Raw genomic sequence first — 121,896 nt, 5'->3', positions numbered from 1 at the left:
TTCCTTAAGTAAGAATGGAAAGAGAAACACAGATAAGCAAATATCTCCTCACTCAAAACAAATGGTCTGTTTGTATTGTAAAGCAGTATAAACATTACAGACTGCTCACACAGGTTTCAATGAGAAAAATGGAAAATTGGGCCATACTTACTGTGATTTTTATTTCCTGGAGAAATTCACTTGTATCAAAGACTCCAGGAGTGCATGACTATGCCAGGGCACACGCATGCCCATTGTGAGCAGGTGCCAGAGCTCCCGCAACATGTGCATAGGCGTCACCTGTTCCCAAGTCATGCACATATTGAGTGAGCAGGGACAATGGCTTACTATGCCATTGGTAGCCCACAGTGGGGGAAATAAAATTTTAGCAAAAGTTGCCCTTTAATAACAGAGCAACTGAGGGGCAGAACCCAAGTCAGATTTACAGCTGACATGGAGTTTACCAGGAAAAGATAATCACAGTAACTGTGACAAGGAAGTGGTTTTCTTTGAAAATCATCACATCTTGATCACCAATATACCAGTGAAAGCCAAACAAAAAGTGAAAAGCCAAACAAAAAAAAGCCAGCATTTTCAATGTACTGCACATGCATCAGCTTCCGGCTCACAATGAAAGAATATGGAAGGAGGAGGATCGCTCATTTGCAGCTACCCCGTGCTCGTGTAGTTTTCTAACAAGAGCACTGGCCTGGGGTATCAGGTAAGTTATTGCAATCACCGGGGGGTGCCTAACATTTGGCACCCTCCAGTGATCTTACCTTTTCTTCTCCTTTAAAAAGCAGTACTTAACTTGGAAGCTGCCAAATCTTGCCTGAAAAGTCTTTTTTCCATTCCCACCTATATGGTTCCCAAAGTGGCCCCAGACAGAACATTCCTGATGGAGATCATAATGAAGCTGCCTGGCAGCTGGTCTCTGCTCCAATACACAACACTGCCGGGTAGAAACACAAACACACCCATGGGATAAAATGTTCATGAACGAGCATAATGACAACTTCAGGTACACTGTATATGTTTATTCTGCACAAACATTTAACATACTGAGCTTGTTATACACAATAAATAGGGAAGGATATTAAGAGGTTTCAGTTAAGGCTGTAAGATAAACTAAAACTGAATTAATTAGTCATACTTAATAAATAGGGCTAAAATGTATTTCTACAGACACACTATAAAGCTAACAGCTACCCTAATAAATAGAGCTAAAATTTTCACAGGAGTACTATGAATTAGCAGGCCACAAATCTTAATTCTTTGTGTACTCCCACCGAAGTTGGTTAAGGTAAGTGATGTTCAGCCTGCTGACCCCCATATGTTGCCAAACTACAACTCATAAAACCCAGATGTTGCTGATCTACAATTCATAAACTTTACTGCTTTAGGTACAATTGCCAACTCCACCTATGCACATCTGCAAGACAATATGGTTAAAGTGCAGCTCCATTAGCATTTTGCAAAATGTTATTATGAATACCATCTCCCAGGAGATTTGCCTACTCCTATGCAGCAGTAAATACAGTTTACTTAAGTTCCATAAATTAAGAAAAAAAACCAAATGTCTTTCAAGCTTCCGTAGCTGCTAAATATGACCTTTCTGGACATGCTTGGGTTTTTGAATACTTAATCACACAATAAATGCATTTGGTGGGAGTTATAGGTCTGTATATTACTTTTGGACTAGCATTGCCTCACAGCGATTTTACTTATGGCAATTTACTTCATTTTACTTATGGCAGCACTATAAATAAACATTCATATTATATACATATTTATGGCAGATAAATTATTCTGTGATGTAGAAGTCTAAATATGGCCAGTGGGATTAAATCCATTTACTATAAAAAGGTTTCCAAGCACACAGACAATGGGTCATCCTCATGCTTTTCTCCTCCTGTTACAAACTATGGACCAATGGCTTCCGAAATTGTTCATTAGTTTGGCTTCTGCTCTGTCTTTATCGTGCCCCAAACCCATAGTAATACGCTTCATCAGGACGATAGCCATAAGCTGTTGAAGGACGGCCAGGCATTGCTGTATGCTGTCCAAAGGCATCTTCACCCATCCTGAAAGAGAACAAAGAAAGGATTTTAGTTATGAAATATGTACCTGCATGGTTTAATCAATATTAATTAAATTAAATCCTTACTGGGTAGCATTTTGTCTCTAATGTATAAAGAGATTACAGGGTCTTTATTACATGGCTATAAGAAGCTGATCCTGGAATTGATCCTAGTATTTCCTACAATGATAGAGTACTATCCACTAAACCAATTCCTCTATATCTTGATCAAAACACAGGGTTGTACTGTTTTTGCCTCTGATGACAATAAATTAATAAATACATTTGGGTTTAGCAATCAAACTGTATGCACACATCTGCATTAGAGGAAAAATATAACCCCCGTTGACATGGACTCATTCAGTAGATCTTATGTAAAAAAAGTGAATAAATACTATCTAAACTGCCACAATAAATGTATTTTATTTTTAGACAGATATGTCTAATTCCACAGATGTCTCTCTGCTTACCATAGTAGGCAGTGCACAGTCTGAGAATCCATCACTTCACAAAGGAACAAGGTAAGGAAGATGTTGCAAGACACTGTGGGGCTTATTAATAAATGTGGGCAGTAACCCACAGCAACTAGTCGCTAAATAGCTTTTTTTTTTTTTTTCAACCATCTGCATGTAAAACCATGAAAGTAAACATTTGATTGGTTGCCATGGGTTACTGCCCATGTGCATACTTGCCCAAGGTTTATAAATTACCTCATGTAAGCCTAAGGGGATGAGAGACTGGTCCCAGGGAACACAAAGACTATCATGATTTCCTTTACTCTGTGAAATCAGTTATGACTGTAAGTTCAGACAGTGTTTATGCACCTTTTCTACACAAACCCAATAAATGAGCTCATGTCAATATGGGGTTATATTTACCCTTTAAGAGGATATGTATACATTTTATTTGTGTGACTGATACAGAGCTCTAAGTAATCAAAACAGCCTTTAGCTGTACCCTGTCACCCAATACTGGTATCACCTAACGCTAAAGTCCAGTTTGCTGCTTTTTATTAAGCATGTGATGAAGGCCCGCTGGCTCCAAAACATGCTGTGCAGTGTACAATAGAAGAATGACTGGATGACTGACATGGTTCCCGGAGTAAAATTCTGTTGTCAGTTTGCTGCTCACCATTTCTTTTGCAAATCTTTATATTGAACCTGTATTTAATAGAACAAACTGACTGAATTAGTAGCTTGTCAATTAGCCCACAACAAAGTAACTATCTACTAAATATGTAAGCCAGGTAGCAAATACTTGATTAGAACTGGACATGCAGACTCTCAGTTATCCACCGGATGGCGCTCTTAACTTACAAACAGAGCACTGACTGTTTCCATGCACCCTCTATTCTATCATCATCATTAAGTAGCGCTGTTACACTTACACTCCCTGTTAACATTTCATGTAGCGTGCCACTCTGTCTTTGTTTAAATAAGCTTGAGAAATGTCAACCCTATATTAATTACCTAACAAAAATGACCATGTGTTTTACATTTATCAATCAGCCACATTACTACAACTGGCTGAGAAATTGCACCTTTTTTGTAGTCAATCATTTAAAATACAGCAAATATGAATTCATTTACTTTCTGCTGGAAACCAAACATACAACTGAGCACCTAATAAGTACATGTTGTTATTGGGGGAATTTGTACTTTGTTATAGTTAAGGGATCTGTTATGCAGAATGCTCAGGACCTGGGGTCTTCCAGATAAGAGGTACACCATTGGCTTGGATCTCCATACGTTAAGTCTGGAAAAGGGAAAGTAAAATCATTGGGGGGGTGCCAAATGTTAGCAGAAAACTACACCGGCCCAGGGTTCATGCAAGCGAGCAATCCTCTTCCTTCTTTGCTACAAGGAAGTTCAAATAAACTTATTTATTAAAAAAATTTGAATATAAAAAATGTGATCTAATTAAACTATGAAAATAAACACATCAAGTTTGTATTTTACTCTTAATTTTCAGTGGGTCAAACTGTCCATTGGCAGACTGTCTAATAAATTCAAAAAAACTCGGAAAAACCACATATATTTTGCTTAGGTTGTGTTTGGGTGGAGTTGCCCTTTAAAGAAGCAGGGGCAAATCATTGCAATGTAAGTCTAAATTCCTGCATTGCGGGTTCATTTAGAGAATCTGAGCTGTGTATTTTACCCCTCTTTTCTAAATGATTTGTTTTTTCTAAATTGAAATCACTTCCAGCCATCAGAAACCCTCGCAGTCCTCGCGTGTGCACTTCCACAAGCACAAATATTTCATTTTCCTATTGGCCTGCCAGCCCTGTCACAGCAAATCTCATCTGAGGATCAATTCTGTGGCACTTAAAAGCTCTTGAATTTCTCTGGTTCCTCCTGTGATCTGTGACCTTCGCTGAGTGGCAGCTCCGCAGTGCCTTGCTTTGGGTTTTTGGGGGGGAATTACAGAGCACATGTCAAAAGGGAAACATTCTAAACATTTGGAGATAACAAAGTATTTGATACAAGATTATGGCTGCTCATGGAAAAACACATTTTTGACTGTCACTGTTTAGTATATAAACTCACAGTTAGACATAATAAGCCTCTGGACTGAACAAGCTCTATGATTTGTATGTAATCTATTCACTGGTTTCTGGGAACAGGTGGGGCACATTCTATTTTATTTCACATTCATTTCATTACTTGTTAAACCCAGTAAGTCTTGAGCTTCAGCATTATGATGCCCAAAAAACACATTTTTGCTTTCTCCATTATGAGCTATGGAGGTAACTGGCAGATTATCCATGGTAACAACCCAATCTGGCTCTTACTTTTACCTATCAGGCTAAGCTTTTTCTAATTTTCTTTACTCTGCACATGCTACTTGAATTCATATACAGGTATGGCGTCCGTTATTCGCAAACCCGATATCCAAAAAGCTCAGAATTACAGAAAGCCTGTCCCATAGACTCCATTTTAATCAAATAATTCAGATTTTTAAAATTGATTTCCTTTTGTAAAAATAAATAAAACAGTGCTTTGTATTTGATCACAAGTAAGATATAATTAATCTTTATTGGATGCAAAATAATCCTATTGGGTTTAATTAATGTTTTATTGATTTTTTAGTAGACTTAAGTTATGAAGATCCAAATTATGGAAAAACCCCTTATCCGGAATACCCTTGGTCCCAAGCATTCTGGATAACAGGTCTTATACCTGTACTGGGGTTTTGAATATTAACCCCTCACAAACTTAAATACTCAAAACTTTTTGTTGCAAGCAACTTGGAATCCCACATTAAATATGCTGGAAATTTAAATTGTAGAGCATTGGTACTTTGTAACTTGAATTTCTGAGGCTTAGGGTTACAACTGGAATTTTCTACTTTTTTTTCTCAGTTTTAGTGCAAACCCTAATACACAACACAAGGCCATGGGCACAGAAGGTTTGCGTGAACAGTCAAAAATGGTGATGCCCTAAAGGAACCAGGTGAGTGATTATAGAGAATTGGGCACCAGGTGGATCTTTAATAGAGATGGACCTGAAAACCAGAGATTTTAATAATTCAATTAATATTGAACAATTGTGATATACATGTGAATGGTCAAATTACACTGATCTTATCACTTGGCCCAAGAGCCAAATTAACAAGCAGCAAGGGGAGCAAGAGAGCAGTACTGAGCTATCAGTTCTGGGATTTTTGGTCTGGGATCCTTTGGTTGCTATATACAGTATGTGGGTCAATGATCATACTGCTATGGAAACTAAAGGTCCTCATACACGGGCCGATTCTAGCTGCCGATATCGGTCCCTTAGACCGATTCGGCAGCTAATCGTCCCGTGTATAGGCACTACCAACGGGCCTGCCCGACCGATATCTGGCCTGAAATCGGGCAGATATCGATCGGGCAGGTTAAAAAATGTAGTCGGATCGGGGACCACATCGGCTCGTTGATGCGGTCCACGGACCGACTTTGCCTATACTCGTCGTTATAATTTGATTGTTTGGCCCCAGGGCCAAACGATCGAATTAGCCTGGATTCGCCCGATATCGCCCACCCGTAGGTGTATGGGGACCTTAAAGGAGAAGGAAAGGATCTGAAGCCAAACAGGAAGAAAAAACGCTGAGCTGTGTAAAGAAAGTTCCCATAATGCCTCACTCCTGCACAGACACCCAGACCAAGTGAACATGCTCAGTTAGTTAGACTATGAGTCAGGTTCCTGCCGATTGGCTCAGATCCACATTCCTAAGAGGGGGGGAGTGAGTTCTTAGCATTCTTGAGGGAGGGGGGAGCAGGAAACAGCAGAGAACAGAAAACTGCGTGTCTCTGGCACAGGAATTACAGACACAACTAATCTTTTTTCAGAGAAGTCAGTGCAGCGTTTCTGTGAGTGCTTTTGGCTGTATTTACATAGACCTTTCTGATAAAGCTTACTTAGTTTTTACCTTTCTTTCTCCTTTAAGATTATGTATATTGTAAAATAATATTGCTGTAGGATAGAAGAGTCTTAGGTGGTACGAAGGGAATTAATGGTAGTAGTGTAAAGGGTTTAGGTTCCAGCATATAAGCTGTTCCCTGTACTGGGCATGGCAGGCTAGGTTATGAAAGGTCCTTCATAAGAAGTTTGTTCTAGAAAGATGCACTACGATATCCCAACAGGTTGCAAAGGAATAACATTATAGCTTTATGTTGTTTTACTATGAAAGAGACATGGATACAATTATTTACCTGAAAAGACAAGCAGCTTTTGAAACATATTGGCCAAAGACTTGCATTTGTCTTTCTATGCATCCAGATGGATGTGCTTTACTTAAATATAATTTATGTATTAACAACACAGCTTCCATAAAGTTGCATACAAATATAGTAGCATTTGTACATGCTGTGCAGGTAATACTTAACACAAAATAAAAAAAATGCTTTTCAAATATATAGTTACAGTCAGGTAATGCATCAGAAGATGCAACGTGTGGACAACACATGGTTAACAAGGATGTTTTAGGGAATGTAACCTAATGTAATGTAATGTAAAAGGAAAACATAAAATTCCAGATTGATCTGGAGGTTCCATCATTTTTCTATCTGCTTGGACTAAATTCTAGCCAACAGCCAACTTTATCACCTTGAGTGGAATGTTGAAGAGGTGATAGCTTTTCTTCTGATATTATATATGAATTTAGGACAGTCTGAGTATTTTCGCCATAAGGAGATAGACGTTTTCGTGCAATTGCGCTTAAGCTGCCACGCTATGTTACAGGATCTGGATCGGCATAAAACACCATGGAATGTGTAGTCTCTTCCTTTATCACAGTAACGTTTGATTGACCATATGGACTTCCCATGAGAAAACTGTTTTGTGACATCTGAAAGCCCCTCTTTAGGAATGCTTTAGTCATAAGTTCCAGTTTTTAGTAATGTTCTCTTTTGTAAATTAAGGGCGAAGACAGGTGGGGTGATTAGTTCCCACGATTTTAAAAATCCAGTCGTGGTGACTAATTGGCCACTGGAAAAGTTGCAGTGACTAGTGTTAGTGTTACATTTCACGCGTGGCGACTTGTATACTTGTGCACGGAGATTAGTCCCGGCGATTAGTGACTGGGGTTTTAAAAAATCCCGCTGACTGATCGCCCTGTCAGTTTTTGCCCTAAAGTGTATGATTTCAAGCAACTGTGGCAGAAGGCAGTTAACCAAATTACCAGCCCACGACTAACAGAGAAATGCATTTTCTCGTGTTTAAGTCTCGTGTTTAGGCCACCTGTCTGGTTTTGACCATGACAGCACAGTTTTTGCAAAAACTGTCTGGGTCAAAACTGCCTGTCTGGTTTTCCAAATTAAGAGATCTGGAAAGGACTCCTCTGGATTGACGTGGTGATTTACCAATCGCTAACTGTCGCATCATAGTCCCACCCCTGATGTCACCTACCCTGTCCCTGCTCAGAATTAGGAACAGAGAAGGTGCCAACCCTAGCCAGATCGCCATTAGTAATGTCTTTTACCTGCAGTGATCTGAATCTTGGGCAAGAGGAAGACTTTTTCAGGAGATTTGTCATCCAAGGTAGCGCAGATTTAATGCAGGTGTCTCCTTGTGTCACAGTGCCCTAATATAGTTATCTGTAAGCCAACAGTCACAAATAAGGGTGAAGGGGGGGTAGTTTAATCAGAATGCAGTATCTCTACTTAAACTATCTCTTAGCTCCATTACTGCTTTATATTAAAAAAGATATGACATATAAATTTTTTTAAAATAACAGGTTATGTTGAAAAAAAGGTGTATATATGTGTATACTGTCCCCTTTAAAGCATAAAACTGGAAATGGGGGGGGGGGGTTATTTATATCATTATTAAATCTCATGTCTCAAATCTCAAATGTCTATTTAAATATATATTTATAATAAGACAATTTGGTACATCCATTCAGTTGCTGACATAATTACACATACCATAGGGGTAAATGTAAGTGCTAGAGCACTAAAGGAGTGCAAGAGCCTCGGGGAATACTGTGTTCCATTCTCAGGATTAAAGAGCAAAGTGCAGAGCCAGGTGGCACAGACCTGTCCTTACTCCCTAAACTACACGTCAAGCGCTCTGGCACACAGGGAGATTAGTCACCCGCGACAAAACTCCCTGTTCGCGGGCGACTAATCTCCCCGGATTGCCATCCCACCAGCGAAAATGTAAATCGCCGGTGGGATGGCATACGCGGCGGCGCGATTTCAGTGAAATCGTGCAAGTTGCCTCGAGAGGAAACTTGCGCTATTTTACTGAAATCGCGCCACCTACAGGTAAAGCAGAAGGTTGGGCGGCGGGATTTGGGCTGGCCCGCACATCATTCGTCAATGCACATAGATAGAATGGTCGGAAAGGCAAGTAAGCTTTATTATTATTATTATTACCAGTGCTTTCAGTGTTACTGCAGACCCAGAGTAAATGTTTGCGAGGAAAACTAAAGCTCTATGTATATTAACATGCAGATTCCATGTGTGCACACAGTGGATTGGCTCTTCTCTGGTGGCGTATCTGCGCCAGTAAGAAAATGACCCTGTACCATTAAGCAGGCCTTGTTAATATAATTAATAACTAAAGCACAAATGTCTCAGGTGTGTTTTTACCCAAGTGCTCAGAATCTCACCCACCCAGACCTGACTGCTAGTAATCCTGTAATGCACAGTATTGCAAAAACTGTACATTTTCTAGAAGAGTCTGAATTCGTTTTCCAATTCCCAGCGACGGCATAAAAAAAAAATCATTGTAAGCCGTTCCTTTTATGGCAGCTTTAAATCTTTCCGCAAATGCTAGCCTTTAACCACTTGCCTTTAATGAAGTGGGCCATTTGAAAAAAAATGTTAGTGGGGGGGGGTGTCAAAGAAAAAAAAAGTTCAATAAAATAAATTACAAAGACAACAAGATTAAAACTGGTCACTGTGTTTCTGAGCTTTGCATCTCAAGCCTTTAAGGACTCGACTGGCTTAACGTCTCACAGCATGCGACTGGTGAAAAAGGAGGAAATTTTATTCTCATTAACTGCAACAGATTTACTGCGGCGAGAAAGCGCTATGTAATTCGAGAAGTGACAGAGCCGCCAGATCAAAGTCTCCTCAGTCTGGAAAGCCAAATAAACCCCTCTGGCTACTTCCTGCAAGGAAAATTCACTCTGGCAAAATAAAACAGAGACGGGTTTGAGGAGGAAAGGGGGAAAAAATGAAAGGAAAAAAAAATCTATTCTCAATTTTATGAGCTGTCATAGTAGCTCAAGTGGTTTGGAACTGTCTCATTCAGAACATTACATTTTCCTGCTTTTATGTCTTGGGCATTTTATTGTGTTGTACTAATGAAGAAAATGACAAAGGGATTAGATTATTACAACTATAATTGTATTCTAGGATTTATAAAGCAGCAACAAGCTAGGCTAATGGCACATGGGGAGTCCTGCCCGTAACTGCCTTTCAAGGGAAATCAGAGGCGAACAAAATGCCTCTCTTGGCCTGTCACCATCCTGTGTGCGTCAGGCAGCGTTATTGCCATTATATAGTCAGCGTTATTGCCATTATATAGTCAGCGTTATTGCCATTATATAGCCAGCGTTATTGCCATTATATATCATTGCAAGCAGTAACAGACAAACAGAGTAATTTTGAGTGTCATTGTTCATTGCAGAATGGCAGCGCCAGTCAAAAATACAAGTACCGTTATCCAGAAACTCGTTATCCACAAAGTTCCGAATTATGAAAAAAACCAAAATGGAGATCCATAGGTACAAAAATCCCTGTTCTAAATACAAAGGGAAACAAGAAATGGGTTTGGATGCAGAATGGAAAATGAGCTATGCTGAATAAGTTTACTGACTAAAGGAAGAAACCACACAAAGCTTAGAACACAGAGGGGCCGATTTATCAGAATTCAATTTTGTGGTTTTTTTTCCATAATTTAAGAAAAATGCAGTGAAAAATGTGAATTTACTCCAGAATATTTTTCACAATCTCAAGTAGTTGTATTAATATATTAAAGAAAAAAACTTGTGAAAAGTCCCCAGAAAAAACTCGCCAAGTAAAAAGTAAATTGTATTGAAGCCAATGAGAATATTCTCAAGCAACTTTTAGTTATTTTACCAGTTTATTTAAAAAAAAAATTGAGATTTTTAACCTAATTGAAAATCAATGTGGGAACATTCTGTTGCTTGCTTGCACTGAGTAAATAGGCCTCTGGGGGTAAGGTTTGCTAAAATGTGCGTTTTAAGAAGTCAGCTGCAGCCTAAAAATTGTAGAAGAAATTTTGGCAGATTATAAAATATTGCAGAAAGTTTGTGGGGATCTAGAAAGCTGGAGATGAATGGAGAGAAGCGGTGAGGACAAGATTATCATTCAGAGGCAGTAAATACATATGAAGTGAGTGCACCAATGTAACGTTGTCAGAGTTAACAGTTCCAACGTATGGAAGTTATTTGGTTTGGCCCAGTCTATGGCTGTTTCTCTTCATCTGTTATGGCCCAGTAATGCTCTGTGTGTATTGAAAGTATTATTAATGACAAATTATACAGATGCATTCTGCATAAGGACTTGCTGGAATCTTAAATCAAAAACACTAAACTTGTGGGCCAATCAGATCTGAAACAATTCTTTCTTTCTTACCCAAATAGCAATAAAATATAGTGATCTGCAGCTAACCTTAGAGGAGATACTAAAAGCAGTAAGATTGTATATACCAGGTCTGCTGAAGAACATTTTAGATATTGTCTTGCTTGACCAGAAAGCATTCATTTTTAATTCTTTTCCACAGAAGATTTTCACAGCTTAGAAGATCTATAAAATTGCCTTCTTAGCTTGAGAGCCCATCGCACAGAACAACGAATAGACAGATTTTAAAGGTATTTTAGAAGTTTTTAAGGGAAAGATAATCCAAAGAGAGTGCAGTGCTGCCATCCTTTGTGATGTCCGGGAGAAGAGAAAAACATTAAAATATGCATTATAAAAGCAGTTACAGCAACTCGTTGTGACCCTTGAAAGCCTCATAAAGGTTCTCCCGAATCCACTAATGGTCCCTATTTACCAATAAAATGAGAGTAACTGTAAGAAGAACCTGTAATTGCGGTCAGATTCATGTCAGCGTGACAGATGGTATTCATGCAGTTTAACCCCTTCCATGGCTGTAAGCCCTGGCGAAACATTTTTCTCCTTCATTTCTATTCCTATGGCAAATGCAAATTCAAACAGGCCCTTTCAGTACCTGAACATTAAAGTGAATAAAATATTGATGTAATGCACTAATATGGATTCCCAGCAGATTTCCTTTAGTACATCTACATGTGATGTTTAGTTCTATTATGGCTAATGCATCATTTTGGTCAGTTTTTCCAGACTTCAGCTGGCAGCTGCTGTTCTCCTTCTATAAGTTCTATGCTTAGTACAAGGTCTTAATATTCGTATCACTACTAGTAATGAAAAATGAAAAGTGTGCTCACTTGATGAACACTGAGCACCATGGAAAGGTATCTTTGGATGCTTTATAGCCTGCCAAAGGATGCTATTTTGCAAGCGTGACAAAGTGTTCTGTGTGCCCTTAACCTAAACTTTCTACTGCTGAGTTTGTACCTTCAAGATTATTACACTGTATAGACTCTAAAAAAGACTCTAAGAAAATGTAAGTGAATGCTCCTTCTCCATCTATACCAGTAAACAGTGGCGTAACCATAGAGGAAGCAGATCCCACGATCGTAGGATCCCTGGCTGGGATTAAACTCAGGACCCCAGCGCTGCCAGACAGTCACCATGAGAGGATATCTTTGAGATTATAGGAGATTTAGCTGGTTTTTAACCATGGAGAGTTATGTATTTAATATTATTTTTTTCTACCCATAAAGCTAGTATTAGAGAATTGTCATTGCAAACTTGCAAACTTGCACTACTGTCTAGGCTACCCAAAAACCATATGTTCCTGCATTTTATATTTTCCCTGAATTTATACCATTATTAAGGTCATAAAAACCCCAAACCCTAAATTTACAGTTTTCATGACATTTACACGTATCCACGAAAAAGCACTAAATCTAGATTATACTGTAGTAGCAAACAACACCAGTGGTTGGAAGAAAAACTTAATGAGCAGACAATGAAGTGAGAACCAAGGTTAGATATCTAAATGCATATAAAGGAGCAAGAGGGTGTGAGGCACGCCTAAAGATAGAGCTATAACTATACTGACACAATAAGCACAGCACTATGTGCATTGTCTCCTGTTGAAAAGATGTAATGTACCAAAGATTGTTCAATGGGCTATGGACATTTTTAATTGCACAGTAAAACCTATTAGGTGTTTTAGACGGTCAAGAACTATTTTATATTTTTAAAGTTACATTTTCTATTCAACAATGAAGCCCTGTTTATTCTCAACCTCAGTAAAACCTTCTGATTGCACCCAGTAGGAGTTCTATGATGACTTGGTGGTCATGTGGCGATGCAGCACTTTCAGAAGTGCCAGTTCACCTTTGCACACAAGGATTCCAGTCTTACTTCCCCATACAGGTATAAGATCAGTTATCCAGAAAGCTCTGAATTATAAAAGGCCATCTCCCGTAGACTTCATTAAAAACAAATAATTCTAATTTGTTTTTAATTATTTCCTTTTTCATTGTAATACTAAAACAGTACCTTGTACTTGATTTTAACTAAGATATAATTAATCCTTATTGGAGGCAAAATAATCCTATTTGATTTAATTTATGTTCACATGATTTTTTTATCTAGACTTATGGTATGAAGATCCAAATTACGGAAAGACCCCTTATGCGGAAAACCCCAGGCCCCGAGCATTCTCGATTTTGGGACCCATAGCTGTACCAAAAAACAGGCCTGGGAGTTATTCCATACCAGTAGAACACAAAGTTGCAAGGAATGATTACCCAGTGTTGAACGAATGCTGCCCCATAAGATCTCCATTCTGTTGGTGAAATTCATTGAAGAAGTCGGGGCTCACTACTCCATCCGATGGAATCAACCCTTCTGCAAAAAATTAGATTTGAAGTGTTATTAAAGAGACAAAGAGAAAGAAAGTTTGCCAGCGCTTAGTTTGCCTTTAAAAATAATTTTTACAAAAAATGAGGTGTTAGTACCACACTTTGGCCAAAATATGTAAGCTCACGTGCCACGTCAAGGCCCCTCATTGTACGTGAGTCCTACACTGTCTAATGACTTTGAGTCTGTGATGCAATTAAAATAAAGTCCCCCAGCAAACAATGTGACTGAGTAGTAAGACCTATTGCACCTACCTTTGCCTCAAAAAGGCCCTAGTGGGAAAGACACTATAAGTGTATTAAGGAACTGTAAGGGACCAGGGCACTGTTGGAATGCAGCACTGACAGGAGAGGGGCCAAACAAGTGTGAGTTTTGCAGCATAGATATTAGTTTATTATGGAAATACCAGAATCCACTCAAATTGAATTCAGTAGGGAAAACACTGCATTTATTATCAGTGAAGCAGCGAGTAGACTAAGCATTAACCGAAGCACTGCACCAACCACCACTTCACCTTTAAGAAATGGATTTTGTAATCTATATATCCTTGCTCTGCTGAGCATTTTCTGGAAGATCCAGGCAGATCTTGCTCCCTGACAGGTGAAACTGCTGGGCCATTGTTGTTAAAGAAAGACAATAATAAAAAGAAAGATTGACACAAAAATTGACAGGACTTTTTTACATATTTCCATTTATGCAGAAAAACTACATGTTTTTATGATTAACGTAAGCATAAAGTAGAATCCCTTTTTACAATTCTCTTTTACTCGTAAATTATTTTAAAGGAGAACTCTAAAAATAAATATGGATAAAAATGCCATATTTTATATACTGTGTAGAAAAATCCAGAAGCACCAATAGTTTGAACTGCATCAAAAGTGTGGTTTATTTAGCCCATGTACATCTGCAAAAACAAAGGGCAACGTTTTGGGCCCCCCCCCCCCGTGCCCTTTATCAAGCCAGCCAAAAGGTTCAGCATCTCAATAGCAGAAATGATCCAGGATCATTGTTGCTATTGAGATACTGAACCTTTAGGCTTGCACAGTAAGTTCAATATATAAAAAAATGCCATTTTATCCAAATTTTAGAGTTTAGTTTTCCTTTAAGAATATTACATTTTTGGACATGTCTGATCTCAATAAAGCCTTGCAATGTCCTGTTTGAGCTAAATGATGCTGTGCACTTAACTCTTTGCTGTAAATGCTGCCACTTACTACACAGTTGCCTCCTTAAGAAGCAAATGGGTTAAGGAGCAGAACACACTCCAGATGGGAGCAGCCTGACAAGAGGACATATGTACCAAATAACAAAGTGGCGCATGTAGAAGGCATCAGCTCATTCCTGCTCTGCAATTTTTCAGACAAATTTATGAGTTTCAGATGAGCTGTTAACAAGTTGCCAGGATGTTAACAACTCATAGCAGTGGAAGTACAACAAACAAAATTATTAGCAATAAGTTCTCTGCTCCAACTGAATCAATTAGCAAATGAAACTATCAAGAAATAATTGGCAAGCTGCTAAAGAATAAGCTGTTTACAAAGCAGGTGAATGACTTTAGACATATTATACTGTGCCAGGAAAAAACTGAAAAATGCCTTTTGGTCTGGTACCTTTATGTGTTTTTTATGCGTTTCATCTGTAACAGCCCCACTAGCCCCATGCCTGCTTTGCTTGAAGTTTCCAAAAATAAGGTGCCTAGTAACAGTGAAGAGTATATTCCTAGAACTGGACATGCAGGACAATGTTCAGTTCAGACAGCAATAAGCAAATTGAAAACAACCCAAAGTCAGGGCAGACGGCAATCAATACAAAATTAAGAACTGGAGAAAACCTAGCACAAAATCACTAAGGAACTATTTCAACTAGACCTGCAGTTAAACACTAAAGGCAATGGGCAGATGTTTAAGGTTGATTTTTGCTCCAAATAATGCTATCATTACGTTATACACTGAAAAAATACACTGAAACTATTATCAGTGCTTGTTCTCACCAGCCACATAGGCTAAACTAAAATGAATAAGGCTAGCACTGCTCTATTTCATATACTGAACCATTTGCACCAGCCTAAAGTTCAAGCAGCTCTCTAGCAGTAATGATCCAGGCCTTTAAAGTTGTAAAAGGAACACTCCATCTTGGATTTTATTGGGCGTGTCAGTGGCACTGCACATGCTCAGTGTGCTCTGGGCAGCTGTTGAGAAGCTGAGCTTAGGGGTCATCGCAAATGATCAAGCAGAAAATGAGGCTGGCCTGTCATATAAGCTGCTGCTTCATTGTTTCCAGAGCTGCCATGTAATGAGAATTGGAATTAATGACTATTTAGCCTGGTATTGTGGCTTCTACATACAATATTTAATGCAGTATATTGTGAGTGAGCATCTTTGGAGGCACAGCTCTTCATTTGAACCTGACACTTCTGGTTAAGAAAATAACGTGACTGATATATAGCTTAATATAATACCTGGTTTGTAAACATTTATTACCATAATATGGTTGTCCTTAAAGTAAAAGTTAAACTAAAATCTAACTAGAATCCGGCACAATAAAATAATGGAAGCAGTTCTGCAAAAAGTTGGATTTTGGGTAATCTGACATTTAAAATATTTGGCTGCTAGAATCAGTGACCCAGCATCCAAAAGCAGATCAGATGTGAGGATCAATTTTTTTTTCTTACTGTCAACAGTATATAGTACAGTATTTTAATGAGCGACTTATGAGCTTTTTCGGATGGTGAGATGGATTATTGCATTATCTTACATCCCTACAACATTTGGAGCATAAGAATACTCATTACACACAGTCACCTGCGCTGTAGTAGAGGTCAGGTCTTTCCAGAATATCTCTTTCATGGATAAAGGGCTCAATTGGCTCATCTCCATACAAGTATTGTTCATTCTCATCCAGCTGCCGGCTTTCAACCATCTCCAGCCACTGAGAGTTGTGCCAGCGGAATTTCTCGCTCTGTATCTTTTTCGCCCATTCCTCGTCATATTCCTGCAGCGGGGAAGCAAAGCAGTTGCTATGTGGTTGTGAAAGAAACCAGATGCATGTTTAGCGAAAGGCAATGTAATGTTGGCTCTGAGATTCATTTCCTATCTGAGGGATTCATTTTCGCTCTCCAGCAAGTGCTGCAATAACATGCTACAGGCAGGAGGAATGTCGAACACATGGGGAAACTTAAATCTATCAAAAGTGATAGGCAGGGCAGGATTATTTTCCTATGTGAATAAAAAATCCCCACTATGCTCCAATATGTAATAGCAAAAGCCAACCTAATACAGAAAATATTCATTGACATGTAAGAGGTGAATAGAGGCACAGATACATTTTAGGTGATGGCTAATAAGCTGGGTGCGCAGCTATACTTACTGCAATAATATCCAGGGTGTTATCACATACTTTGCGGATCTCTGCATTCTTATCATGCATTAAGTCAATGAGATAAGCAGGAGCCTCTGCATTACAGGAGTTAAGGTTGTACATACAAAAACCTGCTGGTTCTGAGATTACAGAGTGATACAATCATCATTGCTACAGTGGAAATCACATACAAGTAATGATTTAATATTACTAATGTCTCGTTTGCAGGCAATACAGTGTTCCTAGAAGAGAAGGAAAAAAATGATATTTGGGTTGCCAGAATATACAAACACACACAAAAGCTTTTCCCATAGATTTTCCTAATCATTCCTTAGTTACAGAGATGTTGCTGGGCTTGCGTGATATAAATAGTGTCTCTTATGGCCCCCAAAAAAGTGCAGAATGTCCATTTGTTATGATCAAGTAGGAAAGCAAGATGCTATCACAGGGCTTTGGTATATATATATATACACCAAACTAATTGTGGCCAATTATAAATTGCATTCGCTTATGTAGATGTCAACAGTTAACTGTTAATTAATTTACCAACTGATTAACCAAACCTATATGGGATGCACAGAATTCATAGTTTTTAGGATTGGTCAAATGCCAAATCACCTACAAAAGAGTCATCCAACTAGTGAACCAAATCTAAAGCCTACTTTGACTTTTAGGGCTCTGGCACACGGGGAGATTAGTCGCCCGCGACAAAACTCCCTGTTCGCGGGATGGCACACGCGGCGGCGCGATTTCCCGAAAAAGCCTCGCGAGCCCTTAAGGGCTCTGGCACACGGGGAGATTAGTTGCCCGCGACAAAACTCCCTGTTCGCGGGCGACTAATCTCCCCGAGTTGCCTTCACCTGCCATCCCACCGGCGACAATGTAAGTCGCCGGTGGGATGGCACACGCGGCGGCACGATTTCGGGAAATCGCCGAAAAAGACTCGCAAGTCCCAAGGTGGGATGGCGGGTCATGGCAACTCGGGGAGATTAGTCGCCCGCAAACAGGGAGTTTTGTCGCGGGTGACTAATCTCCCCGTGTGCCAGAGCCCTAAGGGTTCAGACGGAACCTTTTGGATTAGGAATGTTTAGGATTTGGCCAAATCCTAATCCTGCAAAAAGTGCTGCAAATGGGGCCCTGAAAATCACAGTACAACTGCATTATCTAAAGGCAGTGACCGTGAACCTGTGATTTTGTCCCTAACAGCAGCAATAACGGTGAGTGTTACAGAAATGACTAGAGCACCAAAGGCTCACAAATAATGATTCCCATTAGTATAAGGCTAGATTCAGTTGGAGAAAACAATATAGTATCTATAAAAAAAAAAACCAGAGCTCATCTTCACACAAATTTCCACTGTCATTATCAAAAATAATGAATTATTATTAAAAAATAATTAACACCTGCTGTGCCCTAAAAAATCAGTGTTTGGCCCTGCTATGTCCATACAGATAAGGAACCCTGAGTCTTTTTATTTATTATTTATATTGTGCCAACACATTTACGCAGCATATTACAGAGATTATACTTGATTCACTTCAGACCCTTCCCTAGAGCTTACAATCTAAGGGCCATACCACATTCACACAAACAAGAAGCCAATTAACCTGCCTGTATGTTTTTGCAGTGTGGAAAGAATCTGGAGTACCCGGAGGAAAGCCATGCAGGCATAAAGAGAACATACCAACTAATAATAGCATGCATATCATACGGATATAAACATTCTGCAAAATGGACAAACTGCCTGTTGTTCTCTCCTGCTTGCACCCAGTGTTACAAAGCTCTCAGCACATGTTTATATATCCGTGCTGCCCTAAGTGTGTGCCTGGCCCTCTGGGAGACCTGCATCTGCCAAACAGCAGGACATCACATTCTGGAAGCGCGCTCACTTTTGACACAAGGCAGCAGCCCAGGCATCCCTTAACCCTGCTGTGCAGAGAGATTTACAAAGCTGTGATTTAAAAACATCCACACTGCAGACATGACAAGCAATTTCCCCAAAACGTCATGTAATTCCTAATGCAGGAAGCCTTGGTGTGTATGTGTGAGATGCTTTTAATAGGCGCTGACCAATTTAGTGTTTCCTGGCTGACGCTGGACAAGAATCAGGAGACTGAGAGAGTGAAAAGAAAGAAAGCAGAGAAGAATCCAGCATGTTATCACCCTAAGTCAAAGTAAATAATGTTATGCAGTGGGGAAGGGAGCCTTACTGCACCAGGGAAGCCTGCAAAGCATTCCAACAGAGAAAAGCCACTGCAGTAAAATGCTATTTTCCCTAGTATCTTTGTATGTATTATGCGCACCATCTTTTAATTACATACCATGAAAACACAGTGTCTCTAATGTCGTGACATAAATCCGCTTCCCACACATGAAGTTTAGTCAGACACACAGAAAAACATTCTTATGAAGCAGGAAAGAAAATAATATTGTTAAAAGGTAAAATTATTTCATAATAATTTATCATCACCTTACAACATAAACTCCTTAACTTTATATCTGTGGAAAACCTGGCTGCAAACTATACACTTGTCCCTAATTCCCATAGACCAGTGCTGTCCAACTGGTGGCCTGTGGGGGCATCTAGCCTGCAAAAGTATGGTCAGCACAAGCCCTATTCATTGCACTCATGTTTAACAAGGGGGTATATTGCCCCTTAAAATAACCTTAGGTAACATACAAAACTAGACATAGGAATTAAAAGTTAGCCAGAGAAGTTCTTTCTGCAGTAAATTTTTTTCTCCTGGTACAAAAATCGCTGATAAAGTTTAGGAGACTATCGACTAACTACATGTTTATCCTTATACCCAGTGAGTTGTCCAGGCAAAATGGATCATTGCTCCATAGAACTTATAATCATTAGTTTGGCACCTGAGGTATAAAAGCAAAGAAAACCTAAAAATCTATTTTGCATGCCATCTTAAAAAGCCATCTCAGACATTGAAAGATGAACTTACATGGCCTTGTTTATTTCCCTAGTGATCATTTTCCAGCCAAAGAAAAGCTCAGCTTTTTATTAACATGCATTGACATCAGCCCAGCTCCAGAAGGACCTGCCCCACGCCCCTTGTCTTCAGTGTGGATCAAGCACAAAGCACAGTGCTTTTCAATGCTAAACCCAAAATGCTGTTCAATGTTAAACCCAAAGACCACCTCTTGCAACTATGACATAAGATCTGATTTTGACAATATCACACAGGGATTTGACCTTGGTGATTAGAGGAAAAAAACAAGGGAGAGTCATTAATTGCCCTCTGAAAGTGTGTGAGTCAATTGGGTTAATAAGCATGCCATCAGTAGTAACAGTAAGGCTTATGTCCCATGACGAGATTAGTTGGCTGCAATAAATCTCTGGTACCGCGAGTGACTAATCTCCCCGAAATGCCTTCCCACTGGCAACAAAGTGAATTGCCGGTGGGAAGGCATATGCTTCTCAAAGTCACACAGTTTCCTCCTGAGATTCACTTTATTGCAGTTGGAAAGGCATTTAAGGGAGATCAGTTGCCTGTGGTAGTTATGGACGACTAATCTCCCCGAGGAACATAAGTCTAAAGGGATGATTAGATGAGAAATTCAGGGTATCAATAGGACCAGCAGACTCTTATGGGGATCAGAACTATCTATTTATGCCACTGAAAAAGAACATTCTACCACAACTGGCTTTTCCCAGCATTAAGACCCAGGTACAAAAAATCCTCACGGTTACAGTAACCAGGACACAATTCAAAACTCAAATACCAAGGCTGCAGTGATACTCATGCCATACAGTCTGCTGGTTTTTACTTAGTATTATTATGTGTGTATTCTTTTTATCTCTTTGTTTAAGAAAATAAAGAGATTCATTGGGGAAAAAAAACATGTCCCTTAAGGCAGTGGTTGTATTGGGGTCTCCTGCTTTAAAGGGGTTAACCGGCATCTGGAATAACAAGTATTTTTAATGTGATTTCCACATGGCTGACCTTAGTATTAGCACATTTCGCAAAAGACTTGAATTCTGACAAATCTATGCTGCCGAGCCAGATCTGAATATGCAAACCTTCTTGTGCATTAAAAATGTATAGAGCTCTGCATGACAGGCAATTATCTCTGAATAATTAGAGTTGGGGTTAGGTTTGTTTTTCTCTTTTTTAATCTTCTGAGGCTTAGAAATAAACACTTCAGTGTTTTATATATATATATATATATATTATATACACATACATATACATATACACACAGATTCAATAAAAATAAAGTAGACAATGCAATACCATTTTCCACCAGCAGATGGCAGGCCTTAGCCATTCCAGTTACTGTGCACAGTAGATCAGGGCTTTTAGATTGTTCGGAGCCAAAATAATTTAATATGTGCAAAGAATAAGCTGCTACTGGACCCAAACTTGCTGCCTTCCAACCAGGGGTGCGCCTAGGCTTTCTGCCACCTGATACAGTAGACCTGCTACCTCCCCCTCCCCTCGCTCACCTAGTTTTCCTGTGAATAAAATAGCCGAGCATCTACTCATAGAAGTGGGAGAATGCAAGACTGGCAGCCTCCTGCTCTGCTTTTGTGAACTCTGGGGCTGATTTAACCCGAATAAAAGGATACGTGTATCTTTTATGATGACATCCCTGGTTGCTTGGTGGAAAACCATTTGGTAGAAAACATATACAATTTGGCACACAAACTCATCGTCTTCTTGTTGGGCTAGAACGAAATAAAAATACACTGACATGAATGAATAGATCTGAAAACATTTTTACTTTTCTTAAAATTTTCATATAAAGGGGTTTTAATTTGCAGGATTGCTTTAAATATACAGTAGCCAGCGGGAAGTGGAGTATATGGTTGGTGCTAGAAGGGTTTTGGGGACAATTAACACCGGTTATTGTTAAACAGAGCAGTAACATAGTTTTATCAGGAGTTAATATACAAAATACAAATACCATTAAGAAGTTCAATAAGTGCAGGAATGATCCCAGATTTTGCAAGTAAAGCTGCACAGGAGTCATCCATAGACACTGTCCCAATCATTATAACCACTTCCAGTACAAGATCATCCTCAGCTGAACCTGAAAAACAAGAGAGAGATTGGAAGTGCCCATTATGTATTGGTATGTAGCTACATAACAAATATTCCAGTATATTAAGTTTCATTTTGATAACATATGTTTCACAGTCCTAACTTCAGTAATCACATTACCACATTTCAGAGTTATCTGTTATGTTATTTGTTTACAAAATACTCTTCGAATTAGTACAGCAGTAAGGAACAGTAGGAAAATAAAGCAGCAGTGTTCTGTTTATGCATGAACTAAAGTGTGCAAGCTTTAGATAATTAGCAAAGAAGGAGATATAATTCAGTTAAGACTAATTTTACATACAATTAGGCCAACAATCAGTTCACTGGGATACAGTTCTTGGCCAGTAGGAATTTTCCACCCTGTCTCATGGCTATATCAAACTAAAAGGGTACATATATGTAATATAATATATTTATATTTTATAATATATTTCCCTAAATTGGTGTCACAGTCATCCTTTAATTACAGAGAATATATTTAAGGTACCCCACATATTTGTGCTGTATTTAAGATATAAATGTTGTATCATCAGGAGCAGGTTTATACTTATAATGAAAGGCTCTCCCAAGTGCCCACCCACTGTGTTCTAAAGTTTCCCATCAGTAGCACAGGGCTACTGATGATCTAGTAGGATTCCCAGCAGCTCCATCTTTCTTACAACTTATCACAAATGTCCAGTAAGGAACTCTTTTTTGATGTTGTTATTAGCAGCACTGAAAAAGGAAATAGTGCATGGTCCAAAGAAAGGAAAAAAAGAAGAAAAGATCAAAAAATCGCAATATTGACTACCGTATATACTCGAGTATAAGCCGATCCGAATATAAGCCGAGGTACCTAATTTTACCTAAGAAAACTGGAAAAACTTATTGACTCGAGTATAAGCCTAGGGTGGGAAATGCAGCCACTTCTGCTAAGTTTCAATAATCAAATAATTAATAAAGGAAGCAAATTGTCCAATCAAAGCTTATCCTATCATCTACATCTAGAGGATATCCTGGGCAGTTGGCACCCATCAACAGGATCCCAACTTACTAGTTAACATACATAACAAAAATACTGTCTCTGTGTTTTATACCATTGCACTAATGTGGTCCTTAGCTGACGCGTCTCCATAAGCCCAGTAGATGATCCAATTGTAATGAAGTCAGCCCAATTTGGCCCTAAATGTGGATGAACAAAGTGGTACCAGATCTGCGCATTCAGTAACTATATGTGGCCAACCCCTTAAAATGCAAATATAAGAGCTGGCTCTGATATGTGATCTATGCACTCATATGAAAACTCCAGTGGCACTTATAAGGCTAATAATGAACTTCCCTGTAGGAGTGGAAGATCTAATAATATGCTACCGGAGTGCTGTTATCACAGTGTATGGACTGGGTCTACATATCCCTGTAGTAAGCATCTTAATTTTCTGAACTGAGCTTAGAGTTCTAGACAAGGATCATTTTATTTCCTTGGTTCCCTCTCCATCCCATTTACATTTTTCCTTGGCCTACAGCTGAGCAAACTAAATGGAGAACTGCTACTGGTTACTCGCCTTTAACAGCAAAGCGGTTGCTACTTTCAATGCATATAATCATAATTGTCCGTGCAGATCTCTTTTCCGGTAGGAGAGTGGTGGGTGAATACAGGCTGCGCCGCTGGCATTCATAATTGTCCGTGCAGAGAGAGCTGGAGAGTTTTCAGATGAGTGCAAAGATCACAGAAAGCAGCAGAGTGCCGAAACCCCGCCCCCCACGAGTACTTGGGCGGACGCGTATGCGTATCCGCTCTCCTACCGGAAAAGAGATCTGCACAGGCAATTCTGATTATGAATGCCAGCGGCGCAGCCTGTATTCACCCACCGCTCTCCTACCGGAAAAGAGATCTGCACGGACAATTATGATTATGAATGCCAGCGGCGCAGCCTGTATTCACCCACCGCTCTCCTACCGGAAAGAAGTTCCTAATGTCATCTGCACGGACAATTATGGTTATGTGCATTGACAGTAGCAATCGCTTTGATGTTAAAGGCGAGTAACCAGTGGGTGGGGGGGCGGCGTGCTCGCCGAATGCCATTACAGCCTGTATTCACCCACCGCTCTCCTACCAGAAAGCTGCCAGGGAGCGAGGAGCGCTTAGTCCCTTTATCCCCCTCCATCAGTGTATTTCCCAACAGTGTATAACTACTAAATCATGCCGAATGCCATATTCACTCGAGTATAAGCCGAGCATTCGTTTTTAAGCACTTTTTTCGTGCTGAAAAACTCGGCTTATACTCGAGTATATACGGTATATTATATATATATATTATTAATATTGATGCTATAATGGGTCTGTGCCCTACTGTCCTTTTCCAAATATAGGCCAAACGGATAAAACATGTGATATGTAAATTAGATAGGATAAATTGCAGATTTAACCAAGCCATCTAGCTTCCTCCACCCCTAACATGGGTCAGGAACATTTTTTAACAAACTGACACATTTATTATAGCTAACACCTGAGTCAGTTTGTCAGGATGTATTTGACTGATTTAAGGGATCTAACATGCTCTGTTCAATAAAGAGTTGTTTTAATCAGTGCTGCTTAGCAGCGGCATTAAAGCACTCACCCCTATCACCCACCCCAATTCTTATCCCCCAGTGCCAATGGCATTTGGGGAGAAAAGATTCAGAGAATCCTACATGACTATTGAAGTTTTACTATCATTACTGCAAGCTAGGTAGAACGTAGCTATCATTAATAACTCATCTCTTGTTTGTAATAAAATATCTTATATTTCATTAAAGAAAACTATATATGTACCTGGTTTAAGTTTGTCCTTGAGGTAAGGTACAAGTTTGTACTCTTTAAGAACAAGTTCCCAGTCCAAGTCAGTAATAGTTAGATTGGCCAATGTCCCAAGACATTCAATAACAAACTCCTCTTCTTCATCATTTGTAATCTGAGCAGCTAAATCACCAACATAGTCCTGCATTTAAAGTAACAACAGATTATGACATTAGCCCGCATTCATTTGTGTAGTAAAAACAAGCAGCACCATGTAATTTTATAGTAAAAGGGGTATGAATTATTAAAAAGAAAGAAGGAAACATTTTATCTTAGAGAGAATAAACTACAGACAAGAACCCCCCTCCCCCCGCCAAGGGGATTGAACACTGAAAATTAACGTAGACATTACTTTCCCTTTAAGTCCCCTGAAGAAATTAATCATATATGGCTAAATGTATGTCACCTCATCTTCTGAACTTGGCTTTTGAATAAACACGGGCCCTATTAGCTACTGACAATAACTTACTATAAACAAAGTTTTAGTTGGTCCATCATGTTGGGAAATATTGCGAATCATCTTCATCAACAAAGGGTCCTTAAATTTCAGGGCTTTTTTCATCAGCATCTTCAGTCCATTTCCTAAAGGAAAGATATGTTTATATAAATATATATCAGCATCACACTTAGGTGTTTGCCCAGACTACTGTTTTCCATCTGTTTGTGTTGAATTGACTCATCCTGATTTTGTTTTGGTATTGTACATAGTTGCTTGTATTTGTTTTTGGAGAAAGCAGTTATCTGACTAATATACTGATTGGTATTTAGATTTAATTTTGATTATTCTGATAACTTTTAGTCACAACACGGAGTATGCAGAAAGAGTAGACAGTAAGGAGACATAGCTATGTGGGAGATGAGACTTTTACACAAGGGTCCAAACAAATTCAGCCTGGACATCTGTACTTGTTTGTGAAGCTGAGCTCCATAGGGTCCCAACTTGTAATATCTGTTGTATATTGTTATTTAGTGGGATCACATGGAATTCACTTGTTATTTAGTTAGCTTGATCATGATCTAAAGGGCTTATTTTCTACTAAAGCAGAGACAAATGCACAAGTGCTATAAAGGTGATTGTATTGTAGGGTGCAGGATGCTTGCCGCACTTTCTAAATTAGTCATTTAAATGAGACTTTTGGTCTCGATTTCAAAGAGCCCCTCTCAGTGCAAGCCTTGACTTGGACTGCACTCCATCGATCTTTATACCCCCTGATATGGACCCTTGAGCTACAATTGTCACTTACCTATCTAGTCACTTACCTTCACATATGAGCTGAGCATTTCTTTTATTGGCAGCAAGATTAATGCAGAATGAAATCAGCTCAAGATCAACTCGCTCTTCTGAACTTTCAAACAGCATCTTCATCAGCTACAAGGATAAAAAGTAAACCTTTATACAGAGCAACTACTGGTCACTGCAAGGTTTAAAAGCATAGTTTGGGTGAAAATGGCTAAAAAAAAAACAGAAGAGCCTTTCACATGCAGTGTAAAGCATTTGTTTTAAAAAAAGGTATTCACATGAGAAGGATGATGGGTGGTGAAGTTCAGCTGCTTAACTATACTTCCCATCACACCTTTCTCGAAGACAGAACATGGAAGCCATGGCACTGCACAATGATGTTACCCAAATCACTTGAAAATTCAGGAATACATTTAAGAAATATATCTAGCAGGGCTGCACTGGTTGGAACTGAATTTAAATGCAATAAGAGCAGCCCAGCAACATGCATTTATTAGACACGACCCTGTGGGTTCAAGAGGTATGGTAACCTTAACATAGATCAAAAGGACAAATTGCATCCTGCAGAATCAATGAAATTACTAGATGTAAGCAAAGCTCTTAATAAAGGATATTACATGTAGAATTTCTAACAAGTGGCTATATTGTTCTTGCACAGCTGAAACTGAGCTGAGTTTGAGCACTGTATGATTTCAAGGGACACATTACAATAAGCTCATGATATTATTTAGATGCTTACAGGGAGTATAAAGGATTTAAATACCCATGACCAATTTCCATTTCTTTGGTGTTAGCTTCCCTTTAAGTTCAATTGGTGCTTGTTCATAAAATTGTATTTTCTTAGGCTTAAATAAACTCTGGTCCAGACAGTGTCTTATCTTAATCTAGCTATATGTAAAGAAGCTAAAAATCAACATCCCTTCCATGCAGCGGAGATCCACATAGTAATGCACAGCAAAATAATCGTTTCCTAAACAATTCAGCTCAGAAGATGAAATGTACACAGTCAGCGAGCTCCACTTTGCTCCTACTGACTCCAGAGAGGATACCTCAGAATTGAAGCTAGAAGAAGGCACTTGTAAAGTAACATAACTTGACATATTATAGGCGGCTTCTCACTCACTGAACACATTAGTATAACATATAAAGGGCTGTGACTGTGCTTATCCTGCTTGATGGATGCTCCTCGTCAGCAATGTTATTACTAGAAATGACTGATCGACCTTTGGTTCAGGAGTGATGGATGGTTCTGAGCTAGAGCTCCGACCCAGGGAAGCATATGTGGAGATAAATGCCTGACTTGTTTATGAAGGCTTTCGATAATCTACTTTCATTCCTCACCCCCTGCATCTTCTGTCCTAATTTGGGTTTCAATTTTTATGGACAACTTTTTGAATGTTGCTATTTTATTTTTCTATAATCTGTGGTGCAACCAGAATACTGAGTAAAGACAATGCATGCTAAAAATGTCAGTCTTCTAAGGCTGAGAACCACAGATATACGAGACCAAAGCCAAGTGCTGGCATCTGTAACCCGCATTTATTTACCCACTGCTGCTGAACTTAACCTCCCATGGTAAAATAATACTATCAATAAAAATTAAAAAAGAGTTGTCTTTTTTAGGATATACCTGCTTCTTGGTATGTAGAATGTAAGGGCACTAAGGGCTACATTAATGAAATCACAAGTTCGAATCCCGAATGGGAAAAATTCAGATTGGATACGATAATTTCTGAAAATCGCAAATATCACGAAAATGCTTACAAAAAAATCGTATTAGTCACAATAATATCGCATTGGCGATGTGAAATTTTTGTACCGAACGATTGTAAACAGCGGGAAAACCTTTCTGAATTTGATCCTTCTGTGCACGATTTTGGAAGCCTCCCATAGGAATCAATGGCACTCTGCAGCTCCAACCTGTCCCAAGGATAGTCTCCCATAGGGCTCAATGGCACTCTGCAGCTCCAACCCGGCCCAAGGAAAGTCTCCCATAGGGCTCAATGGCACTCTGCAGCTCCAACCCGGCCCAAGGAAAGTCTCCCATAGGGCTCAATGGCACTCTGCAGCTCCAACCCGGCCCAAGGAAAGTCTCCCATAGGGCTCAATGGCACTCTGCAGCTCCAACCTGGCCCAAGGAAAGTCTCCCATAGGGCTCAATGGTACTCTGCAGCTCCAACCTGGCCCAAGGAAAGTCTCCCATAGGGCTCAATGGCACTCTGCAGCTCCAACCCGGCCCAAGGAAAGTCTCCCATAGGGCTCAATGGTACTCTGCAGCTCCAACCCGGCCCAAGGAAAGTCTCCCATAGGGCTCAATGGTACTCTGCAGCTCCAACCCGGCCCAAGGAAAGTCTCCCATAGGGCTCAATGGTACTCTGCAGCTCCAACCCGGCCCAAGGAAAGTCTCCCATAGGGCTCAATGGCACTCTGCAGCTCCAACCTGGCCCAAGGAAAGTCTCCCATAGGGCTCAATGGTACTCTGCAGCTCCAACCTGGCCCAAGGAAAGTCTCCCATAGGGCTCATTGGCACTCTGCAGCTCCAACCTGGCCCAAGGAAAGTCTCCCATAGGGCTCAATGGCACTCTGCAGCTCCAACCTGGCCCAAGGAAAGTCACGATAATGACGCTTGAATGAATCCGAAACTTTCATACTCGGCGCGACAATACGATTTTGTCGAAAAGTACAAAAAAGTCACAGAAAATACACACGGAGTGTTTGTACATTAGTAAATCTCCCCCTAAGTAAAAGAACCAATTATGGTTGGATAGGAAAGTTTTTATTGAATGTGATTATTGAAAATATGGATAACCAGGATACAACTTTCTAAAGATCAAAAGCCACAGCTTCTTAATAAAAAAAAAAATCTGTGATACCCAAGATAGTGTTAACATTAACTTATCTATAAAATAAATTCTGAATTATGTATTTAATTTGCCACAGAGACACACACACACACAAAAAAAAGTACCACGCTTAATAGGAAATAAAAACCCAAACCGTCCAAAGCTGCACAATGTGGAACTGGTTTATTCAGTGAGGAATGACTTAATTATGGAAAAACATGATTGACAGCTTTGTCTACAATGTCCGTGTATGTAGGAATAAAAAGGAAATCTACTTCAGGTTCAATTAGCTTATGCAACCTGTCCCTTGCCAGCCTGTTTGCTTTAAAGCACGGTGCTAGGGGTCTGCGTTGCTTATTATGCAGTTTTATTTAATATGATTGCGACCCGTGGCACTTCAAAAGCAGGCATAATTGCCGCCCAATGGGAAATATTAACATTGAATTTGTCCTGCTTTAACCGTGCCCATTGTCATCTTTTACTGATTTAGCAGGAAGGCATTAAATAGGGCTGCAGGCGCTCTGAAGAGGTAAGTAGGAGCTTAATCAGACAAGTCCCATATTGAGTATCGGATACCACAGGGTCCGCACTAAAATCACTGTGTCTAGACTCTCTGGCACCTGACTTCACTTATTTACCAGTGACCAGAGGCCAACCCCTACAGCTCTTTTTGTTCACGTACACCTCTGCCTCCCTCCTATCCTGAACATCTTTAAGTGATTATGCTGCAGCACTGCGTGCCTAAGGAATCCCTTTTTAGATCAGCTAGTCCCTTGATCGACTGTTTGAAGTGATGCTCTGCACTCTGAACTTGGCCAAATAATGGTGACTAGAGAGCTAGGGGTCTAGGAAGGAGGGGAGACCCTGAAAAGAACCCAAATTTGGGATCAAAGCCCCTTCTGCAGCACGACAGTTGAGCATAGGGAGAACATGTGGGCAGCAAAGAATCTTTTCACAGTGCTCTGTGATTAAATGTCCCTATGACATCACTGTATTGCCATGCCCTTTGATTGGCCAGGCTATTACCAGTAAAATATGTTGTAAGCATCTGGTTGGCATTTGCACCCATTAAAAATATAATTTTCCAGAGGCCCAAATAACAATGAACTGTTAATGCCTTCTCCTGACTGTTACTAGAATAACACTATTAGCTCTTGACCTCTGGTAGGAGCAGAACCCCGTAGAATCACTAAAAACATCGAGTCAAATTAGGGTTTAAAAAAAAAAATGCTCTTTTCCTTCAAAGCTCCCACAGATGTAATGAAATACATGTTTGTGTATCTTGTCACTTCATGTCCGTCATGCACTAATATTATTTCTAAGGAGACTGTAATAACATCAAATTGCAAATACGTCATGATATGGTTATAGCGGAGATATTACGGGCCAGGGTAAGAGGGGAGTCTGTGCAAGGCTGGCCTGGGTGCATACAATCCTCTGGATTCATCAGGGTAAAGGATGCACTGATACAAAAACACACTGAACTAATGAAACTAGGCTTCTCTCTTTAACATTCTCAAGCAAAGCCAAAGTAATCTCAGTACATAGCCATGTGAATGATTAACTCACCTATAAAAGCGCTATAGATTATGGCGGGGCAATATAAATAAAGAGTAATAATAACCATCAAGTCTCCATTAATGATTCAGTCTGCAGAGAACCAGCTTTATAAAATATATTCACAGTCTAGGGTAATAGGTGGAAAAATAAAAGCCTAATGTAATTACAGTTATAAAAATAAAATAGTAATTATTAAAGAAATATTTTTTTTTTTATTTTACAATCACAAATTTTGGCTAAATGTTTAATCTGAGCAATTACATAAAAAAGAATTATGAACTAATAATAGAGTTTAAGAAATCATGTGGATAATAGGTTTCAAACAAGTAGCCACATTGTGCTAGCCTTTGTCACACCTATGGTACAAAGCAGCAATCCTCGGTGGGTCTGTGTGGGGTTTCCATGAGTGCCCAGTTCCTACCCACACTCATACCTGTAGGTTATCAGACACACTGCTGAACCTGACCCTACTGTGCTAGAGATCTGAGACAGTAAGCTCCACTGGGACTGGGGCAGATCTGTACAATGAACAAACTTTGTAAAGTGCTGCAGAATATGTCGGCGATACATAAATAAAGATAACAACAACATGGCATAGTTTGAAAGTTGTTGATTTATATACAGGTATCGGACCCCTTATCCGGAAACCCGTTATCCAGAAAGCTCTGAATTACGGAAAGCCCGTCTCCCATAGACTCCATTATAATCAAATAATTCAGAATTGCAAAACTGATTTCCTTTTTCTCTGTAGAAATAAAACGGTACCTTGGAATTGATCCCCACTAAGATATAAATAATCCTTATTGGATGCAAAACAATCCTATTGGGTTTAATTAATTTTTTATTGATTTTTTAGTAGACTTAAGGTGTTGAGATCCAAATTACGGAAAGACCCCTTATCCGGAATACCCTTGGTCCCGAGCATTCTGGATAATGGGTCCTATACCTGTACTCAAAATATCTAACAATTAATAAATAATATAATGTCCTTTTGCTGGTGTGGTGCTTGGAGACACAATCACACTGGTTTCTGGATATATAGATTAATTAAAGGGGTGGTTCACCATTAGATACATAGATACTTCACAATTGGTCTTCATTATTCATTTTTTATAGTTTATGAATTGCCTTTCTCTTTTCAACTTTCAAATGGGGGTCGCTGACCCCGGCATACAAAAATGACTGCTTTGTAAAGTTAGAATTTTAATATTATTGCATCTCTTCCAATGTACTTCCTCACCTATCTATATTGCAATCTCTTATTTACACAAGGCCTGGTTGTTAAGGGCTCTGGCACGAGGAGATTTGTCGCCTGCGTTTTTTCCCCCTTGCGCTTTGGCGACAAGTCGCCACGACAATACCCACGAAGAGATTTCATGCGAGTTGAGCTCCAGGTGATCTGCTACCCATGGTACACTCAACAGTTAACCCCCCCTCATGTTTACTCAAGTCGCTCAGAAAAGGGTCTGTGTGCGATTTGAAACAGCAGGCGATTTGAAGTAGCCTTGTATGTTTTGACGCTGGCAATTTCCATTGATTTAGCATTGGCGTCTTGTCGCCAAATCGCTCTTTTAAAAATCGCCAGCGACAAATCTCCGCGTGTGCCAGAGCCCTAAAGTGAATAAGACCCAAGCAACCAGATAGCTGCTGAAATGCCAAACTAGAGAGCTGCTGAACAAAAAGCTGAAAAACAACTTCAAATTGTTTATTAGATATTTTGCAAGCAACTTCATGCCTGTGCCAGAAGCAGAAGAATGCAGCATGCAACAATGCACATGGAGCAGCCGTGTGCGTTTTACTGCAAAAGCAGTGCATTTGTAACATATTTAATAAACCCTGCCCTTAAATTGGGCTAAGCAACCAGAAAATACAGAGGGCAGCTGGAGCACTTTCAAAAGCCTCTATGGATGCAGTGTAAGGTTGAAAGGTAGGAGTAGACATATTCCCATAAAACAGACACCGACAGGGAACTTCTCGGCCATATTTCAGCAATGTGAGGCATTTATGATGTATGACTCTGAGACGCACCACTGCCAGCTTGTTGGAATCTTGGATAGTATTACTTCTGGGCACTACTTCAAAAGCTTTAGAAGAAGGAATTAGCAGCTTGTTTTTTAATAAAAAAACATCACAAATTAAGACAAATGTCCTTAAAAAGTAAAAACTGCCTCTCACTGAGCTCTAAAGATGCCTAAACATCATTGGCACTGGCTACCCCCTGGGTAGTGATGTACTTAGCCAAATCCACAGAGGAATACATTTACAAGAACCCTCTACCTACAGCCTTCTGTTTGTATCAAGTGCTCACATCATATGCTTATTATTCCAGCTACAAAGCAAGGCTAATAATGTATTCTTTTATATAATTAAAGGGGGGCATTTTTAACCTGATATGGACATTGAAATTCAAGACACCTTTCAACTGAACTACATGTTTTGTGGTTTTGCAAATCAAGTGCATTGGCATTCAATATGAAATGCTGACAGCAGCAGGGTAGTGTACATGCCCTAACTGAGGTAATACCAAATCTCTGCAATGTCCAGTACTTTGTGAGGAATGCAAGAACCTGTTTCATGGCTGTATGGTAGGCATCCTACAACTGCTGTATTCCCCCCATACTGGGGTTTAGGTAGGCATTCTGTATCAGACAGCAGGGGCCATACATGAGCAAAAAATTAGGAAGACTATTAAGATGGACTATGCTGACAAGGACCAGTGCATGGCTTAGGTCTAAAAAAAAACAAAGTACAGAAATTTAAACATGAAATCTGTAAAATAAAAAGCAAGAGCATCGATCTCCACAGGAGGTGAAAGAGAGATTGGTTGTCTGGCAGATTCAAAGTGCATGCAGGCAGAGAAGATGGAAATTCAGAGAAAATATGCAGTAAGACTTATTACTATATATTTGTGCAGAGCTGAATTTGAAGCCTGTGCTGCACCAAAACCATTATGAAAGCTCTTTGTAAAGATGCCACACAAAAAAGCAATGGCAAGATGGTAACACAGCCTGCTTGGAAAAATTAAAAAATAAAATTCTTGAAGCTATCTAATGTATCTGCCATTAATACAAAAGAAAATGCATCAGGATAACATCATCTGCACATATAAAGGCCTCTCTCATTATAAGCAATAAATGTTTTATATTGTATTAGGATTAGACCATGACTTGTTCCTGTTCCATTATAACTGCAGTTGGCTTTATATTACCGGCATGCAATCTGCTATCCAGCATGCTTGGAAACTAGGGTTTTCTGGATAAGGGGTTTTTCTGTCATTTGGACCACCACTCCTAATTCTACTTAAAAAACATTTAGTCCAATATGGATACATATAGCTTAATTTTATTTTTTGACACCAATACATTGCACTTAATTTAACCATTTGCTTAAAATTGGGTCTCTGGGAGATGCCTTCCCATAACTGGAAGATTTCTAGAAAAAATGGGTTTCCAAATAAGGGATTCTATACTTGTATAAGGAAAAATATAATGCAACATTGACGTCATGGCCATACCAGTATTTACCTGGGGTATGCAGTCTGTGTAGGCAAACATGGATTTAAAGCGATCATCCATACTTATATGGTACAGAATGCACATCACAATTTGCTTGTAGTTTTCATTATCTGTAAATGAGGAAAATTGGGAAAATGTTGGAAAGGAAATAAAACAATACTGCAAAATAGAGCAATATAAATGGCATTCAAAGTTTCACGTCTCAACTCTGTGTACTGTGTAGTTTTATATATGTAAAGGCAACCTTTGGTACTGCAGCTGTTGTGATACGAAATCTCAAAAATATGACACTAAGGGGCAGATTTATTAAGACCCGAATTCGAATCCCGAATGGGAAAAATTCGGATTGGATACGATAATTTCTGAAGATCGCAACTTTTTCGTTGCCATCACAACTTTTTCTTATTTTGCACGACTTTTTCGTCGCCGGCACGACTTTTTCGTATTGACCGATCGTAAGCGACGGGAAAACCTTTCCGACTTTGATCCTTCTGTGCATGATTTTGGAAGCCTCCCATAGGAATAAATGGCACTTTGCAGCTCCAACCCGGCCCAAGGAAAGTCTCCCATAGGGCTCAATGGCACTCTGCAGCTCCAACCCGGCCCAAGGAAAGTCACCCATAGGGCTCAATGGCACTCTGCAGCTCCAACCCGGCCCAAGGAAAGTCACCCATAGGGCTCAATGGCACTCTGCAGCTCCAACCCGGCCCAAGGAAAGTCTCCCATAGGGCTCAATGGCACTCTGCAGCTCCAACCCGGCCCAAGGAAAGTCTCCCATAGGGCTCAATGGCACTCTGCAGCTCCAACCTGGCCCAAGGAAAGTCACGATAACGAAGCATGAATGAATCCAAAACTTTCGTACTCGGCGCGACAATACGAATTTGTTGCAAAATGTTATCGCAAAGTACGAAAAATTTGCGCAAGATACGGAAAAGTCGCAACGGCGATGAAATTGTCGCAAAAATAACAATCATTACGAAAAAACCGCATTCGGAGAAGTCGTGGATTGATAAATCTCCTCCTAAAGCATTGATAATATGGACTTACCTTCTATGTAATTAATCAAAGTAATGCTTTGGACACCCGGATATAAAACTGTGTTGATTTGCTTATGGTCAGTGCATATTCTGTTACGAGCAGCAAGTATGGGAGCAAGGGAGACCTTGGCTGGCACAAAATTTTGATCATGTAAATGTTTTAATAAAAAGCCGCTATCTCATCTTCTGTTTTAAGCAAGCTATAATGTAAACTTTCTTTATTCAGCGCTGCTTTAGTCTTCTATTTATAGTTATGGCTGCTCGAGTTATTACCCTTAAAAAATGTAACTTTAAAGCTTGCACCTTCATGTAGGCCCAACTAAAATATTATACGCACACAGAACACGAGGCTATAAAATATTATCCCTAAGAACGTGTAATATTTCCAAGAATATTTTGCCGAAGAGGTCACTTATTCCCATTACCAAATGGTCATTAGAAGCTGCTAAGTTTTTATAGATATAACCGCTTCCATAAAAGTCGTGAAGTAAAGAATAGCAGCTGTGATACAGCTGGATCAGCTAGGTGGCAATTTTAATAATGAATTTTCTGCCAATTAGAAGAGGGAAATGCATTCCAGTGGGTTAGCGCTGAGCCACACTCTGTTGTACGGGTCAGTTGCTGATACCTAGTTTAGAAGAACACAGTGGGTGCTGAAGTTATAAAAGTGCAGCTATGAATTGCCAATTTGGCACATTTAAGAATGTGAATGGCAAAAAAGTAATGAAAATCTATTAATACAATTAAAAGATAAATGAAACAGCATAGCCTCAGCATTTAACTGGGAAATGCCAATCTGACAGGAACCCCTAGGGAATAGACTTGCACATCTTTTTTACTCATGAGCCACAGTCAAATGTAAAAAGACTTGGAGGCAACACAAGCATCATAAAAGTTCATGGAGGTGCCACTTAAGGGCAAAGATTGGCTATTAGGCAGCCTCTATGCACACTATCATCTTACAGGTTTATTTGGTAGTAAATCTTGTTTTTATTCAACCAAAACTTGCCACCAAGTCAGGAATTCAAAAATAACCCCCTGGTTTGGGGGTACTGAAACTAAATTACTTGATGGAGAAGGAAAGGTAAAAAGGAAGTAAGCTTTATCAGAAAGGTCTATAAAAACACAGCCATAAGCACTTACGGTAATGCTGCACTGCATGCTCTATCAAAAAAAAAAAAGGATTTCTTATCTTCTTTTTTGTAAACATGTTCTTAGGGTGTCTGACTTCCTCTCTAAGAAAAATCCTTTATTCCCAGGGCCAGAGTCTGTGCAGCTCTCCCTTTTCCTGCTCCCCCCTCCCATAAGACTTCATAAAACTCACTCCCCCCACCCTTAGGAATGTGTGATCTGTGCTATAAGGGCTAAGCTGCAAGCAGGAAGTTATGAAGACCAAGATAAAATGGCAGCTGCAATCTTAAATAGAGAAACCTGCTAGGGCTCTTTACTCAGGTATGATAAAACTTTCTGCAGAATAAATATAGTGTTCTAGGTGGTACTAATGTGTCGAATCTATTGGCAGTAAAATGCCAAAATGACTTTCCTTCTGCTTTAGAGAGAGATTTGAAGGCTCAGTTACAAAAGCAATGGCAAAATTAGTCACTATCTTATTTGCACTTAAATGCTACAGAATTAACAAAGCTACTTAAACCCATACATGCTTATTATACTTTGCATGTAGTGCCAGCCCAGAGGTTCAGCCTACTTTGATGATCTGAGCACAGTTGCACACAAAATGCAAGCACAGGCCGCACAGATGAAAGAATAACTACCTGCCATGAGCAGATACTACTCCCATGGTTCCCTTAGTGCAGGGATCCTCAAACTACGGCCCGCGCCCCAAAGGTAATTTACTCAGACCCCACTGTGTCCTCACCCCTGGCTAATACCTGTCTGCAGATGCAGCAGGGAGCCGGAGGGTGCAGCAGGGAGCCATAGGACGCAGAGGGGAGCTGGTGAGCAAGGGAGCCGGGGGATGCAGCGGGGAAGCAGGGAGCGGGGCCATAGTTTGAGGATACAAGGGGGGGGGGGGCGTAGTTTGAGGACCACAGTAACTGAAAGAGTCATGGCTGGACTAGGGTGTTTTACTATTGAGTACTTTATATCCTATATCTACCATTTGGTATGAGCATTTTTAGCAATGCAGTTGTCAGGGAGCTGTTATTTTCCCATTGTTCTGCTGATCAGCTGCTGGGGGCGGGGGGAAGTAAAAGAGAGGCAGGTGACATCAGTAGTTCATCAGAGCACAAGTCACCTGGCTGAGGACACCTAAGAAACTAAGAATATGTCTGATAGCTACTTTAAAAAACAGATTTTAGTGCACTAAAGCAGAAAGTCAATGTTTAAGCTCTAAAAAAAAAAAGTATTATCTTCATGTGCTTTTTCTGTAACATGGAGGAGCACACAGTCACAGTGAATGGGAAGCCATGCACAGAGAAAACGTTCACAGGTAAAAGCAACACTGCTGATAAGAGGCACTGTGACACAATAAAGTACCAAACCAACTTAAATAACCAAACTCTTTTTTTTGCCTCTGTGAAATTTCAGAGGAGACCACACATTTTACATTCTGGTCAGTAAACAACTAGTGTAAAAATATTTTCCAGGACTTCCAGTTCCCATAAAAATATAAATCAAATGCCAAGACTAAAAACATTAACACTAATGGATCTACGTATAAAAAAATGCCATTAAAAAGACCAATTTAACTTTTATTACGCAAAATGGAAAAAAGCCGGGTGAGCCGTACTTTGTAATAAAATGAGCTTGTTTATTGGACATAAAGCAATGAAACAGGGCAATAGAGTCATAGTTTTTTAACCCCCACATTGGGGCACAGGATAAAAATAAGACAATTTATAACTTTTGCAACTATTGTGTTTTTTAACCTCTTTGTAGCAAGTGTCTTCTCAGGGCCAAGTAAACCAACTATTGGGATCATTCACTCTAAAAGTCTGATGTGCTCCCAAAGGGAGACTCTGCGAGTAACACATCATTCTATGTGAAAGGCCACATAGTATAAGGGAATTAGATTAGAAGACCTAAGCGCAGTTTTTGTAATTTCTGGCATGGTGTCTGTTAGGCACAACACATATAGGCTGGTTTCAAGGTCCTCTTGTGTCTGTTTGCCCCTTTTATGCAAAGGATATGAAACTGGCATTTATCTGCAAGGCACAGGTATAAAGAGACATGTATTGGCATACATAAACAATTATTACAGTCTAAAACCTTCTGTCCAACATCTCATTCCCAAGTCAAGGGTAATGTCTTTCAATGGCAATGGCTTTGCTTTCCCTTTGCGGCAAAAATCTGGGAAGGCTTTCTGCTATGTGTGAACAATTTTGGTGAGATTTGCTTTCAACAATAAGATGAACAGTCAGGATGCATTTAGTAATATAGCGTTAATATTAGACACAGCAATACAGGTAGGCAGCTAGTGGTTCATAGCCCTGTTACAAAAGTTTGTCCACCCCAACCCACCAGTTCTATAATCCCACCCAATCTATTTACCTATTCCTGCATGTAGTATTGAAAATTGCCTTGTTAGTTTTGGCAAATGTTTTTTTATGACATATTATCTTGAATTAGAAGATGAACAGCCCTTATGCAGTAAAGGCATTTAGCCAATTTTGCTGAGCCAAAGACTGGCTTGTGATGAAGCTCAACCTTTATTCCTTCAGGAATGTCATATATACTATCCCCCTTCTGCAAGCATGTTTATAGAAACATCTTGTTCTCTCATATACCTTGTACCAGATTCATATACAATAGGTTATATGGAAGAAAGGTGGTTTCTGTTTTAATTAAGAAACTAAAATAATTAAGAACATTTGAACAAGATGTTTTTCTAACATTGTAGAGCTCTTGGCAGCTGATTCCAGCCAGCCATGTAGCAATTGTGAGAAAGACTTTGTTCAAATGGTCACGTAGATGATAAATATTTATGATAGTTTTGACGCTCCTCAACTCTCAGGCCAACAGCAGTTTTTCCTATGGAGCAAGAGAACAGTGCTAAAGCTTTAATGCCAAAGAGTGGACTAAACTTGTCCAAGAAAGCATTGTACACTGTACTTAATGTGAGACCATAGTTTTTGTTTAAGAAAAACGGTATTGCAGAATTATTTTGGAATTACTCCCATTAGGTATATGTATACAATATGTAAGAATTCCTTCATAGCAACTGTTACAGTATACAGGACTCCTTTATACCACCCTTGTTCACAACACAACCTTCACCCAAAGGTAAATTCTATTCATAAACATGGATTCAGTTATAACAGTTATATACTTTAAATGCCAGAAATGGTTTCTATTTCAAATGGGAAGTTTATTGAGGTAGTACTGTACTAAATATTTATTGTAAATGTTTTTTGTTTGAATTTTCCAGCTATTACATAGATGGTGTGTTTTATGACAGGATAACAGGATTAGGGGTAATTTAATATAACTACAGACCCAAGTGCAAGAGGACTAAAGGACACAAAAGCATGCCCCTTGGTGCGCATTTAAAAAGAACTTGGACCCAATGTCTGGCTGAGCTCTGCCCTAAGTGGTGGAATGAAAATCAGGCACTATGTGCAGAATGCAGCCAACTGGTGCAAGGCTGCACTATCCTTGCTGCCTGATCCAGGACTATGCCCACGATACTGAATAATTTACTTGTCAAGGTAAGGTTGGGTAGGGGGATTGGCAACGTGGCTACAAAGCAGCACTGTATTTATGGGGCACATGCAGGTCTTTGCATCTTTTGCAGCACAAAGATATATGGCAATTCAGAAAAATACAAGATAGGGCAAAAGTTTGAAAGAAACATTCTAGTTTGCACCATGCACTGTACTTTGTAAATTACCCCTATTATGATTTAAGAATGCTTCAGCACTCCACGGAAAGGAGAATGCATCAGCTACAATGTACAGATAAGATTTGGTCTACTGGTTAAGATGATAAGGCCAAACTGGGAATTTTGGAAAACTGGTAATTTCCCTTCTGTTCTGGCCCTCTTCATATTCATTATCCAGTCATTCAAACCACTACCTGGTTTCTATGATAACAAATGTATCCTATAAAAGAACCAATGTTTGCTTTATTGTCATGTTACATACACAGATGCTTTTATTAAAATCCTATTGGTCCATTACCCTTACATAACCGCTTGCCAGCCCATATCTGACACATAAACTCATTTCAAGGGGAAGAAGACATGCATCTTGCTTAAAAATGAAAATTCAAACAAAAAATTGCTTGCCCTGAAAAAGCAAAGTACATACACAAAGCTGCATGCCCATTAAAATGCAGACTTTCATGTCCGGGTGCCTTCTGTTGTGAATGATTTCAGTGTATTCTTACAAGAAGCAGAACAGGCAAATGGAGCAGACAGAGATAAGAGCACATAATTAACATAATGATATGTTATACTGGTGACACATGGGCCGGGGGCCTCCTGTCTCGGGTTGTGGCGCAAGTGAGAAGCGAAAGAGCATGAAATTGTTATATTATCATTAAAGGCCCACATTTATGGCTTTATAACACTGTTATTTAGTTACTATTAAAAAGCGTGATGGCATGGCCATACACATTCAGCTTTAAAGGAACAGTAACACCAAAAATGAACGTTTTTTTAAATCAATTAAAATATAATGTACTGTTGCCCTGCACTGGTAAAAGTTGTGTTTTTGCTACAGTAACGCTAATATAGTTTATATAAATAAGCTGGTGTGTGGCCATGGGGGCAGCCATTCAAGCTGGAAAAATGGAGAAAAGGCACAGGTTCCATAGCAGATAACAGATAACTTCTCTAGGATACAATAGTGTTTTATCTGTTATCTGCTATGTGCCTGTGCCTTTTCTCCTTTGAATGGCTGCCCCCATTGCTACAGAGCAATTTATTTATATAAGTTTCTGGGGAAAACACCCCAGTTGTACCAGTGCAGGGCAGCAGTACATTATATTCTAATTACTTTCATACACTTTCATTTTTTAGTGTTACTGTTCCTTTAAATCTTCTTCCGACAAAGAAAAAACACCCTGAAAACCTCCAAATGCATGAAGCAAAGAAAGATTATCAAACTGAAGAAGGACAGCTGCCATTGACTTCTACATGACCTTAACAACTTTTAGATGGTTGATTTTTTACTATTGGATTTGTCGCAGCTTTGACGCATAATAAATGGAGAAAACTTTATTTTGCCCAAAAAAATATGAATTGTGAAAATAAACATAACCTTTAGTAAATTGCCCCCTAAGTATTATATCATAGTTTCAGCTCTAAATCCCATCAATCTGATGCAGTCCTTTGGGAGCTGAAGAGGCACTTGGAGCCCAAGGGGTTAAATAATTTGTTACAGAATGTTGTCCTTTCTCATTTAAAGGAATTGCTAATGTTTGCCAATTGACATGCCCCTTTCCATTGACCCAGCTCTGAGCTACGTCTTTCAGAAGGTTCCTTGTGTGGAAAGACTGAGACACCCTGGGGCAATGTTCACACAGGGGCTATTGGAACCATGTGCTCCTGTAGGAATCCAGCACCAAGCTCCTCCACTTAATTGGCAGAGCAGGAGGAAGCATAAATTTTACTGCCATTAATAAGTTCAAGCACTGCCGATAGGGCTTCAGCTCATACTGAGGTCAGGACATGTGCTTCTCATTAAGGCTTTTTGCCCTGTTTGACCTCTGAGCTTTGCTTGACTTGTCAGGTAGGAAGAATCGTGGCTCCTCTTCAGGACAAACAGCAAGAGATATATTGACTTATGTAAATAACAAGTAACAAAAGTGAGCCTACAGGGAAAACTGTGCAACTCCCCTAATTGTTTATAGAGCACAATATTCAACACATTCAGTGACAATAGTTGTGTATATTTTCTTGTTTCAGCAATTTTTTTTTATATATGAAGGTTAAGTAAATAGTTATCAAGAATGTCTCCAAAACCAGCAATATTATTTCCCACGGTGAATAATTTATTCATTCTTGCCTCATTTGCTGTTCCTCTGTAATTAATTAGATGATGCCTTGTAAATCATGTTTACTAACCCAGCACAAAGCCTTGTTGATGGCAATGCAATTGTGCTGGGTTTTTATTTTTATGTTTTTCATTAGATTTAAGTCACACAAAAAGACTCCTGAAGTAAACCACAGGTCCCAAGTGGTCTGGATAACAGGTCCCTATTTCTAGGTAGGGCATGTTGCACAACTAGCAATCATTCTTTTCTCAGCTAACTAAACCACTTTCCTATTAGCACCCCCTAGACCAGGGCTGTCCCACTGGAGGGTGCCGGATGTGGCCCTCCAACTAATTTTTGCGTTCCACCCGAGTCTGCTCAGAGGCTCAATAGACTTCAGTATCATAATCTTAATTCAATATGGTCCTCCAACAAGATATAATTGGCCCACTACATGTCATAAGTTGGACAGCACTGTACACAGCAAACACTCATGCAAGTGCATAGATAATAACAGTGATATGAAGAACAAGGTAAAGAAAAACTAGGCTAAAATTTTACTCATTATCTAACAGCTATTCCAGCTGGTATGTACTACAGGCGATATCCTGTGAGCGCTATCTGTTAGCCCCTGCTGGTATATGGTACAGGAGATTCACCCTACTTCTATGCATTATCAGTAACTCTTCAGTCAATATATAGTTCAGCAGGGGGTACGCTAACCATTTAGCTGTTTTGTCTAGACAACGGCCCCGGTATTGAGTATGTTGCAGACTACACTGATTCCCAAGCAGCCACGACTCATGTATCTAAACTGATTACTAATTTTAGCTTCTTTTAATGTGTTGATAACACTGCTTACAGATAAGTGCCTTTGATTAATGAACTTTATATCTTTCTGAAACCCAAAATTATTATTTTGCCAAAATAATCTGTTAATAGCCTTTCCAAGCCTGGCCCCTGCCTAACATATCTGGTCATGCCAAACACCAGCAAACTGACAGCATCTAATAAGATATATCATATTATTACAACCAGCTAACCAACCTCAAACTAGAAAACAAATAACTGAGGATCAGTGTACTTCCAATGGAATTTACAACCAAAAGTGTTTCATTTAAAGTTATTACCAAATTGAAAGATTTAGGGTAGGGGTGGGCAAACTTTTTGGCTCAGGGGCCACATTGACTAACAGACGGGCCGGACCGGGCCGGGACAGCGTTACGCCCGGGGCTGCCATCAAAAATTATGGGGCCTCTCAGCTCCCCCCCAGCATCCTCCATGACCTGCGGCTCCCTCCTCCAGAAACCCGCTGCTTCCTCCGTCCCGTCCTTCTGTTCCCCGGCTCCCCAGTGCATTCTTTTATATGGTTGCGCCCCGTGCGTGCTGACGCTGTGCCCGTCATTCTTTTAAGGGGGCCGGAGACGGCGGGCCAGATTGAAAGGGCTGACGGGCCGGATGTGGCCCACGGGCCGTAGTTTGCCCACCCCTGATTTAGGGCATATTTATAAATATGTGACACTTATTTCTAAAATTAAACAAAAACTTATCCCCTCTTTAAAGCTTCATTTTGCCCATGTAAAATGCACCAGAATAAAAAATTCCATTAATCATTATGGGAACAAAGTCTAGTAAACCTGTGTAGAAACCACCATCTTAAGTGCATAACATGTAACATAATTTTACTAACTAAATGAATAACTAATTAAGTAAAGCCAAAAAAATGATCCCCACTCCAAATTCAACTAGTGTCTTAATTTACATTGTCAGGGTGCAGCTTGGGAATAATTACCATATCACTCAAAGACATAGCGCCCTCCAGGGACTTTTCCATAAAAAGTTAAATCTTTATTCTATTTATGCCATATGATCAAAGTTTCAGCTCCGGTCTAGAGCCTTTCTCTTTCTCTTGAGAAATACTAAAAGCAGCAAATAAATACTGCAATACAAAAGCAGCAAATAAATAAAGAAGGTCAAACAATGAAAAGCAAAGCAGGCCTTGAAAGAAAAGTTCTGAAAACCACTGTTCTTTATCATACTTTCATTATAAGGTAAGTCCAGTTGTGCTCTGTGTTTGGCAGCTAATAAAGAACTAGAGGGAAAACCTCCCTCTCTTTATATGTACAGGTATCGGACCCCTTATCCAGAAACCAGTTATCCAGAAAGCTCTGAATTACGGAAAGCCTGTCTCCCATAGACTCCATTTTAATCAAATAATACAGAATTTTAAAACTGATTTCCTTTTTCTCTGTAGTAATAAAACAGTACCTTGTAATTGTTCCCAAATAAGATATAAATAATGCTTATTGGATGCAAAACAATCCTATTGGGTTTATTTCATGTTTTATTGATATTTTAGTAGGCTTAAGGTATGGAGATCCAAATTACGGAAAGACCCCTTATCCGGAATACCCTTGGTCCCGAGCATTCTGGATAATGGGTCCTATACCTGTATAACATGGAAAATAGCACTGAGCTGTGGGTAGAGCCTGAGCTGAAGGTATGCATGGTAATTCTCAAAACAGACAGCAGATGACACTATTCTCCGCTAATTTATTATTGCAATCTAAGACACTGCTGTTTTTTAAGCTTTTCTTAGTCAACTGTCATTAGACATTGATCTTAAGTATTTTTTCCACAAAGGCGTGGAGAGTTGAAATCACTAGGCCTCAGGTAAGCCACGACTGATTTAACGGAAATTAGTTTATGCTATGAAGTGTTGCATAAAGGAAGGAAGTTTTATGATGCCCCCTTACAGCAAAATAGTCCCACAAAGAGAGTACTTGATACATGAAAGTATATGGTATAAAAATAAAATATTATATTGATACTTACAAAGGTAGAGCCAATAATTTGATTTATGTGGGCCAGAGACTATATGACACTTCCTACACCAAAAGTCCACCAAAGAAGCTAAAATTAAGAACCCACAAACCACTAGAGACCCCTAAAGCACTGGTATCCCCATGGATTCATTGTTTACATTTTGATGTCATATATAGCAAAGTAGGCACTGTTTTTCAAAACTATTTTCCAGCTAGACTAGAGGATACCAGTTAGGTGAAATCTATGGAAAGTATTTTATAGGGATTAAAACAACCAGTGTGGGAGCTTCCACAAAGATAGATTAGGGACTAATGCTATGTGAGGTAGCAAAGAGTTAATTCAATGTTCTGTGCTCCAGAAAGAGGTAACGTCCTACACAGACCAGTGCCTGGCAGGGAACTCACTGGTTCCCCTTACAGGCCAGTCCAACTCTGACTAAGGCCATTATTAGGCTTTGAGGCCTAAAGGTGGCCATACACGTTTAGATTCCAAGATGGGCAATATTGGGCTAATTTGATCGGAATTACAACAACGGGTAGAGAAGCCGTTAGAGTGAGGACCACATTAATGATGTCAGCCACCTCTAACTACACATGGGGCGGATATTGAAAAAAAAAAATTCTTGAATTTTCTGGTCATAAGCCACCCTAAATATTATGCATATTGTTCTAGGACTCATTAACTACCTTGAATTATTGGTTTTATTGTTTTGCATTTATCTGGTGGGCATCTACCGCTAAACTGAATTCACTACATTGCAATAGTTCTTCCAGAGATTTATTTAGGACTGGCAGGTACAGAGCCAGGCACAAAATGTTTAGAGCACCAAAGAAAAAGTGCAAGTTTCATATGCCCAACATCACTGTACCCACTACACCTTTTTCTGTGTCTGAGCTGCAGTAAGCTCTATACCACCAATGACCAGACTGGTAAGTACAGTGCTCCTTTTTGTGTCCCATAATTGCATGTAATTGAATGGTGCATAAATAAACTACCATGTCCTTCCCACCTAAGCCCCATAATGTGACCAGTACAACTTATGTCTCATTTAAAACTGTAACACTTTCAAGGGATAGCTGAAACAGGACCCTATTTTGAGAAACTGAGATTTTTATTATATACAAATACTCCTACAGGTAATTGAAAAAAAAAAAAAGTAAATTCTGCCCTGATGTCAGCAGTTATGTTCCTGGAGCAAGCAGGCACACTTGTATTGAAAATGTCTGGATTCTATGCTATAAAACAGGCCTGTCCAACTGAACATTTGGTTCATATCTGTATTCATAAGTTGAAATGATTTTGTTCTTATTTTTTTTTTTATCTGTATAAATTTGTGACAAGTGAATAAGATATATATCTCATGTATTCAATTTAATTTAACATGCAATTTTTGCACACATATTCATATGGTTTGAAGAACCAGGGGATACCCGTGCTTTGTTGTATAAAGTACTCCATTATAGTGAAGGGGAAATATGAAGAGAAAACCAGCAGGGAAATATTACAGGATGTTCTTCAAAGAGCATTCATTCTAGGGCATATGGTTCTAAGCCAATAAACCTTTTTAATAACAGGTGGATTATAATAGGGAGCAGTGGACTCAATATTAAAGGAAACTATAGCTGAAGTACATGGGAGAGTGTTCTTTCACATTCAAAAAACAAATATTTACAAGTTTCCGTGTCTTTGCAGAGACCGTGTCACACTGAGTAGCCACAAGAAATAAAATCAGTTATTTCACCCCCAGTGTCTCTTTTGGGTACATCATTTGTACTGTTAAAGGGAATATTTACCTTTAGAACACCTTTATGAAATAAAAATATTTTCCTATTTAATTACTATTGGCAATTTGCTTTCATTAACAAAAATGCACCATTTCCAATATATTTACCTTAAAATCCACACTGCTTAGATCAATGTTCCCCAACCAGTGGCTCGTGAGCAACTTGTTGCTCACCAACCCTATGGATGTTGCTCCCAGTGGCCTCAAAGTAGGGGCTTATTTTTGAATTTCTAGTAAGGAGGCAAATTTTGGTTGCATAAAAACCAAGTATAATTCCAAACAGAGCCTCCTGTAGGCTGCCAGTCCACATAGGGGCTATTAAGTAGCCAATTATAGCTCTTATTGGCACCCCAGGAACCTTTTTCATTGCTCCCCAACACTCTTTCCATTTGTAGATTGTAAGCTCTTTTGGGCAGGGCCCTCTTCACCTCTTGTATCGGTTACTGATTGCTTTATATGTTACTCTGTATGTCCAATGTATGTAACCCACTTATTGTACAGCGCTGCAGAATATGTTGGCGCTTTATAAATAAATGTAATGTAATGTAAATGTGGCTCATGGGTATAAAAGGTTGGGGATCGCTGGCTTAGATCATTAGAAATCTGCTCTCTGCACAAGCCAAGGGGATTGCCGACACTGGCTGAATGGGACCCTGGCTGCAGAGGAATGACGTCACAAGCTCAACCTGGAAGCGCATGTATGAATCACTAACGTGCATTCCTACTTCATTTGCATATCCTTGATCTCAGTGGAAGAATCACACCAGCCAATTGGATAAAGAGTATGCAAATGAGGCAAAATGAAGGGGCATGTGCAGAAGTGAGATTTCTCATTGTGGGGCCTTTGCTGCCAGACAGAGAGAGGGGATATTAAGATCAGTTCAGCACTACCTTTCTAGATAAATCAATTAAAATGGTTCCCATTTGCGAATAAAAACAAATTGCAGAAATAGAAAAATGTGTGGTTTTTTTTTATGAAAGTGTTTTAAAGGTGAACATCCCCTTTAAGGGTCATGACGTTATTGTAGGTACCCAGAACACAGGTGTGGGTGCCAGTGGGTGCTATTTATGTTTGAATGTAATTAAAGTTCCTCCTGCCCCAGCAGCATGCACTTTGATAATGATAAATTGTTGATTGGGAGTGAGAAACAGTTGCACCAGTACTAAATTATAATGCCTTGAAATGTAACAGCATTGCACTAACATTGACCAGCTCTCTCCCCTCTCCTGCTCCCCCTTCCCACCAGAATTCTAAGAACCCCCTCCATTCTCCCTTAGGAATGTGTGATCTGAGCTCTAATGGCTAGACTGCAGAAAGAAAGCTACTTAAAATGGCAGCTGCTATCTTAAGCAAACAGAAAAAGCTTTTAAAGGCGTTTACTCAGGTATGGTAATGCTTTCTGCAGAATAAATATAGTGTTCTAGGTGGCACTAATGTGGCAAATCTATTGGCAGTAAAATGCCAAAATGACTTTCCTTCTCCTTTAATGTAGTTATTTTGTCTAATTCTCAGACCTTACTTATATTTATCTATCAAAAGGAAATAAATCCAGGACAACTCCAACATGCACGAAAGATTAATTTTTCCCTATTTGTGTTGTGTATAACCATAAATCAAATCCAAAACTGTACCTAAAAGAACTGTGAGCTTGGGGAGAAGTCCGACCTGCACCATCTTGTTTCTCAGGCCAGTGTCAAACGAGAGGTTCAGTAGAAGCCGCAAGGTTATGTTAAGCAAGTCTTCATGTTCACATGGCACCAGTTTGGACAGTTTTTCAATGATATCCATTTCAGCCTGGGGCAAGCAAGAGCATATAGAACACATTTACTCTTTAGGTCAGCACTGAGTAGTACCATAAAATGAAAACACATCAGAGTAAAGTGAAATGCAACTTATTGAATAAAATCTCCAGAAAGCAATTACAAGATTCCAAGGGGATGACAGTGGAATTTTGGCAGAACTGTTTTCTATTGTTTCCAGCAGTATTTACTGCTTTAATATCATGCACCCACAAGTTTATGGTTCACAGCTCTCAATCTGTTGTCATTGATAGGGTAAAAATAAAATAAAAAACATTTAAAGAAAATATATAATTCCTTTCTGGTGTGCAATAGTAAGGTATATGTTATGATCTGAGACTGAAGCAAGGCCATATATATTTAGAGATTGTACATGTGTAAAGGATGACAGCAGGATTTATAATGGGTCAAGTGCCAAAACTTACCTACACTCAGAATCCAAAGTAGACCTATGTCCTTGTGTTCCAACCTCTAGGGCTATACAGTTACACACAAACCTCACAGTTCAACAAGTTACATAGTGAATTCAAAATCTTAATTAAACAGAATCAAAATGTTTTTGCATAATGTTATAAGCAGCCGTTACATGGTTATAAACACTAAAGAATTAATGCACCACCATGAAATAAGAGAAATAACAATTACATAACACAAAACATTAAAAGAAAATTATCAGCATAATAGGAACTAAAAAAATGTAATACTACAAATAATGTGTGGGATCCATTATCTGGAAACTATTATCCAGAAAGCTCTGAATTACTGGAAGGCCATCTCCTATAGACTTCATTTGTATCAAATTTTTAAATATGATTTCCCTTTCCTTTGTAATAATAAAACAGTACCTTGTACTTGACCCCACCCAAGATATAATTATTCGTTATTGGAGACAAAATAGTACTTTTGGGTTTATTTAATGTTTAAATGTGTTTTTATTTGACTTAAGATATGAAGATGCAAATTATGGAAAGATCCCTTCTCTGGAAACCCCAAGGTATTCTGTATAACAGGTACCATGCCTGTAACAAGGAGCTTTTTTACCAATTTGGTAGCATGCTCAGATATGAAGCTTCTGTTTGTGACAGGTCTGCATATGGAATAATAAGAGAACACAACCAGAAGGAGCATGTAGGGCCCCCACCAGACAAGCGAAGGTATGACTGGGCACCATTTCAGGACTGAGTAATTTAGATGAACACCTGCAATAAGCAGAACATGTGAGTTTAAGAGTATTTTACTGGGGACTAATAAAACCATCATTACCAGATGAAGATTTTATAGGTGTACTTGCTGAAAATGAAGCCTCTGCCTCGAACTTTACATGCAGCTGGGGACATGGAGATATCCTGAAATTCCATGCCAGGTCAAGTGACATGCTAAGATTTGTCCGCTTCTGACCTAGTCTTCATTACTTTCTACACAGAATCTGCTTAGTGCACGCAAATGCAGCAAAAGACAAGAAAATTAAAGACTGTGCAAACTCAGATCACCATAAAGCAGTGTTTACCAAACTGTGGGCCTGGTCCTTTCTAGGAAGGCTAAGAGCCTTGGTTTGGGTGCCCACCATGAAGGCCAGTTAGGCAAAAATTTGTGTTGAACACCTATTTGCATTTAGGCTATTTGTTCTTCTTTTCAATTGCATTTAAAAACTAAATTCTGAGAATTTACACCTACATTTTTTTTATAATGGTTGTCTTCAGCAGGGCTGGGACTAGGGGGCACATTTACTAACCCACGAACGGGCCGAATGCGTCCGATTGCGTTTTTTTCGTAATGATCGGTAATTTTGCGATTTTTTTCGGCGTCTTTACGATTTTTGCGTAAAAACGCGAGTTTTTCGGCGTCTTTACGAAAGTTGCGCAAAGTCGCGATTTTTTCGTAGCGTTAAAACTTGCGCGAAACGTCGCGCCTTTTAAGTTTTAACGCTACGAAAAAGGCGCGACTTTGCGCAACTTTCGTAAAGACGCCGAAAAACTCGCATTTTTACGCAAAAATCGTAAAGACGCCGAAAACTCGCAAAATGTTCATTTCCAATCGGAATTTTTCCAATTCGGATTCGAAATCGTGTCTTAGTAAATCAGCCCCTAGGGGTAGGCAAATAAGGCTTCTGACTTGGGCACTAGAAAACTGGGGGTGTGGTTTTGTGAATCAGAAAAAGACAGGAAGGTACTTTTGCTGCTATTTTATATTCAGAACAGCAGCACTCTCCAACTTCTACAGGAGCAGAGATATTCATGTGAAACTTCTCTAATACTGTTCTGTTATTGAGAGGGTTTATTTTTTATAATTCTATCTGCAATGTCAACACAACCACAGGTTGTTTTCACTTAAAGGAGAACTAATCCCTAAAAATAAATATGGGTAGAAATGCAAATTTTTATATACTGAACTTATTGCACCAGCCTTAAGGTTCAACATCTCTATAGTTGTAATGATCCAGGCCATCAAAGTTGTCACAGGGGGATTTTGTTAGAAGTGTCAGTGACACTGCGCATGCTCAGTGTGCTCTGAGCAGCTATTCAGAACCTTAGGGATCATCTCATTTTATCAAGCAAAAAATTGGGTTTCACTGTCATATAAGCTGATTCTACAGGGCTGATTATTTCATTCTGATGCTTTCTGCACTAGTTTCTGAGTTGTCATGTATTGATAATCTGTATTAATTTCTAATTAGCCTCATATTGTGACATTTATATTCTCTATATACAGTATATTGTCAGTTGGTCCCGAAGCTCAGTAACTGACAGCAGCACAGAGTAGTGAATCAGCAGAAAAGAAGATTGGGAGCTACTGGGGCATCTTTGGGGGCACAGATCTTCCCTGCCCCCTCTTTAATCACTTCACTGACATTTGCCCCAACTTACCTGTGCCCCCATAGCATGTCCAGAACTACAGAGCTGCTTAACAGCATTGGCCCCCACCTGTTCCCAGCCACCATCTTGGTGATCACCAAGCAGCACATACACACTGGCACCAAAACTGGAATATTGGGTTACAGGGTTGGACTGGCCCAACAGGACACTGGATAAAAGCCAGGGCCCTAGTCCTGTTGGACCTGTTTTCACCAGGCATGTTGGTGTGTGGGTCGGATTGCTTTTGACCAGTAATGAGTAGGGGCTAGAGAAGAAGGTATTTAGACCCTTACATCTCGTTACAGAAGTGGCATTATGCATAAATATAGAAACCATTAAAAAGCCCAGCTTTTTTGTATAGTTTCCCTGGGTAAACTAAAATTACCCCTCAGGAAATGCCCCAAAGGGAAATGACAAATGGCAAATGAAATCCTTATTCCAAGGCTCCTGTAGCTGTAGGGCTGGGTTTGATAGTACTGACAGATTTACTAAGAGCTAAAGGCAAATTCATAAAAAAATGTTGGTAAAATGACAAAATCTGAAAACTGTCTGTTAAAAAGACAAATTCGCAAAAGTGGAGATAGAGATTTGCAAATAAGGTGGAAAATTTTGTCTCAGTATCACCACTTTTGTGAATTCCCCCCCATAATGTTGTATCCTGACTCCCAAATGTCACAATGGCTTAACGTTGCCATGGGTCAGGTGTGTGGACACTGTAAGTTCACAGCAGTTATATTCTCACCATATCATTCTTGTTTTCCAGAAAGATGCTGAGCTTCTTCAGGAATGACACCACCAGTATGAGAAGTTCAAAATTGTCCCGGTCCAGAGCCTTTACTAACATGTGGACAATATTCTTGTTCCTCATCTTCAGTTCTGTGCGTGTGTCTTCAGCAAGATTCAGGAGAAGATACAGGGCAACTAAAGATGACCAGATGAAAACCACATATATGTTTACACAAAAAAAGATTACATAAAATTACTTCTACAAGCTAAAACAAATATATTTACTTTTATTATTTGTATGTAAATATTTATCAATATTAAAAAATATATTAAATATGAAATATGTCAACACTGTGCACAGAGATATCTTAAGGACTATTACACTATAAATCACATTTTGTGGATCAAATGGACACACTAATGAATTTGATAACAACATCACCAGGGAAGGGAAGGATTCTTTAATCCCACTCACCACACAACCTTTAAAACCTTAACACTCAATGGTACACTTTAAGCTTGAGAAAGGGTACGGAGGGGAGTAAACATTGCTTTGTTCTATATGTATTTGGGCTAAATAAACACTTTTGCATGTATTATACCTTTCAGTGTGCTACTGGATTATATTTGCAATTGAAGAATATTAGTCTGTCACATTCAAAGTCATACCCTTATTAAATCTGTGAGAAGGGGCAAAATTATATGGAAAATCTATGGCATACAGGTACTGGACTTATTATTCCAAAAGAGAATTCAATTACAAAATTGTATTTATCATTCCTTGTGGCATTTTTTTTTTTAGTATCCACGTGTGTTATTGTTCGTTTCTGCTACTGGTACTGTTTGTGGCTCAATGAAGCCAGGGGAAAAGTAAGGTCCAAATCACCAGGTGAAAGCTGAAATTATCCAGACCTTTTCTCACAGCACATCAGGGTATGGTTGTAAAATTACTACTGAAGGAACAGGTCTGACACATCATTAAAAAGAAAATATATAGCTAAATAGACACAAAATCAGTGCACAAGTATGTATGCATATTTACTTTTTTAATAAGTCCTGTGAGTGCTGAGTTATTTTTGTATATATTCATTTTATATATATATATAAAAATTCCGATTGGAAAACGAACATTTTGCGTCTTTTTCGTATTTTTTGCAATTTTTTTCGGCGCCTTTACGATTTTTCGGAAATTGTCGCGACTTTTTCGTTACCAATACGATTTTCGCGAAAAAACGCGAGTTTTTCGTAGCCATTACGATTCGCTCGTATCTTGTCGCGACTTTTTCATATTGAGCGCTCGTAAGCGGCGGGCGAAACTTTCAGACTTAGCATGATTTTGGAAGCCTCCCATAGGACTCAATGGCACCCTGCAGCTCCAACCTGGCCCAAGAAAAGTCACCATACTGAAGCTTGAATGAATCCGAACGCTACGAAAAAAATCGCAACATTTTGCGCAACTTTCGGAATGGCTACGAAAAAGGCGCGACTTTTCGCGCAAGTTTTAACGCTACGAAAAAATCGCTAGATTTTACGCAACATTCGGATGGCAACGAAAAAGTTGCGATAATTTTCCGAAAAAATCGCCAAATACCGATCATTACGAAAAAAACGCAATCGGACGCATTCGGCCAGTTCGTGAGTAAGTAAATGGGCCCCTTAAACTCACCCGTATTGCCTTTGCCGCTAAGCCAATTCATTCACCCCAACAAGCAGTTTTGGTAACCTATGCCCTAAACTTTCCCAAACTTGACAGTAGGCAGGAGTGAAACCATGCTTGATTTGTACCACAGTTTACTACTACAAAAATATCTAGGTCTTTTCATGTTACTGGAACATGACTCCATGTTAAACATTGGTTTGTACTGTAAGTTTAAGCGATTAAAAAGAGAGACCAGACAAACTTACCACGTAATAGCTGTTCCTGTTTGACAAGCAATCCCTGGTATTTTTTATAGGTTTTTTCATATTCTTTTTTCAGATTCTGATTTTCTGCGTCATCATCAAGTGGATCAGAGTCAAGGAATAGTTTCACAGGTAAATGGTTGATACAATCACTACTTAAGTTTGCCTCTTGTATACAAGAAATATTTTCAAAAATAACAATAAACAGCAGGTAATGCCTATATCTATACATGTTCTTCTTTGTCTTGGGTATTATTCCCCATTAAGGGGACACTGTCACGAGAATTTAAAGTGTTAACTTTTATATGAAAACTGCTTAAAGTAGTGTTGATTTGGAAACACTTGTCATTAATAACTTATTAAACTTATTGCCAATTTTGCACTTTAATGAGGGAACCTGATACACAACTAACTAAAACTGGCCATCCATGGGCTGATAAAAACTGCCAAATAAGCCTGAGGAAGCTGCTTATTATCCCACCTTTGGCCTTAGAAGGGTCTGCTCAACCGATATGTGATTGATATATATCCCACATGTTTGAAAATTCTCTATTCAAGCAGCCTTCACATGTGAGAGGATAGTAGCAATTATACTGGTGAACTGTTAACTGGTCACCCCTTTTTTTAAAACCTTATTAAACTATACTTGGGGGTGCATTATCTTTATTAGGATAAGATACATATAGCATAACTACGGACTCTAGGTAACACCTATTTAGCTGTATATGGGCACATGTAGTATATTTTTAGCAGCCCCAGAAATGTATATTAACAGCTAATCCACCAATTGGCCATCAATGAGGCTAAAACTAAATGCTATTTAAAGAATAAGATGGTGACCATAGCAGTTGTTTTGGTGAAGAGTTCCCTAAATATGAACTATAGCTGACTATAAAGAATAAATGGAATAGGAGTAAAACACTTTAAAAAGGATATCTGCTCTTTTCTTCTTGGATAACTCCTCCTGCCAAAGGTCATGCCGTTTTAGCTCATGATCAATTATATTCATGCAAAGTGCTCCAATCTTGTAGTGTGTGATTAACCCATGAAACTGTGAAAAACTAAAGCAGAAACAAGCAATGTTACATAAATACCCTAACTGACACATGCATGCATTAAATACAAAAAATATATTGTTGATTTGCCGCTGTGTGTAAAAAAGGCACATAACACTAACTCCATTTTCGAAAAGTATGAAAGGAACTGTACATGTCAAATTTAAAAGTGCGTATGATTCTATACTCTCATAAATATATACAAAAAGTGACAACATAACAACTTATAAGGGACTCATTTGTGAAGCTTACAGAAGGAAAGAAGTCCTTGCTCTGAGGAGCTAACAAAGTGCATTTGTGCATAAGTGGTCAATGTGCCTCTAACAGGTAAGTTGGCCTTTTGGTCCTATCCACCCGTTACTTGAGACATCTATGGAAGTACACTTCAACAATGAATGCAGTATGCAGGTTAGGGCTCATTCTACATTTCCACTTCAAAGTATATGATATTGACAACTAAGTTTAATTTCAATATACCTTTAAAAGATGTGGGATGTGGGTTTGTACAAAATCCATGTTTTGGTAGGATTACGGCAGGAATTAATTTTGACATTTTGTGAATTATACTATTCTCATTCATGCATCAGTTGTAATAAACTGCCAAATTCTTTCGACATAAGATTGGGACAGGTAAATGAACAGAATCACATAGGTGTAAATGTAAATGAGAAACTGTAAATGAGAAATCAAAATGATTTTGATATTTTGGGTCATGCAGTACAAGACTGTAGTGTAAAGTGATGAGTGGTAGTAACAGATTTTTGCTAAACAAGACCAGGTTTTTTGGAGGGGTTGGTGGGAGTGGTGTTCTGCCTCAATTAAACAATATAAAAAAATATGTAAGGAGCTACAAAATCTGTAGCAGATGGGTAAGGAAACCAAAGGAAACACACATTTCCACGTATATTTTAAAAGCAGATTTTAAAAGCTATACATTATTTGGTAAATATAAACAGTTACACAATGAGTTGCTACAGAGCTAGATTAAAATAAAATGCAGGCCTAGGAAAGTAGTGCTTTAGGCCACCATCAGAAAAAAGGTAGTAGGAGGGCATGATTAATGGCAGGAAAACTTTTTGGGGCGCTCCAATTAGTAGCCACACCACCAGAACACCACTTCCAGTTAACAAAACAACACCCCTTTTTACATGGTAGCAATGGCAGCATCAAGAGTAAAGAGGCACTAGGTGTACCAACATTAATGACAGACGCACGAAGACACCAAATTTCAATATTTTCTTAAACAGAATTTCTTTGCATAGTCTGGCCTCAGGCAGTAAATGACCCTCTGTGACCCCCAGCATTTCATAACACACTGTGGCCCCACACCAAAGGAATTAATCTCTAATCCTCACCCCATCTTGACCCTGCATTTCCTCACCCGTCACCATTTTGCTTTTGTTCCATTCCTACTTTTAGATAGGAATACCTTTCATTCCTTATTCTGCCCCCAATATCTTCACTATCCATTATTCTGCTTCTTTATCTTCTACCAAACTCTCCTTTTTTCATTCATTTTCTGGATACTCTTCTTCCCCCACCATTTTTAATGCTACCATTTGCACATGCTTTCAATATACCTCTCTACTGTCCATGATTTTGTAGCCAGTTGAATTAACAGAAAACTTTAGGCAGTCGCATTTATTTTTTTTGGAATAGAGCACTCTCATTCAGTGTTGGACACGAGGCACAATCGGAGAGAGTGTAGGTAGTTGAGTCTCCTATACTGTCAAATCGTACCACACAGTTATCAATATGGGAGAAAAAACATGCTGCTGCCTGAAGCATTCGGTTAATTCAGTAGGATGCAAAATCATGTACCTTCATTCCGGGACCCCTTGCAGGAGGTGGGTCCTAAGCGGGTGCCGAATCCACTTAATGGGTGATCTAGCCATGGGTTGCTATTAATGGATTGTGCAACACATCTCTCTTCTGAGAAGGTTTTTACCTGGAGAAGCAGAAGAATATATAAATTATATTTGTGGCCAGTTCGACGCTCTGCTTCCAGTCTTCTCTTAGGACTCTGGCTAATGCACCAAGAGCAGTTTCTGTAGGGACAAATAAAAAGACATACAGAAACTCTTAACCTGCTTCAGATTTCTGTTATATTAAAAGTTTTTCATATCCTTTTTAGCAATACAAACATATTTATAGGTTGTGTGAAGAGATATTTTAGTTATATATTTCACTTCATATACATTACCATTTTTAAGGGAAAAGAAAAGATAAAATCACTGGGGTTGCCAAAAGTTAGGCACCTCCCAGTTATTGTATTCACTTGTTAGCATAAACTGCCCTAGCCTGGGGCACCCCAGAGCAATCCTCCAGCTTTTCACTTTACTGCGCATGCCCACCTGTGTGAGTAAAGGAGCAGCAGGAAGAGGATCACTCTGTGGCTCACTGAGAAGAACTATTCTTCTAACAGCAGCACTGACCCAGGGTATCAGTAAGTAGATACACTGGGGGTGGGGTTACTATATTTTAGTACCCCCAGTTATTTCAAGCTTTCCTTCTTCTTTACGTGATAGTACACTGTATGCAGCTTTGCTGTCCTAGTACTTATAATGTCTCTAATTCACAGTGTGTTTCAAGGAACCTCTACAAAGAGGCTAATTTCACACGAACTGCAACACAGTGAAAATTTCTCAGCTTCCGTGTTTATGTGACAAAAAGTCACATGATTTTAAGGATTTGGATTCGGTTCAGCCAGACGTGTGGATTCGGCCAAATACAAATTTTGCTGAAAAAGGCAGAACCTTGGCCAATTCCTGAACCTAATTCTGGATTCAGTGCATCCCTAATAAAAAAGCATAATGTAGACAGCGATATTCTAAGGCAATTTTTTTTCTTTTTTTTTTTTTTTAGCAGCTCTTCAGTCTGGAATTTGAGCAGTTATCTGGTTGTTAGGGTACCATATACCCTGATTATTTACATGAGCAGTCACTTCAACTGCTCTTAACCACAAAAATCATAACTTTTCAGGATGCCTAAGTCACACAGCTAGCCAAATAAACATGATTTATTTACTTGCAAATGAGAAACCAACTCTTACCATTGAGAAGTAATTCTTCTAGATTGTCTGGATTTCGAGCAAGCTGAAGGATAAGAGCCGACCCTCGGACTTTATCAGCAATGTTCTCATAGAGCAATTCAATGTATTCATCCATGTCATTTATATTAGCCACTTCATCAATCTAAAAAAAATATAGAAAGGACAAATACTGGTGGTAGAAAAGACCAAAACCTTTCAACTGTATCTCTGGTTTGCAAATGAGAAAGTTAAACTTGCAGCAAGAAAAAAAGGGGATCTTCAAACAGTAGTTCAACAACATGGAGGGCCACAGGTTGGCCTAATGAATGCATTTTAAATTTAAGTGTGACCATATTGGTTTATTGACTGGTTGATTAACATATGGGCTTATTCTGAGTGTCTGGATCACTTTTGCCCATTACTTTTTTGCACCAGAACAAGAGTGATCCAATCATTGGATTGACTTGATTTGAATAGTGAGATGGCAAGCAACCCCAAAAAGGAATTGCATTGTGGTTGTGTACAATTTTTTGTTTGAGCTGCCTTGCTGAGTGTGATTCTGACCTGAATGTTATATTATGGAGTCGGCATGTTCTCAAAATAAAGATCCTAATAAATCTGACCAAAGTGTGTAAAAGTGACCCCAGGCCAATAGTAATCTGATCAATTTCTCCACCAGTGTATATACACCAGAGAAAAGCCAACCTGCCGCTTCTCCTACCTGCTATGTGTGTTCAAAGACAAACACAGAATTGTCTGTTAGTGAACACACAGAGCAGATATTGAAGCAGAATTGTTAAAGAATGCATTTAGGACCTGTCTGGCATTAGACTGCAAGCTCCACTGGGGCAGGGACTGATGTGAATAATTAACTGTGCAAACACTGTGTAAATATGTCAACAATATATAAAATAATAAATCATCTAACTAAAGATTTAGAAAAATGTATGCATTGACGCCCTGACATTGAGGCTTCTTCACAACTGAACTACAGAACAAAACTTGACACTGTAAATAAATGATAATAGTTGACACACAATTACTATTTAGTGCAAGCCATATTTTTTTACCTCCATTCCTTCAAACGGTGGTGGGTCTTTTGGCTTGTTAGATTTTTTCTCCTTCTTTTCTGTTAGAAAAGTTTGCAAAACATGTTATGGACAACCATACATAAGCATTATTTGGTAGGCATGCAGCATATTACAGTAAGCAGTAAACCCAATCAACTAAGATCCACATAATCCTCATGCAGCAATACAAAGCAATCATTTTCAGCTTATAATAATTCAATATATTGTCATATTTCTATCTCAGCTGGGGCATTCTCTATATGACTCCATCTAGTGGTCAAAACTACTCATTTCTTGATAGAATCAATGTATGGCTACTCTTATATGGTTATAAAATAAAATATGCAGAAAAAATGTTCAGAGAATGAACTACACCATTTGTCTAGTCAAGGGAAAATAAATAGAATGTAACGTCTAGTTAAGGGGTAAATAAGGGAGATTTCTACCAGAATGGCCAAGGCAAGTTACATATATAAGTCATCTCTGGCCAGTCGTACACACACACACACACACTATATATATAGTCTTTAGGTAGCCGGCACTCACGTTTACAAGTCACTGGACGCCCGGGTGCAGTATTAAAAATTCAGTTAACATGTCACGAGAAGGATACCGCACTCACAGGACTTAGTAGAGGAAAACGGTGATTTATTGTTCACAGCATTCAACTGTGAACAACTGTGTATGCTGTGAACAACATATAAAACATTTTATATATATATATATATATATATATATATAAAATGTTGAACAGAGGTACCGCTCATGCAGGACTTAGGATTCCATTTAAATGCTTTATTTAAAGAAGTACGACAACTGACGTTTCGGCTGTAACACCAGCCTTTGTCAAAGTGTTACAGCCGAAACGTCAGTTGTCGTACTTCTTTAAATAAAGCATTGAAATGGAATCCTAAGTCCTGCGTGAGCGGGCAAACATGTTGTGACATTATGACATTCGCATGTGCATAATGAGCGAGTGCCACAACTCGCTCATTATGTGCATGCATGTGACGTTGGAGGGTGAATTGCTTCCACCAATCCTACATCAGGCGCATAATCAGTTAGCGCATACGCAGCAAACAACATGGCCTTCCGTATGGGGAGCTCCCTCCCGGTGCAGACAGCCTAGCAATCTGGCTGCCAAAGGTCACTGAACCCCTGCAACAAAAAAAAAACGGTTTCCTATCTGATAGTTTACATTTGCTACCTATCAGATACCTTCCAATTTGTGCCTGTATGTGTCCCGACCACTTAGATTGTAAGCTGTATGGGGCAGGGACCTCCTTCCTACTGTATCTCACACCACACCGCACATCACACAACATCTCTGTGTATTTATACTTAATTATTATAACACTTGTCCCCCTGTGTGTAATTGTGTATAGTGTAAGATTGTGCAGTGCTGCATACCCTTGTAGCACTTTATAAATAAAGTTATACATATATACATACTTATCTTTCTACTAAGGCTCTCTGCTATTTATTTTCCATTCTGTCATTCATACCACTGCCTGGTTCCTAGGTTAAAAGAGACCTTAGAAACCAAATAATAGCTGCCATTATAAACTGTTTGCTGAACAAAAAATAAGCAATAAAAAAGGCCGACCTATTGCAAACTAACTCAGATTAAGTCTGCTTTATACTAAAAGTTAGTTTTAGGGAGAAGACACATGGAGCTACTAGCAGCAGCTATTTGTCACGGAAAGGGAAATCATTTCAAAAAGAAGAATTATTTGTTTATAATGGAGTCTATGGGAGACAGCCGTCCCCTAATTTGGAGCGTTCTGGATAACGGGTTTCAGCATAACAGATCCCTTTCCTGTATCCATTATATAATAAAAATAAACTAAAAAATAGTGAAATATATGATTGTTTTAAATCCTGTATGGAGATCTGTTAAGCCAGAATGGTCAAATTACATACATAGCTCTAACGCTAACATTCTTTGGTACGTTTGCCTCTCTCCTGTGTTCCTTATTTATGTTTAAACAAACAAAGGGCATTGATCTTAGACAATTCACACATAACATGCAAGCCATCACAGGGCATAGGGAATACCAGCGCTGGCCAGTTTGTGTCCCAAGTCATGTTATGTTTCTTAGCCTGCCCATGGGCTCTACTGCTGTCACTTCATTTTCCCATAATTTGGTCCAGAAACATTTTTTTTTTTAGCTTTGTTGGATAACATTCCCACTGCTTGTGAAAAGATGGACAGCACAGCTGTTTCCAAACAGTTACATTCATAAAGAGGTCAGAAACCACAGACACATTTAATCCCTGTGTATTGCAGTGGCTTCAGTCACAATGCTATGGGAACCTTTCAATCCGCCCAAAGGCACAGAACATAATTCCACAACTTGCTTCTGCACTAGGATATTATATTGGTTCCTTAACTCTGCTAAACATTTTCTGTGTTCCTATTACAGGCTTAGTTGGCCTTTCCTTTTTTGTCCCAAATATTATTTCAAACCGTGTCTGTGACATTTACACTGCCGTGAAAACATTTAATAAAATATCACCCTTTTCGTTTAATGCTAACCAAAAGCAGGATGACATTTCATCACGGTATTTTTCTTCAGCTCATCTTACAAAAATGTTACTGTTCTTTCCCAGTGTTGGCTTTATAGCAGCAACTAAGTCAGAGCATCGTCACCCGCTGGACTGGATGATACTGAGCAGGAAATGAAACACTGGCTTACATTAAGCTCGTGCGAAGTGGTAAAAACAGCCTTGAAAACAAAGTATGGGTTTAACCGAGAAAGACTTTGCACTTCGAGGGGAAGAACACACAAATATAGGAATTTAGAAATATCACATAAAAAAATACTAGTTATTCAGCAAAACATTTCAACCTGTGAGCGTTTCCCAGCTGGTTTTAACTAGGAGACATTAAATGACAATACATAAAAAAAAGAGGAGAATTCTATTGAAGCAGCTCTTTGGGAAGCATTAGTGCGCTCAGTTAATATTAAACCTTTTTTTTAGTGTTATTGTTATTAAAAGCTTAGAGAAAAGACTGAAGAGTCTTGAATTCTGCCAAGCATTCCATAAAAAAAAACAGAAAGCCTAGCAAATACTTACATTATTATTATTTTGAACAAAATGCAGGCTGCATCTATTACAATTTTAAAAGCACATCAAATAGCTTACTTGTAAGCTCCAGATAGAGAATAAAGCCAGACCACCTGGACTAAAAATTTATAGGTGAAATCCTTTCGGATAATACCCCAAAACACAATAACCAATAATAGCATTGTAAAGAACATAATGAACCCATGTTTTGCCCGTGAGAGGAAAACCAAAGAATACTGGTTTTATAGTCTCTGAGACATTATTACATATACTACCTACAGCACACAGAGCAGAAAGCTGAGGGTTTTTTTTTTTTTATTGTTAAAACAAAGTGCAAGCAAAAAAAGTGCATAAAGTATGTTATTGTAACAAAAAGAATGCAGATAAGCAACAATTTGCACTATATTCTATAACACATGTATGTGTGCACTTAGTCCAGTACAGAATCAGGTTATGTAACAAAAGCATGAAGTCCTTGTGGCCTGTTTGTTAAAAGGGTAGTTCACCTTAATTAACGAATTATGTTGTAGAATGGATAATTCTTAGCAACCTTTCAAAAGGTCTTCATTTTTATAGTTTTTGAATTATTTGCCTACTTCTTCTGAATGTTTCCAGCTGTCAAATGGGGGTCACTGACCCCAGTAGCCAAAAAACTATTGCTCTGTGAGGCTACATTTTTATTGTTATTGCTACTTTTTATCACTTTTCTTTATATTCAGGCCTAGGATAGGATAATTTGCTAGGATAATTTGTACCCTAGCAACCAGATAGCTGCTGAAATTCCAAACTGAATAGCTACTGAACAAAAAGCTAAAAGGATTTTAATGAATGAAAGTAAGGTTTTCTCTTAGCTGTGCATTCTTGCTCATGCTGACAAATGCAGCCCTCACTACACTTTATACAAAATGCCAGTGTCTCTTTGGCCTTGCTCTTAAAGGAACAGTAACACCAAAAAATGAAAGTGTATAAAAGTAACTAAAATATAATGTGCTGCTGCCCTGCACTGGTAAAAGTTGTGTGTTTACTTCAGAAAGTCTACTATAATTTATATAAATAAGCTGCTATGTAGCCATGGAGGCAGCCATTCAAAGGAGAAAAGGCACAGGCACATAGCAGATAACAGATAAAACATTATTGTATTCTACAGAACTTATCTGTTATCTGCTATGTAACCTGTGCCTTTTCTCCTTTTTTCCAGCTTGAGTGGCTGCCCCCGTGGCTACACAGCAGCTTATTATATAAATTATAGTAGTGTTACTGTAACAAACACACCAGTTTTACCAGTGCAGGGCAACAGTGCATTATATTTTTATTACTTTAAAGCTCTTTCATTTTTTGGTGTTACTGTTCCTTTAATTGTGAAGCTATATTGAAAACTTTGAAAGTTCTAGATGAATGGAGGATGTGTGCACTTTTTTTAAAAATTAATAAATAAACCCCCAGGAATCAGATAGGGAATCAAACTAATTACACAGGCAGACTCTACACTTCAAAGGTTCATAAAACTGTGACGAAGGAGCCACTATCAGTTTTGCAGATCTTACCTTTACTTTGCAATCCCTCTCTACGGTTCTGGAGGTAATAAAGCAGCTGCTCCACTTCTGCAAGTTTAGATGGGTGAATAAGTTTGCATTCATCCACCACTTTCCGTGCAAGAGAGGAAATATCTGTATTGGCATTGAGACTTTTCAGACGAATGCTAAATGAATAAAAAAAATAAAGCAATCAAGTTGGTGTCTGTATTTCATGTGTTATTTACATTAACCTTGGTTAATGTGCCAGGCTTCCCCAGACAGGTCATACAATTAGAAATAATAATTTTGTATTTAAATACTAGAACATCTGCCTTTATGTCAACATCCTCAAACACCTTCACTAGGGCTGGAACTAGGGGTAGGCAGCTGCCTAGGGCGCAGTTATGGGAAAAATGAAACCTTCATAGACTCCCTGCTCACCTACCCCTGTCTTGCTGTAAGTTCACACACAGGAGAGCAGAAGCGATCCACAAGGGTGGAGGAAGGAGGGTAACATTGGTGCTACCACTGATGTTCTGTGCTTTGGTGCGACAGGCAGGCAGTGGGCGTTCAGGTGATCAGGCCAAGAGGTACTTGCCTTGGGCAAAAAGTACCTCTTGGCCCAGCACTGACCTTCACCACTATGTGGTTATTGGGCTGTGTTTTGTCTCCATTACAGTGAACTTAAGGGGACGTAGGGTTTTGAAATAACTAAGTATACTTTCATATGTCCTCATAAAGTTATATGTACAGTACCAATATTTAATATATATTCATATGGGAGAGTAATATAACTGCCTAGCTTTCTAAAAAAGTGTATAATTATGTAAAAGGATCTGAACCACCAAAATGTGGTTCTGTGGTATCGTAGTCCTCTCTTCCCAGCCCCTTACTGCCCTGAACTTCACCAAAAGTAGTAAATTAGTGCAAGCATGTAGCAAATGGGCCAGCAGGGGGTGAGGGAAGTGACTGTTAGCAAAGGGGGGCCCGCAAAAAATCTTCAGAGGTGCCTGGCGCAAACACTAGCCATGGGGACAGCTGTTCAATGAAATAAGACTAAATGACACAGGTTAGATAACAGATAAGCTCTGTAAAACAATATTGTACTCTACAGAGCTCCTCTGTTATTTAACCTGTGCCTTTTCTCCTTTCTCCAGCTTTAACAGCAGCCCCCATGCCTACACAGCAGCTTATTTATATAAACTATAGTCTTTCTGAAGCAAACACAAAACATTTACCAATGAAGGGTAACAGTATATTATTTTATAATTACTAATCGGAATATTATATATATATATATATATAGCATTACTGGTCTTTTAAACAGAAACATTTGGTTAAAAACAGAAAACACCAGTTGAAATAAAGTTCTTTTACAACATAAAGAGGATTTAAGAAAACCAAATGAAAATAAACTTTCTTTTTAAAGTTCTTCTACTCTGGTTTCCTTTACTGATATAATTTAAACCTGTTTGCATGCTTTAAATCTAGTGTAATATTCATTTGAATATGTATAGAAGACTCAGTTAACCAAAGTCTGCCATCCAAATATGGTCAAGCAGCTGGGCAACTCCAGAATGTGGGTTAGGCCAAAAACTGGTACAAGGGTGCTTTTAGCATCTGGTCAACACTTAAGTGTGGGTTAGACTGAGCACTGGCAATTTCTTTCTGTGTTTTGTGTACAAATTGTAGTCAAATATTGCTTCTAGCTGCTATTCAGCCTTTAGTACGAGGAACTACTTACAGGTCTACACCTGTAAGTAATGGGGATTAAACGTTGCAAAAAATGCCCTGCAGACAGAATGGGAAAAGGCAGTGTAGGATTCACATATAATTAGGGATTATGGCGTGACATGTGAGTTTACATATTTTGGCTTAAGTGTGGTACTAACACATCAGTTTTGTAACAGTCTGCCCAATTTCAACCATTCTGCCTGGCCATCAAGGCAGGTATGTGTCTATATCCTATTTTTCTCGCTTGTGCATCTTGTCAGTGGGTGCATGGTACATCAGTAGATGAGCGAAAGGAGCTGTAGCCTAGCTTTACTTACTGTCAGACCCAATCCTTTGGGTCTTTGGCTCACACTAAAGAGACAATAGTATTTGGCCATAGTTATGCATGATCTCACTGTACACAAACCATTCAGTCAGCCTATAGGCTGATCAGTTTAATAGGTTCAATGTCAGCCAGTGTGTGTAGTTAAAGGAGAAGTAATAAGATTAATCAGTGGGTGCACCAATTTGTGAAGAACACCCCAGTGAGTATAATTGCTTATTTTAGACTACAGTCCAGCACTCCTCTTTGTTGAAAAACACACCTGTTCAGGGTACTATCATAGTAAGCACTGCACATCTATCTTTTCAACTGTGCCAGTAGGTTGGTGTTATCAGCGCATGCACATGCAGCAGAGTAAAATCAGAACTTATGCTAAATTTTTCCTGTCGTGTTTCCCATCCCATTAAAGTGAAACAAGGTGGCGGTTTGGTGCTCACTAGAATAGATTATAATCACCAGGGCAGCCAAAAATTGGCACTCTTAATAACGCTTTCCTTTAATGCATACAGTCAGATATAGAACTGGAAAAAAAACAAAAAACCAAATGCACGGTAACCTACATTTTTTGACACTCTTTACGTTCCCCAAGCATGGTATCTCCTCGCTCTCCAAGAATTGTGGCTTCCACTTCATAGTGAACAACAAGGGCCTTTTCAGTTGGATGGACATCTATGTTACCCTCTTTCACTTTCCTGAAAGGAATATGTAATATTAAATGAATATTCCAGACAGCATTAATGTAACATGCTATAGTAATCTTTTCCATTTCAACTGCATTTCTTCAGGATGACCTGGTGGCATCAGTTCCAGTATGTAGTCCTTCTGGCATTGAGTGCTTGTGGCATGTGTAGCTGATGTTAGGTAATACATTAGCAATGCTGGTAATACGGGATCAATGACTGTAAGAGCCACAAATACCACAGGAACTGAGAACCACCTTTGAGAAAAAAGAAACAGTATCATCAAAACATGAAAGTGCTTTAAAGTAATTAGAATTTAATGTACTATTGCCCTGCACTGCTAAAGTTCTGTTTCCTTCAGAAATACTGCTATAGTGTATATAAATAAGCTGCTGTAAGGCCAAGGGGGGCATTTAAGTTGGCAAAAGAAAAAAAAAAGGCACAGGTTACTTAGAAGATTCAGATAAATTCTGTAGAATACAATGGTGTTTTACAGAGCTTACCTGTTACATGTTATGAAACCTGTTTCATTTAGACCTATTACCCCCCGGCTACACAACAGCTTAGTTTATATAAATTATAGTAGTATTTGTGAAGCAAACACACAACTTTTATTAGTACAGACCAACAGTACATTATCTTTTAATTCAGTGCGGTCCAACTTCTGTGGTACCGAGGGCCGGAATTTTTCCGACCTACATGGTGGAGGGCCGATAATGGAAGCCAGTTAGGCCACTCCCCTTTTTGAAACCGCACCCACTTGAAACCACACCCATGTTATCACATGACCATACCCATATTAATGGTTGTAGTACAGCAAAAACCTGCCATACTCTGCCTTCCCTACCCTGACTGTGTGTGCCATACTCTGCCTGCCCTACCCTGCCTGTGTGTGCCATACTCTGCCTTCCCTACCCTGCCTGTGTGCCATACTTTCACTGTGTGTGCCATTCTTGGCTGGTTTGTGCCATACTTGGCCTGTGTGTGCCATACTCTGCCTGTCCTACCCTGCCTGTGTGTGCCATACTCTGCCTTCCCTACCCTGCCTGTGTGTGCCATACTCTGCCTTCCCTACCCTGCCTGTGTGTGCCATACTCTGCCTTCCCTACCCTGCCTGTGTGTGCTATACTCTGCCTTCCCTACCCTGCCTGTGTGTGCCATACTCTGCCTTCCCTACCCTGTCTGTGTGTGCTATACTCTGCCTTCCCTACCCTGCCTGTGTGCCATACTTTCACTGTGTGTGCCATTCTTGGCTGGTTTGTGCCCTACCCTGCCTGTGTGTGCCATACTCTGCCTTCCCTACCCTGCCTGCGTGTGCCATACTTTCACTGTGTTTGCCATTCTTGGCTGGTTTGTGCCATACTTGGCCTGTGTGTGCCATACTCTGCCTGCCCTACCCTGCCTTTGTGTGTGCCATACTCTGCCTTCCCTACCCTGCCTGTGTGAGCCATACTCTGCTTGCCCTATGATGCCTGTGTGTATGGCACACACAGGCAGCCTACAGTGACACAATGCTGGCACTGCTACTACAGTCTGCACAATAACTATATATTAAAAAACTTTTTAATTGAAGTACCACCTCAGTATATGTTCTTTTTGTAGTATGCAGGGATTATTTGTGGGTTTCTACTGGTCCTGAGGTGTGAACAGGGGAACAATATGGGTGATTACAGCCCAAGCCTGAGGTGTGAACACTGCAGGGGGTGAACAATGCAGAGATTAAAAGGTGTGAACAACACAGGGGATTACATATTTAAACAATACAGGGGGATTACAGCCTGAATCTGAGGTGAGAACCATGCAGGGGCCAGTTAATCTCAGTACTGATACCATTTAAAGCTTACACAAGAGTAAGCCATCAAAGCAGCCAGACAGGTGGGGGGCCACACAGAGGGGGGTCACCAGTTGGACAGCACTGTTTTAATTTATTTGATACACTGTATACACTTTTTATGATGTCACTGTTTCACTTAACTGTGTTCCTAAGGATTTACTTCACAGGTGATTTGTGTCCAATTACACTAAAACTTTATTTATTTATTATGAGTATGGCTGATAACGTTGGTCCAGTATCAAGAGGATCTATACAAAAAGATGTACAAAAAAAAAGCTTCATAGTTCTGCAGAGTGCCATGCTCAGAGTTATTTTCATTGTAAACCCCAGCATGTATGAAGGTGTCATTAGAAAAGCCTGCTCTTTGTGTTTGGCATAGCTGGTATTGTCACAGTTTGGCTACACCACCACCCTCTCTTCTCTCTTAGCCTTCAAGTTGTATTAAACAGCATACAGCTGCAGGTCAAGTGCTCAAAGCACATGGTTCAGGACTTAACAATTAAATAAAGCAGTAAACTAAACATTGATGGTAGCATAAAAGGAGACATACCATAAACAATAACATAGGTATTCCTTAGCATTTTCCTTAATACAACTTATCTCTTTAGGGAATAGTGGCTCTTTAAAAAATGTAATGGTGAAAATCAAATACAACGTGTAAAAATGTTTACACAGCGTTCAAACATTTGTATTTACATTAGATACTTGCTAGGGCCAAGAGGAATGTTATTACACAGTTGGAAGTGCTACAATTGTCAATTTGCATTTGAACTGTTTCATAGCTTTACGGTCACCTGGTTAGGACTTTGCACATTACATTTAACCCAACCCAACAAAGCTATACTTTCTAGTTTAATAACTGACAGATACCAACCCTACAGCAGGTGCCTAGTATGTACTGTGCCTATACCTGCGTAGCTTATTCTCTGGCTAAACTCCCAGCCACTTACCGTGACTATAAAAATAATTTTGGGAAATCAAATGCTTTTTGATTAACACTTTGCAGTGACTGCTTCCTTTTAAATCATTCATAAAGGTTAAGCAACAAGCCTAAAATTGTTCACATTATCCACAGTTAAAAATCCCATGCAAAGGCAACACATGGTGCTGGATTATACAATGGAAACTTTAAGACAGAGGCCGGCAGGTCCCTACCTAACATATATGTTGACATGTAAAGAACGCTTAATGAAAAAGCCAGGTGTTCCCTGCAATAGTAGCTAACCTGCTGACAGGTTCTAAAAACCATGCCTCAACATTTTTACAGGGCAGGTAACATTTATTTAGGTTCCAGAATATGTCAGCAGATGTCAACAGCAAAAGTTTGATTTATATTTGGAGAGTCAATTGCTATTCTATAATGGTGGCAGGTATGTGGTTAGCATATGATTTGATTAACAAGTGTTTAAAATGAAATAACTTTCTGGATTCTTTGCTGCAGCAGTTTAGAAACTGAAGTCCAGGTTAAGGTAAATGATGCAACTGTGTTTGGTACAAACTGTACTTTCTTCCATTCAATACTTATACATAATAAATAAATAATCACATGTTGTATAACCAGTACAGATGGGGGGGGGGGGGTAGCATTAAATCAGAAGACGTGCACTACACCTGGGTGTAAAGGGGCTAAACCTATACTATATGGAGAAAGTCAATAATGTCAATATTTTAAAGAATCATACAAAAATAGACTGTAATATAAATTACAAAAGCACGCAACAGAAGAACATATCTATATCCAGATCTATTTGTTTATCCATGAAATCGAAGGCCCAAAGGAAGGAATACAGAACTACACTGTCCTGCACAATATAAAAGAGTCCTGCCACTCTGTTTATACCTTTACTATCTAAAACTCTGCAGAGAATTTTTGGAGAAGCTGGGTGTTGGCAAACCCTGCTCCAATGCAAAAATGGCACTTGGTCAGACACACACACACACACACTTCTTTCTGCAATGATGGGCTCCAGACCCACTTTGCACTTGTATCTTGCACATTAATGCATAAAGCCCAGTATAGATACAAGGGCCATGGATGCCAAGACTGATGCCCAAACAATCTGTATCCAATAAGGAAGATGTGAAATTGCACACAGAAGCACATCTGCACTTTGTGGGGTCTAGTTAGAATTATAAGGGGAAAAGCTGGCCAGTCAGCACTAGGTGAGACTTGTATGTGCTAAGAGAGATGGTGGGGCGACCCAGCTTCCCCAACAATAGCTACAACCTAGCCTTTAGTTTCCCTGTGTAACACTCGATTGAGAAGCATTGTAGTATTGTCCCTCCGTTGCCCTTATGTGCAGCTCTGTCACCTCTTTAGAAACCGGGCATCGTCCGACTGCATGTTGCTGCTACCAGTGACCCAGGGCCTGTCTGGGCTCTCCTGTCTCCGGGTACCGATGATGATAAATGGGCGGGGTGCACGAATCAGTTTGTCACTGTTACCAGGGTAAGCACAAGCTACGAGAACCCCGCCCACGTCTCTAACAATGCACTCATTCCCTTCTACGCAGGCGCAAACATCTCACGTTAGCTTACGTTACGTAGGAAGTGCGGCTAATGCCATCTTTAATATGGGCTTACAAAACCCGCTGCGAAAAAGGTTTGGCTGAAGTGTTCTGTGGGATGTATGATTGGTTCCGGTTTGCATGCGTACGTTGGTTCTATACCGACAGGTACGTAGGCACATTTATAAACGCCTTGTTGTTTGGGTATTGATGTGTATCTGAACTAAATAGCAAGAAGTGTTTCATTTAATTCTTTACAATAAGTCCAGGTTAGATGTAGGGAACAAATTATACTCTGAACACTCCTGAACACATCACCAGTAATGCTTCACTCCACTTATTACACAGCATGATATATATACCCCATAGACACTCTCATGATTTGTGTGTTAGGCCCCTACTCTGCTGTACCTACTCGCCTCTGTTGGAGAGCAGGGCAGAGAGGGGGTTTGCCATGGGATCCCACTGTTCTATGGACTCCTTGGGGGCAAAATGTGCCCTCATGTACAATTTGTTAAGATATTCTATTTAACATATTGGGAATGGCCCGCCTGAACTCCTTCAGCTGTCTGTTGCACATAATATAACTGTGACATTCTGCAGTGTATAATAATGTAGTGCTGGTTGGTACAGGGGAAGAGAGGGTCCTGCTCAGTAGTGTTTACAAAAAAATCTATATAGGCTAAAAGAGCATGCTCAGCTATGTTTCCCATAGGTGAATGTGTTCTCTTCTGCAGTCAGACGTTCAAATGGCAGTGTGTGCAGTGATGGATTAGGGCAGGGACCCCCAACCTTTCTTGCTTGTGAGCCACAGTCATATGTAGAAATACTTGGAGAGCTACACAAGCATCATAAAAGTTCATGGAGGTGCCAAATAAGGGCTGTGATTGGTTATTAGGCAGCCTCTATGCACACTATCAGCTTACAGGGGGCTTTATTTGGTAGTAAATCTTGTTTTTATCCAACCAAAACTTGCCCCCAAGTCAGGAATTCAAAAATAACTACCTGGTTTGGGGGGACTGAGAGCAACATCCAAGGGGTTGGTGAGCAACATGTTGCCCCTGAGCCACTGGTTGGGGATCACTGGATTAGGGTATAGGTACTGTATTGTTATTTGCTATCTGTCGTCTCACCGTTGAAGGCGTCCGAGCAAAATCTGCATTTAGAGCTGAATCGTCACGAAGAGGTACAATGCCTATTGTTCCTACCTCCATATCTGACGATTCAGCCCTGAATGTCAGTGGAGGGTGGGAACGAACTTTCCTGCGACCCATGGTAATTACATGGTGTATTGCCACCTTAACCAGGGATTCCTGCAAGAATCCACCTATAGTGAGTTTGGTGAGATGTGACAATGTTGGGGAGGAGGCACACTATTGGTGAAATCGACAGGCATGTTGATGGCAGTCATTTTACTTTTATACTTTTTCTTTGCACTGCTTTCTGAGCTGTCACGTAATTTAAACCTGAATTAAAGGGGTTGCTCAACCAGGCAGTGGTGTGAATGAGAGACTAGGAGATGAATAGGAAGATAAGTAATACAAAGTAACAATAACATTTTAGGCTCATAGAGTAATAGTGTTTTGGCTGCCAGGGTCAGTGACTTCCATTTGAAAGCTGGAAAGAGTCAGAAGGCAAATAATTCTATAGCATTATCAGTTGGTTGAAATTTTCCCCTTGTTTCCAGAACCAGATCAAAGGTATAATTGTCATCCACTTAAAAGTCTGCATGTCTGTGGATTGCTTGCAACACAGTTTTAAACCAGTAATGATGAAAGTTTAATTGACCACCTCCGGCAAGATCTCCTGTATTAAAGGGCCAAGAAACAATCTGTATTTTGTATTATCTTTTGGTTTTAATAGCACAGACATCCATTATGTATCAGCATATTTAGAACACATTTCAAAAGCTTATGCAGAAAAACTGGATTTTAGTATGAAGAGTTCTGTGGCACATTGGTGGAACTTTGGTCACATTTCCAAACTTTAAAGCTGCCTTCAGGTATCTGAAAACATTTATCCCCCTAACATAATAAAATAATAGGCAGGTAGCCAGTGCAGAGCATGTAGAAATTGGAGGCTTCTGATTGAAAAAGTTTTCCTACTAAATTAACCCCTGATGCTACATTGTGCATTCTGGTGGGGAGAGGTCAAAGATCAGCACAGAGGGTTTCATCTATATCCACCAGCACCAAGTAGGGAACTTATGGACGCATAACTTTGAAATGAGATTCTATTAAAGCATTTAGTCTAAGAAGACTCTAAGTGCTCATTACTACCCATTGCGTAATTCCACAGTTATTTATTTGACCAACAGCATATAGTGGGTGGTCTGTCCTGTGCAAAATAGCAGTTAAGCGCTCATTAGCTGCTTATTATCTGAAAATGCTAGCTGTATAGAACTTTGTACAGTGTAATTATATGGTAATGATGGTTTCGTGTGACTGTGCACACAAGCATAACCTGCATTGAGCCCTGTCATTTTATTCCAAGGATTACTGGAAATATTTTTCATCAAGTAAACCCTTGTTCAAAAGCTGGAAATATCTCAAGACTGTCATATATAAAAGCCTGTTTGGTAAATATTCTTCTAAATATTTACATTGAGGGTTACTAAATTATCTTCAGCAATTCTGTTCTTTGCAATATCAGTTTACTAGAAGTTTCTCCTCTCAACAATTGCTTTTTTGTGAAATTTTCAGGAGCAAGGAGATGTCTATTCTGACAGATCTGTGTTGCCAACAGAGACTGGAAGGCAATGAACAGATTGAAGCTTGTAGCGGTGAATACAAACAGAAGTTGTCCCGAGGAATAAACACTCAGTGAGCTGCATTTGTGTAAATGCAATATAAATGTAGGTTTGTTTACTGCTATTTTGTAATTTTCTTTAATCATAACCAGAAGAAGTTGGAGGCTGCTCTTACTAGTCCTTTAGATTGGCAGTGATAAGAAGGCTATCATTTGTGTCCTGTTGCGTATTGCATTGGTGAGAGACTTTATTCTTATTTATTTTTGCACATTTCTAGAAAGGGCAGGAAGTGTACTAATTAGAATGGTATATGTGTTGCTCCAGTGGGGTTCACTGTATTGATCCTTAGGTTCTGCCTTCATGTTTTATTCCCCCCCACTTTGTGATTATGGCTTTAACACCAAAGTGCATTTCTCTTTCACATATACCAAATAATTATTTTTTTTTACGCAAATTTAGAATCTGTCCTTTTGTTTTGGTAAAGAAAAAAGAATAAATGTTTCTTGTTGAATATCTAGTCAGGCAAGTATTAAAGCTCACATAAAATTCTGCTTTTGTAACTTCTTTAAAGGACACATTGTACTTATGGCTTTTTGTAAGAATCTATGACAATAGGTGCATTACAGAATGTTGAAAATGCTGACAGCAATCCAGTGGCTCCCTCAAGTTCAACTGACCATAAGGCATACCCAAAAATTCTCAGTAATAGCCTAAACATCAGGCTCTGGTGGTGTATATTTCTCCTGTCAGCAAGTAAGTTTCTGTGTTCCACATCAAATTTAAGGTGTCTGAGGAATGGGTTATTCTGTGCCTTTATAAATACTTATATGTATCATTATATAGTTGCTGTGTAATTTCTTTTTAAAATACTTTTTTTTAGATTTTGTTTTCTCATTTCAGTGCATGTTTGTTTAAATGTATATATTTATTTTATTAATTTATTTTATTTTTGCTGTTTTGCAGATTAAGCAATCATGCCAAAATGCATAGTGAAAGGATGTACCAATTATGGGCAAAGAAAAACTATGTTTCACAATGTTATTTTACATGTATTTCCAAAAAATCCAAACATCATAAAAACATGGCTTCAACAGTTCCCAGAGGGTTTTGGTGACATTGACACTGTGTGTCAAAAAATTATTGCGGGGAAAAAGACAGATGCCTACAGAATCTGCTCAGAACATTTTAGCACAGACTCATACTGTGTCCAGGGAAATAGATGGGTTTTAAGGAAAGATGCAATACCTACTATTTTTCCAGGAAAAGATTCTACTTCATCAGCTGATACAGCAAAACAGATACCAGGTCCAGTAGCTAGCATTCAAGTATCTGCCCCTTGTCCCAAAGATGTGCTTTTGTCACAGTATCCCTCTACCTCATCTTTCCAAAGTCACCCAGCTTTGCTAGTAAGTGCCCCGGTACCGAGCTCGAGTAACCTAACTTGTTTGCCAATAATTTCATCATTTATAAATTCACCTGAAATATCCTTTCCTGCCACTACTCCTCAAGCTGTCAAGACTGTTGATGTTGGAGTAAATACAGATTCTTTCATGAATAATGAAAATAATTGTGGCACTCATCAAAATTTTGGAATGTTTCCAGCCCTGACTGTAACCAAAGCAAAAAACAGTGAGGTTAAAAATGCTAGTTATTACCCCGACACTTCAAATAAAACACCATTATCAGATCCAGTTCCGAGCATTCATCAGTCTGTTACTCCACATCACACAAGTCATGAGTGGTATTCAGTATCTCAAAGAATCATATCCTCTCCTGCTGATATTAGTTATGACAAACCAGGTTGGGAGGAAGATGAAACAGCTCAACGATCTGTAAAATCAAAAGAAGAGTTGACCATTTTAAATGAAAATTGTGACTATAAAGTTACCTTTGATACTGAGGAACCTGTGGAAAAGCAATCAACGTCTTTAAATCCATTTGAGGAGAGCACTTTGTTAGTTTTTGAATCCTGCCTAGACAAATTATTAATGTCCTCAAGATGCTTAGGGGGTAAGAACTGTTCATCTGGTATAAAGCGAATCAAGAAGTATTATATAGGGTCATTTTTATCTGTAAGAGCTGTATGTCACAATGGTCATCATTTTCATTTATGGAATAGCCAACCCAGCAAAGGTCATCTAGCATATGGCAATATCCTACTCTCTGCTGCTGCTTTATTCAGCAAATCAAGTTTTGCCAATATATTTTCAGTGAATAAACTTCTCCGTATGAAGCAGATCACAGAATCTGCTCATTATCGCTATCAGCAGAATTTTCTGTTTCCCGTGATTAATCACCGTTGGAAAAAAGAACAACAAAACTTACAACTTGAATTTTCCAGAAAATCCCTGTGCCTGACTGGAGACAGTGCATCTAATAGCCCTGGGCCTTTACCAAAATATTGTTTATATACTCTAACAGAATCCACTACTAATAAAATTCTGAGTTTTAAGGTGGAACATTCTTCTCCAAGTACACCATCAAAAGCCCTTAAGAAAACAGCATTTAAAAAGACATTAGATGAAATCCTAGATAAGGAATTTTCTGTAGAAATGATATGTACAGATAGTCATAAGGCAATTGGTGAGATTATTCGGGAGGAGCATAGTGAAATAACGCATCGCTTTGACGCATGCCACTTTGCCAAATCTTTGCGCACAAAACTTGTAAAAGCAAGTCGAAGGAGAAACTGTGCAGAATTGTGTAGTTGGATTGACCCAACTGTGAATCATTTTTGGTGGTCCTTAAAAACATCTAATGGTAACGTAGAGTTGCTGTTAGAGAAATGGGCATCGTTGGTAAACCATGTTATTAATGTTCATGAATGGCCAGGCACAACCATACTGTATCATAATTGTGCTCATAGCCAGAGAGAAATGCCATGTGAAAGAAAATGGCTGCATAGAGAATCCACTGCCTTCAATACTTTCAGAAGCATTGTTTTATCCAAAAGGGTAATCTGCGATCTTTCAAATCTCTCTCATTTTTACCAAGCAAGACAAAATAAATGTTACCACAATGATATGCTGAAGTGTCATCCAAGACTATATCATGATTCCTCTGAGGCCATGCTAGCAAGAACAGAGCTTTCTGCTATGCACCATAATTTCATAACTGAAAGAGCACAAACACAATTAAAAACTGAGCTCCGGCACAGGCCTGGATTCTTCCGGGAAAATAAAGAAAGGCTAATAAAGTCTGTCGCCAAGACTACATCTAATGATTTCTTTCTAGATATTTTAAAAGATGTGGCCAGATATGTTAATGGTGAACTTGACATCAAGGTTCAGTCCTAGTACTTATTTTACAACCTTGCACTTGAGCAACCAACTAAAGTTGCAAAAATCTAAAAAAAAAATTATATATTTTTTAAATGGTTGGCATTGTAGGTTGGCAGGCTCTAAGAATGCATGCCGAAAGGCAAAAATTAAAACATTATTTTACAGTCTCAGCGGGCCTAGTTATCTGTTTTGTAACTCAGAACAAAAACAGTGAAACAAACTCTTTCAAACAAAACTATACCCATAGTTTCTATAAAAATGTATTGTATAAAACAGCTCATATGTAAAACCCTGCTTCATATAAAAAATCATTTTCATAAAAATATGTATTTTTTTATTAGTATGTGCCATGGGGTAATCCTAAATAAGGCCCAACCTCCGGGGTCATCATGGTGCACACAAACAGTATGTTCATGGTGCACACAGTAATATGTTCCATGGGGTAATCCTAAATAGAAAATTGCCATTTTAAATACTAAGGGCCGCCCCCTGGGATAATCATGGTGCACACAAACCGTATGTTCATGGTGCACACAGTAATATGTGCCATGGGGTAATCCTAAATAGAAAATTGCCATTTTAAGTACTAAGGCCCGCCTCCTGGGATCATCATGATGCACACAAACAAACCCAGGGCACACATACATGTTAGGTCACATCAGCCAATTAATGGATAGAGTTCTTGTTTTACTCCCACGCTATTTCCTGTTACAGTTAAACCTGCATTATTTCCTGTCAGGTGATCTCTGAGGGAGCACACAGCCCATCACTAAATGGCGGCTCAAGGCAAACAAAATTTAAAAGGGCAATATTTAATGATATATATTTAAGTTTGGAAAGATTCTTTTAAAGGTTAATCTTTAGAATGTTAATTATTGGTTGCTTAAGTATTTATACTGGGAGTATAGTTTTCCTTTAATAAACAGGTAATTTGCCAAAAAAATTAAAATTGCTGCACCCTGATTTGCATTCCCTTGATATAAAGCAACTTAAACCTGTGTTGTTTTGTTTCTTTTTTTAAACTGCAGTGGAGTGCATGTACATAAATATTTATACTTTGTTATTGTATAATACAAATGGTAATGTTTATAAAATGCAAAGTAGGAGAAAAGATATGTGTAAATAAACAATTTATAGTATTTTTCTTACATTTGTGTTCCATTTAATGAACGATTTTTACACTTTTCAACCAAATCATTTAGCTCTTACTTTAGTTTCCCACTGTTTCACTTCTATAACAGAGAATGTATCACTTCTATAACAGATACCCATTAACTATATGCAGTGATCTGCAAGAAATTGTAAAACAAACCTTATCCTTCATAAAAATAATAATAGAAAATGTCTCTATTCTGGAACATATCAATAAAACAGTACCAAAGTAAAATATGATCAGGTTGCTAAAATAAAATTCTGTTGTATCAGGTAAGCGATTACACCTCTTCTGCTCTTTTTTGGTAAGCTTGATAAAATTCCCAAGTTTAGCATCTTTGTTTTGTGTTTTATAAGATAATGGGTAAGTGCAAAACTGGTAGGATATAGGTTTGATTTGCTTATATTGCTGAGAGAGTTCCCCCTACCTGCAAAGCATATTTAGCTATTTTGACTCTCACCTAATTCCATAATACTTTAAGAAAATTTAATGTAGTCTGTGTACAACGTAGAATGTTTCTGCGTTCAAGTTTTTTTCTAAGAAATTTTAATGCTGTGTTTTGACTGTATTTGGGAGGTTAATCCAGTAAAGGTTTATCTGACACATTTATCTGCCACTCAGATGTTGATGGGTTTTAAAGATACCTTCATGTGATCTTAGGGGAATGTTGTGGGTTACAGCAGAAATAAGGTGGATTAAATCTTTGTATCCTGTGACTAAGGTGTTGTTGCAATGTATCATCTTAATTTAATAAGAGGGATTTCTTAAAGGGATGGCTTACCTTTAGCTTACCTTTTACTATGTTATACAATGGCCAATTCTAAACAACAATATTTTTTTTATAGTTTTTACATTATCTTCTTCTGACTCTTCAAATGGGGGGTCACTGACCCCAGCAGTTAAAAAACTATTGATCTGTGAGGCTACAATTTTTTTGTTACATTGTATAGCTCCTCTCCAATTCATAAACCAGTCTCTCACTCAAACCAAATCCTGGTTACTAAGGTAATTTGGACCCTAACAACCAGATAGCTGCTGAAATTCCAAACTGGAGAGCTGCTGAACAAAAAGTGAAATAATTAAAACCTAAAAATAATAAAAAATGGAGACCTATTGCAAATTGTCTCAGAATATTACTCTCTGCATTATACTAATAGTTAACTCAAAGGTGAACAACCCCTTTAAGATGATCAGTAATAGAATCATCCATGAAGTCTATATTAGTAACAATAATTCAGTCCTTGCTGGGACTGTGAACAAAAAAGAAACTTGACACCTATGGGCCCACATAGTCTTGTATTAGCCCTCTTTTTCAATGTTAAAGGATCTTGTTTGATGTTGATTTAGTAATAGTAATCCATGTAAGTTTGCATGTAGGAAATTCTATTTCTAGTGGCTGAAATTCAGATTATTGGAGAGGGGTTGACATTTCATCTGTATCTTAAGGAGTGCAAGTCAGGTTGTACAAAACCTTTTCTTTTTTATAGAGATCCTGATACTATTAGCTAAATATCACCATTTTTTCTTTATTTCAGCAACCACATGGGATTTTAACTGATATGTGTTGCTCTTGGTATGACCTCCTAATCAAAAACTGCAGCTCAGCTGGAGTTATTTCAAACTTAATCCAGATAATTTATAAACTGGGTGCTTACATACTGGGTCCGACATTTAAACAAGGGATGCCAGTTAATGATTATTGGTTCAAGCAGAGCTCACACTGTATACCTTGTGACCTGAGTGCAATAAGCCCCGAGTTCCATGCCAACGAAGGAGCACACTGCAAATCTCCGTCCAGAAAGAGAAGTTTAACACAGGCAGTAACTCACCTGATCCTTGTGGTGCTCTGGGTGCCAATGCGCCCATAGCCGAGGAGAAATGAGAATAAGGTGGTTTTAATGTTTTGATAAAGGTTTTTAATCATCATCTGGTGTGCAAGCCTTTTACAAACGAAAGTGCTCTTGGTATGACCATTTGAATATGGTCAAGTAGAAAGATCAGAGAATGGTCTAATCATTTGAAGCTTCAAGTGTAATCTTTGGGTACTAGTTAGGTTTCAAAAATATAAGTGAGGAAGATTTTTTCTAAGTGGCAGATACTGCACCTTTTGCATTTCTTTCCATTCCACTTTTTTCTTTTGTATTTTCTTTCCATTCCACCAGCTTTTTTTTTTTTTTTTAAAAGGTTTTGGGATGGAAGAAAATATTTCAGTGGGGTTCATTTAAATGGTTAAAGGTTGAAGAATTGTTTTTTTTCTTTTTGTAGTTTGTTTACATAGTAATTGAAAATAATCTTGTTTATGTCTGTTTCACACATATCTGTTTGCCTAGGGCTGTTTTGACATCTAAATATTTAAATTGTATTTTGATAAATTTGTTTTGATGGGAAGCACAATGCAACCTAGAATGCATCATTACCTCTGTGCCTTTTTAACATCCATCTCTGTCTTATCAAAGTAAAATAACTTGCCTAGCCTATTCTGGTAACAAACCTGACCTAATCATTATCAGCTGCTACAGAGATGTACGTGTTGACAATTCCGCTTCAATTGCTCCTGGGTGTCAGACCCCATTTAGTAACTCAAAATGATGAGATCTAGGAAAAAAGAAACCAAATGTTAGACTACTGTAGTGGAATCTGCCTGTAATTAATGTTTATCATGGATACAATATCATATATGTAAGGAACATTCTTGTACATCTTTCAACGCTGAAAAATTAGAGCAGTTTCTGGAATTTGTTAGACCACTGTACACATTAAAACTCTGAATGTCTCCTCCTTAACCCTTTGCCAGTAACGTCCACTTAAGTCATAGAAATCTTAAAAAATGTTCTATGATTGTAACTAATACATGGAATTGACAACCAGCACGTGGACAGGAAAAAGTGTTCCAACCATGGCAGGTCCCCTAGAGAGCACTGGTTGGGGATCACTGGTTTAAAGCTTTTATCCGCTTTACCAGTTTAGTTGCACGTCTCTGCACTCTCTCCAGCTCATTGATATCCTTCTTAAGGACTGGAGACCAAAACTGCACCGCATACTCAAGGTGAGGCCTTACCAGGGACCTATAAAGAGGCAAAATTATGTTTCCATCCCTTCAAATAATGTATTTTTATACAAGACAGCACTTTATTTGCTTTAGTAGCCACAGAATGGCACTGCCTGGAATTAGACAACTTGTTATTTACAAAAATCCCCAGATCCTTCTAAATGAAGGATCCCTCCAACTCCCTACAGCTTGCATATTATATTATTTCTACTAGTGCGTAACGTTAAACCTTATTTTCCATTTTGCAGTCCATTTTTTAAATTTTGTCAAATCGCTCTGCAAAGTGGCAGCATCCTGCATGGAACTTATAGTTTTGCACAATTTTAGTGTCATCAGCAAAAATAGAAACAGTACTTTCTATGCCCACCTCCAGGTCATTAATAAACAAGGAAAAAATCAAAGGACTAAGGACTGACCCCTGTGGTACTAACAACACTGGTCCAATTAGAAAATGTTCCATTTACCACCACTCTTTGGAGGTAGTTCTCTATCACAACATACCGCAATTGAGAGGCAGTATGTCCTGCTTATTTAAAATGTGGAGCATTCACTTAATCTACTTCATTCCTGATTGTGGAGCGATGCTGGGAGATACAATCCCTAATTGGTTGAATTGTACCTCCTACGTACATTGGTCCACATGGACATTTAATGTAATAAACAACATAACTAGTGGAGCATATATAATACCCTCTTATCTTATATATTTTACCAGACTATGGAAGACTAAATGTGGAGCCTTTTACTACACTACCATATTGTGCACATCCCAAACATGGGTACATTCCATTCTTCCTCTGTGCAAATGTTATCTGTCTGTCTAATGCACAGAATCCAGGATTCAGTTTGCGATTCAGCCAAGATTCTGCCTATTTCAGCATGATTTGACTGAATCCAAGTGCCAGGCTGAACCAAACCCAAATCTTTAAAGTGATACTGACTCCTAAAACAGTTTTTCAATATATCATAACATTGTCTTTGCACAAGATACATTTGCTATAAAAGTTCTTCCTGATGCTTTTACATTACCAACTAGATGCCCCAAGTTTTTCTATGAGGGGGCTGCCATATTGGTGCAGTTGGAGTCCATTTTATTAAACTGCTTGATGGTTTAAAATTATTTAGTGGTGAGCACGACTTTCTCTTTGTTGCTATAATTTATACAGGAGCAGTGGCCAGTTCAATATTGTAGCTCCCACCCTTCCCAGCTACAGTCAGATGATGCCAGTGGTGGCCAATGAAAAGGGCAAACATTTGGGGACTTAACCTTGAAAGCAATCTGCAGATAAAACCCAGTCCTTGTGTATAGTAAAGGAGTAGAACTCTTAATGAATCATATTGAAGTGTAGGACTGGCCAGAACAAGGATGACTTTGATGTAGTTGGCCAGCTTAAATATATTGCAGTGTATGGACAAACAATCCCTGTTTTGTTTAAAGGGGAGGGCATTTTTGGTATCTTATGCACTAACCCCCGTGAATAATAATATGAACTGTTTGCCCAGTAGTAGTAACCCAAAGCAACCAATAAGATGTTTGCTTTTAAACAGGTGACCAATAAATGGTACCTGCTGATTGGTTGCTATTGGTTACTGCTTCTGGGCATACATAGTGTCTTTTATTATATAACTCCAAAATGTCTTAATGTCCTTAGCATATTGATAATGGATGAGTGTTAAGGACCCCTTGTCTTTGTTTATATACAGTACATATATATATTTTGTTAACTAGCACTGTTGTTACTCTGTATGTACAGTGTTGTATACAGAAGTGCTATGTAAATCAAATCTATCCTGATTAAAATTTTTTGCTATTACATAAAATAAAATCCATCCATCCTACTGTTTCATAATAGCACGTCTCCACTTCAAAGGCAAATTTGTTGTTTAAATATTGGCTTGACTGTCTCTTTACAGTCTCCTCAGAGGCTTTCTCCTCTGTGTCTTGTAACATCCAGAAATAGAGTGGCCTTTTTTTGAATCAAGATGAACCCATTGAGGGCTGCTGATATACTTTTACCCTTAGTAAGCAGTAAATGCCTGTCTGTGCTTTACTATCGGTTCCCACCAACACCTGCTTGCTGAGCACTCACACACTACTGTCAGTGCCAGAAGCTTTTGCCTCACTGTTCTTCATGTAAAGTGACATAGGGCAGAAACAGTCTTAAGCTCAGCAGTCTGGTCCTCTGTGTATCATGGTGCACTTTGCCTCTAGTTCAGAGGTGCAAACATGGAATTCCTGGGAGCTCACCTTGCGTTTAGGTCTCGTTGGCATAAGACAGATAAGGAGTTATGCAGGCACAGCATGTCATTCATTCTTCACAAGGCCATACGCACAGATTTCTTTGAGAGCTACCTTTACCTACTTGAAAGACAACCTTTAGGTAAGTGATAGCACTGTGGAGAAGACATAAGGCAGAGAACAGCAACCATAAATGGCTGTTAATGGAGAAGCAAGTTTAAAGGTAGTGCAAACTACAAAATAAATGTTTCCCTAATTAAAGACAATTTTACTTTCCAATATACAATCCTTACATTTTAATTTGTTTTGACCTGTTTGTAAATTGCATGTAATAACTGATTCATCTGTTTTTTCTCCACTCCTGGTTCCGACTCTTGAAATAATGCAATGAATATAAAGAGTGTAATTGAATCCTATTAATAAAAACCTAATTTACTTTAATTCAATATTTACATAAAGGTAAAATAAATAAGAACCTAAATATCTGTTAAAAAGCCTATGAATTGAAAAAGTAAAAGTTCATTTAAAACTTCAAAAAAAGTGAAAAATAAATTGAAATTCATTAAAGAGAAGATCAAGATATTGTCCAAATCAGTTATAATAAAATGAAGGTTCTCCTTATCTAGTATAGTGAAAGCACAGCGCTGAGAGTTATCATTCAACACTGTTTTTATTGTGATTCTCACAGTTCCATTATAGAAAGCACAATATATAAATCCAGGAGAATACTGTGCAAAAATAATAAAAGTGGCAGGGGTGGTTTTTAAGTATGGCAGTCATGGTATTTGCCTTGACCCCAGCCTCAAAAAGGGTTTCATAGTAAGTTATACAAGTTATATTTACAAATATATATTGCCATAATTGCCTACTTGCCTGCTTCTTCCATTTATATCAATGATGTATAGCCTGTATATCCTCAAAAACCTCTAGCACCAATGATTTGTTAGGAAAAAACACATACCTAATTAATAAAGGTTTTCTTTTCTATCTTGGGTTGTAGAGTTGAATACCACCAGACCTTTCTGTCTTTCAGTGTATAGTCTATGACATGCAAGGAGCCTAAAACCTGTAAGGTCATGTTATTCTTGTTACCATTATAACTTGATACTATTTTTGGGGGGTTGTTCTGTGAGTGCCTACCGATTCAATTTTTATGGTTATTGTCTCCCTCCAACTGAAGGTTAGGGGCCTGGCACCTGGATCCCACAGGGTTAGTGATAAGCACATGGCATGTATATAGGTATAGGATCTATTATGTAGAATGCCAGGGACCTGGGATTTTCCTGATAATTGATCTTTCCGTAGAGTGGATCACCATATCCAAGTCTGCTAAAAATCATTTAAATGTTAAATAAATCTAATAGGATTGTTTTGCCTCTGATAAGTATTAGTTATATCTTAGTTTAGATCAAGTACAATGTACTTTATTATTACAGAGAAAAAGTAAGTTATTTTTTAAAAAGAAATTTTTCAACTTGTGGCATCAAAACCTCTACTTTTTCGAACTGTAGCACAAAAAACAGCATCAGAATTTCGAAACCTCTAAAGTTCTGAAGCAAAAGAAGGATCCTCCAGGAAAGGGAAGGGATATCTGCCACTGACGTCTACCTGATCTCGGCAAGTTTTAGCTGGTGAATTGTCGGATTCTGATTTTTAGTTGTTTTGATGCATAGTCAATTTTTCTGTGGAATTGGAAAAAAAAATCAGAGCATTAGCAAATGGCCTCTTTAATTAGAAAATAACTTTTTTTAATGCAAAATACTTTTGTTGAAACCCACTGTATAATATCCTCTTCTTAACACATATGCAGACAATTAGGGCTATAAAATAGATAGTATGTTAAATATAACAAGTGGGTTTTTTTTATAAAGAGCAATATAAAATGTTCTCCTAAGCAAATCTCAGCTTGCATACAGTGTTTAGCAGTGATTCTATAAATACAGCCTTTTATCACATCTTAAACAAGTGACAACTTCTGAATATAAAATCATACCCTCTGTAAGTTGTGAGGAAATGCTGTCACGTCCAAAGTGTTAATGGTTATGATATAGGTGTTTTAAACATGATATCTATAGGAAATTTAAAAAACACATGTTCTATCTCATGTAATAATGATACAGACTAAAAACATAGTACAGTCCAAAAGAATGTTTTTGAAGAATTTGCCAGGCTCATAAACATTTCTTACAATTTGTAGGATAGTTTTATTGATATGTAAAAGTCTGAGACAGCCAAGATGTGGTCCAGTAGTAGCTGAGTTAGAGTTCCCAGCACCCTTAGCTGCACATTGGTTCAGAATTATGAGTGCTCTAGTTTCACAACTTTTGCTTTGGAAGTAGAACTTAAATTCACCTGAACTAACTAGCCTTATGAGGGCTCATTTGCTATGCCCCGCACATTGTGAAAAATGCAGCAAGCTGTCATTTTTCTTTTGCACTTTGAGAGCTGTCGACCCCTCCTATTTCTTTGGTTGTTACCAGTGGGCGAAGGCTCTGCCCATTCTACCTTACCCCAGCAGCGTCTGTGACGCACCACATACCCCCAGGTACGACAGCTGTCAAATTGACAGCTCTGACTTTGGCCATGGTGCTCGATTCAAAGAGATGGGCGGGGTGGGCCCGTAGGTGTCCCCCTTCCTCCCTCTACCTGCCCCATACAGAGCGGCAGGAGGTGCAGGCCGCAAAGAGGCCCTGTCCTTACAAACTTCCTCAGAACAAGTTTTTAGTGGTTTTCGGTAAATTTCGACGGAAAAAAACGTAGTTTGTGCAAAGAATACAAACATTTCAGAATTTGTTAATGCTTTGGTTACACTTTCACCGGGACTTTCTTTTAACCAGGTTTGAGCTGTTGAGTGCCATTGAGTCCTATGGAAGGCATGAAAGCCAGAAAGGTTTTATTGGTTTTAACTAACTTTTCGGCACAAGAATTTGTGACTTTCGGAACACAATTGCGATATATTTCGTATGTACGATAAAAGCATTGTTGAGACATATTAGAACTACAGAAATTATTGTGGTTACTTCAAAATTATACCAAATGTGCCCCTAGGTTTCTGGTGCTACTGCTCATTTATAACAATAGTGTAAATTATATTTTTATACGGGCATTGTTATTCTTATATTGAAAAAATGGGCAAGTTTTGTAACAACATTATGGATGGTGGCATTGACTTGATGTAAAATATCTGCTGCTGTCAGTTGATAGAGTTTCAGGAATTTCATGCCATAATGAGTCAGACAACAGACATGTCAGTGCATTGACTCTGTTAGAAGTTTTAATGCGGAGGGGAAACAGAGTGCCACGTTCGCTATTAATAGATAGTAACTGGTTGTCACTTAAAAAAAATAAAAAACAAAACAGAGCAAACTATATTTTGCATTTATAGTTATCTGAGTCAGGGGCACGCATAAAATTGTATGCTAAGTCCCTAGCATGCATAACACGAATATGAAGGAGCTGGATCAAATGTTTGGTGTTACCCACGAGAAGCTGACCTCTAAACAGGTGGTGATAAGAATAATTGGTAGAGTGTTCTTTGCAGGATCCAGTGTAATCCTTGTAGTCTTAATAACATAGCTGTATGGAATTTCACTCTTAATTTCCAGCATGGCTTAAAATTGTATCTTGACAGCCATTTTATCTGATTTACATTTCACTCCTAAAAATGAATGCTGTACGGAAGTGATTTGTTTCTCTAACTGCATTGTCATGTTGATATAATGTATGCAAACACTGGGTGCAGATGAAATGTTTCTGTTGTAGATCCCCAAAACCAATGACCAATTAATATCATGCAGAAAGTTCCCCTTTCCCTGTAATAATTAAACATTACCTTGTAATGTTTGACCCTAAGATAATATTAATCCTTATGAAAAACAATCCCATTTAATGTTTAAATTATATTTTTTAGTAGATTTAAGGTATGGAGAGCCAAATAATAATAAAGACCCCTTAACTGGAAAACCCCCAGGCCCCCGAGCATTCCAGATAATATATCCCATACCTGTACTAAAATGTCATCTTGAATAATTTTTGAATGGTTATCTATTTAGGATTTCAATATATGCTCTGTGTGAGAGGCTAAAGGGGCAGAAAATAAAAAATAATGGCTTCACATAGAGAGGACCTTGAAATCTTGAGCAGGAGGTCACCAGAGACTTCAATAACCTTTATTCTTCAACTTATTTGTTTACAGGATGCTTTTTTTTCATCAGTCAATGAAAGGGAGCATCAAATTGCCCAAATTTCTTTTGTACATATATATTTTTATGCTGGTTTTCTGATTGCTGAGTGCACTTACCTTAAGTACAGCATCACTCGTTACTTTGCAAAGTATTCAAGCTGCCCACTAGTTTCTGTACCTGAACCTAATGCAATCTTATCAGGAGTAACCTGTTTTAGGAGAGTTTAATTGTTTAGGGTTGTACTTAAACCCTTAAATAACAATATCTACATAAATATCTGCCAGTTGTTTAAAATCACAAGTCCTCACATTAATGCTGTGCATATTGTGCATACTGTGTATATATGTTGAGTGTATGATAATACATGACTTTGTTATATGGTGTCTTGCAGCAGTTATCTAACAGTTAGACAATAGGGACTCTTTCCTCAAGTTAGAGGAATAAAACTACCTTGTGAGCCTTGCCCTGATATTTAAAATACAGTAGGTTCTGACAGCCATGATTCACCAGAGGTTCTGGAGCAAGCACAGAGGTCGGTGTGACTTACATTCCTTGCATTCCATTGGTTAGGGTGGCAATCCTAAACCAGCCAGGCATGTCATCATGATACACTTGCCCATTCTAAGATGGTGCACACCGCATGATTTAGATACTAAGAGTTATATTTGCTAACAGAGCTGAATCTTTTCACCATTCTTGGCTCTTAATCTGGAAATACAGCACTGGCTGGATATCAGGTTTAGCAGGTTTCAAATGAATGTAAAATCCTGTGTTCAACATCTTATCTTTCCCTAGTACACACAGCATTTGATTATGTTATAGTTATTTGGATATCATTTTGCCAGTGTGTTCCATTATTCATCCAACTCAACTACTGTAGTTTAGGAGAGCCACTCTTATTTCTAATTGGGCAGTAATGGTTTATATACGGTGCTCTATGCCTATCTATCTGCACTCCTTAAAGGGGTTATTCACCTTTAAGTTCACTTTTACAATGATGTAGAGAGTAATATTCTGAGACATTTTGCAATTGTTGTTTTTTATTTGTAGTTTTTTAGTTGTTTCATTTTCAGTTCAGGAGCTCTCCACTTCAAATTCATCAGCTATTTGGTCCAAGCTACCTTAGCAAGTCAGCCCTAAATCCCAAACAATTGAATTCTCCTGATATAGGTTAGTCTTCCTCAAAAGATTGCTTCAGGTTCAGCAGCCTGGTACTCCATGTTCTCACACATCGGATACTGCATGAAATTGATATATTTAGGTTTAGCAACAGCACAGATATTTACAAGGTGCTTATTCTCTATGTAATTCCTATTTTTTGCTGGTTACAATTACAAAGTACAAATTGATAATATAATGGTATAAAACCAGTGCAGTCTATGTTGGCATTGTCAGAAGCTGCGAGCTTATACCAGACAGCAAATATAAATGCATCCAATTGAGTGCAGTTACTTTCATTCCCTAATATGGTTGCTCCTGTTTTCACAGTAAAGCTCTATGCACTGACAAGCGAAGTGATTGATGGTGAGATGCAGTTTTATGCCCGAGCCAGAAACTTCTATAGAGATGTACCTGCAACTGAAGAAGGCATGATGGGAGGTTTCTCTGAACTCTCTGATATTGATATAGAATCATCAAGGGAGTTTCTCAGAAAATTTGCAGGGGTGAGTAAAATTCCCTGTAGGCTGTGTGTGCAAAAATGATTTTCTGTGTGCAGTTTTAGTTTGTCTGTAGTTCTAAAAATAATTTATAAATAAAGGCTTTATAATAAATAACATGTACACACACAGTGGCATAGCTTAGCGACAACATGCTTTTATGAAAAATCATGCTAAAGAGTGGTGAATCCTTATGGGGACACAAACCCTCTATCATATTTTCCCAATTTCTGCCCTTCATTTTTCGTTACATGTATAAGATTATTTTCCAGTTAGAATCACTGGCATTATGTTTGATACTTAAATTGTAACGCCAAACTTTAGGAGTGTGGCTAAGTTCTATATAGGTATTTCAAACTATAAGAAATATGTTTAATACATCCATGACAGTGGACAAAGGACACGAAACCAAGCCAGATCATCAATGGTGGATTATCTTGCAATATAGTGTTCTGCTGGCCCTAGCAAGTCAAGGAAAGATTTTATCAATCAGCACTTGATAAACAATATTAACCTAATGTTTCTACACTGCAGCTCCCAGCGTGCTTTAACTCATGATAATACTGGAGTATGCTAGACGTAAATCAGCAACATTTGGAAGGAAAAACATTACTATAGAAAATGTATGTCCCTTTTAAGGTACATGTAGTATTTTTATACAATTTCTACTTATCCAGGAAGGACAGCTTTTAGGTTGTTGAGTGGAAAAAAGTAATGTTTAGTCATTAACATAAATGCGTGATGGTTAAACCATGGGGACAATAGCAATCTGTATTCCGAACTGGATGCCAATGGTACAAATTTAACTTGCACAATTTTATAGCCTTTCAGACATAGCCACATATAGCCAGATTCTATATTACACAGTTGGACCTTTAACTTTCATTGTAATGGGTATTTCTAGTAAAATGTGGGCATAAAATTACTAGAATCAAATAATAAAAAAAAATACTAAAGCCACATCCAGTTAAGTAAAAAAAAGCTTTGTTTATATTTATTATTATTAGATGCTCACTATTGGTGATATCATGATATAGTGGTGTTACAGAGTGTCTTGATGGTTCTATTTATAAGTAACTGAGAATGCTGAACACTGTACTGACGCTGGTACTGAGTATCAAATAGGAGAGTAATTAACTTCATCATCAAAACAGGATACAGACAGCAGGCTCGGCCAAAAGTGATCTATATTTAGCAGGGAAGTGGTGGCAAGGTTTAGTAAGATGGCCTTCATTTCAACACCCATTTTAGTCAGATAGAGGAGATGGTGTTTATATATCCCTACTATATTAATATTAGCACTAGGGTGGCCAGGATAAGCTACTGGAAATGCACGGTCACGCTTACAATAGTCTACAGCTGAGGCTGACCTGTTGCAAGGTGTTTATAGACTTGGCACAGGAAGGCAACCTGTCCAACATAGCAGATTTATTTCCACAAATACAGGGAGGAAAACAAAGCAGCTGTTGAGGGTGTGCATTGAAAAACAGCAGGATTTGAAGACCCCCTGAATTATTCTATGATTTTTTGTAGCCTCGGTAAGAAAATAAAATAGCAGATTATGGATTTTACTATATTAAGAACAGTGACCATTTATACATTCCAGAATTACTAGAAAATTAAATATCGGTATGTTTTTCTGAAACCTATAAAAATAAAAGCAATTATACATATGGAAAATATTAAAAAAAAATACCACAGCTGTACTGGTTAGTTTATGACAGAATCCATTGATTTTTACAAACCAAATAGTTAATTTATAAATGTGTGCTTTATTTTATAAAGCTCAGTTGAAACTAAGCTGTATATGAATGTTAAAGGACAAGGAAAGTGATATATATATATCCTTGAGAAAGGTCCTAATAAGGACCGAAACGTTGGTTTTAACAATATATCTACAATAAAAAAAATGTGATAAAACATTGAAGGGTGTGCTGGCCACAGATGATTATTTTCTATACAGACATAATTTTGGCTAGCACCCCGCAGAATATTGAGCCTTGGAGTGCGGACACCATTTGGATTGATATATATATATGATATGGCACTTGCAGAGGACCCCCCTGAAGAATCATTAAGGGAACCCTGGTGCCTAAGTGCCTAAGTTGCACCTTAAACCCCATCCCTTAAAGGAGAAGGAAAGGCTAATAAAGAGTTAATCTCAAGCTGCAGGCATACCTTCAGTTGTCTCAATAGTGCCCTTAAGTCTCCCCATATTTCCCCTCTTCAGATGATCAGAAGCCAAACAGGAAGAAAAAACGCTGAGCTGTGTAAAGAAAGTTCCCATAATGCCTCACTCCTGCACAGACACCCAGACCAAGTGAACATGCTCAGTTAGTTAGACTATGAGTCAGGTTCCTGCTGATTGGCTCAGATCCATATTCCTAAGGGGGGGAGTGAGCATTCTTGAGGGGGGGGGGAAGCAGGAGAGGGGAGAGAGCAGAGAGCTTTGTGTCTCTGGAAGAGGAAAACAGACACAGAAATATTTTGACAGAGAACTCAGCGTTTCTGTGAGTGCTTATGGCTGTATTTACATAGACCTTTCTGATAAAGCTTACTTAGTTTTTACCTTTCTTTCTCCTTTAAAGATACTCAGGCACCAGGGTTCCCTTAACGATTCTGCACTTGCCTGCGGAATCTGACAGACATCACTCGCATACTGAACACAGGAAAAAGTACAGGGGCAACTGCGCTTGCAATTGTAAATGCCCCCTTATATCTGTCTATATGTCTGCATATCAAGAAACCCTATGAATAAGCAGATGAACGCAGGCAAGATTTCCTTAAAACTGATTCTTTTGCTTCCTGTAACCCTCCAAAATAGACATCCCAAGCTTTATTACACATGTAAGATTTTCTGTTGACAATCATTGCCAGCTTTACATCAGTTATGCCACTGTCATCTAATCCTTTGTGAACACTGCAATATTTGATTGATAATATCTTACTGCTGTCAAACTTCAGAAGGGCTAGAAAAAAATGTATTTCATTCCTTCAGCACAGATCAAATTAAACCAAGAATAGAGAGTTAAGTGTAAACAGAGCTGGCAGAATTCTTGCGGGTGGATATTTTTGCATCAGTTTATTATAGAATCTACAGTTTCTCTTGCTGGACCGTATACCCTTGATAATATGCTGGATAATGGAAGTCGTAGGGCAAAGGCAGATCTATTGATAAAATGTATATGCCCTCCTTAAAGTTCACCCAAATATAATATTAATTATAAGCAACTTTACAATATACATTAATTAGAAGGGTTGAAAAAGTAAATGATAGTGAAAGCTTCGCACACTTCTGTGATCCTGCTTTACAGGCATTTTATTTAAGGAACACGCAGGGCACTGTGTGGACATTGGAGACTTGACTGGTGGACAGCTACTGCTGCACTGATTCAATTATATTTATAGGGCCGGCCATAAATCGCTGGGAATAACAAGGGAAAGAAATACTGTATACTGCTTCCAATTGCAAATGCATTTACAAATAACTTTAAAATTATTACAACTATTTATTGTATACTGCTTAGAATTCAATGGGGCTCATTTATTAACAGTGGGCAACCAATCAGTGATTACCTTTTTTCAGCCAACTGCAGGTAGAACAATGAGTGGAACAATTTGATTGGTTGCCATGGGATACTGCTCACAGGCAACTTTGCCCACTGTTTATAAATGACCCCAATGTGTTTTATTTTTGGATTGTGTTTTATTATTCCTTTAATGGAGCTAACCATTGCTGTCTATAATGTTCTGGTACTGTTTCCCAAGTGCTCTCATCCAGGTCTTGGAATCTCACACAGGCATTTATAAGTCACCAAATTGTGCCTGTACCCCATACAGTCATAGTTGAATTGTCCCAGTTATTCTGATTCTTTGAAAGTAACGGAGCGGCAAGTATACCTCAGTCTAGGTGTGCATCTAAAAAAAATAGTCACAGCATGTATTTATAATCATTAAACTGACAACATGTATAGGAATGCTCTAATGCAGGGGTCCCCAACTTTTTTTTACTCATGAGCCACAGTCAAATGTAAAAAGACTTGGAGAGCAACACAAGCACCATAAAAGTTCATGGAGGTGCCAAATAAGGACTAAGGGTGTTTATTTGGTAGTAAATCTTGTTTTTATTCAACCAAAACTTGCCACCAATTCAGGAATTCAAAAATAACTACCTGGTTTGGGGGCACTGAAAGCAACTTCCAAGGGGTTGGCGAGCAACATGTTGCCCCCGAGCCACTGGTTGGGGATCACTGATCTAATGGATCTGCCAGTTATCATGGGCTAAATATATTGCCCATTTCTGTCTTGCTTAAGAATGCTGGCACTCATTATGATGACATCTGAGGGGAGACCCATTTCATACAAATCGTATAACAGTATAATAGTGTTGATTTTTTTTAGGGCCCAGGGAAAGCTGGCACTGATTTTGCCCTTGACTGCGGTTCTGGAATTGGAAGAGTAAGTAAAAATGTCCTTTTGCCAGTGTTTAGTAATATTGAGCTGGTTGACATGATGGAGCCATTCTTAGAAGAAGCACAGAACTACTTGGAGGAAGAAGGTGAAAGGGTGGAAACGCTATACTGCTATAGCCTGCAGGATTTTGCCCCGCCTGTAAGGAAATATGATGTCATCTGGATTCAGTGGGTGTCAGGTCAGTGCAGCGGATCTGTTCTATGATAAATCCCTTTAAGGAAGAACTTGTTTGCTTGATTCAAAAGGAAATTGCTAAAACATTAAACTTAATATATTATAAAGAATTTTAGAATTACCTGTATTGGTATATATATATATATATATATATATATATATATATATATATATATATTGTTGGTAATTTTTAATTTACCAAAACCTTTTTTATAACAAGACTCTGAAACAAGGTTCTCAAAATAACTGTTGCTTTATTTATGAAACAAAGACAGAGTCTTGTGGAAGCTTTCAGCAACATAAAACAATAACTGCAATGTGTCACAAACAGCTTCAGGTGAGACCCTGAAAGTCTCAGCATTTTATAGATGAGGCATACCTTATCTCAACAGTATATAACACTCGTTTTACAACTTTCTTTGTACCCTATGCTTACAGCTGTGCAAACAGCAACGTGCATGTGGGCGTCCTTGTGATTTTATAAGATGGCATATTGAACTTATACTTTTTTCCTGCCTCACTTGCCTTAGGTTGTCTTTATAGGGGTTCACTGGGGGGTCTTATGTGTCCCTTTATACAGAACTTACCCATCATAAGTGAGCATCTCCAACAATATACTTAATCTTAAGCAGTAAAAATGTGTGGCTCGATGATACCTACAGTAACATGCAGTTTTCTGTTATACTGATGAATGCTGTTGACAGGGAGCCAGCGTGAGATCTTTTGTTGGTGTTATTTATGAGGCATGATGAGTAGTTCACTCTTTAGCATGTTCATTTTCCAGTGTAAGTCTGCCATCAAGGCTTTAATTGCCCAGAGACAGTTTGAAATCCAAAACTCAACTTAGGGTAAAAGGTCAAGTATGGAGAGATTGGGTTAAGTATTATTTAAGTGCATTGACAATATTGACAATATCAGTCAGACAAACAAATGAGTTTACTAAGGTAGGAGAGACAAAATGTAGAGGCTCCATTTAAGGAGCTGTGAGGTACGCTAAAAGATAAATTAGTGCTGAAGGAGTAAGGTTAGAAACTATGGAGCAGATTCACTAAAGGTCGATAAAACGAGTGCTATTTTTAGCATGCGTTAAAAATGTTCACTAAAAGGACACGTGTCATAATTAAGAAGCGATGTTCTTTGCGTTATTTTTTTTTTATCATAACATTGTTTTTTATTTTGATTGATTGTTTCTAAAGCTTTGTGCATTAATATATTATTAAACATGTGATTATAAGCATTGATGTATCTGTTCTATAGATACATCTCTAACACAAAACAAGTTCCAAAGTGACAAGAAACATTCCATACTACACTAAATAAAGGAAAATGTTTTGCATCACTAAATAATCTTCCTCTTTGGCCCCCAATAATACAGGCATCTTTGCGTTATTTAACTCATGATGAGTTTCTTGCGTTATTTCCCACCGCATGCATTATTTCCCGCTGTGCGCGATATATTTCTCTGCGTGCTATATTAGCGCACGATTTTACACACGTAACCATTACTTTCGAAAAACTACTGTTCTGAAAATGACCATTTCCCTGCAAACTGGAGGCTGCATCACTCTAGGGCCAACACAGACTTGAATAAATCCCACTGCAAAGTCCTTATTGTGTTGCCAAAAGCTCACAAACCACAATTTTCTTTAAGTAACGCCTACCCCAAGTAGGTGTTAATATTCACAAAGACTAATGCGATATTTAGCACGTTTACTGCTTCATATGTGTTTGTGAATCATGCGTTAGTATTATTTCTGTTCGCTAATTAACGCAATGCAAGGTAAATAACGGAGTTAAGGAGTGTGGAAAAACACCATAGGGCTTGACTAGATGAAGATTTTTAGATACTGATATGTTAGTTACAGTTGAGTGGGCAGTGTAAACTTGTAGATCATCTATGAATGAACAGAAGTTAAGAAAGTGAGTATGATAACCAATGTGTTTAAAATCTAAGCACACGTGATGCCTAATTCTTTGTGTATGCAAGCAGAGCAGAAAACAAATAAACCTAGCATCCGGGGCAACCAACTCTATAAAACTAAAAGTTTGAATTGCTCCATCAGGCAAGAGATAAGTACCCATACAAGGCTAAACTTGTGCATCTTTATCAATTGGGGTCAACTTTCCCACTTTGTAACACAATTGTTGCCTATGGGCACGCAACTTGGTGATTCACTAACATGGCATCTGGCTTTCTTGTCTAAGATTTCTGTCAGGTTTTGACCCCCACATCCATTAGTCTGGGCCATTCAGAGCTGTACATTTTTACATAGTTTTTCTTCACTTATTATGCCTTAAAAATGCTTTCATACTGTCTCTTCAAGATAATTTACAGAAAACTCATACTAGTCTCATGGCTAACTTGAAATAACCAGTAATTTTTGTCCTTTCTCTTTTAGGTTACCTGACTGATAGAGACCTGCTAGAGTTTCTTATCCGCTGCAAAAATGGTTTAAAAGACAATGGCGTTATTATTTTAAAAGATAATGTAGCTAGACAAGGATGTATCCTGGATCCTACTGACAGCAGTATCATTAGGGATATTCACATCTTAAGGAACATCATTGAAAAAAGTGGGATGTCCATTCTCGCAGAGGAGAGACAGCCAGGCTTTCCAGAGCTTTGCATTCCTATATGGATGTTTGCAATACAATAGAAAGTGGCACAAATGTGACCTAGTCTACAAACTGTATGCTGACTTGGCTCCATCAAGGAGAATAAGTGGGCAAAAATGTCTGATGTTTGTATGTTTATAGGGTCAAAAATTATATATTTAGTTTTTGTTGCATAATGCTATTTGTTGTTTTGCTACAGCAGTTTGCACTGGTACTTTCACTGAGGTGTGTGATCACCAAGTTTGTGTGCCATTCTCATTCTCATTAAACTGTACTAAACTTCCTTTAGCTTGACTGACCCTTTCCTGCTCTGATTGTTGTGAGAATCCTGGCCTCATAACCAAAGCACAGGAAGGTGAGGGAAGCAGTGCAGGGGGACAGTGGTGTTGTATTTGTTAAGAGACAGCCTATTATAAAAATAAACTGCACCGTCTGCCCTGTTTTGAAAACAAGAATGATTACATTTTTTTTTCTTGTCATAGATATTGTGTGCTCAAATGTGTTAATTATTATTACATCTTAGTACAGTATCTGTGTTCTGATATATTGGCCCTCCTTGGTACCTTTACCAGGTTGACCAAAACATCAAAAGATACAGTACCATACTGTAATAATAAACAACACATTTAAACACAGAAGGTAATGCTGATCCCTTGAATATAATATATGATATTTTGATTGTTCTCCCCCCATCAAGACTGGATAAGAATAATTTTTGCTTTAACCTTGCCAAATGTAAAAATCAACACCCTGTGGCCACCATATTCCAGATTAAACTCTCAGGGAGCGATTTAATTAAGTTCATAATTAGGTACAATGTACATTTTTATACATACAATGTAGAGCTTGTGTAAAAGGCCAAAGCGATCAGAAACAAACGACTGGGGCTTTAAGCACACATATGTAAGAATAGTGAATGGGTTCATATATCGCAAAACTAGAAAGAACAATCTTTAATTCTGATCTGGGGACTAAAACCTGTATTGCAGGGTAAAATCTATAAAAGTCCCATAGATCCCTAGTTACACTGCTAAATATGCTGAACCTTTCTATGTACACTAAAAAAATAATATAGTTTAAAGTGCTTTCTAAACAATGCATTTTACTTATTTGCATAGACTGTTTCTATATTAAATCTCCAGTGTGTCTGTATCTATAATGTAATGTTTATGGGCTTGTAGTATTTCCAATTCTAGAAAAATCACCAGTAAGGATAATTCCTAAAAAGGTGTTGTCTATGTAGTACTTTTACATTTACACTCGGTGACCATTAAACTGTTCATGTGAATCGAATGCTTGATCGACTAATATGAGTATCCTCTGGAGACAAAAATATTTGAAGAAAAACACAGAGAAGGCTACCATAATTGTTGCTTATTGAACAAGCGCAATTGCATTCACCAGCAATTTGCTTCTAATACGATTTGGAAAATGAAAGCAAATGGTCTGATTTGTTTGCTTTTGACAGTTGTACTGGTACAGTTTACATCTGTTTAATAAATCAGCCCCAGAGCTGTTACAGTCAAAGGTTTGATAAGGGGCTCTTTGTGCTGCTTCTGGTGGACGAGCTCTGGGTGAGTTCTGGTCACAGGGGGTAGGTATTTTTTTCCTAGGAGATCCCTGCTAATATAGCACTTGGGCTCAGCCTACCAGTCTAGTGTGCCATTGGCAAATGTAGATTACAAGGAATAAAAGCATCTGCTATGCTGAACTGCAAGTTATTATTGCTAAAGCATAAAAGAGTAGAATATTCAGTAAAAGAGGGAATTTTAGTATTAGTTTCTGGATGCTATACTATGCTATACTATAGGTCTGAATCAGTGATCCCCAACCAGTGGCTTGCTCACCAACCCCTTGGTTGTTGTTCCCAGTGGCCTTAAATGAGGTGCTTATTTTTTAACTCCTGGCTTGGTGCAAGTTTTGGTTTACATAAAATCCAGTTGTACCACCCAACAGAGCCTCATGTAGGCTGCTGGTCCACACAGGGGCCTACCAAACAGCCAATCACAGCCTTTATTTGACACCCCCATGAAGCCTTTTCATCCTTGTGTTGTTCCTCAACTCTTTTTACATTTGAATGTGGCTCATATGTAAAAAAAAAAAAAAGTTTGGGGACCCCCAGTCTATATGCTCAGTTCTATTAAAGATCTCAATATACTTTAGTGTAAACTAAACTCTATTGTAAGCTGTAGATAAAAAAGGCCACATGTTCCACTAGAAAATGCCAGTAGCTAAACTGAAATACTGTCTGTACTAATAGGCCTGTTTTTAGCACATGCCTAATTAGGAGAGTTGTCTTAGGACCGAGGGTTTCTGTCAAGAACTACAGGTGGAAATCACTTGTCAGAACTCTGATATTTATCAGGTTAAAGAGAATTATTGGGGTTCTTGTGGCTATGTTTGCTGCTGTGATTTCACTCAGCTGTAAAGATGTAACATTTTTTGCTGGATACTCACAGGAAAGTCATATCATTGCATTTGCATAATTGAAAATTGATTGCAATCTACTTACATTGGGCAAACTGTAATCCCACCATTCAGCCAGTTATTATACTGAACGTTCATACAAATAGATTTACAGGATCTTCTATATGTTCTGATCCATGGGTGATGTTCAGAAGATTGGAGACCTGTATTTGGCCATTTAAATCCCAAGGGCACATCTACCAATGGAGGGCAAGGAGCACAAAAGACAGTTCATGTACAACTCAGGGATTTCTGCCTGCTATTGACACACATACACATTTTCCTGACAGCGCAATGCATTCATGTATCTGTAGTGTATAGAGCGTACTTGTGGGTGCCCCATGGGTGTCCTCACATATGTGCCATGCACCTTCAAGTAGGAGTGCCTGCAAGATGCTCCTTTTCGCTGTATTTCATAGTGTAAGGCATAGTGCATACTTTGTACCATGCAAGAGCCAGGCACAAGTGCTTAATGGAATGCTATGTGCAGTTTGGCTCACAATATATTAATTCATTGAAATAAAATAGAAATCTTTGGGATCGATATATGTAAGTATTTTACTAGACAATTATATTCTGGGCTCTGACTGAGATAAAGAAAATTAAATGAAGCAGAAGATGAGAAGATAAGATTGTCAGACATTTTAATGCTTTTATGCTTGAGATGTCAGGTATTTGGCAAGGCCATTGTTGGTTATGGGCCAACAACCAACAACCTTTAATAAATGCAACATGGCTTAAGAACCTGAATATGGAAAAATGCTGTTGTTTTTGTTTTTTTATTGTATGAGTGAATTGCTTTCCATTTGGTACCCACATAACATATGTATCAAGTGTTTTGCCATTCCTCTTGTTAGGGGGCAAAGGCCTAGAGCAAAGTCAAGTAAAATATAAGTACATCCATTTACTGATATTGCTATTATATTTGATAGAGTCTTTTAAAATGTATATTAAATACAAATATTGTTTAATATGCAGACATTTGAGTTGGCACCAGTAAAGATTGGCCAGTAAAGCTGCAAAGTTACCACGCCATTAAATGTGGGTTACCTTAAAAATGGTAAATGGAGGTCCTGATTGCGATTGTAAAAATATAATAAATACAGCATGTGTTCAGAGCTTAAAACAACATGTAAATAAACCGTTCTTGTTTTAAAACCACCAAAGCTTAACAGGAAATTGATTTTTGCGTGTCGCAGTGCACTTTTTCAAACAGTGACTCCATTCTGCATAAAGAAATTGCAGTTCTTTGGAATTTCCTGAAACATAGTAATAATGTAAATGTATCGCAATTTACAGATTATGTATATTACTGATTTCATATTCCTCTTAAAGAGTATTTTACAGGGTATGAGTAGCACTAATTTCATATTCCTCTTTGTGGGGGGTTCAAATGGCAATACCTTTTTCATAGGAAGAGACAATGATACTTCGCTTCAAGAAGGTATTTGCCTATGTTTATTTACTGCAGGGTTTATGACACAGGGCCATTTTAAAAATGTAAGTTCATTCTTCTGAAACCAGAACAGACTGGTCAATTTGCAGTATGAATATTTAGGAAACCTGTACATTTTGAAGGGCTTCAGCCATTGGTAGATTAACTCAAACCAATAAAGTAAATATTTAACTCAGCCTTTTTGGTTCTTTTTAGCTATCTTAGCAGCACCAACCTGTACTTCCACTTTTTGAACACTTCCTCACCCCCCCTCCCCTTTTTCAGGTGATGAGTAATGAATTGTACTTTCTTTAAAGCCTGAGTGAACACAGCCCTCTTATAATCCACCTCTGATCTGTTTTAAAGAGTATGCTGGGATATACTTACCTCCCAGTTACTGTACCACACCTTGTTATATTTACCTTGAAGGGCAGTTCCCAGGGTACGTATAGTACTGATTTCATATTCCCTTTGTAGAGCAGTTCACATGGTAAATATAGCACTAACTTCATATTCCCCTTGTAACGTAGTTCACAGGAGATGTGAAGTCAAAAATACTTGTGAAGTCAAGACAGGAAGTCATGTGATACACTAGACTTTTACCAGAAAAATACTTTGCTTACATGTGAAAGTGTGAGATGTAAACACATGGCAACTAGCGATGAGCGGATTTTTCACCAGGCATGGATTAGCGACAAAATTCCAGGTTTCACCATCGTGCATGTTTTTGCTAAATTTTGAGGTGAAAAGTTTTGACACAGAAAAACATGGTGTAAAAAAGGCAGTTGCAAAAAATACCCATTGACTTCAATATATTTTGTGTGGAAAAAAATGTAGACAAAAAATGCTCATTGGCTTCAGTGTATTTTGTGTAAAAAAAATGCAGCAAACGTTATGGCCATTGGCTTCAATGTATTTTGTATGGGAAAAAATGTAGCCAAAAATGCCCATTGACTTTAAAGTATTTTGTGTGAAAAAATGTAGCGAAAAAAATGCCCATTGACTTCAAAGCATTTTATGCTAAAAAAAATCAGCATGTTTATGAACCAATATATTAATTTTAGGTGTACAGGAAAGTCAGTGTATAATACCAGAGTAGAAAGTTCAAAAGATGCACACATACTCTATCCATGATTTTTAACATGGCTCTTTACACAACTTGCAGTGGAATTTTCTTGCCATGGATTGAATGGATTGCTCCAAAACTTAGATGCTTTAAAGGTGCAAATTACAGCATTTGGGCAGCATAAAAATAGACATAATTATAAATAGTATATGATCTATTATTCAGAAAGTGGGACTTGGGGTTTTCTGGATTAGGAGTCTTTCTGTAATTTGCATGACCAGACCTTAAAGGGGTGGTAAACTTTTAGTATGTTATCGAATGACCAATTCTAAACAACTTTTCTTCATTATTTTTATAGTTTATGAATTATTTGCCTTTTTCTTTTGACTCATTCCAATATTTAAATGGAGGTCACTGACCCCATCAGCCTAAAAACTATTGCTTTGTGAGGCTACAATTTTATTGTTATTGTTACAATTTGGCTTCTTTCCAATTCATGTAACAGTCTCTCATTCAAGCCATGCTGCTGAAACTCCAAACTAGAGAGCTCCTGAACAAAGAGCGAAGTAATTAAAACACTAAAAAAATTAAAAATGAAGACTAATTGCAAATTGCCTCAGAATACTAATATATTAAAAGTACAAAATGTATACTAAAACGTTAAGGTGAACAACCCCTTCAAGTCTGCTAAAAATCATAAAAATGCAGGTCAAGTGCAAAGTACTGTTTTATCATTAAAAAGAAATCATGTTTGAAATTAGAATTGTTTGCTTAAAATGGACTCTATGGGAGATGGTCATTTTGTAATTTGGAGCTGGATAAGAAATCCTATTCCCAGGGTCGGGCACCGCACCCCCCACCACCTGCCCGACGTCCTCCCCTGAGCGTGAAACTTACTTTCAACGTGCCAGGGGAGGGACACTGGCGGCTGGGGGAGCAGCAACAGGGATCAGGTCTGGGCCACTGGGCTTTTTCCCAGTGCCCCGGGGGCCCAGCCAACCCTGCCCATGCCTACAGTTATTTTTAATGGACAGTCTCAGTGTAAAATCATGTGTATGGAGGAATACACAAAGGTGTACAATGATGACATTTATCCGAATTCAAAAAACTTGTATTTTTTCTAATTTATAGAACTGTGATTTTCTGCGATTTTTTTCGTTAATTTGCATGAATTTTTTGTACCTTGCGACAAAATCATATTTGTTGCAACGAGTATGAAAGTGTTGGATTCATTCAAGCTTTGTTATCGTGACTTTCCTTGGGCCAGGTTGGAGCTGCAGAGTGCCATTGAGCCCTATGGGAGACTTTCCTTGGGCCGGGTTGGAGCTGCAGAGTGCCATTGAGCCCTATGGGAGACTTTCCTTGGGCCGGGTTGGAGCTGCAGAGTGCCATTGAGCCCTATGGGAGACTTTCCTTGGGCCAGGTTGGAGCTGCAGAGTGCCATTGAGCCCTATGGGAGACTTTCCTTGGGCCGGGTTGGAGCTGCAGAGTGCCATTGAGCCCTATGGGAGACTTTCCTTGGGCCGGGTTGGAGCTGCAGAGTGCCATTGATTCCTATGGGAGACTTTCCTTGGGCCGGGTTGGAGCTGCAGAGTGCCATTGAGCCCTATGGGAGACTTTCCTTGGGCCGGGTTGGAGCTGCAGAGTGCCATTGAGCCCTATGGGAGACTTTCCTTGGGCCGGGTTGGAGCTGCAGAGTGCCATTGAGCCCTATGGGAGACTTTCCTTGGGCCAGGTTGGAGCTGCAGAGTGCCATTGAGCCCTATGGGAGACTTTCCTTGGGCCAGGTTGGAGCTGCAGAGTGCCATTGAGCCCTATGGGAGACTTTCCTTGGGCCGGGTTGGAGCTGCAGAGTGCCATTGAGCCCTATGGGAGACTTTCCTTGGGCCGGGTTGGAGCTGCAGAGTGCCATTGAGCCCTATGGGAGACTTTCCTTGGGCCGGGTTGGAGCTGTAGAGTGCCATTGAGCCCTATGGGAGGCTTTCCTTGGGCCGGGTTGGAGCTGCAGAGTGCCATTGAGTCCTATGGGAGACTTTCCTTGGGCCGGGTTGGAGCTGCAGAGTGCCATTGAGCCCTATGGGAGACTTTCCTTGGGCCGGGTTGGAGCTGCAGAGTGCCATTGAGCCCTATGGGAGACTTTCCTTGGGCCGGGTTGGAGCTGCAGAGTGCCATTGAGCCCTATGGGAGGCTTTCCTTGGGCCGGGTTGGAGCTGCAGAGTGCCATTGAGCCCTATGGGAGACTTTCCTTGGGCCAGGTTGGAGCGGCAGAGTGCTATTGAGTCCTATGGGAGGCTTCCAAAATCATGCACAGAAGTCAGAAAGGTTTTCCCACCGTTTACGATTCGCATACGAAATTTTAGTGACTTTCGGATTGCCAATACGATATTATCGTGACTATTACGATTTTTTTGTAAGCATTTTCGTGACATTTCCTATCATCAGAAACTATCGTATCTAATCCGAATTTTTCAATTTCGGGATTCAAACTCGTACTTTGATGAATTTGGCCCTAGATCTATGGAAAAATTTTTACATTGGCCCATAGTTATTAAACTATTGCAAGGAATGCATGAAGTCAAAACCTATATTTGTATGAGCATTCTAGTTTTTGACTATCATCAACCCAGCTAAGGAAATAATATCCTGGAAAATAGTCATTAAAGTTATTGGTGTTTAGATGGTCAAATGTATCTGCTCAATCTATTAGTGTTTAACCCTCAGATACAATACAACTATTTTTGAAATAGACCCACAACTCCCAATAAAGCATGAAATTAAAAACTGGCACTAAAATAAGTTCAAATATTTAGAGAAGTAATCTAGTGGACCAATAATTTACCAAGGTACATTTTGACAGAACTATGTGTGGACTTGGATTCCAGAGAGAGTTAAGAAACAAAGGTATACTGTTAGTATGTAAGGGCTGAAGAGAGTATAAAGTATAAAAAGTAAATATCTTGTTATTCTGTGATGGATAACAAGGTTTTACATGTGAATAACAAATTTCAAGCGCAAACCCTACAACTAACCCAAAACGAACACCACTTGGTGCTCTGGGGAACCCAACTGAGCCATGGCTAAACTGACAGTTTCCTGGTTGGCATAATAGTAGCCTAATTAGTAGCCAAATAGACCAATGATGGTAGACTGAGGGAAACATTTTCAAGTCACCAACATATACAATTGCTTTTATATGTGGTAAAGTACAAGCAATAAATTATGTGATAGCTAAATGTTACTGTTTTTAGAGGAAATGTTGGCTTTAAAAGTACATGACCAAACTATGAAAATGTCTGATGCCCGGTTAGCCTGGTCATAAAAGGGGGGCACGCACAGATAACCTGACAATCCTGACTGAGATCTATGTACTAGATATTAGCAGGTTTGAAAATTTCATCTGCCCATGCTCAATGTTTGCCTGTGAATGGTGCTTCAGCAGAACAACTTCTCTTCAATTCCTGCTTGCCAGGGGTGAGTATGGCCCCTATGCCAACCGAGGCAGCTTTTCCAATGCCATGCCTAATAGGGTGTTAGACAGATATATCAGATATAAGTGCTTTCAAAGTAATACATAAGATCAGTTTTTAAATGTGCTACTGGCCCAGGTGTTCTGCAAGTTGCCTGTCTTTCTAATATGGACAGTGGTTTAACCTCTCAGTTGCAGTTGGCTCTGCTTCACTTTGTGTATTTATTTTCCTTTAGCATAAAACTAGTGTCTAAAAGAACTTTCAGGTCCATATTGCTGAAGCAATTTAATTCACGACTCTTAGAAAACCGTCAAACCTAATTGAGGCAAATTTATCAAAAGTCTTTTGACAAACACTTCTTTTCCTGTGTTATTATTGTCGGTAAAGTGAAACAATAATTCCTCTTTAAGGGGCCAGCTTAAGCTGCCAAGTACTTGTGATCATGTCAATTAATATTAATTTGCTTAGGCAGCAGATTTCACTTGTCTTGTTATAGTATATAATTAGGTCTAAATGCCTAATTGAGACAGCCACCACTGTGCAAATTCATCGCCCACAAAGAATAAACCTTTACTTTCACTCCAAGCATATTAATTATTGAATGGAATGCAAGCTTGTTAAAGCTATCCTTGGAAATATGCTTTACATTAGAGGAGAAACCAATTACTTTTTACAGTCATGAAAACCTGTTTAAGCAATTGCAAATAGATGGGTGGACGAGGGTCAAATTTAGGTAAATATGAAATTAGGAGTGGAAATTAAAAACATTTATGAACTGAGGTTTCAACTGAGGTGGAAGAAAAATAAAATAAAATGTTATTATTACCCTTCAGTTGCAAGATGCAGATCTTAAATGAATGTGTTATTTTCTGATTATTTTTTGTGATTAGAAAATAATTGTGATAGAAGGCTCATATAAATGAAGGGTACAGCTATAATGTGCAAAAAGCAAATGCAAGCACCATGTCTTTTGCCCACAATGCACCTTATTCTGTGCCTATACAAGGCATGATGGGTCCTCTGTGCTTAGTGTGCACACTGCACCTTATGATGATTTTCTTAAAAAAAGACACAAAACACAGAGCCTACTCTTATAATTAGATATTTGAGATACCTAGATGTTCTATATCAATTCACCGATTTATACGTATCATTCTTCTGCAGTACAATCAGTAATTGTCACTGCTCATGTTACAATCTGACTTTATATCTCTCCCACTCTACAAGTTCTAGTATTTTCTTCACATAATGCCACTCTCCTGTTAAAACAATGGAAACAATTTTGTCTATATTTGCCAACATTTCTGCTAATAATCTTTAGTAAGCTTCACTAGACAACTCCTGCAGCATGGAGGCGGTAATAAAGCGATAACTTGCTTTTTTGCTGGTGCAAGTCATTATCACTGTCAATTGCATCTTAGTAAAAGGATGCCTCTGTTCTAAGAGATAAGGAAGGAAGTTCCTGCCCTGTAAAGCTTACAATCTAATATTATCAATTAGTGTGCTGACAATAATGAAGAGTTAAACAGAAACATGGAGTTATGTAAAACCCAATGCTGTTAAAGGAGAAGGAAAGGCTAGTAAAGAGTTCATCTCAAGCTGCAGGCATACCTTCAGTTGTCTCAATAGTGCCCTTAAGTCTCCCCATATTTCACCTCTTCAGATGATCAGAAGCCAAACAGGAAGAAAAAATGCTGAGCTGTGTAAAGAAAGTTCCCATAATGCCTCACTCCTGCACAGACACCCAGACCAAGTGAGCATGCTCAGTTAGTTAGACTATGGGGTATATTTATCATGCTGTGTAAAAAGTGGAGTGAAGCATTACTGGAGATGTTGCCCAGGGCAACCAATCAGCAATTAGATTTCAACAGTTAGAAAATCAAAGCAACGCATCTGATTGGCTGCTATGAGCTGATATGGCTGCTATCACCGGTGATGTTTTACTCCACTTTTTACACAGCATGATAAATATACCCCTATGAGTCAGCTTCCTGCTGATTGGCTCAGATCCACATTCCTAAGGGGGGGGGGGTGAGTTTTTAGCATTCTTGAGGGAGGGGGGAGCAGGAAAGAGCAGAGAACAGAAAGCTGCATGTCTGTGGCACAGGAATTACAGACACAAGAAATATTTTTTCAGAGAAGTCAGTGCAGTGTTTCTGTCAGTGATTATGGCTGTATTTACATAGACCTTTCTGATAAAGCTTTAGTTTTTACATGGGCGTCCACAGAAGGGGGCAAGAGGGGGCACTTGCCCCCCCCCCGGAAAAGTAGCAAAAAAACAAAAACCTTACTCCGTTTCTGCACTTTCCTCTCAAGCCCGTTTTTGCTGTGCTCCGATTGGATCTTTCTTCTTGTGGATTCTCCAACCAGAGCACAGCTTCCTTGACAGACAGTAAAATTGACCAATCAGAGCACAGATGCACACAGGGATCGGGAGATTTTGCAAACTGGAAACAGAAATGAAGACTGAAAAGAACAATCTGCAGCTGTAACTTTACCTAAGAACCAACTCTCAACTTTTGCTGCAGTTTTCATCCCACAGGTACTATACACAGGTACTATACACAGGCACTATACACAGGTACTATACCCAGGCACTATACACAGGTACTATATACACAGGCACTATACACAGGTACTATACCCAGGTACTATACACAGGTACTATACACAGGTACTATACCCAGGCACTATACACAGGTACTATATACACAGGCACTATACACAGGTACTATACCCAGGTACTATACCCAGGTACTATACACAGGTACTATACCCAGGCACTATACACAGGCACTATACCCAGGTACAATACCCAGGCACTATACACAGGCACTATACCCAGGCACTATACCCAGGCACTATACACAGGTACTATACCCAGGCACTATACACAGGTACTATATACACAGGTACTATACCCAGGTACTATACCCAGGCACTATACACAGGCACTATACACAGGTACTATACCCAGGTACTATACCCAGGTACTATACCCAGGCACTATACACAGGCACTATACCCAGGCACTATACACAGGCACTATACCCAGGTACTATACCCAGGTGCTATACACAGGCGCTATACCCAGGCACTATACCCAGGCACTATACACAGGTACTATACCCAGGCACTATACCCAGGTACTATACACAGGCGCTATACACAGGCGCTATACACAGGCGCTATACCCAGGCACTATACCCAGGTACTATACCCAGGCACTATACCCAGGCACTATACCCAGGCACTATACCCAGGTACTATACACAGGCACTATACACAGGTACTATACACAGGTACTATACACAGGCACTATACAGTTCTAAAGATTCACTAGCTGACATTAAATTGTTTTTTGCCTGACCTGACATCTATAATAATTTATAATCTATCCCCTACCCTAACACATGGAGGGTAAGTTAACTCTTTCCCTCTGAAAAAGCTCATTGTGTGTTTATATATTTGTTGTTGTTTTTTGCACTTACTATTTTTTTTTTTTTTGTCATTGTTTTGTTCATTTATAGTAAGTTACAGTGGGGCCAATGTTGTGTATCAGTGCCAGTGTTATAGTGCCAGGGCCTGAATATCTGCCATCAGTACCCACTGCATCTCCCTGTATATAATGTGCTGGGTTTGTAAATACGGACTGCGTCTCACTGTATATAATGGGGAGTCAGTACCCACTGCCTTTCTTGCTATAAAACTAACATAAACACATCTAAAGGGGTGGTTCACTTTTAAGTTAACCTTTAGTATGTTATAAAATGGCCTATTCCTAGCAACTTTGCAATTGGTCTTTCTAATTAATTTTTTTGAATAATTTGCCTTTCTCTTCTGCCTCTATACAGATTTCAAATGGGGGCCAAAAAATATTGCTCTGTGAGGCTACAATTTTATTATTATTATAATTTTGTATTACTTATTTTTCTAAGTAGGCCCCTTAACTATTCATATTCCCATCTCTTGTTTAAACCACTACCTGGTTGCTAGGGTAAATAAGACCCTAGCAACCAGATAGCTGCGGAAATACCAAATGGAGAGCTGCTGAACAAAAAGCTAAATAACTGAAAAACCATTAAAAATAAAAGTGAATTCGAATGCGAACTACCCCTTTAAGCTAACTGATCACAAACACAAATGTTTGCAGATCCCCTAACAGAAGTGCGCGTATGAATACTTTTACATCCTAAACATTTTAGGGTAAAAAAAAAAAAGCACCCCCACCCGCACTTTTGTACAGTATCCCTGGGAGTCAGTGGGAACGGCAAGAGGTAGTTGGGAGGTTAACTTTTTACGCCAGCAGCGAATCCACTAAGTGTCACATTAGCTGTAGGTCAGTCTGTGTATGGGCCATCTTTAGCCTCCCCTAGTATCATCCTGCAAAAAAAAAATATATATTTTTATATATATATATATATATACAGTATATATATATATATATATATATATATATTTGTCTGTTGCAGGATGATGCTAGCTTACTTGCCCCCCCTTGGAAAATTTTCTGCGGACGCCCATGAGTTTTTACCTTTCTTTCTCCTTTAAGGCTACAGTGACCTGAATATGAAAAGCTGTGTTGTAAGTATGTGAATATGAATAGTGAGTTTGTTAGTCTGGCATTAGTGTCGCTGTTAGTCCAATATTATTAGAAAAAAAAAAAAAGCCAGCCAAACACTTGCGTATACATTGTACTACTATTGTCCAGTCTAAATTACTGTAATAAGAGTAATACATCATGCAGTATTTGTTCCTTCCTATAATTTACACCAGTCTCTTTTGTGCCGCTGTATCAGAGGGCTGTAAATAATCTAACCCCCATATGTAATAAAAGTCAATGAGTTTGCCCAGGAGCAGTAAGATGTTTGCTTTTAAACAGGTGACCAGTAAATGCTACCAGCTGATTGGTTGCTATGGGTACTGCTCCTGGGCAAACTTAGTGCCATTTATTGCATAAACATATGTAATATGCACTTATGTGTGCATTATGCAGTGCATGTCCTATCCTCAGTTCATTCTCCGTGTATAAAACCAAGTATATCTGTTAGACATTGCCTACTTGTCATAAAACCATGCTAATACTGATTCATTATCTTACTATTAACAATGTATTTTTGAATTGCAGTTATTTAAACATTTTCCCACTCTTGAGCTAAAATTTATGGGTCTATAATTCCCAAGTTCATGTTTCTAAACCTTAAAAATCGTAGTTCTTTTCTGCCAAATGCTCTACACTGTGCCAGAGGCGATACAGTAACTGAATATTAAATAGAACTTTCTGGCTAGATCTAAGATCATCTTTCTAAGATGCATGCTGTCTAAGCCCAGTACTTAAGCCTTTTTCATTATAGCCAAAGTCCTATATTTTTCTCCTTCCCATTACTATACATAAGGCAATGTAAGATCAGGGGTGTATCCGGGTGCCACCCTAGGGAGTTTTTGCACAAAAAGTTCAAAGCACAGGAACATTTTTGAGTTAGAACACTGATAAATCAAAACATAGGGGAACATTTACTAAAGTTCAATATTCTTCATGATTCATATTTTATTGCGCAAAATTATGAATTACAACTGGAAGATCTTCTAGAGGTTATTTTTAGAGGTTTTTGGGTTTTTTTACACTAATTTATGCAACAATGCAAGCTTTTTTAATTCCGATCTTTTAATAAATGACTAGTTATTTATGGTTTTAGCGGAAATGAGTTTCAAAAAGCTCTAAAACCATGAAAATCTGCCCCTTAATGTCTCTAAACATTCCGTTAAATATCTCATTGAACATTCGGCTATACTGAGCATTTCATACTGATAATACTGAACATTTATTTTGTCAAACTATTTGTTTTCCCACCAATTTGTAAACTGCCTAATTAAACCATTTTTTTACATCCATTATAACATTATCTTTGCATGCTATTTATAATTTTGCCTTGAAACTCTTTGCCAGATGCTTTTACATTCCCTATCTGATCCCCCATGTTCCTCTATTAGCTGCAGGTACTCCGGGCTGGTGCGGTTTTTTCCTAACAGGGGCACCAGTCCCGGGTACAAGGTAAGCGATTTAAGTCACATTTTGGCACCCCCAAGTGACTTAGCTTTTCCTTCTCCTTTAAGGGGCTGCCATATATGTGCAGCAGTAGGCCGTTAGCATTAGAAGCTATAACTGACAGGCTGAGAAGGGACAGACAGGTTGGCAAAACAGTCAGGTTTAGGAACTTCAAGGAACAATTACTTACAAAAGCAGCCCTATCAGTGAAAAACGATCAACATGACCTACAGGTAACTTTTAATGTACATATTTTGAAAAGTAGTTTTTTAGTGTCAGTATCAGTATCATGAGCACTTTTAGAATCCATAATATGAATATGATAATATGAAATATGAACTTTTTCTTCCTTGTTTTAAACCAGAACATAAATAGATTATAGAAATATATTAAGTATCACTTTTCAAACAAAATATTTTTCTCCTAGCAATTAAAAAAGTTGTATTTCAGCTCAGATATGCAGGCTGGAAACTAGTTTGCCATTAAGGCTCTTGCCACTGTTTACCCCAGACTGTAAAAATTGATGTAGTGCCATTAACCACTTAGATTACAATGTGGTGTAAAAAAAACAACTCTTTTTCCATAGCTTGGAAACTATTTTAGTTGGGGAAATTTTTTTTTTTCCTGGCAACTAAAAGGCGATCTACTAAGTACTCTGATGAAGTTATTAGCCTGAGTAATTTTTAGAACTTAATTTGAAATCCTTGTATACTCACTCCAAGTTAAATACTACAAAAATAAAAAAAATCCCAAAATGTGGTTTTTGGCGTGGTTAGTCTAATAGAACCAATTCACACAATTTCTCTAAAATGTCTAACATACAAGACATGAAAATATGCTTTCTTATTTAAAGTGCATTTTTTACAGAATTTCTATAAAATAATCGCTGTCTGCTATTCAGTGTGTATTCTGTTTGGTGCTTATGTTGCCCTGGACCACTGCTGGGTTTGTCGTGTGGTTCTGGCTGGTATGTTAAGGTTAACACATGCACACTAGTCCGTTTGTTTAGGTCAGGGATAAGAGAAAATATATTCTGAGCAATATTTTGCAGAGGAAGCCATGTCAAATTAAATTTATTTCAACAAGTCTGTAATAAGAAAGGATAATAAAGCTACATATGTTACTATAATTCAGAACACCAATTCAATTTATATGCCTTGCCTTCACATTGCCATTTTGATTCCTGGCTTGGCCTTAGCACTGCTGGAATCACAAATGCACTCATATGAATGGGAGAACAGCAAAAAGTAACACAGTTTTAAGACAAACACTTCAGGCACAAATCTTTGGCGCCAGCAATCTCTTTGCAATATGTATGAGACCTCAATGCCACCCAAGAAGTAGTATTATGTGTATCTAATAATAACTCATACTCTATATATGATCATTTACAGCAATGCAAAGATAATTGCTGGAGAAAACAAGAAATTCTACCAAACTTAATATATACCTTTTCTTTAATTATGGTTTACTCGCCCTTTATTTTCCTGTAAACATAGAGGCATAGGTGTTTACACTATGTAAACTTTAGAGTTTTTTTAAATTTTAATGAACTTAAAATTTTACTAAACTAAAGTATAGTTTTTTAATAGATATATAGCTTATCTATTAAAAAAGCAGACTATAAAAACTGGATTAAACTATAAAAAAAACACAAATGCGTTGAGTTCATATTCTTATATTCTCATATTAAAGCATCTACATACTCTCTAAAATCTGAAAACTTGTTGACATGTTTGGATACGTGTTTGTGTTACAGAATTCACAAACACACCAAGGGCAGGGCAGTCAGCAGCCAAAGTTTTGTTGGAGTATGGGATGGAGGAAACCAAAAGTTTGGTCAGAGACAGGCAAGAGTGAAAGTGGACTAAGTACTAAGTAATTATATATATATATATATATATATACAAGGAAGAGTGGAGCACACCCTATAAAAGTTCAAACGCCCTGGGTGCTGGCTAAAATAAGGGAATATATGGACAGAGAGCCGCACTCATTTTCCACATGTTCAGCAACTCTCAAAAAAACTCAAAAAACAAAAAATTGTAAAAGTTCACTTGAATTTTCCTGGGTCAGCTCTCATTGACTTCCATGTACACTTGCCAGCTTTTAGATGCAGAATTTTTACTTTCAAGTTTTCTGCGCTTAATAAATCTTGAACATTCCAGTTTTAAAATTCGTGAAAATGTTAACATAAAATATAAATGATGTATTCAGAACAGCACCTCACTCCAATCACGTTACTGTGTAGCTGCCCTCGTGCACAGAAATATAATATACATAAAAATGAATCACAGAACCAAGGGTCTTTTAGTTTAACAACTTTGTGTATTATAATTGCATGTACAACCGACATTTCGAAAAAAGGTCCTAAGGGGGGCCAAAACATTGGTTGTAAACGCAATTATAATACACAAAGTTGTTGAACTATAAGACCCTTGGTGCTGGCTGTGATTCATTTATATATATATATATAATTGTACAAACTGAAGTGGAGCTAACGTACCAGTCTGAAGACCTAGTCTGAACTCACGGACAATACATATAGAAAGAAACAAAAAGGTCCAGACAACGTTTCGAGGCTCCCGCCTCTTTATCAAGTAGCAAGACAATGAACACAAAGCACACAAGGTATAAATAGGGGCAAGTCCAAAGGTCACTCCCCCAACAAATTACTGGATCCAAGTAGGGACATTTCACAATCCTACTTATAGAATACCCATCGACCAGGGTTCCCCCTTCAGAAAATAAAAGTGCATAACATGTAACATTCCTAATATAAGCAAATTTGTAACAACAAGAAAAACACACAATCTTCAATATAGGGTATCCATATTGGAAACAACATGCAAGATGACACATGTGCTTATAACCTCTTCACAACACCGTAGCCATCCCTTAAGAAAAAATGGTTATATAATACTGGAAAAACTTTCTTTAAGCAATGCTTCCTTTTAGATAAATACATACAGGTCATACTCTCTATTAAGCCCCCGTGGATGTAATGTCTGCAAATTGTGAATCCAAAACTTCACTCGTTTCTGGAATTGTAAGAGTCTGTTGCCCCCCCCCCCCAACGTGGGGGGGCAAAATACTCTATCACAAGAAACCTCAGTGCAGCCGCTGTATGGCGGGCTGTGCAAAAATGTGCAGGACCCGGTAACTTACCCACTTCCTTCCTGATAGTGGATTTGTGCTGACTGATCTGATCACGAACAGGTTGGATCGTCTCTCCTACATACGCCAGACCGCATGGGCACTTGAGCATATACACTACATATTCAGAGTCACATGTATAGTGACCATTAATAGCAAACTTGCGACCGGAGTAGGGATGAGTGAAAGAATCTGTGCGTATTACACTTGAGCACTGGTTACACCTACCACAAGGGTACATCCCATTCTTTAGGGGCATTAATAACCTCTGTGGATCACTACGTTTGGTACCCAGATCAGCTCTCACCAATCTGTCACGCAGATTACAGGGGCGCCTATAAGATAACAAAGGTGGTACCTTAAATTCCTCGACATCAGGGTATGCCCTTTATAAAAGGGGACAATGCTTATTGATAATTTGATGTATCTTGCGCATGCTAGGGTGATATGTATGTACGAATCGTATTCTGGTAAGTTTTTTACGTTCATGGATTTTTTCTTGTATGATAGTTCCACGATAGTTCCCTCACATAAGACACCTCCCTATTCAACAGCTCAGATGGATATCCCCTTTGTGCAAACTTGGATGTCATCTCATCCAACCTTGTAGTCAATAGTGACACTATGCGTTTGACCCGGAGGAGTTGGGATCTAGGGAGAGAAGAAACATTAGCCCTTGGATGTGCATATCTAAGTAGGTTGTTGCGATCAGTCGATTTTACAAATAAGTCTGTCAGCAATTGCCCATCTCTATTATACACTGTAGTATCCAAAAAAGTGACTGATTCGGTACTATATGTTAGGGTAAACCCAATGGATGGGACACAAGTGTCCAAATGATCCTTAAATAACAATAGTGATTCCACGCCGCCCCCCCCATATGACCAACAAATCGTCGATGTAGCACCACCATTTGAGACAGTGTCGCTGGAACAACTCGTGTGTGTATACATACTGTGTTTCAAAATGATTCATAAATATGTTGGCATATTTGGGGGCGACATTAGAACCCATTGTGGTCCCCTGCATGCATGCATTTATCTAAAAGGAAGCATTGCTTCCAGTATTATATAACCATTTTGTCTTAAAGGGGATGGCTACGGTGTTGTAAAGAGGTTATAAGCACATGTGTCATCTTGCATGTTGTTTCCAATATGGATACCCTATATTGAAGATTGTGTGTTTTTCTTGTTGTTACAAATTTGCTTATATTAGGATCGTTATGCACTTTTATTTTCTGAAGAGGGAACCCTGGACGATGGGTATTCTATATCTACAACTCCAGAAACAAGAGAAGTTTTGGATTTAAAATTTGCAGACATTACATCCACGGGGGCTCAATAGAGAATATGACCTGTATGCATTTATCTAAAAGGAAGCATTGCTTAAAGAAAGTTTTTCCAGTATTATATAACCATTTTTTCTTAAAGGGGATGGCTATGGTTTTGTAAAGAGGTTATAAGCACATGTGTCATTTTGCACGTTGTTTCCAATATGGATACCCTATATTGAAGATTTATTTTTTCTTGTTGTTACAAATTTGCTTATATTAGGAATGTTACATGTTTGCACTTTTATTTTCTGAAGGGGGAACCTTGGTCGATGGGTATTCTATAAGTAGGATTGTGAAATGTCCCTACTTGGATCCAGTAATTTGTTGGGGGAGTGACCTTTGGACTTTGGACCTTGTGTGCTTTGTGTTCATTATCTTGCTACTTGATAAAGAGGCGGGAGCCTCGAAACGTTGTAAGTAATGTAATTGTTCTGCATAATGCAGTAAAGATTTTTTCTTTTTCATTTAAATGAGTCTGGACCTTTTTGTTTCTTTATATATATATATATAGTATATTGTATATATACACGCACTCAAGTTCAAGTTCTTGGGTGTAAAAGAAATGTCTGAACTATATCATGTTATTAAACTAATCAAGATGAAGATCTAAAACCATGACCTAACCACCAGCCTGATATTTTAAGCCTTCACTCAGTCATGAAGAATTACTGCAAATCCCTGTGATAAATTTCGACAAACCAAACTATGCTGTCTCTGAGGGTGGCAAGGCCGGGGAAGGCTCTGATGCAGTAACTGAAGTTCAGCTCTAAACTTTGAATGAAGTGTAAAATTATGTTACCTAAACATAGACCCAGGTCAGAGTGTCTTGACACTTCATAAAGTATAGGGAAGCAATAAAATCACAGCAAGGAAAGGGGCTAATATTGAATTCTGCATTTTTTAGTTCTTAGGAAAATCATTACATGTTTTTAAAAGAAAAATAGGCTGTTGTGGAATGTCTTGGAAGAGAAGGTGGAGAAGCAGGGGAGATCCCCTGGGAATGGATTCCTCAGTTCACTGACTTGTTCACACTTCATCAGAGCAGACACTGTGTAGGGTCTCGGAAGGAACCAGTCGGCAGAACCACTACAAATTGGATATTTTGTTATTAAAAAATACATCTTAATGGCCCCTTTAAATCATTGTATGCTAAGTGGCAGACTGCCTTTCCCACAGCATTCTTCAACAAAATGGCTCCTACTAAAACTGGGACAACAAACAATAGGCAACCCATGTTTGTGAACTCACCTCATCCTTTGTGGTTAAATGGAGTACATTGGTTTTCATGGCTAAAATGTTGCAGCAACTATGTAAAATATATGGGGAGACCCATTTATCAATCGCTTTAGTGGTTTTAAAGGTTTTTAAAACCACAAATAAACTCAATTTTCTCTAAAACCACAAATGTCAAGTGATTTATTAAAACAGCACAACTGAAAGAATTTTGTCTTACAAATGAGTCAAACCCCCCCAAAAACTTCTAAAAATAAAAAATAGGCGATGGAGCAAAAGAAAAATCTTTGCTCATAAAATGGCTCATGTGACTTAACATGGATGTGTGCCCTTGGTTTGTGTGTGTGCACCATGAATTGTATGATCCTAGGGGGCAGCCATTAGTAATTAAAATGGCAGTTTTTCTATAGGAGTCCCTAACTGCACATACAACTAAAAAAGGATATTTTTATGAAAATGGTTTATTTAAATGAAGCAGTTTTACATATGAGCTGTTGTAAGCAATACAGTATATATGCAATAAATTCTTACATTACATAGTTTATCTCTAAAATGATCAGTAGGTTCTTTACTTAAACAACATTCCCACTTGATCTGCAGTGAAATTTCATTTCTTTTTTCTTGTCTAAACCAAAAACCAAGTAGCAGTGTTATAATTGCCAAAAAATGCATAAGTGAAAGATGAGAATATTTAGGTTTAGTAGAAATGCAAAGATGCAAATCACCAAAACCTTAGACGTTGGGTAGCAGACACAGTACTTTAACTAAAGGTGATACTTCTCAACTGTACATAAGAAGGCAGTAGGTCTTGAAAAAGTAAAAAAAAAGTATACAGGGCCGTGACCATTAGGTATTGATTAAGAGCCCTACTAGGCATAAAACGCGTTAGGCTTTTTTCAAGTCCTAAATAAAACTCTTCTAAGACCTATTGCCTTCAGTAATATTGACATTGTGAAGTGTCACCTTTCTCCAATATACTCTCTGTCGTGTCCAGCAAGTTTCTGAAAAATGCAATCCTGATTCTTTTGAGGAGTGTGCAGTTTTCTGGTATTTTTTCCATTAGTGGCAATGATCGCAGGGAAGTTTTCCTTAAATCAACACATCTCATAGAGAGGAAACCAAAAATGACAGAGAAGCCAATCACTGTTTCCTATTTATTTTTTTCTCTGTAAATTAATACCAATTTAGTTTTTCTGCAGACGTGTTGAACAGAACAGACATAGAAAACAGATCGCTACAACTATTGCACATTGGGCACTTGAATGTTCAGTAATACAACTGCAAAAATCCAAAAAGTAGGAAGAAAGCTTCAGCAGATTTACTGCAAACCATTTATTGTGGGTAGTGGTAACACGACATGTTTCGGGTCAATACCCTTTATCAAGTGTACAGGGTATTGACCCAAAACATGTCGTGTTACCACTACCCACAATAAATGTTTTGCAGTAAATCTGCTGAAGCTTCTTTCCTACTTTTTGGATTTTTGCAGTTGTATTTGGTTGCAGCACAGAGCAACAACTAGGAGCTAAAGCTTTTTTCGTAAGTACTTTATACAAAGTTCACCAATCATTTTTTATTTTTGAATGTTCAGTAATACTACTGAAGAGTGCTCAGCATGAGACTTTTTAGAGATATTTAATATTCTATTTTTATAAAAAAAAAAAAAAATTATATTATATTTTATACAACCTATCAAATTGAGAAATATAACTGACAGAGAACAAGGCAGTATCCATGGACCATTTTACCAGCAACAATATTTCAAAAACAGTAAAGGTACCAGCTATATGCTAATAAAGGACTTTGGCATGTTGTCCTAAGTAAGAAACTCACAAAAGTAATGGTCATATAATGCATATATTTTGTTGTTTAGAATATTTTATATTTATATATATAAAGATATTTTTTATTGTATTAATTATATATTTACATACATATATATTATGTCTTATATATATATACTTTTTTAAATTAAAATGGTAAAAATGAACCATGATTTTTTATATTTAATCCCATCATAAAGTTACTAGAAGCTGAGTATACTTATTACTAGAACTTATATGGAGTGCACAGTTTCCTAAGTAACAATTTTCATATAAGCAAAAGGAACAATTTTTTTCTGCAGAATAATATCAGAGAGTTCCTGTGTCGGCATAGATTTATGGTATCTCTCTCCATGTTATTAGACTGTCTAGGGATGACTGCTATAAAGAGCTCCATTTATGAGCCACATCACCAGTGAGCTCATATCATATTCCCGGAGTGCTCAGCTTTGTCTCTCATATGGCTTTGTGTAGTGGGCATGTAACACAAATAGAAGGCTTATGGAGAAGGATAAAAAAGTTTTAGCCAGTATGCTAGAGATACAAAGGATATTTAGCAAGGCTAAAACCACAAGCAGAGTTAGTAATACTTTTAGAGAAGCTAAAGCATAAACAAACCCCCCCCCCCAAAAAAAACCCAATATGAAAATAAATATATGTTCAGCTGTAAGGGGTGTTTTTGTGGCCACTGCCATCCCTGCCACTCTGATGCCACCTTCAGTTTTCTTGGGTGAAGAAGGACTGCTTAGTAATACAGAGAGTGATCCCTTGTTTTGCCATTTTGATCAGAATTGAGGGCCAGTTAGGGTAAGATTGGATATTAAAGGAAAACTATACCCCCAAACAATGCAGGTCTGTATAAATATACAAAACATATACAGTATACATAAAACAGCCCATTTGTAAAATGCTGCTACATCTAAATAAACCATTTTAAAAAAAAGTATACTTTCCTAGTACAGTGCTGAAGTAAACAGAAAATTGCCATTATAAGAATTAAGGGCCATCTCCTTGGCTTATACAATAAAAACAAACAAACCAAGTTCACACATACATTCTAGGCCACATCAGCCAATTAATGGGTGAAGTTCTGTCTTTTACTCCCACACATTTTCCTGTCAGGAGCACACAGACCATTACAAAATGGTGGCTCAAGGTAATAGATGTAAAAGGGCAATATTTACTGAGATATACATTCCAGTTTGGCAAAATTCTTTAATAGGCCACTTAACATAAAATAAAATATCTGTTGGTTAAAGGAGAAAGAAAGGTAAAGTCACTTGGGGGTGCCAAAATGTTAGGCACCCCCAAGTGACTTTAATCGCTTACCCCATACCCCGGGCTGGTGCCCCAGTACGGAGAAAACCGCACCAGCCCGGGGTAGCAGCGATCGCTTCTTCCTTCCGGGTTCCCTGCGCGCATGCGCAGTAGAGCGAAAAGGCAAACTTTTAACAGAAAAGTCGGCTTTTAACTCTACTGCGCATGCGCCGACCACTGGCATTTTCAGAAAGGAAGCAGGAAGGAGGAAGCGCATCGCTCCAGGTACCCCGGGCTGGTGCTGTTCTCTCCGTACAGGGGCACCAGCCCGGGGTACGAGGTAAGCAATTAAAGTCACTTGGGGGTGCCTAACATTTTGGCACCCCCAAGTGACTTTGCCTTTAAGTTTCATTCCCAGAATGAATAGAATAGATTTCCTTTAATGTCTATTTGCTGTCATTGATATAACATCTGATGAAAGAATCTCATGATAAAATTGTGTGATTCCTCCCTCTAATATACAGGTATAGGACCCATTATCCAGAATGCTCGGGACCAAGGGTATTCTGGGTATGGATCTCCATACCTTAAGTCTACTAAAAAATCAATAAAACGTTAATTAAACCCAACAAGATTGTTTTGTATCCAATAATTATTATTTATATATTAATCTTTATATATTAGTGAATGTAAATTTCCAGCTATTTACTATTTTGCTTTGTATGCTTTAATACAGGGGGCTCAAACTCAATTTACCTGGGGGCCGCAGGAGGCAAAGTCAGGATGAGGCTGGGCCGCATAAGGGATTTCACAAAAAATTGGCTTTCAAGGGATAATGCAAGGCACGGCGGGCGGGAGCTGCTGATTGCGAAAATGACGTTATGCCATCATAACAGTTATTATGGGAAGACGTTCTGTGTGCACAATTAGCTGCTAAGGAGCTAATTGTGCACACAGAACGTCTTCCCATAATAACGGTCCCTTGAATCGCAATAAAAATCGCGATCCATTCATTGCTTTTGAGAAGGCGTTGGTGCGGGCCACAAAATATTGTACCGAGGGCCGCAAATGGCCCGCGGGCCGCGAGTTTGAGACCCCTGCTTTAATACAAGGTAGTGCACCATTTCTGTTTTGGCACAGTAGTGTAATGATAATTAAATGTCACTAAAAATCACCAATGTTTATTTTATAATATTTTATTCATATATCACTGTGGCACTAAACCTAGGGTGAGTAACCCGTGACCCTCTACCTCTTGTTGCATTACAACTCACAAAAACTTGACATGCTACAGGTTATTTGGAATGTTGTCTCCATGTAGTGATCTATCTGTAACAGTGTATTTACTAATTATTCTTGTCTCTCTTTTAAACCACAGCCTGGTTGCTAGGTTAAGCTAGACCCTAGCAATCAGATAGCTGCTGAAATTACAAACTGGAGATCTGCTAAACAAAAAACAAAATAATTAAAAAATGACAAATAATATAAAAATGAAGACCAATTGCAAATTCAGAATAGAACTCCTTACATCATACTAAAAGTTAATATAAAGGTAAACAACTCCTTTAGAGTCTTGATTAAATTACAATAAAGACCTCATTTTATGGCTTGGTTATAAACCTATGCTCTATTTTGTTGTTTTCGTTTTTTGCTTGTAAAGCTCCCACGAGACTAGGCAAAGGAGCCAAATGCAAAACAGAGGTGGAAATTCGGAGGCAAAGGCAGAACCGCAGTCAGACAGGCTGAATTGGACAAAATTGTCAGACAGGCCTGTATTGCGTCACAGGACAATATTGAGGGAAAGTGAATATTAGTCAAAATGTATCAAAGCAGTCATGTGTGTCTGCTAAGGGAGCTTTCATGCCTATCTGGGTATTATATGTTTGCCCAGTAAACCAGGCTCTCAAATATTTAACCAGACAGGCCAGGTTAATAAGATTTATACTGCGAAAACTGAAACCTCCTTTGGGTTTTGGCAGGTACAGATTTTATTCTTGTTTGTTCTGTGCTTAATGTTCCTCCAGATTAACATAGTGGCAGTCTTCCTGATTCCATGCAAGTCTGCTTTGTAAAGAAACCAATGCAGCAAGCTCTTAATTTTATCCAAACAATTCTGGGACATATATAAACTGTATATATATTTGTCTCTATCTATCTATCTATCTATCTATCTATCTATCTATCTATCTATCTATCTATCTGTCTGTCTGTCTGTCTATCTACACCTATATATATATATATATATATATACAGTGGCTTGCAAAAGTATTCGGCCCCCTTGAACTTTTCCACATTTTGTCACATTACAGCCACAAACATGAATCAATTTTATTGGAATTCCATGTAAAAGACCAATACAAAGTGGTGTACACGTGAGAAGTGGAACGAAAATCATACATGATTCCAAACATTTTTTACAAATAAATAACTGCAAAGTGG

The 121,896-nt window shown here is 38.5% G+C and overlaps 3 protein-coding genes across 10 annotated transcripts; 2 read left to right on the top strand and 1 right to left on the bottom strand.

Moving 5' to 3' along the window:
* Nucleotides 1-995: 995 nt before the first annotated feature.
* kifap3 (kinesin-associated protein 3) lies at nucleotides 996-70,577 on the bottom strand. Of its 2 annotated transcripts, NM_001097406.1 has the most exon segments (21): nucleotides 996-2,063; nucleotides 13,418-13,517; nucleotides 16,331-16,520; nucleotides 16,896-16,981; nucleotides 21,472-21,570; nucleotides 21,810-21,935; nucleotides 24,738-24,903; nucleotides 25,231-25,343; nucleotides 26,022-26,130; nucleotides 33,929-34,029; nucleotides 48,134-48,296; nucleotides 51,896-52,074; nucleotides 53,785-53,883; nucleotides 54,718-54,842; nucleotides 56,785-56,884; nucleotides 57,889-58,030; nucleotides 58,938-58,996; nucleotides 63,554-63,708; nucleotides 66,140-66,231; nucleotides 66,234-66,271; nucleotides 70,406-70,481. In NM_001097406.1, coding segments are annotated over 20 exon segments (2,328 nt in total). In that variant the 5' UTR covers nucleotides 66,249-66,271; nucleotides 70,406-70,481; the 3' UTR covers nucleotides 996-1,954.
* A 68-nt stretch (nucleotides 70,578-70,645) lies between these two features.
* On the top strand, nucleotides 70,646-99,802 carry LOC100145493 (uncharacterized). 7 transcript variants are annotated; one of them, XM_018092931.2, is made up of 5 exons: nucleotides 70,646-70,768; nucleotides 73,303-73,454; nucleotides 88,744-88,919; nucleotides 93,315-93,564; nucleotides 95,960-99,802. In XM_018092931.2, the coding sequence occupies exons 2-5, from the start codon at nucleotides 73,442-73,444 to the stop codon at nucleotides 96,214-96,216; spliced, it is 696 nt and encodes a 231-aa protein (XP_017948420.1). In that variant the 5' UTR covers nucleotides 70,646-70,768; nucleotides 73,303-73,441; the 3' UTR covers nucleotides 96,217-99,802.
* mettl11b (methyltransferase like 11B) lies at nucleotides 82,919-99,802 on the top strand. The gene is made up of 4 exons (XM_002933785.4): nucleotides 82,919-83,213; nucleotides 88,744-88,919; nucleotides 93,315-93,564; nucleotides 95,960-99,802. Exons 1-4 carry the CDS (start codon nucleotides 83,060-83,062, stop codon nucleotides 96,214-96,216), a joined length of 837 nt encoding a protein of 278 aa, XP_002933831.1. The 5' UTR covers nucleotides 82,919-83,059; the 3' UTR covers nucleotides 96,217-99,802.
* Nucleotides 99,803-121,896: the final 22,094 nt, after the last annotated feature.

Source organism: Xenopus tropicalis, chromosome 4, assembly GCF_000004195.4.
Source record: "Xenopus tropicalis strain Nigerian chromosome 4, UCB_Xtro_10.0, whole genome shotgun sequence".
Lineage (NCBI taxonomy): Eukaryota > Metazoa > Chordata > Amphibia > Anura > Pipidae > Xenopus > Xenopus tropicalis.
This window is presented reverse-complemented; position numbering and strand designations above follow the sequence as displayed.

Coding starts and splice junctions, on each gene's coding strand:
- kifap3 (XM_012960390.3), bottom strand. CDS start 70,437: ATGCAGTCGGACGATGCCCGGTTTCTAAAGAG. Junction 54,843..56,784: donor ATATTCTTCTGCTTCTCCAG/GTAAAAACCTTC, acceptor TTTCTGCTTTAG/TTTTTCACAGTTTCATGGGT. Junction 13,518..16,330: donor TGACCTCTACTACAGCGCAG/GTGACTGTGTGT, acceptor AATTTTTTGCAG/AAGGGTTGATTCCATCGGAT.
- LOC100145493 (XM_012960625.3), top strand. CDS start 74,324: ATGCCAAAATGCATAGTGAAAGGATGTACCAATTATGGGCAAAGAAAA.
- mettl11b (XM_002933785.4), top strand. CDS start 83,060: ATGGAATTCCTGGGAGCTCACCTTGCGTTTAGGTCTCGTTGGCATAAG. Junction 83,214..88,743: donor ACTTGAAAGACAACCTTTAG/GTAAGTGATAGC, acceptor CTGTTTTCACAG/TAAAGCTCTATGCACTGACA. Junction 88,920..93,314: donor TTCTCAGAAAATTTGCAGGG/GTGAGTAAAATT, acceptor GATTTTTTTTAG/GGCCCAGGGAAAGCTGGCAC.